The 144179-nt window shown below is 32.7% G+C and overlaps 4 protein-coding genes across 6 annotated transcripts in view; 2 read left to right on the forward strand and 2 right to left on the reverse strand.

The window, feature by feature from the left end:
* Positions 1-26146: 26146 nt before the first annotated feature.
* LOC139527020 (merlin-like) lies at positions 26147-58714 on the reverse strand. Of its 2 annotated transcripts, XM_071322261.1 has the most exons (16): positions 58428-58714; positions 56097-56225; positions 51543-51749; positions 50414-50565; positions 48077-48152; positions 46876-47010; positions 46505-46579; positions 45441-45554; positions 44595-44717; positions 42664-42795; positions 41835-41920; positions 38935-39040; positions 37956-38003; positions 35506-35630; positions 34843-35002; positions 26147-30357 (listed from the first exon to the last, which is right to left on the reverse strand). In XM_071322261.1, the coding sequence occupies exons 1-16, from the start codon at positions 58533-58535 to the stop codon at positions 30307-30309; spliced, it is 1827 nt and encodes a 608-aa protein (XP_071178362.1). In that variant the 5' UTR covers positions 58536-58714; the 3' UTR covers positions 26147-30306. The 2 variants fall into 2 exon arrangements, with proteins under 2 accessions (XP_071178362.1, XP_071178363.1); XM_071322262.1 differs by lacking the exon at positions 37956-38003.
* A 32-nt stretch (positions 58715-58746) lies between these two features.
* On the forward strand, positions 58747-113932 carry LOC139527019 (replication protein A 70 kDa DNA-binding subunit-like). 2 transcript variants are annotated; one of them, XM_071322258.1, is made up of 18 exons: positions 58747-58878; positions 61343-61390; positions 62072-62153; positions 63072-63180; positions 63772-63878; positions 64758-64838; positions 79162-79221; positions 85601-85712; positions 86945-87116; positions 90178-90370; positions 90933-91072; positions 91661-91730; positions 92884-93033; positions 95851-95981; positions 106660-106773; positions 108019-108126; positions 111296-111382; positions 112513-113932. In XM_071322258.1, exons 1-18 carry the CDS (start codon positions 58846-58848, stop codon positions 112615-112617), a joined length of 1902 nt encoding a protein of 633 aa, XP_071178359.1. In that variant the 5' UTR covers positions 58747-58845; the 3' UTR covers positions 112618-113932. The 2 variants fall into 2 exon arrangements, with proteins under 2 accessions (XP_071178359.1, XP_071178360.1); XM_071322259.1 differs by having other exon boundaries at positions 58750-58878; positions 64758-64828; positions 79161-79221.
* Positions 113933-135122: 21190 nt separating this feature from the next.
* LOC139529027 (uncharacterized) lies at positions 135123-136097 on the reverse strand. Its single transcript, XM_071325261.1, has one exon. The coding sequence runs from the start codon at positions 136095-136097 to the stop codon at positions 135123-135125; it is 975 nt and encodes a 324-aa protein (XP_071181362.1).
* A 1608-nt stretch (positions 136098-137705) lies between these two features.
* LOC139529028 (uncharacterized) overlaps positions 137706-144179 on the forward strand; it is a 6522-nt gene continuing 48 nt past the window's right edge. Inside the window, exon 1 of the mRNA XM_071325262.1 lies at positions 137706-144179. This exon is cut by the window's right edge and continues 48 nt beyond it. Within this exon, the coding sequence (XP_071181363.1) occupies positions 137706-144179 (6474 nt within the window).

Genomic DNA, 144179 nt, shown 5'->3' on the forward strand with positions numbered 1-144179 from the left:
AAAAGTATCATACAAATGTGTTAAATGCTGTTCCCAGCTATCACTACATACAATTAGATCATCAATATAAGCATAACAACAGTTTAAATCTTTTATAACATTATTGATCATTCTTTGAAATGTAGCTGGTGCACTTTTCATGCCAAATGGCATTACAGTATATTGAAATAAGCCATCTGGTGTAACAAACGCTGATATTTCACGAGCTCTCTGTGTCAATGGAACTTGCCAATAACCTTTCAACAAATCAAATTTGCTCACAAATTTTGCTTGACCAATGTTGTCAATACAATCGTCTATCCTTGGAATCGGATAGGAATCAGATTTTGAGACTGAATTTACTTTTCTGAAATCAGTCACGAAACGAAAGGTTTTATCTGGTTTTGGCACAAGGAGACAAGGAGAGCTCCATTCACTGTTACTCGGCTCAATAATATCATTGTCAAGCATATATTTAATTTCTTTTCTCATAACTTCAAGTTTGAGTGGATTGAGCTGGTAAGGATGTTGCTTAATGGGAGAAGCATCTCCTCCATCAACATCATGACAAACAGCAGTGGTTTTGTTTGGCACATCTGGAAAAAGATTTTTAAAAGAAAATACCAAAGTTTTTATTTCTTCTCTACGATCAAAAGACAGATGTGCAAGTTTTGAGTCTAAATTTGACAAAATTTCTGAATTTTTCAATCTAACTGTCTCTTCGATAGTTTTAGAACTAAAAGGTGGTTCAATTACATCTGGTTTGTCATGATGGTTCTCAAATTTAACCATGCCTAAAGTGGCAACTGGTTTACTATCACATTCATTAGTACGCTCAAAATATGGTTTTAACATATTAATATGACACACTCTGTTTTGTTTACGCCGACCTGGAGTTTTTACAATATAATTCAAATCATTGATTTTACTCTCTATTGTATAAGGACCACAATATTTAGCCTGTAAAGGATGTCCAGGGACTGGCAAAAATACAAGTACCTTATCACCAGGCTCAAAAACTCTATCCCTGGCATCTTTATCATACCAAATTTTCATCTTGTTCTGTACATTTTTTAAGTTTTTCTGAGCAATTTGACATGCAGTATACAATTTTTCTTTAAATCTAGATACATAGTCTAAAAGATTCAAGTCAGTATGTTCAGTAAGCCACTTTTCCTTAATCAATTTTAACGGTCCCCTTACAGTATGGCCAAATACCAACTCAAAGGGACTAAACCCAAGGGATTCTTGAACAGCCTCTCGGACTGCAAAAAGTAGAAAGTGAACTCCATCATCCCAGTCTCTATCAAATTGAAGATAAAAAGTTCTAATCATGTTCTTCAATGTTTGATGAAAACGTTCTAAGGCACCTTGAGATTCTGGATGGTACGCACTTGATCTATACTGAGCAATCCCTAACTGGTACACGACTTGCTGAAATAAACCTGACATGAAATTTGATCCCTGGTCGGACTGTATAGACTTAGGAAGTCCTACTAACGTGAAAAATTTGATAAGAGCTTGGACAATAGTAGGTGTCTTGATATTTCTTAGCGGAATAGCCTCAGGAAAGCGTGTGGATGTACACATGATTGTCAATAAATACGCATTTCCTGTTTTGGTCTTTGGTAAAGGTCCAACGCAGTCAATTAGAACTCTGCTGAAAGGTTCGTCAAATAGATATAGGAAGATGTGGTGTGAGTGCCAATGAGACAACTCTCCATAAAAATAACAATTTAAAAAGTAAACCATTATAGGTTAAAGTACGGCCTTCAACACGGAGCCTTCAAAGGCTGGAATAGGCAGAAGTGGTGCTGGTGGTATTTTCTGGTTAGGCTTACCAACAACCTGGCATATATGGCATGATTTGCAGTATTCTGCGACATCATTTCGAAGTCTGGGCCAGTAGAAATGCTGCAAGATCTTAAGGCAAGTCTTCCTTATACCTAAGTGTCCAGCCAAGGGGGTGTCATGGGCAAGACCAATAATTTCTTGCCTATAAACTTTAGGCACCACTACTTGGTATACCACTCTCCATTCCTCCTCTGGGGTAGCACCAGGAGGCCTCCACTTCCTCATTAAAATGCCGTCCTGATGGTAATAGCATTCGGCCACTTTGTCTGCTTCCTCCTGTGGTTGAGCCCGCTGGTTGAGCTGAAGAACCTCAGGGTCTTTATGTTGTTCTTCGAATAAATTCTTTCTGTCTAATGAATGGCCGTTTACGTTTGGCCATGGCATAATAACATTCTTGTTAACACTAGGTGGTCTTATTATGGCCTTTTCTGAGCTACCAGGACCTTCAATGTCGGCTAGGAAAGTGTCAGAAAGGTCCATGTAATCAAACTGGTTTTCTTGCAAATCCTCATCTTGTTGTTTTCTAGCCATCGCTCTAGTGACAACACAAGCTGGATAGAATTCAGCATCATCTTCAGGTGATTTAACATCCACCACTGGTTCACTGGTAACAATTGGTTCAGCAACCACTTTGTTCCTAGCTAGATCATTTCCTAGCAATAATGTAACACCCTCTACAGGGAGATTAGGTCGAACACCTACAATAACTGGTCCAGTTATCAAATCTGACTTCAGATAAATACGATGGAGAGGAACATCTATACAACCTAACTCTACACCTTGTAACAAAACGGAGGCACCAACAGAAGTCTTCTCGGACAAAGGCAACACACCTTCTAACAATAAAGACTGAGAAGCTCCAGTGTCCCGTAAAATCTTAATAGGCTGAAGAGTGGTATCATCAACAATAGAAATAAACCCATCAGACATAAAGGGTTTATATTCCTCCTTGTAATCACAAAAACTGGACTTAAAAGCCTGACTCGCAAAACATTCCAACGTACTGGTAATATAAGATGTCGTACACGCACTGGACTTCGGCTTATTATCTCGTTCATTCTTCTTCTGGAGTCTAAAACAATCAGCCATCAGGTGACCATTCTTCTTACAATAAGCACAAATCAGTGACTTCTTCTCAAAAGTATCAAATTTTGGACTAGACATATTAAAACTGGACTGACTCTTATTCTGTGCAACAGGCTTACTATCAGTACGCTCAGTGCTTTGATTTTTTGTAATTTCCACTTGAAGTATTAACATTTTGACCCTTGAAACTTCTTTTATGTGAAAGGGTATAATTATCTGAAATTACAGCTGCATCATGTATTGTCCCAACAGTTTTGTCGTCTAAATGTGTTTTTAAGTCTAAATGAACACATTGTTTGAACTCTTCTAATAACATCAATTGTCTTAGGTTATCGAAATTGTTATCTGTTTTCTTTGAAGAAAGCCATTTATCAAATAGATCTTCTTTTTCCAGAGCAAATTCCACATAGGTTTGCGAATCAAACTTTTTATAAGATCTAAATTTCTGTCTATATGCTTCTGGTACTAGCTCATAAGCTTTCAAAACTTCCTGTTTTACCGTGTCATAATCAGAACTTTTTTCCGATGGAAGTGCAGAGTATATTTCAGCGGCCTTACCCTCAAAAACACTTTGTAGCATCGTAGTCCAATACGGCATTGGCCATTTCAAATTATTAGCAATTTTCTCAAACTGTGGAAAATATTTATCGACTGTTTTTTCACAAAATTTGGGAACCAAACGTATATTTTTTGCTGCATCAAAATAATCTGATTTCGACTGGACTTTAGTGTTATTTTCTTCTTTGCCAATTTCAATTTTTATTTTTTCCATCTCTAGCCTTTCCCTCATTTCAAGTTCTGCCTGTTTTAATTTAAGTTCATCTTGTTTTATTTTAAGTTCATCTTGTTTTTTCTCCATCTCCAACCTTTCCTTCATTTCCAATTCTTTTAATTTAAATTCATCTTCTTTTTCTTTCTTTTCCATTTCTAACCTTTCCTTCATTTCCAGTTCTGCTTGTTTTAATTTAAATTCATGTTGTAATTCAAGCTGTTTTAATTTAAAGGCATCAACATTTTCGACCTTAAGTTCAAGAGCCTCTTCACCTAAAATTTCTGCGTCAACTAATTTGTCTATAACCAAATTTTTTATAATTTGTTTTCTCATAGATACTTTAAAAACTAATTTGAGATGTTTAGCAAGCAACACTAATTCCTCTTTCTTTAAATTATCAAACCCCTCCAGGTCTGGCGTTTTCAAAAATTTACCGGCATCAAATGCCATTTTGTAGAATTTTGTTGGCTAGTTATAATAAAAATTACTAAACAAATTTTGAATAAGATATTTTCAGTATCCCGGACGAGCCCCCAATTTCTGTTACGGCCAGAAATCGCCTTTAAATTGTAGCCAACAAAAGACACAAATCAATAGTAAAATTTAACAATATTTATTATACAAAAGTTTACAAGAAGTATTACACAAATATTACTGTTAACTTAACTGTCAAAATATGAGTCCAATCTGTTATCTTTATCTGTATCCGGATATCTTTCGGAATCCAATCTGAATATTACGTTCACTACTACGGTCACAATCCAGTATGATGTTGTTTGTAGAATAAAAGTGTAAATCCAAATGCTATGAATATAAATGTCTATCGATGTCTAAGTCCAAATCCAAGAGTAAGAGTTAGAGTTTAACTTTAGTGTCTGTATATATATAGTTGTCATGGAAGATTCTAGAACAGTCTATAATGGAACATCCTGGAAAGTTACAACGGAAGTTTCTAGTAAAATGTAGAAGTTTATATAACGCATCTTTTATTAGGATCATTCTGGAAAGTTCCAATCATTCTGTAATTGTTCCAGTGATTTCTAAACTGCACAGTTCTAAGATTATTCTGTAAACAACTATCAGGCCACACAACACAAATCAGGCCAACATAAATAAATACAATAATTACAATATCATAACAAATCAATGAACTATCAAACGCTAAACTTTACTGCATATCACTGTAAAGCATATAGGATAAATATGACATTGCACAAACCAAGTGTACATACATGAAATATACAACATGAAAAATAATGTAAATGTATCATTTCTGAATGATTAAATTGACTTTAATACATAAGTAAATGACAAAAGTGTCACCTTTCGTTCAATAATAGACCGTGACGCATATACAGCATAAATGAAAATTTTCGAAAAAACTTGACTTGTTTGTTCTTTTTTGGAAGGTGGGGTTGGGGTGGGGGGATATTAACACATAAAATAATAATTTTTACGGAATCTGACTGTTGTATATATATATACATATGAACTTTAATAACTATATTCTTCCTTTGGAAAACCAGGTTATAATAAGAGATTGGCTACTGTTTGCTTAACTTCGAATGGCAAATATTTCATGCAAATTCATGCCGAGGGACACCATTATGATGAGATTACATTCAATAACACCAAAGAAAGATAAATACATACATAAATAATATAATAATAGTACATTTCATGCATGTTAACCAAGGAATAATAACTAATAACTAAAACTAATTAGGACAGTACACAAAACAGCTTAATAGAATTATCCAATTAAAAAGATCCAATACAAAGATCTTCTCACTATTACGGATACAAGTTGCGTTTTTAAGTCTTCAGCTTGCTGCTTGAAGCATATTTCATATTTTCGACTCTTGATTTCGATAATGGACAGTATGGTTCTCGGTTAAGCAAGAGCAATTAAAAGAAGTAAACTCAAAGGGTACACCAAATCTGTCGATTAGTCACACAAAATAACAATACTAATTGCAAACCATTTATTGCCCTTAAACTACAACATTCTGAAGTGTGATGTGATAAGAGGATGTATAGAATCTGAAATTGATAAAAATATGTCAGTAGAGCATTTGTTAGGGATCTCCTATTCGAGAGATTTGATTAAAATCAAATGGCGGGAAATGGCTAACTAGGGCTTTACCTTTATATTTGTATTGTTTTTTTTGGAGTTCTTCAATCGAAAGAAATCAAATCTGGCATCTGATTAAATTTTAGTAATAATCTTTTAAGAGCTGTTTAGGTCTGATATGAAAAGAAAAATGGGTGTCTATATGGAGTAAAATATTTTACCATGTTTCGTATGGGAAAAAAACAAGGACTCCGAACATCTGACAAAACTTTCTAAACTTGACCTAAATAAAGGCAACAGTAGTATACCGCTGTTCAAAACTCATAAATCCATGGACAAAAAACAAAATCGGGATAACAAACTAAAACCGAGGGAAACGCATTAAATATAAGAGGAGAACAACGACATAACACTAAAATGTAACACATATAGACAAAATCCCACGAGAATGACAAATATAACATATATATATAACATCAAAACCAAATACATGAATTTGGGATAGACAAGTACCGTGACACGTCTTATCGCAATGTGAATTTACACTCAAAAATAAGAGAAAACAAACGACACAACGTTATAATGTAATACACACAGAAACGAACTATAATATAACAATGACCATATTCCTGACTTCGTACAGGGCATTTTTAAAGGAAAAAATGGTGGGTTGAACCTGGTTTTGTGGCATGCCAAACCTCGCACTTTTATGGCCATGTGAAATATAACATCAAAATGACAACACAGGACTACAATATAAATAAATTGGAGAACACAATAGACAAAGAATCACACGAACAACAGCCAACAAAAGGCAACAAGTTCAAAATTTTAATACGCCAGAAGTGTATTTTGTCCACACAAGACCCATGTGTGACGCACAGATACCAAAGTTTGAAAGCCGAAACGAGTACAAAGTTGAACAGCATCGAGGACCAAAAGATCAAAAAGGTTGTGCCAAAAACGGCAAGGGTTTTCCGTTAAGTTACCAGAAAATCCCTATAATTTAGAGTAATTTATACTTTTGCAAACAGTAAATTTAATAAAATGAATATTCAAAAGATGTACATGATAAAGCTGAAGTATTAACTAATTACAGGAAACAACTGAAATACATTTACATAACCAGACATTTGAAACACAAAAGTAGACACATCCGAATACGTTTAAACCTCTACGCCAAGTGACGTCCTATTTGAAACTGAAAAATGACGAAAAAATGACGTCATTAGAATTAGTAAAACAGAGCATCAAAAAATGAAAAATGACGAAAAAATGACGTCATTAGAATTAGGATTAATTTAAGATTATATATTTGAACTAAATACTGATATTGCATTTAATAACAAAGCACATTTTAATTCTTATTAATATAAAACTGAGGTAGCAATTAACTATATTATAAAACTATGTCAGGTTTGTTATGAATCTAACTTCAAACGTAAAATATCGTACTGATTACTTTGAACGAAATCAAATCTGATAAATGAAGGCGGTGATTAATTTTCTTTACCATAACACAGAAATATAATAGAAAAGACGTCAACACATTTGACAAAATCCGATGAGAATTACAAATATAACATTAAACATTTAAACTAAATACATGAATATGGGATGTATAAGTACCGTACCACGTCTTATAGTAATGCGAGTTCACACTCGGCAAAACAGTCACAATCGGGAATAAGTCACGTTTGGTAATTAAAAGATTAGACGACATTATGACAAAACACAAGTTCATCTCTAAACAGTGAGCTGAACGTATATGAGATCCAGGGATAACTATGAAAAAACCAACTTGATAACTATTGGTGTGTCAGTAGCGCTTTACTTAATACACTTTTTTCAGCATGTTCAGAGACGCTTATTATCATAATAAATAAAATCCCTTATGTCAAAAGCCCCGTAAAACAATATTTTTTCAAAGATGAAAAATAATCCAAACAGAAATTTGCCTATGGCATTGAACCCCTCCCCCTTTCCCGCAAAAAAAAATCTTTTTCAATTGTTTTTAAATTTCCCCTTGCTTCTCCCTCAACATTCCTTTTCTGTTCCGCATTCAAATAAAAAAAAATTTAAACAATGCACACATGCATTTTAACTATACTAAAAAGAATATGTCCTGGAAAGACATAAAACAGGTAGTCTAGTTAGAATCTTATGAGGTTTAATAATAATACTCAAATATAAAATAAATTTATTTGATATAATAATTATAGTCATTTTTTTAATCCCGCATCAAATCAAAACAAATATTTTACACATACACGCATAACGTGAAATATCAAATATTTTCAAGATTAAACATAGATATAAAAGTTAAACATTGCACTCATTTATCAGATTTTTTATCAACTATGTACCTAATTTCATAAACATTGTATCAGACACAATTGACACACATATCTGTCTATGGTCTACTTATTGAACTTTGTCGTTGTATATGTGTAAATGATATTTTGGGTAGCGGCAGTGACAAATCAACCCAAAATGGGCACATACAACCGAAGGTATCCAAGCTCAACATACAATAAAAGATAATTAACAAATGTTTTATGAAACGTGAAGCTATGTATCGCCTCGAATATAAAAAAAGTTCTGAATATTTTTTACAGACATTATTAAAGATATATCATCAATACTATATGTTTTTATTTTTGTTTGTTAAATATCTTTAGGACTTTCATCTGAAAAATCTTGGCTTTAAGGAAAAATCTCAGCATAATCATGTAATCAGTATCTTGCCTTTTCGCAGAAAGAAATGAACAGCCAACGATGATACACTGAAAACATGTGCAACTGAAATAAATTTTGAAAAGTATCTTGTCTGTAACTACTGTTCTCCCAACACTTTGAACCTTATGAGATCAGCGGCATGGATAAATAAAATAAAGACAACACGAGACTTTTCAAAATTTTCAAATATATTTTGAACTGTAGTGAAATGGTAATACCATAACACATGAGACCAGTTCAGAGATTATCACATATGATCATTTGAGAGAACTCCAAACATTTATTTAACAACAATTACAACTGATCTTAATTGTTTTACATTGTCATTTCGGGGCCTTGTACAGCTGACTATTCGGTACGAGCTTTGCTCATTGTTGAAGGCCGTATGGTGACCTATAGTTGTTAATTTTTGGGTCATTCTGGTATCTTGTGGAGAGTTGTCTGATTGGCAATGATATCACATCTTCTATTTTATATTTAAAACAGGACAACATTATTTTATCAAAGATTTTATTCGTTAAATCACAAAATTCGTTGGCAAACATACATTAAATTACAATATTTATAAATTAATAGAACACGTACAATATCTAACTCGGTTATGAGTATGTTATCAAATATGTATCAAAATGCACATACATTGCAACAGATATAACTGTAAATCAGGTCTGTTCATGATTTACTCATTGGAAAAGGGTCGTTTATATGGACACACGGAGATGATAGGTATACATGAGTTATACTGCAACCCAAAATTTAAAAAAAAAATGTGAATTAACCAATCAAACAAACAATATCAAGGTATCAAAACTTATTTCTTTTGTTATCTTCTTCTGAATAAAACAGGGGATAGAGATTTTAGCATATATTTTGTTTGAATTTAGTCATTCAAATACGTACAAAGAAAAGAATGTTTCCAAATGCAACATGTATAAGCCCCCCCCCCCTAAAAACACCCCTAAAAAAAGAACTCCAACTGGTTTTTTTTTCTGCAAATTGGTCCTCGTATTTTTTTTACTGTTAAGTTACATATAAAATTTCAATCCTGGTATCTATGATGAGTTTATTTGCATCAATATTTGACCAATTTACATGTATTTGCGTACGTTATCATATTAGTAAAAATGTATATACTAGTATCTGAAAATAAATGATAAAAAGGTTATGACCTGTTACATCAGTATTTAATTGAAAAATTGCGTACGGTTCATACATATATACATATCATACAAACCAACAACGGCGTTTTATTTATCAACACAATGGTAGTATTGATTTTTATTTTGCTGACATCAGTTAATAGCTTTCTCCTGGATAATCCTCAAGGGAATGGAGGGACAGCGACTACCAATCAGTATCTTACACTATCCAAGTTCTATGAAGAAATGAAGCTCCAACAGCAGGACACAACAAAACTTCGTCATGACACGGATAACTCTCTTACCTTACTTACGTCACAACTACAACAGAAATTCGATCTTCTTGATAAGAAGTTTGCAGAAATTGAAAGACAAAACGAAACCATTCCGGATTCTGCCAATATGGACCAAAAGTATAAACAACTAGAACAAATGTACTTGAATCTTGAACATAGTTTTAACACGTTAAAGGTTGAAAATAATTTGTTGCAGAACAAGAAAGAAGAAATGGGACATACACTCTTCTCCTTACAGAACGAAACTTATCATCAGGGAAAAGAATTAGCCGTATTGAAAACGAAATCGCTGATAGTGGACCAGAAAATCGAAAATCTGAAGAAATTGGGAAGTATCAAACCACTACAGGAACTTCAAACTTTACAACAAGAAGTAAAATTACTTTCTGCTAAAACCAGTTCGTTAAATATGAAGGAGCAGGCGAGAAGCCAGGACTTTATTGCGTTATACAGTAAGGTACAAGACCAAGGAGCGAACAGTACAAGGTCCATAACGAATTTAAACCTCCAGATGAAAACTTTACAGTCGAATCATAATACTTCAATTAGAGATTTAGGCGATCAAATGAATATTTTACAGACGAATCACAATATTTCAATTAGGGATTTAATTGCGCAAATGAATATTTTACAGACGAATCACAATATTTCAATTAGGGATTTAATTGCTCAAATGAATATTTTACAGACGAATCACAATAGCTCAATCACGGATTTAGGAACTGAATTGAAAATATTTCATAAGAATCACAGTACAGTTTTCGCTAATATCGAGTCGAAGCTCAGTGAAGCATTTTTACGAGATAACCAAACATTTATCCAATTGCAGCGACAGATAGACACTGTCTACACGGAACTATGTATGTACGTGATACATTTGTATAAGCCAAAACTTTTTCATGAACACAATTTTAAATGAAACACTCATGAAATTAATATCGAAATGATTAAAAGACAATGTTTTTACAAGAACGTTGTATTCAAGAGAGCCTGCAGTGGCTACTCAGACTTTACAAAACGGCAACAATGTCTGAGCAAAAAGTTGATGAACCAGTGTTATGTCAAAGAACGTCTAAATAAGTTTATCGAAATATACCAAAACCTTGTTGATAAATATTTCTCATCAACTTCACAGACAATACAACTATTATTTAAATTAAAATATTACCTTCACTGTATAGTCAATTCGTGATAAATAATTTTGACGTGACTCGGTATTTTTTAATCCCGCGATTATGTTATTGTATACTTGTCATTCATTTTGGCTAAGGTACTTTGTTTATAGAGTGTCTGTATGTCATTTTGGTTTTTTCCTGTTGACAGTTGTTTTATAGTGACTAAGATGATAAAACAATGTGGACTGCTGTACCCCAATATTTTACATTTTTAATTAGAATATCTGTTGTTGTTTATACATCTTTGTCAATATAAAGGATTTGTGTGCGACTGTTATACAAGTTAGAGGTTTAAGTAGCTATAAAAACTGGTTTAATCAACCATTTTCTATATAAAGAAATGCTTGTACCAAGTCACAAATATGATAGTGGTTCCATTCGTTTGATGTGTTAGAGCTTTTGATTTTGACATTTGTTATGGGGGGTTTTGTTTAGAATTTTCCTTTGAGTTCGGTTTTTTTTCCATTTTACTTTAGCACAAGCATGTTTCTTTATGTCCATCACATGTGTCTAAAAATTTTGGTGGAAGAAACTGTTTAAATAACTTAAAAATCACCGTGACTTTCCTGGCAGCAGATGATACGCGTATAGTTATCAACGGTACCAGGATTATAATTTAGTACGCCAGATGCGCGTTTCGTCTACATAAGACCCATCAGTGAGGCTCATATAAAAATATTTATAAATCTGAACAAGTTCAAAGTTGAAGAGCATTGAGGATCCGAAATTCCAAAAAGATGTGCCAAATAGTTCATGTAGTTTAAAAAAAGTTAACGTAAAAATAATTAAAAACAAACTGATACAGGTTTAATGTATAAATATGATTCTAAAAAATAATCTTTGTAAATATTCATATTTCAAGTATATTTTTTTCAGTGGTTATGACAGCACATCCTTCAGCTTCCAAGACGAAGTCAGGTATAATTAAGTTTGATGACGTTAAATTCAGCGTAGGCATCAATAACCTATCAATGTATAAAACTACTGGGAAATTTGTGGTGGAGAAGGAGGGACTGTACTTGATTTCTCCGTCAATTCGCTCTGATTCCAACGATGCTTTTTACTACATATACCTGAATGGTAATCCAATATCGATAACACTACTTAATTATAACAGTAATAGTCCTACCATGCAAAATTCCGGTACAATTGTTCTAGCACTACAGTTACGTCCCAATGACAGTGTGTGGATATACTATAAAAATAACTTTCACATAGAAGGCGGAATGTGGTCAACATTGACGATTGTAAAACTTAAATAAGATTACCAATAAAACAATTATAATATCGCTGTGTTTTAATCAGAAAATGTTTTGATGAATATCAACCCAAAATTCAAATACATGATGAATATTAACAATCAACTTTATAGCCGTTATGAATAAATGAAGAAATTCATGTGCAGCCTATTTTTTTCACACTAATTAACACTAAACTAGCCGTTATTTCTGAGATGAGATCACAGTCCAATATATAGAATGATAAACTGAGGTATTTACCTTGAATTGTATATATAATTAAGAATTACATGTTTAAAACCTGAACCGAAAAAATATTTATTTGCTTTTCATCCCTTGGTAATATTTCAACAACAAATGACACATAAGATACTATTTTCCTTTATCTCATTCGACCATAAATTAAACATGTCTTGTCATTTTTATAAGGGATTAAATACTTTATTTAAGGCAGCAACCATTTGATTTTCGGGCTATGGTTTTTTTGGGGAAAAAAGTTTGTTTCCAGTTTTTGGAGAGAAAAAAAGTTTTGATTCTGAGAAAAAAAAAATTGTTTGTTTCACCATCAGCTGCCACTATATGTAATGCTAAAATTGAAAGAAAAAAATTGTTTTTCGCCCTAGGCGAAAAAAAAAGTTTGTACAGAAAAAAAAAATAGCCCTCCCCCCCCCCCCCCCCCCCCAGAAAATCAAATGGTTGCTGCCTAAGAAAGAAATATTATCTGAAAATGAAACTTTGCAAACCTTTCTTTTTTTTTTGCATTTGACATGGTTCAATTTCTGGGAAAGCATGTGGTCAAATTTATGATAATTCAACACTGATTTTTTTAGAACACTAAAGAACAGGTTAAAACATAAAAAGAAACAAGATATGTTGTATGATTGTGAATGAGACAATTACCCACTTGAGACCACAGTCATTACAGTTTACGACGTTGCAAATGGGTAAAACACTTTTTGAGGTATATATACTTTAAATGGTTCGTTCGTTAAAAAAGCGAGGAAAAATTGGAAACGGATAACAAACGGTCAAATTTATGCAATGAAAGAAAAAGCAAAAAAACTTATATAGCAGACACAAACTAACGACAATCATTAAATAACAGGTTTGGTTAACATCAAGAGACTATAGTTTCAAGCAATTGCATTGCAGTTAATAGTGGAGTGACATATCAAGAAAAAGAAGCTGATTTTACGACTTTAATGGACCGGCATACCTGCAGGCTAAAAACATTTTTTTGGAAATCCAATACATTAAACTTTTTTGCCCGGTGGTAAACATTTCATGCGGTGCAGTTTTTTTATAAAATGGAAAGAAAAAAGACATTACGATTTTTTATTCAAATTTCGAGATGGGAAAAAAATTAAATTTTGTTACTTTTTTTCTTTCTTTTGACATATGATTTTGCATTTTATACAGAGTTTAATTATTTATTCATAATGTAAAACTAAAATTCCTTTTTTTTTTCTATTTTTTTCCATTTTCACTCAGTTTAGCGAAAACACAGTCTGCTTTATTTTAAAGAAGTGGTTACAACATTTGTAAATATAGATTACATTGATAATTTCACGATTTTCCGAATTACAATGTTTTAAACTTCCTATTGTAAAGTTTGGAAGCCATTCCAAGTCAGTATTTCTTATGAATTAACTTTAATGAGAATTTTTTACTTTGCATCATAGTTCAATGAATATGATATGGACCTCCTCGTTTTCCTGATGTTCATTGAAAGATTGTAGTAATGTTTCTAATCTTCCTGTCGACAAACTCCGAAAAGTCCTGGCAATAACAGAAAGCATACTTGCTTTAAACATAAACCTGTTAACCCCGTTTCATCTTGTTTTGGCATTACAATTTCACCATGAGTTTATCTCTAGAATTTTTTATTGAAAGTCCAAACTCTCATGGGTTTTGTGCATCCTATTCTGAAGTACGTAGATATCGGACTAGTTTAGCAAATTTGGAAATAGACAGAATCCAAAACATGTCCTATGTACCTAATGGTATTACTGTATTTAGAAAAGGTGTTCGTATTATACAGGAGGGAGCTGCAAATATTGACTTAAATGCTGAAACAATCGATGGTAAAAATCCATTTTACTCCATGGCTAAGGTTGTATTTCAGTATCCAAACGAATCATTAAACGCCCACATGAGTTCCATAAAGATTTAACGAGAACTAGAAAGATCTTTGACGTTGAATGATTCGAATACCAATCTTATGGCATGTTTACCTTTCGACAAGCTAACAGTTCGGTATTGACCTCCTCGTTATTCTTATGTTTATGGGAAGAGTATGTCTTGTTTCATCGAAAACCGAGATGTATCTGTCCTGTCTTTGGTATTTCTGCGACTTCTTTCCAGAGAAATTTAGATTCCCTTCCTTTTTCTGCAGAAAGCACTGAACAAATTGCTCCATTTTGGACCAGTTCTTACAAAAGGCTAAATCTGAAATTTCGGCTATAGCCTTGGCTCCGGGTATAGATTCCAAGCCTCGACATGGCAACAGTATTTACAACTAACAATGTTTAGATATGTCAAAACGTGCTGGTCAACAATATGCAAACATTTGACAATTAATTGTATGCTGTTGCCCAAATGTAAAATGGTCTATTCAAGACGTTTTCGAGGATGAACTTTGGTATATGAGACTAGGTCTCATAGCTCTTTTGTTTAATTTAAAAGCATTCTTCAATTGATGTTAAGACTAAAATCGTTAGTTAATATTGAACCAAATGTATATCACAGTTCAATTGCTGAAACACCCAAAAGCACTAAATGTATTGCACTGTTTTTTTTTCTAATTTTAAAGAACATATGTTGCTATTGTTTGAAGAATTCAGGATACACTCTTGTAAACTATCACCAACCTTCGCATTTTGGGATATATTTTTTCGTGCAGTTGAGATATTGTTACAGAACATAAGGGCTGAACGGAATGGGTAGTGGCTTTTACATTTGAAAATGGTAGCTGCAATGTTGCGATGCTTTATCATTACAAATCGGACGAACTATGCTAGGTGGACACTAGCCTACATATTGGATATGTTGAATCTGTCTGAAACGGTAAAATCTGTCTTTATGTCAGGTGAGATTTCAATCAGACATAAACATGGAGCCTTAAACAGTATCTGGAATGATATGGCTACAGAGAAAACTATTGTAAAAGATTATAAAGGTTGTAGAGGCATCTATTTATATAGGACTGATGAGGGAAAAAAAACGCTGTACTTCGATGGATGCTTACAAGACACATCCTTGCGCTTTTTAGTTCTGAAATGAGATCAAGATCAGGATAAGCCACAGATGCAGAAATTGAACACGAAGAAAACAATATAGGGTATATGCATTCAAATATGACCGATCCATCTAACGTTGCCGATCATCCTTAGCCATTCATAAATACTTGTATTTCTACAGAAATCAAAGCCTCAATAAATGTTCATGATTCTCTTTTTCAATCTCTTGAACGTGGCAACTAGATGCTAAAATCTTTTGTGAAAGGCTGTTCTAATGAGTCTTAAACCCATGTCTTCTACAGCCGTATGTCTCAATACTTTCGATGATACGACCAAGACCTCAAAACTCATTAAGTGTAAATCAGGTGACTTTGTTAAGGCACATATAAACCCAGTAAAAATAGTTCTTCGTGCTTTAGTTCTTGTTAATGTTCGTGAAAATGAGACTGTAGTTAGGATATTGGCATATCCTATTGGTCCCATACATTCAGCTCTGTTCCATGATGATGGTACTATGTGGAAATGTTGTAAATGTGATATAATTCATTTCCTTGAAGAGGTAATTTGCTCTTCTTTCAATCTTCCAAGTTATGATAATATTTATCAAAGGTAACAGGCTTATAACTTGATAAGCCAGACGTGAGCTTCGTTTGTATAAGACTCATCAGTGACGCTCAGATCAAAATAGTTAGAAAGACGAACAAGTATAAAGTTGAAGAATTTTAAGGACAAAATTTGCAAAACGTTCTGCCAAATCCGATAAGTTTTCACACGGGAGAGATTAGGAATCGCCGTTAATAGTTATCAAAGGTACCAGGATTATAACGTTAACATTGGAAGTGCATTTATCGCCTCATTGTATGATCCGAAGGGAAAGTTCAGGTATCTTCATGATGATCTAAACAAGCTAAGGGCTGCGTTTGCCGCCACAAAGGATGCCAGTCTTGTGAAAATTCCTCCATGTAAAAACACGTGTGTACAACACATCCCACGCGCAATGCTTCAAACGCAAGTTTGGATAAACTCTCATATTGCTAAACCAGTTATCATACTTTCCAAAGACTCTGGTTGGTACAAAATGTAAGAGTGTAAAAACGGTTTGCTCCCTGTTTCCTTTGAGGGACCTATGTCAGTAGATTTCCTTCAAGACCTTGTTTGTACGTATATGGACAAGGGAAAACAGCTTGCAATAACAACTGTGTATGTAACCAACAGTATTCCGCGTTTACCAATATTTGTTCATGTGGAAGGTAGTAGAATTTTTTTAACTCACCGAGCAATATCGGAAGAAGACGACACATAAGCAACACGACGGATGCCACATGTGGATCAGGATCTGTTTACCCTTCTGAAGCACTTGAGATCACCCCTAGTTTTTGTTAGGGTTCGTGTTGCTTATTCTTTAGTTTTCTATTTTGTGTCATGTGTACTATTGTTTGTCTGTTCGTCTTTTTCATTTTTAGCCATGGCGTTGTCAGTTTATTTTGGATTTATGAGTTTGACTGTCCCTCTGGTATCTTTCGCTCCTCTTTTATTGGTTTTTGTTTTAATTTGTTATGGTATTACTGTTGTAGTATTCACAGAGTGTCCCTATAATGACCCTGTCTGTAATAATGGCTGAGGATGTCTGTAATGACCGTAATCAAGGTCAAGGTATAAAAAAACACAACAAGGTTATTTTTACTGACTGCAGACAATCAGAAAACAATCAGTGACAATCAGAAAACATCTATTGCGTAATACTTTTAAAAAACAAATAAAACAAAGGAAATATGTTGCTTATCAACCGAAAAGCTGTTTTTGAAAACGAACCTGGTTATTATGAATTTTACCAAACAATTAATATAAAGGTTATAGGTTGCACTTCTGTAAATATAGACAATGCAATTTTCTGTCGGAACTCTCTTTCCGGCTAAAATTCGCCCTTTTCCATGTAGATATTGCGTGCGTTTTTCCGCACTAAAGGACAAACAATCGTATGCCCATTAATTTTAATTTGAAGCTGTAGTCATTTATATATAGAAGTAAAAATAGTTTTGTTATAATAAACATTGTAAGTGATATAATGAATTTAACCGATTGAGACAGCAACATTACAGATCAAAAACTCTTCAAACAATTAGAGGTTTTCATATGAGCATTAACAATAGCCAATTATATAAAAAAAATGTCAAAATCTGAATTGAATAGTTGTGTAAAGATCTTAACCCAAGTTATTTTCAGACAGAGAAAGCAGAGTAAGACACGGATCATTTATGTCAACACATAGGTTTTTCAAACCTAGATTTTAATACCAAAAGTTACTAATATCTCTAAAATGTTATCATGGAAAACTACATTAAGCAATTTAGAATAAAAGTGTTAATTTTATTCTGCTAGCTGGAAGAATAATATTTCTTTCGTATCATGTAAAAACGTGTTTAATATGAGTTATCTGAATGCAGAGGCTCGTATGAAGGAATGTTTTGTTTTTTTTATAACTGGAGAACATTAAACATGTTTTTGAAGATTAATTACAAAAAAAGCGTACGAGAATACTGATTAAAAGATATTTGTTATTAGGAGAAACTCGAGACCAATAGCAGCTGCTAGCAAATAATTGGTATTTAGAGTAAAATAAACCGGAATTGTTATTTTTCTTTTCCATTTCTTCTGCTGTCTGAATAAATGAAAACAAAACGCAGTTAATAACTTTTCACGACTCATTTTTCTGGCAGAAAATTAAAAAAAATATGATTTAACCATCAGTCAGTTTCCTGAATCTGGAATGATCTCGTTATTATGCTGGTATGTTTTCAATTTGGAAAGGTATAACTGTAGTATAACTTAAAGAGTGTCTTTATAATGGACCTCTTTTATAATTAAAGTCGTTTAAGTAATGGTTAGGAATATGTGTAATGTCCCCTCAACAAGGCAAAGGGACATTGAAACACACAAAGCCATGTTTACTGAGTGCAGACGAATAACAGGATTAATAAAAAAGTAATTCAAAACAAAGCATTTTTGTTTTGTTCACACATCGTTGTCAATATGATGGAATTTTATGCGACTGTCATACAAGTGAGAGGTTTATAAACAGACATAATTGATAAACATATCAAAACATTGTGTTATAAACTTAATTACTACAAAAATAAGCAAATATGTCAACGAAGACAAACAAAAAGGCATTATATACAAAACATTTATTATAAATAAGCGTAAATATGCGTTAAGTCAAAACAACCCATAAGAGGCACATATACTCACAGGTATAAAGAGGTCAGCTTACAACCATAAACCATATACAAGAGTCTTCACAACATTGTAATTTTCTTTATTGCTTACAGTGCTAGTAAGTCGTAAATAAATAAAGAAATACTTTCAAAGAACTGCAATTAGCATAATTTCTCTGAGGATATGAAACTTCAGCAATGATATACGGTCGACATGTGCAAGTAAATTAGACATTAAAATTACCATTCCTTTCTTATAATAATAGAAAGTGAAAAATCAAGACTTCCGAACTGAGAAGAAAAATCTCAACGGAAAGTTCCTAATATGCAAACGGCAAAATCAAAAGCTCAAATAGACTTTGAAAATCAGTGGTCAAGGGCGTGTATGAATCAATTACAGTAAGGCCATTTCAAAAACTGAAATAAAGAACAAAATATCTAACTATAAAGTGAACTTATAACACATTTACATATTCACTTCCTCATCATATATCATAAATTGAAAACGGCCTTCCAATTTTTTCGGGATGTAACTACTAATTACGGAACAATCGATAAAAATCAAAAAAAATAGTTTTGTAAAAATTGTTTCGTCAAATCACAACAATTATTTGCATGCACGCATTACTAGTATGCATAACTTAAAAAAAATGTTTACAAAAAGAATAAATAGAACAATGTAAATATAAAACTTATTTATCAGTATCGTCATTAGATATGGATCAATGTTCCCACACATTGTAACATATAAAGTAATCAGTTTGTCCGTGACAACCTTATTGGAGAATGATCGTTTGATATAATTAGTTATCCAAGGTATCAGGATTATAATTTAATACGCCAGACGCGCGTTTCTTATACATAAGACTCATCAGTGACGCTCAGATCAAAATAGTTATAACGCCAAACAAGTACAGAGTTGAAAAGCATTGAGTATCCAAAATTCCAAAAAGTTGTGCCAAATACAGCTAAGGTAATCTATTCCTGGGACAAGAAAATCCTTAGTTTTCGAAAAATTCAAAGTTTTGTAACAGGAAATTTATAAAAATGACCATATAATTGATATTCATGTCAACACCGAATCGCTGACTACTGGGCTGGTGATACCCTCGGGGAAAGATCGGAAATTTAAAACTTAGTTACTCGGTCATGATACTCGCGAGAACTCGAGTAATCAGTTTAATCTTTAACGTCCAGTGAAAAGTTTGGATTTTTGTTGGGATGTGTAATTTTGGTATTACAAAATATCACTTGATCCTAGGTTATGTATATCGCTAGTCCTTTTGTGTCAATAGAACAATGGATAAAGCACCACCATGTTTTCACGACCCAAATGAGAAACATGCATTACAACGGTTAGCCATGTATAAAAAGATATAAGAAAATGTGGCATGAGTGCCAATGAGACAACTCTCCATCCAAGTCACAATTTTTAAAAGTTAAATATATATTTATAGGTCAATAGTACTCAAAGGTACCAGGCGTATAATTTAATACGTCAGACGCGTGTTTCGTCTACATAAGACTCATCAGTGACGCTAAGATCAAAATAGTAATATAAGGCCAAAAAATACAAAGTTGAAGCGTATCGAGGACCCACATTCCAAAAAAATGTGCCAAATACGTCAGAGGTAATCTATGCCTGGGATAAGAAAATCCTTAGTTTTTCAAAAAATTCAAATCTTTGTCATCCGGAAATTTATATAAAAAAAACCATATATTTGATATTTATGTCAACACCGAAGTTCTGACTACTAGGCTGGTGATATATACACACGGGGACGAAACGACCACCATCATTGGCATCGACCCAGTGTGTAAATAGTTATCAAAGGTATCAGAATTATAAGTTGATACGCCAGATGCGAGTTTTGCCTACATAAGGCTCATCAGTGAGGCTCAAATCAAAATAGTTATAAAGTAAGGTGTTCAACACGGCGCCTTTGTTTACACCGTACAGCAAGCTATAAGATACTAAGATAACTAGTGTTAAACCATTCAAACGGGAAAACTATATAAAGTCCGACTTCATAGACAATTTTTTTCCGGCTATTCCGGGAGAGTAGGTATTTATAACATGACTTGTCTGTTAATTTGATAACAACAAATTGGACATCACATTACTTATTTGAAACGATATCTAATCATAATTTAAACAATGAGAAAGTTTCAAATAAATATGTATTACATTGCATGTAGATCTCATACCAATCACGTTTACAAAGAAGTCTTGATAAACAAACAAAGACAAGAAGTAATTATATAAGAAATACTAGTAAGTTTACGGCTTATGAGTTATTTATTCATGAAAGTGTTAATCCGTGATACAAAACATCGTTACAGATGTCTCTTATCACATAAATCACTTGCATAGGGTTCGACGCAGGGCACTTTTATTTTGGTTGTCATTTTTTTTCAAAAATATGAACAGCCCCACACCTTCAGATGAAAGATGTTTCTAAGTTATGTTAAAACAAGTCATACACATGAAAAAAAACTTTCGGAAGGAACGACCTATATATGCTGGAACTGCTAAAACACGTTTTGCGATAATAGAGAAACCCGAAACTAAGTTAAAACACATAGGAGTAAGGATAATTTATGTTGTGAATAGATATCGTTTGTATTAGTAGTTACGAAGGATATTTCAAAGGGAACTAAAGTCAGGATAAATATCTCAAGATTTCTAAAAGGCAAACGATTATCCGAGTACTAAAGTTGTACTCGAGTGCTCGACCTTTCGATCGAGTACTTGATTACTAGAGTTCTCGTTGCCATCCCTTAAGCTAGATTCACACTGCCGATCAGACCAACTTGATCAATCTCGAAAAAGCTATTGTATACAGTACATGAAAAACAGACAAAAACACAAAAACTTAACTATAACCACTGAACCATGAAAATGAGGTCAAGTTCAGATGACACCTGCAAATTTTACATGTACAACTTACAGCATTCTATACACCAAATATGCTAGACATATTGCTTATAGTATCTGCAATGTGGAACTTAACCTTGTTCACTGATAAATGAAATGAGGTTGAGGTCAAGTGAACACTATCTGACGGGCAGGATGATCTTGCAAGGTACGCACATACCAAATATAGTAATCCAATTACTTATAATAAGAGAGAATTTAACATTACAAAAAATCTTCAACATTTTTCCAAGTAGTCACTGAACTATGAAAATAAGGTCAAGGACATTAGACATGTGACTGACGGAAACTTCATAACATGAGGCATCTATATACAAAGTATGAAGCATCTTCTAAAACATTTAGCTTTAAAGAAGTTAACTAACGCTGCCACCGCCGCCGTAGCCACCGCCGGATCACTATCTCTATGTCGAGCTTTCTGCGACAAGTCGCAGGGTCGACAAAAATTAGGATGTGTTATTCCGTCTATGAATTGTTTTCTGTATCTTTAGATACGCTTTATGGCATAGACCCACCAACAATCATATGGCTAATACTCCGATTTAAAGATATTATCGGTTATGTATAAAAGGGAAATATTGTTGTAATGCGAAAATTAAAAGTGAAGATTTGTCAGTTCTTACATCCGGACGCTTCTGTGAAAACAAAAAAGGATTGGTGTGCTTCAATTTTCGATATAGGAAGCAGTATCATGTGTTCCAGATGAGATGTAAGCTTGTAAACCAACACCTGTATGCACAAGATTTGACCAGTGGAGAAAGTTTTTAATGTTCAACGCTTTTCATATTTTGAACATGTCTGGAAGAAAATAAAAGAGTACACGATTGTTTAAACTAGATATGGACAATGTCCCCTTTCAGCTCTGTCATATGCATGAGTATAGTTCCACATATTTGAGATTTGACAAAGAGTAATGTTGGCATACAACTTAAAATTGTTACGCCGACTGTAAGACACGAATGAAACCCACGCCTGACCATATAATTATAAATTTTACACTATGTATATTGATTTAACTGTAGGAGGAGATAGCTTGACAAACCATTATCTCTTTATGCAGCTAGTACCAAGAAATTTACTAAGTCCAACTACCTGGTTTTTTCTTAGAATATTTGAAAAAAAATCAAAATCCTGTTGTCATGCACACCTCCATTGTGTGTTTAAAAACATCCAACAACATATTAAAGCCATACGAGGAAAAAGCAGGACAAACCATGATCTTTTTATGCAGCGTGTACAAAAAGGAATGACTTAATTCAACTACCTGACATTTTTCGAATACTGTGAACCAACTTATTTTCGCGAAAACTTTATTTCGCAGCCCTTTCTATTCCATTTTTGCGGCGATTTAATATCGGGACTTTGATATTTTATACTTGAAGTATTTAAATAAGTAATGGTCATAGTTTAACATTTTTGCGACGATTTATATTCGCGTTATTTTTTTACTCGCGAAAGTCGCGAAACTAAATCGCTCGCGAAAAGAAGTTAGTTTATAGTATTCAAAAGAATTCAAAATAATGTGACTATGCACACCTCCATTGTGGGTATAAATGTTCCAGACCATATGAGTATTTGGACCATACGCGTATGGTCATGTTTTATTTCTATAATTAAAATATTAAGTAAAAAATAAATATTGAGCCATAGTTAGTTTTCATCGCTAATTACGATTCTTGCATGTAGGCTTGGGTGACATTTACTTTCACATGGTATCATAGCTTTTTTGCATTTGCAAGTCGGTTGAGCACGATCCTTTCATTTACACCTTTTGTTTGCGAGTGAAAAAGCTAACATTTTTGTAGCTGTGTACAGTGATACCAAGGTCATTCCGATATGTATAAGGTGTTTTTAAGCTCTAAATCTTAAATATCGCAACTTGATTGCAATACACCATATTTACAAGACAACTTAAATAAACTATGTTACTTTCCAGTGACTTCTTGTGTAACACTGGTAATAACAAATCGGTGATGACCATCGGTATAAAATGTGTTTATTATAGTTTTGACAATTAAGTAAAATTAACTATGTGAAACTTCTAATTTTTATTTAACTTATCTATATATTATAATATGATAATAAAATTACCTATATGATAGCGTCTTTTTAATGAACGGTCATACCATACATGCCATATGAAGAGTTTAGAAGTATTGAAAGTAAACTGTAACAGAGTGTTAATTACCCCGACCATACGCGTACGGTCGGACCATATGATTATAAATCCATATGGTCATAACCATACGCGTATGGTCCAAATACTAATATGGTCCGGAACATAAACATCCTAAAAAATAAGAATACCGGACCAACCATGATCTCTTTATGCAGTTAGTACAAAAAAAATAACCAAGTCCTTCTATCTTGTAATTTTAAGAATATTGAAAGAAATGAAATTAAAATCCTTTGGTCATGCATACCTTCATTAAATGTATAGTATGAACAACCTACAAAATGTTAAAGTTGTACATCAAAACGAGTATGTAGGAAGAGATAGCTGGACAAACAATGTCCCCTAATTCGCACGGACAAACGGATGAACGGACGGACAGACGAGCGGACATGGGTAAATAAATAAAAATCAATATCAAAAGGAAAGACTTCCTACCACCAGCGTTTGCAAGAAAAAGAGTAATGAAGCATGAAATAACAATGAATTTGTTTGTTTGACTGCGTTTTCTTTCAACTGTTGGCAAGACCAATAGGGGAAGACATATAAATGGTTTACCATGAATCCATTGTTAATTTTTTAGACAGTTATCAAAAATTTGTCCTTAACCAACACGTTAATTTATATCAAATATGACCAAGTGTACAAGTAATCATCTGATTTTAAGACCATCTGCATATTTTCACACCAAACGTCCCCCATGGCCACTATGGTATTCAAGACAAATTTTTGATAACTGTCTAAAAAATCATCAATGGATTAATTGTTGCTTGCTTAACGTCAATTGTATGAAAAGTATTACATGCATTTCAGGACGATGAAATTATGGACAACGGGTGACAAAATAGCCTTAGGGATACCAACAGGCACTTGAAAAGACATTGCATGGTCAATAGACAAACAACAATAGACAAATGTCTTCCTGAGGTAAGCTGCTCTTGATACTCATTTTCAACTTTCATAAAGTTACCTAAATCATGATGGCGTCTGTAAAACTGTAGACACAACCACAACACTACTTAAGATTAAGCACCATTGATTTAATGATAGGAAGCATAAGCACTGGAATATTTTATCAGCTGTCAGATATCTACTAAAAGAGTGTGTGCTGCTTAAATCTGAACCACTGAAAATATAAAGCTGACAATGCAATGATTATATCTCATCCTTTATGTTCTACATTGACTCCATTATCAGTATCTAGTATTTTTTCAAGTTAACTGATGTATCAACCATCATATTTAAATTCTAATTAATAGTTAAACTTTAATTATGCATGGGGAAAACAGACCAAAAGTTAAAGGATACAGCTAGCATCTTGTTTTTCTTGCGAAGACTGAAGTATGTATGCAGTTTCATCATACAAATTAGAAAACATGTTGGTATATAATTGATGTGTTTCACTCAGTTTTAGTTTGTACTTCGAATTTGTTTTCTCTCAATCGATTTATGAATTTTGGACTGCAATAGTTTACTTTTACCTTTATTTGACATGGCAACCTTTGCATCTGAACATCAAAGATTCCCATAAATTTGAATCTACCATAATCTACTGTCTTTAGACATACTTTAATTTAGGTATAAACATGCAAAAAATAAAAAAAATATGCATTTACATTAAACTTTGAAAGCTCAAAGAAACAGATGTGAACAATTCAAATATACCGAAGTAATTTTTAATGACTATAATCATAATAATTATTACTGTTAACGGATACTTTATTTCGCGTTTTACTCTTTTAAGTGCGCTTTGCGGCTATTTAATTTCGTGATTTTCCAATTTACTTGACTTAGTTTAATAAGAAAAGATCAAGGCTTCTAAATTCCCGGCGATTTATATTCACATTCACGTGAAAGTCACGAAAATAAATCGTTCGCGAAAATAAGTTGGTTTACAGTATATATAATTCATTTGGCCGAAAACATAATTCGTTTCTATTTTACATTCTCCAATACAGATTTCCTTTTCTTTTGTTTAATTTCAACTAGATATCAGCCTGGTCCCTTTTTAAACAAAAATTACTTTTTTCAAATCAACTTTAATTGCTATACAATGAGGAATACTTGAGTAAAAGGTTGAGATGTCAAATGTTGCATGAAGAGATGGACTTACAGTGTTTGTTCTTGAACACTTGTAACATTGTCTATAACCACACTTATGAAATGTGGGTATCCAGATCACCATGACTTCGAATGTGATGTACACAATTTAATATAAAAGCAAGAAAGTTTTTGTTACTTCAGTTTATTATAGATAAATGCCATAATAAGACAATTGACATATAATCAACTCTGCTTTAAACAACCTTATAAAACTAACTGGTGATAGTCTATGCTCTGGTATGAAGCACACACATTTTCTTTTCTTTATGATTTCATTTCAAGAAACATGCATTATCGTCTATATGACAATAACTACCCTGTCTTTTTATATTTTCCAAGTAAAAGGATAATCCATCGGTAAATTAGTTCTACAGCATATAAATTTTAAATAAACTCATTTAGATACCAGGACTAATTTCATCTTCCCACTTGTGATGATAACTTGCCTTCAATTCTATTTGATTAATACTCTACAAGGCAATTTTTTTTTTGATATGAGGAAACTTTTTGTGGTTTTAATTCTCATTCTTTGAACAGAATAGAAACACATTTATATTTCCCTTTTTGTATAATCAGAGGGAATTTGATCATTTGTTTAAGTTATGAACCTCATCTTGTTAGAAATATTCATATGAATACTGTAAAAATCTCCGGGATACTCTATTTCCCATTAACATTCACACTGTTCTTTTCACAATTTTTAAATTTTCTTGGTGTTTATTTAATTAAGTAAGATACAGTTTAAATATTGGCCACTTTTGTGTTCATTCTCAATATTTAAATGCAAGTTGTATTTGATGATAATACATAACATATAAATGTTGAGATTGAACATGGATGTGGCAATTTCCATTTTTGACAAAAAAACATCTGAAAAGTGACATATTATGGCATAATTGATAGATTTTTCATATTTCAGAAACATAAATAATAGCGTCTTAAATTACTATTACAATCACTTCAAATCTTTCTCATAAACTAATTGAATCGACTGGATTAGACACTTAAGTGTTTAAAAAGTGTCAAAAATCTTGCATTAGATGAATCTGAACTTACTGTGCTTACTGGACCTACTCCTTTTTGTGGATTTCGAGGGTAAGGTCAATCATGGGTTTAAATGTTGAACAAACTATAAATTTTCTCTAGGTTTGTAAGTAGACTTTGGCAAAACCATAAAATCAGATATCTACAAAAATACATTTTTTCTCAATCCATGAAAAATTGGTACTCTAAAAAATAAATGAATCTATAAGTGTATAATAAATTTGGAACTTAGAATAAAGTTTTAGGAAAATCAAAATTAACAATAATCTAGCAAATGCATGTTAAATTAGAGAGATGTTTCATATTCGATTGAAGCTTAAAAATTGGAGAAAACATTAAGCTGGTTTAACTGTTTTTGTGTCCGCTGAAAAAAGAAATTATCAAACAATGCCAACACTTGTACAAATTTCTTCTAACATTTACAATCTCTAGTAGGTCGTGATAAAAATAAAGTCAAATTGACCACATGTTATAAATAGTTGAAACAAAAGAGTGGTGTCAAGTACTATACACATTATACATGTTTTTGAAATCATTACACATATACAAAAATTCAGTCCAGCAGGCTTTACAATTTTTACAAATTTTATAAAAAAAAGTGTTTTATACAATCTTTTACAAAAAGCAATAAATAATTCCAATGATATTGATGTCAATATACAATGAACTATGAAATAATTTGATTTCTTTATCTTTTTTGAACACATGTCATATAATGCTACATTAATCAATGGGTCATATAATGACCTTATTCTTCTCCAATTTCCACCAGCCAAAACGTGGCTTAAATTGGGGTAAGAATTATAATAATGGAGTAGTAATTAAAAACACATGTCCTTTTATATCTGATACACAATCTTGTGCTGCGGAGAAAGGGTATAGAAACTTCAACTTGATATTATTGTAATTGCTGAAATTTTAACTTCCTAAATATTCAGTAATTTTGTGTTACATTAATTTGTTGTCATAATATTGATTATGAAAGTTTTCAGTAGTGCTTTTAGAAAATATCTCTACAAAATGTATGCACCATAGTTTGTGTCAGAAGTTTGACCCAAATTATAAAAACAACATTCCTACGAAAAATAATCCTTGTGAACATGTATAGACAGGCAGATCAGAAAACCAAGCCATGAACCAAACCAGGCTTCATTTGACAACTAAATGTGTAATATATACAGCTTTGCTGTAAAACACAAAATTAATAAATAAATAAAATGTAGTTTGGTAAATGAGAATAATCTGGTTAGATTGCTATCCGTTAAACTGAATGAGAAAAGGTAAAAATCTACCTCGAAATATTCCCCACAAAAAAAATAACTTTTACTCTTAGTAATGTTGTATACAACAAGTGGATATACAACCATAAATGACCCATGACTAAAATATAAAACAACCGTTCCTACACTCGCACATCAATATTTAGAAAGGCCCTTACCAGATAAATATGTATTTATATTGGTAGAAAGACATTATATACATTTGTAAACTTCAGCGTCATGGGTAAAAAATCAATTTGCAATTGCTTAGACTGGTATCTTGATGAAATATATACATGCATAAGAACCAGAACCAGTCTACATTATTCTACAATGAAACAACCAATAATAGCACAAATAATATAAATAGCTAGAAAAAGTATTGCACATTATAAAAGCATACTCAATAATAAAAATATCAGATCTTGTTATAAACAAACAGAGCATGAAACTTAACAAGTGTTCACTGCTAAAAATAGCACTTAAAAAATGTGTATCTTGTACACATACCAATCTCAGAAGTCAAAATCCCATATTTTGTCTTTATATTTGTTAAAAAGGTTCCAACATTCCAAAAGCAACTTTGAAGAATGGATAGAAACTTTTTTACAGTGTACTGCTTTATCCAAAGTAAAGGGGCACAGTTCCCCTCTTCCCATTGTGTAGAACTCTCCACCTTTAGGTCAACCATAAGAATTCTGGTTTTTTTTTGTTTTGATTTTTTGCCAGTTAGAGAAATCAGAAAACTTTATATAAAAAAAATGAACTGATTTTTGTCATATAATTTTTTGGGTAGCTGTTTTTTTGGTGGTTTGATAGGCAACATCAAACAACCTAACTGTCATTTTTGGCCTTATCTTCCTGTCATATATATGGGTTTTTGTTGCCTGTTTGAAAATAAATACCTTTCAATGTGATTTTTTTTTTTAAAAGATCTTTACAGCCCAAAATACTATAAACCCTGTAAAAATACAATATCAATTCAAAGAGAGGCTATCGTTTATACCAAAGTGACATCAAACTCACAAGTCCATAACAGACTGACAATGGCCATATGCACCCACTGAAACCATGGCAAACTTTTTTATTTCTTTTATATATAAAAGTGATAATAAAATTACAATTTCTACTATAATTGATGTGATTAAAAAGTCATAATTAAAATAATTTTATCTTTAATCAGTCACTTTAAAAAAAAACTTCATATTTTGGCAGTGTTAGCACAAATATTGACACTTTACATGTTTGGTTTCATATATAAACACACACAACATTATAAAATGTAAAATATAAATATTTCAGTATAAAAATGAAAAACTCATTTCATGTGTGTCCCATAGTTCAGGGTCTGTATGGGGTTTACAGAACAGAGAAAATGAACCTAAACTACAGAAAAAATGGCAAAAATACAATACAGAATAGAGAATATTTTTTGGGCTAAAATAAAAAGAATAGAAAAAAAAAATTACTTAAAAAATTAAATCCTACAGAATTCAAGGAAACCATCTAGACTTTCATATTTCATATTTTCCCCAAAAATTCTGTGTATTTTCAACCAAAATTGTGTGAAAATTTTAACAGTACTGTTACCATTCACCATGCATATTTTTACATTTTAATAGCACATTGTCATACAACAGTCTCAAAATATGGTTCATACACAATTTTTGTTTCCAATCAAGGTTGTGAATTGTGTTGTTTTCCTGGTCATAAATGTCAGCACAACAAGTTCATGCTGTAGTTAATAAATTATTGCCTTTTTAAACTTTATTAATACCATTTAAATGCCATTACATGATTAAAGTTTATTTAGGACACACATTTAATATTTTAAAATTATAAAATATATTCTGGTGGATTATTATCATAATGTTATTTTCAAAGTACTATATCCAACAATTCTACTCAATAATAGCAAAGAATCACATTCAATACAAAGAAATACTTTCTGGCACCAAATACTGATTAGTTATATAACAGTTATCATAACTGTTCAAAGAAAGCTACTCTAGACGAGGTTGTATTGGCTTTGGCCTGAAATAGACAAACATATAATTAAGATTTGAAGATAACTAAACTTTGTGATGTACTTTCAAGAATAAATGTTAAATGCAGAATAAAAACAATATTCATATATTGTAGGAAAATATCAAATGATTTTGAGCTCACTATCAAACAAGGGAAAGTTTCTATGAGCCTCACTTTTCTCTCTGTTTCTAAAGGTACGTTAAGGTAGTACAAATAAATTTTATATTATCCAACAACGTACAGATATTGTTTATATATGCTTTTTGTAAATAGGAAGCAGATTATTAAAGTGAGAGAGAAAATGCCACACGGTCAACAGATGAAGCTTGTTCTCATATATCAAGACGCCATGACTTGTAGTTGCTGAGTAAAAAAGGCAATAATTTCTTATTAGCGTAGTTGTCATTGTTTTCCTGTTGTCATACTTTTTTCCTTAATTGTTTTGTTATAAATAAGACTGTTGGTATTCTCATTTGAAGTGCTCACATTTTGACATATGGGCCTTTAATATTGCTGATTATGCAGTTTGGGTTTTGAGTTTCTGATTAAGACACTACTACGACCTTAAGTTGCTGATATCAACGTCACTTATACACACTTATTCAGGAGATTTCTTACTAATCAAAGAGCTGAAGAGCTCTGAAGGGAAAAGACGGCTATTGTTCCAATTTTTAGGGGGGTATCTTTTGATAGTCTACATACAAAGAATGAGCAAAAGAACAGCTAGAACATATAGAAAGGCTGACAATAATGAAACTAATTGTTGTTTATTGTTATTTCATTTCCTTAGTCAAGAATTCATCATAGAGACAATTTGGACCAATGAGATCTGCACCTTCTAAATCAAAACATTTGATTTAAGTTGGGAGTTAATTATCTAAAATTCAATTGAATTTAACAACTACTACATTATATTTTAAAATTTTAATTATGTACAACTGAACTGAAAATTCTCAATTTTTTGTGACAATATTCTCAAGAAAGTGAGGACTGAAAAATCTATTCAGTTTTAATTTTCCATTGATAAAGTTCCCAGTTACAACTCTCATCACAGGGATACATGTACTTATAAAATCAAATATGATTGATATAAAAGCTGTGTGAAGTTTGTTTCCAGATCCCACATTTTGATATATCTGTAAAATTCATGAATAAATAGCTTTAAACTACAAAAAGCAATATTTAAAAAAAACTAGAGGCTCTCAAGAGCCTGTATCGCTCACCTGATTCTACTTGGGTTTTTGAAATCATATAAAAAAATATAAAATTTGGCTAAAAGTGACAACACAACCTCATTTATAAGGAAAGGAACATGTTTAATTTCATTCAAAAGTCCCCCACTGGCGGCCATCTTGGATGATGGATCGGCTACAAAGTAACAACACTTGGTCAGCACCTCATAAGGAACATTCATGCCATGTTTGGTTTTATTCCATTCAGTGGTTCTCTAAAAGAAGTCATTTGTATGCATTTCCCATAGGGTCCTATGTTAAACTAAGTCCCCTGCTGGCGGCCATCTTGGATGATGGATCGGCTACAAAGTAACAACACTTGGTCAGCACCTCATAAGGAACATTCATGCAATGTTTGGTTTTATTCCATTCAGTGGTTCTCTAAAAGAAGTCATTTGTATGCATTTCCCATAGGGTCCTATGTTAAACTAAGTCCCCCGCTGGCGGCAATCTTGGATAATGGATCGGCTACAAAGTAACAACACGTGGTCAGCACCACATTAGGAACATTCATGCCATGTTTGATTTCATTCCATTCAGTGGTTCTCTAAAAGAAGTCATTTGTATGCATTTCCCATAGGGTCCTATGTTAAACTAAGTCCCACTTTGGCGGCCATCTTGGATGATGGATCAGCTACAAAGTAACAACACTTGGTCAGCACCACATAAGGAACATTCATGCCATGTTTGGTTTCATTCCATTCAGTGGTTCACTAGAAGAAGTGATTTGTATGCATTTCCAATAGGGTCCTATGTTAAACTAAGTCCCCCGCTGGCGGCCTTCTTGGATAATGGATCAGCTACAAAGTAACAACACTTGGTCAGCACTCCATAAGGAACATTCATGCTATGTTTGGTTTCATTCCATTTAGTGGTTCTCTAGAAGAAGTCATTTGTATGCATTTCCCATAGGGTCCTATGTTAAACTAAGTCCCCTGCTGGCGGCCATCTTGGATGATGGATCGGCTACAAAGTAGCAACACTTGGTCAGCATCCCATAAGGAACATTCATGCTATGTTTGGTTTTATTCCATTCAATGGTTCTCTAAAAGAAGTCATTTGTATGCATTTCCCATAGGGTCCTATGTTAAACTAAGTCCCCGGCTGGCGGCCATCTTGGATGATGGATCAGCAACAAAGTAACAACACTTGGTCAGCACCTCATAAGGAACATTCATGCCATGTTTGGTTTCATTCCATTCAGTGGTTCTCTTAAAGAAGTCATTTGTATGCATTTCCCATAGGGTCTTATGTTAAACTAAGTCCCCGGCTGGCGGCCATCTTGGATGATGGATCGGCTACAAAGTAACAACACTTGGTCAGCACCCCATAAGAATAATTCATGCTATGTTTGGTTTTATTCCATTCAGTGGTTCTCTAAAAGAAGTCATTTGTATGCATTTACCATAGGGTCCTATGTTAAACTAAGTCCCCGGCTGGCGGCCATCTTGGATGATGGATCGGCAACAAAGTAACAACACTTGGTCAGCACCTCATAAGGAACATTCATGCCATGTTTGGTTTCATTCCATTCAATGGTTCTCTAAAAGAAGTCATTTGTATGCATTTCCCATAGCGTTCTATGTTAAACTAAGTCCCCCGCTGGCGGCCATCTTGGATGATGGATCGGCTACAAAGTAACAACACTTGGTCAGCACCTCATAAGGAACATTCATGCCATGTTTGGTTCCATTCCATTCAGTGGTTCTCTAGGAGAAGTTCAAAATGTAAATTGTTAACGACGACGACGACGGACGACGACGGACGACGACGACGGACGACGGACGCCAAGTGGTGAGAAAAGCTCACTTGGCCCTTCGGGCCAGGTGAGCTAAAAATGAGAAAAAAAAAATGACCACTACAATTATTATGTTGGTATGCAAAATTATTTTTTAATTGATGACTACTTATCATATATATACTTAATGGGACATTTTTAGTGTTCATATACATTAACTTTCATTTTAGTGGGTAATTACTCATCAATTGAGGTGCTCCTTAATTGGAGAAAGATTCTAAAAATATAACTTTACAGAAAGAATGAAAACTGCAGTTGCTCTCCCCAATCTCAATAGGTATAAACTACAAAAAACAACATTTTTTTTTTATTTTTTTAACCATTTCAATAATTATGTTGGTACACATTTTTTTTCATATATAGAAGACTACTTATCATATACTAAATGTCACATTTTAAATGTTCAGAAACATTTACTTTGATTTTAGCGTAAAATTACTCATCAATTGAGGTGCTCCTGAATTGGAGGAAGATTCTAAAAACAGAACTTTACAGAAACAATGAAAACTGCCGTTTCTCTCCCCAATCTCATGTATCCCCATTGACATTGTTTACCGCGAAAGTTGACCTACATATTATCTGATTATAGCCTCAGATTCAAGCATTTCGTGTTGGTGTGTGAATCTACACTACAGCAAACATCATTAGGTTTATATTTAACAAATACGGATATTAAATTAGTATACAAGTACTGTGAATGATTTTTATAATGAATAAAGGATATCCCTGTGTAGTGTGGTATTCCAACAATGACGTCACTAGGTTAGATATATTTAGAATATTTCGTAATACTGATTTTTCCGGACTGTAAAAGAAACGTATATAGCGTAAGGGAAAGCTCAATATACGATAATTTCATGAGAAACAGAAGGGAAATGTGTAAAAAATGTATTTAAAGTCAATCTGTTCTCCTTGTCATCAATTTCAGTATGACTTTTTGAGGGGGTTTCCAAACTATCAAAACAAAATGATTGACGTGAGGGAATGATACTCTGGCCAACCCCATTAGGGAATTGACGGCTTGAAGCCGTCTTTCCCCAAAAACATGTACATCTAACATATGTCAGTTTTCCTCTCTGAGCATACAGTTTACTATCAATCATGTTCATCACCAGATATCTAATTTAGTTTTCCCTCTCTGAATATGAATTACACAAGTGCAGATGTTATCCATGGTTGCCATTTGCTGTATTTGTTTTTTCTTTTATTGTTTTTATCAATAATCTGGCTGTTGGTTTTTATTTTGATTTGTTTGACATTTTGCCATGCTGGTTTCTTTTTGTTTTTTTTTAAAACTTGAACACTATTTAGTATGAATGTTGCTCATGCATAGTTGAATGCATAACAGTGAGTTTGTAGTTATTTACATCGTAATCCTTTTGTCTTCGGTAAATAGTTTTCTCATTGGCAATCATACCACATCTCCTTATATTTACATCTCCAAATTGTAAATTTATTTACCTGTCTGAGTGTGGAATATTTACTATCTCCTCTCTGTATACCATCCTCGTGTAATCTGTCATAATCTGTTTCATTTTCCTCTACTTTAAGCACTTCTATTTCAGTTTTCAGTTCTCGTAGCTGGTCTTGGAGATGTTTAGACTTCTCCATGTATTCCACCCTGAATTTACAAAAATAGTTATAATCATCACATTTAAATTGATCGATCATGTTGATGGCATTTTTAGCACCACTGGCTATTTATCAGAGGTAAAAAAAATGGTTGAGGACGCCTGAGTGCCCAGAGAGAACCACTGACTTTCAGTAGAAAAACAGACAATCTGAGTCTATAAAAATTAGAGTCGAGTTCATCTACCATGTGCAGGGTTCTAACTAATTACCTCAGTGTTGACAGGCTAGTGATACAGTAATCTTACTTCTATGGCTATCAAAGTTGTCAAAGTTGTCTATTAATAACTTCTAGTGATAAATATTTGTTAATACTGAAGTAAGTAAAATTCATCACAAAACATTTTTCTTGTGGAACAAGCATATATACATGACATGATACAGTTAGCTTCAATTAAAACATACACAAATCAGTTTCTATGTAGTAACCATGGTTATTGCTGTTAAAAAAATATATACATTAATTTTTTTTTAAAAGTACAATTTTTTTCTTACCTTTCCTTCTCAATTTCAAGTGAGAGTTGATCCATATCACCAACTCCAAACAAATCTCCTCCGAGCTCAGCGTCAGTAAGATCTGTTGTTATATCTGATGTCAATTCTGGCAGTTGATATGACGGCTGAAATATATCAATTAAACAGTAATAAGCATGATAAGGTCAACTGCTAGTTTTTTATGAAATTTTATACTGTGTGTGATGTATCAGATAAAGATAGATATGAATCAACTTTATTACATACATGTAGTAGGGGTGAACACAGGGGTTCCTTGATTAATATTACTCCCCTATTCTCTTACTCCCCCCAAAGAAAAAATGGACATGTAATTCTGTCTAGCATATTCTTATTTTTATCTGCCCCTCTTCCCCAGTTCCCACCCTCTGCCTTCCACTTCCTTCCCCATACTGATTCCTATGTTCACTTATCCCTGTACAACCCCTCCATTAGAGCCTACATCTCTACATGTAATGAAAACCTAATATTAAATAAATCACTCTTATCTAAGAAAAACATTGTTTTAGATTGAATAGAAAATTTTGTTATAAAAAGGTTGAGTGTTAAATTTGTTAAATAAGTTGTTTTTTTTCTTCTGTCGTTATCTCTGAGTGTTATACTCAGGTCACTCTATGTATGTATTTTTTCTGTGAAACAAAAATACGGTATGATAATATCTGTTCCCCTTTTTAAAAGAAATCTACTAAAGTTTTTGTCATGCAGTTTTGCAAAGAGTAAACAAACTAGAAAAAGATCCAAAATAAAACCAACAATACAATTTTTTTTAAAAACAAATCAAAATCCAGAATTAATGCAGTGCAGACAAGCATTTAAGGAAACAAATATTTACAAATATATTGGACATATTTTGTTAATAACTTCCTACATAAATGATTCTAATTACTGATATGATATCTAAATTCAAAAACCTTTGTCAGCATTTATTATTGCAATTATCAAACATTCGCGATAAAATGCAAGATAAATTATTAAAATTTTACTAAATGCTGCATACCAACATACAAATAACACTTTCAAATTTAAAATTCTGAAGTTTTAATTTTACAAATTTAACAGTCACAATTTTTGCAATAATAAAGACATTGCAAAATTTTTGGAATTAAAAATCATCTAACAGTACATAAAAGTAAGTAAAAAATTGATATATTTCTTTAAGAATCAATAAAATTAACTCATATACTTAGAAATATAGAACCTGATATAGCATGTATAGACAAAATCACTATTTCATAACTTTATACATTCAACCACAAAATAGTACGAAAACCATTTGGCACATATAATAGCAAATAAAGCAAGAACAGAAAAATAGATTTATGGAGTATAAAACACTGCAGATTGAATCTTTTTGTACAACTGGCACATTATTCAAATTTTGTCATATTAAAATTCTGGTCAAAGAACTATTGATAAAATTGTGTGAAAATTATTACTGTGGATTTATTATTTTTAAGATATATACATTTTTATGGATTCTGCATTTACAGGTAAACCACAAATATAAATGCAGATGTTGGCAAAATCACAAAATTATTAAAATTTCCTAAAAAATGAAAGTTTTCCTCAATCTACATTATTACTAATAGTCGTTTAGGTGGGAAAGCAATCCCTTTTCAGGTTTTATTTTATTCTATAGCATAAAGTAGAAAATACATGGAATTATATCTTTTTCTATTAATTCCCAAGTTGTTTTGATGCATCATTATTGCACTTAGTTGAGTAAAATTATCAGATTCATTTTACATACAAAACTATCAGGTTTTTTTTCTGTAAACATGCGGGATTTCCTTGCTATCAATGTAAAAAATCACTGTAAAAAAAAAGGTTTCTTTAGAGTAGGTTATATAAAAGTTAACAAAAGCTTGGAGACTAAGAAATGTGTATATTTTGTAGGAATATGATGATTGATTGATTGGTGTTTAATGTCACTGTCACTTTTTATTTGCTGTTGGTCAGTTTTTTATTGGAGAAATAACTTAATTAAGATAGGAGTCTAGTCACTTGCTACATGCCTGTATCCTCAGTGTTGACAGGTTTGTGATACAGATTTGAACTTGTTAGGCCCCTTCATATATTAGAGTATATTTACTTTACTGTATAATATAGGATGAAATAAAGCGTTTTTGAGTTAGTATCAAACATGTTGACAGCTGAGGGATTGACGGACAGACGGACAATGGTATACCATAACACTTCCTGTAAACGTGCATATAAAAAAACATAACATTGAACAATCTGAGAGGCAGATTTAGGAGGGGGGCACAGGCCCCCTCTTTTGGGGAAAAAATTTGGTTGCTTATAGGGAATCACTGAAGCGTGACTGGAGCGGGCCCCCTCTTAGGCAGTCATTGGGGCCCCACTTATGAAAATTTCTAAATCCGCCAGTGAATCTGCAGTGCTTTATACAAAACAAATGTCCTAGTGCATACTTGAACCTGTGTATTATATAACGGAAGACAGAAATCAGTCCAGTATTGCTATAAATGTAAAGATATATATGTATAAAGTGTTGGAGAGAATTACACATATAAATATATACAGCAGGAAAGAATCACAGCAAACACATAGGCATACATAATTATTTCAGTATAAAACTGTTGCTAATTCTACATTAAATCAAACTTGTTTGATTCTGAATCTAAATCTAACTCAATAAATATTGAACATACTTTTACAATAACCTTGGTGTGTCAAAGTTCTAAGTGCAAGAAAAAATTTAAGGAAAAGAAAAAATTAAGACTGATTAGAAATATTTGAATAAGAATGAACATGTCATGTAAACCTTTTATTTGCCAAAATGCCAAAAAAATATGTTTGTAGATGACAGTTTACCTATGATAATTTTGGAACAAATTAAAAGACCTAAGTTTGGTTCTCATGACTTTGACTCAATGAGCCTGGACTGCGTATGAATATATTTATATAACTCAAAAAGTAGATCCAAATATTTCTTGTACATTTCTTTGTAATGTGTACAACCTTTTTTAATGGCAAACTTGAAAGCAAGATCAATTTTAGTTCAAAGAAACTGCAGTATAGAAAAAAAATGTGAAAAACAAACGAAGATTACATGCCATTGAAATCAAATTGTGATCTTATCTTTAAAAAAATAATGGTACATATCTTTCCAGACTTCATGTACCATTAAAGACTCAACTATGCTTTGTGTCTTGTGAATTTCAGAAAAAAGAAAATCAAATTCTACAAAAATGCTAAATGGCTAAAACAAATATCTAATTTGAAACCACCATAAGTTCTCATTCAATTTTTATCAAATTTATCTACAATAGTAGAAATTCTTGCTGAATGCAAGATAAAAAGCTAATTTTATTAAACCTTAACCATGTTCTTTACAAAAACATGATTAGGAGGTGCTCCTAATTTCATGGAGAATCATAATAAACAAACCTGATAAACATTACTCCTGGTTATTTCCATCAGCCTCTCTTTGGCCATCTTTTCTGCCATCCTAGACTGTAATAAATCTACCTTTAATTGTTCAGCTTCTTTTGCTCTGAAAATAAATATACATTATAAATATGATTATTTTTTTTAAATGCATAAAATTAATTAGCTCTTTTCCCTTTTCGCAAACATAAATGTTTCCTTAAGCCAACTCAAATTTATATTAAAACTTATCTTCGCATGACAATACAGCTTTCCCTGGTTTTAATGCCTTTTGCTCTCGTTAATACCTTTTATTATCTTATCAACTCCTGAAGTTCCCTTGCTCAAGTGTGTGTAGATTACCAAAAAAAACTAGAGGCTCTAAAGAGCCTGTGTCGCTCACCTTGGTCAATGTGAATATTAAACAATGGACACAGATGGATTCATGACAAAATTGTGTTTTGGTGATGGTGATGTGTTTGTAGATCTTACTTTACTAAACATTCTTGCTGCTTACAATTATCTCTATCTATAACAGTACTTTCTGTGGAAAATGTTATTGAAAATCTTCAAATTTTAAGAAAATTGTTAAAAATTGACTATGAAGGGCAATAACTCCTTAGGGGTCAATTGACTATTTTGGTCATAGTGACTTATTTTTATTTCTTACTTTGCTGTACATTATTGCTGTTTACAGTTTATCTCTATCTATAATAATATTCAAGATAACAAAAAAAACAGCAAAATTTCCTCAAAATTACCAATTCAGGGGCAGCAACCTAACAACCGATTATTCAATTCATCTGAAAATTCCAGGGCAGATAGATCGTGACCTGATCAACAATTTTACTTCCTGTCAGATTTGCTCTTAATGCTTTGGTTTTTGAGTTATAAGCCAAAAACTGCATTTTACCCCCATGTTCTATTTTTAGCCATGGCGGCCATCTTGGTTTGTTGGCCGAGTTACCGGACACATTTTTTTAACTAGATACCACAATTATGGCTAAGTTTGTGTAAATTTGGCCAAGTAGTTTCAGAGGAGAAGATTCTTCTTAAAGATAACTAAGATTTACGAAAAATGGTTTAAAATTGACTATAAAGGGCAATAACTCCTAAAGTGGTCAACTGACCATTTTGGTCATGTTGACTTATTTGTAGATCTTACTTTGCTGAACATTATTGCTGTTTACAGTTTATCTCAATCTATAATAATATTCAAGATAATAACCAAAAACAGCAAAATTTCCTTAAAATTACCATTTCAGGGGCAGTAACCCAACAACGGAATGTCCGATTCATCTGAAAATTTCAGGGCAGATAGATCTTGACCTGATGAACAATTTTACCATGCCAGATTTGCTCTAAATGCTTTGGTTTTTGAGTTATAAGCCAAAAACTGCATTTTACCCCTATGTTCTATTTTTAGCGGTGGCGGCCATCTTGGTTGGTTGACCAGGTCACGCCACACATTTTTTAAACTAAATACCCCAAAGATGATTGTGGCCAAGTTTGGATTAATTTGGATCAGTAGTTTCAGAGGAGAAGATTTTTGTAAAAGATTACTTTAATTTACGAAAAATGGTTAAAAATTGACTATAAAGGGCAATAACTCCTAAATGGGTCAACTGACCATTTTGGTCATGTTGACTTATTTGTAGATCTTACTTTGCTGAACATTATTGCTGTTTACAGTTTATCTCTATCTATAATAATATTCAAGATAATAACCAAAAACAGCAAAATTTCCTCAAAATTACCAATTCAGGGGCAGCAACCCAACAACCGATTGACCGATTCATCTGAAAATTTCAGGGCAGATAGGTCTCGACCTGATAAACATTTTTATCCCCATGTCAGATTTCCTCAAATGCTTTGGTTTTTTGAGTTATAAGCCAAAAACTGCATTTTACCCCTTTGTTCTATTTTTAGCCGTGGCGGCCATCTTGGTTGGTTGACCAGATCACGCCACACATTTTTTAAACTAGATACCCCAATGATGATTGTGGCCAAGTTTGGTTTGATTTGGCCCAGTAGTTTCAGAGGAGAAGATTTTTGTAAAAGTTAACGACGACGGACGACGACGACGGACGACGGACGCCAAGTGATGAGAAAAGCTCACTTGGCCCTTCGGGCCAGGTGAGCTCAAAAGTGTTGCACAAAAAATGTCTTCATAACAAGGGTGAACAAAACACCAATCTCTGAGCGGGACAAAATCCAAAATATAATATAAACATAAAGAAGAGGATATACTTCTTTCCTACACCATGCAATCTGCCATAAAATTAAATTGGTAGCAAATTTTGTATGAAGTATGCAAATAACTTCTTTTAGCAATATTGAATTTGATTATCTCCCCTTATGAATAAAGGATCACTTATGAATTAAGGATCAAGATTATATTCCTTTATCCACATAATTAGGTAATGTTATGTGAATGTGAAGTTTTAATAATCTCTTAAGATGTTTCAGATGAGTTACTAAAATGTAGTTTATTTGAGTGCAGTTTTTCGCTGTGTTGAAAATCTATCAATGGGGTGTTTTCAGATCTTTGGTCATGTTGTTATCCCTTTGAAACATTCCCCATTTCCATTCTCAAGTTTTCTAACAAAGCACATGGATAGACAGGGGCATTCCTATAAACTCTCAAAAAATGTTGTTTGCAGGGTGTTAATAAATACAATCAGTTTTATAAAAAAGAAGATGTGGTATAATTGCCAATGAGACAACTATCCACAAAAGACCAAAATGACAACTATAGGTCACTGTACGGCCTTCAACAATGAGCAAAGCCCATACCGCATAGTCCGCTATAATAGGCTCCGATAAGAAAAGGTAAAACAATTCAAACGAGAAAACTAACGGCCTTATTTATGTAAAAAAATGAAAGAAAAAATTTACTCATTTGAGTCAACGTCCAATACCTTCTTTCTGAGTCCTCTAACAGCTTTGTAGCAATCATCTCAGCCTCTCTGGCTCTATATTCCATTAACATTCTCTCTTCCTCTGTCTGAATAAAGAGGACATAGATAATTTATAATTACATGATCATTGGTTACTTTAACATATCAGACCAATAGTATGTGTGATGCAACATGGAATATACTGCAGTATGAAAATCATAGAAGGGTGATTCTTTTTCAACATAAATTCTTCTAAAAAAAATCCAGCTTTTCTATGTGCACTTTATACAATTAATGAATTTTCAGGACATAGAGAAAATCTGCTCCTGTAAATTCTTTTTTATCATTGTAAAAATTTCAACCAAAATACATGTAGGTATGGCATAAACTTTTAAAAAACATGCATTTTAAATCTTGATATCACTATTTCTATGCAGCATGTACTGAAATCAAAATAATTCATCTTCTATTTTTGATAATTCAATGAAAAAATAAATGTGCACAAAAAATTCTAAATCTACAGTATCAAAATACACAGCTTACATGTAATTGTTTTATCGTCCTGAATATGCATGAAATATTTGCCACTGGACATTAAGCAACCAACAATCAATCAATCAATGTAATTGTTTTAAAACTTTATTTCAATTCTCTCCAAAAGAAATATAGAATATGGGTAAAAGTTTTCAGAAAATAAATAGGTCATTAGATTTACGGATGAGAATTTTTCATCGAATCGAGGAGCCGCATGTAAGACCCGTGCAGACTACCACGGGTCTCTCGACCATCGAGGCTGGCAAACTATACCCTCGGAACTACCTTGGATACCCTTTACATAATGTTTTGTTACCTTAACAGCAGACATTTTAAATCTTTGTATTTCAGCCTCAGTTTCACAAGTTTTCTGATTTAACAGGTTTGCCTCTGCTTCTGCCAAATCAGCTTTTTCTGCCAATAATTCTGTTGTTTCCTGGGATCTTTTCTGAAATTAAAGACATTGTGTCAAAATATGCATATTCATTATAGGAATAATTCCTAAGTACGAGAAATTAATTGGATGAATACTGTGGATTCATTTTTATTCTACATTAGAAACTTATTTTTGTTGTTTAACCCTTTCAACGCTACACAAAAAAATAGAAAAATGGCTGCTGCTGCTGCATTTTTTTTAGTTCATTCATTAGAACAGTATTTTCCTTTTCAGACTGCTGTATCTTTTTTATTATATGAGATACAGAGAAAGTTATTGCATGAAAAATGCTCAGGAGAGCATGAACTGTAATGTTAGGCAATTGTTTTACTGAAATTTTTTTCAGGTTACCTGCGTTTTCAGGTAATTAACAGGTAAAAGGTGTAATTTATTACATTTGTGTTGAATTTTGAATAAAAACTACTTTTAGTCTTCATTTATTTTGTTGTTTTATCTGCCATATTGTAAAGAAGACACCAGTTGCCCGATTCCGTAGCGTATTGTACCATACATAACGTTTTATGTAATCGTGGCACAAATAAATAGCTCCGTCCTAAAAAATTTCAGTCAACCTCCGTTTTCCCCCCTTTTTCTACGTCTCGTAATGATCGATCAAATCATATTTCCCACACGAATTTTATGTAATAAACACATTGAGATAACAAGAAACCTTTTAACTAATCCTCGTTGTAAGTTTCGCCAAGGAAATGCTGAAATTTTTCCATATTTACAGCTTCGTTTCCGATTTCCGCCATTTGCATTTGTCAAAATATTTGTTTTTATTTTCCTTCTATTTTCCTTCTACTGCATGATTTTACTATAAAAATTGCCGGGACTTCAAGCGCAAATGAGACCTTGCATATCCTAGATTCAAACGAGGAAAAATTAGAGAGAACCCGAATGAAAACCGAATGGTTTAAGAGTCCTTATGAAAAATCCTTTTTCATCGCGGCATATGCCGCGAATAGCAGTGGCGAACGGCGTACGTCATCGCGGCATATGCCGTGTATAGCATTGAAAGGGTTAATAGTTTTGCAAAAACATAAATCAAATATACACTAAAATACAATGTTTCCCCAATCCACAAAAATTGATATCCATGAAAATAAACAAATCCACAGTAAACAAAGTGTATTTCATACTGAAAACCAAATATCAAACATGTTGGTGATTCAGATTGACGCTTGTATATTTTATAAAGTAAACATTCATATTTTTTTCAAGCTGAGTTAAGGATCTAAAATAAAGCAATCAATCTTTGATTTTTAAATTTAGTTCTCTAGCATGTCTGCATCAAAGAGGATTAAAGGTCTGCTAATCGCAAGGACCATTCAGCAATACATTTGTGCGATTTATGTTTCATGATGATCCACTCTGGTTGATGTTTGATGGGTTTAAGAAACAGGAGTGATCCCTTATCTTTTGTTTATTTTTTTTCACAAATACAGTATTACCTGCATATGGAGGTTACCTTAAGACCAGAGAAAACTAACCTTATAAGATGGATGACCTTTGAATTGAGGTTCTAAATGCATGATTACTACAGTGGGACAAGATTACAGTGACATAAACAGACAGGTATTTGTCTTATAGAGGTAACCTTTATAGTAGGTTTAACTATACTAAGCATAGATCCTCTTTGTGAAATTTTAGTGAAAATCTATAAAAATCTATATTCCATGTTTCTCATATATGTAACTACACTAATTGTGTACAACTTTGAACAAGATTTCACTGTAAAAGCAAGTGACCAATGTAACTATGCCTAAGATTTCACTATGAAAATAAGTGACCAATCAAATGATGCGTACCAATTCTTCTTGTGCCTTCCTCACATCATCTTGTAACAGTAAGTACTTTCTTTCCATATCTTCTTTCTCTCTTATAGCTTCTTCTTTCAACTGCTTTTCTTTCGCTAATCTTGCACGGTCTTGCTGCAAAATATAAATTTTAAATTGAATTCATATCACGTTTTGTAAAACAGGTATTTAAAATCTTTTATTTGTAGATGTTTTGACTGTGGATATGAATATTTTGAAAAAAATATTCTCTGCATTATACAACAAAACAAGGATAATTAGTAATACATTCAAACCCTAATGTGTTGAAAAGTCAGACACTCTAAAAAGCTTTATTTTTATAGAGTTTAAATTTTACAATTAAATGGAAAAAGTCTTAATTTTTCCTGTTTCTGATATAAGTTAGAGATCTAATTAATGCAAGTTAATTTTTTCGCAATTTTTTTAAAATTATATAATAATCAAAAAAATATTCCTCACAAAAATATCCCACTTTATATTCTATTCCTATGATTAATTTTGAGGATAATAACTGACCCAACATATAAGTGATTTACTTGTTGTGACTGTCAATTTAAAAAAAAAACTTTTAAAGTGATGAAATTAATCAGAATGGTTTTCGTCATTTCAAAAGGCTTTATACATGTTCTATAATAATCAGAATGGCATAAAAATGTTTGTTGGTCATAACACCAATGGCTCATCAGAAGAAAAATGTCCATATTAGATCAGCTCATCCACGTTAACTGTACATGATAAAATCTGTTTGAGCATTATATGAAGGTTCAACTGTACAATACAAATTTTATTTCAGTTTATCAATGTTCAACTGTACATGAACAATAGGGTAACCATTACCTGTCTTCTGACTTTTTCTTCTCTTGCATGAGTCTTCATCTGTTGTATCTCCATTGAATCAGGTCTCCTCCTTCTCATGAATAATTCATGATTGCCTACACACAATTCTAATACCTAAAATAAATTTAAAAAAAATGTAATTTCATACATATAATTCATGTTTGCCTACATACACTTCTATTAACGAAAATAAACTTATGTATTTACATAAAAAATCCAGGTTCGCCTACACACGATTCTAATACATTGTACCTAAAGTAAATATAAAACCAGCAGTCCGTGAGTATTGCACAGTGATAAATAGTTCCCTATCGGTTAAAAGTTCATTGTAATGGAACAAAATTCTAACTGGAAACACCATTTTCAATCTTTCATAAACCACAACTCCTGAACGGTGAAGGTGAAAATCTTCACTATCAAAATTGACCTCCATTTTGTCATCAGTAACAATATTTACAAATTTTAAAAGCTTTTGCTGAACAGTTCATGAGTAAATGCATGGACATTGTTTGGCACACCATACATCCCGAAATTAATATTTTTTTTCTTCAGAAATCCAATTAATGATGTACTTCTTTATTTTGACGTTTGACTGCAATCTTGCGTTATTCCTTACTTAGCTTCATTACACAATAAAAATTATTATTCATGATGACATGAGGTCCCACAATAAAGTGCACAGGTAAATTAAATAAAAACTTGATAAAAATCGTGTTTTCATAATCCTAGCTAGAAAATGTAATTATAAGTATTGAATGCTTCTTTTTGTAACTTCATAGGGTTGTAAAAGCGTTGACTGTTCACACCTTTTTAGAATGAATACAAAATGTACTTTGGTCAACGCTTTTACACCCCAATGAAGTTACAAAAAGAAGCATACAATTCTTAAATAAAGACCCTTTCTTCATCATACATTTTTCCTGACTACCCATAAACACATTTGTGATGTTGAAACCTATTTAAGAAACATCGCATTTGAACTATCCAATATCAGTCATAAATACATGTATCAAGTTTACTACCTCTATTCCATATTATAACTGTATATTATTAAAAATACTTACAAGTTTATTGATCCGTAACTTAGGAGCAGTAAATACAAAATCACTTGTTTTCTTATCTAATGGTTTGATTGTAAACTGAAAAGAATGTAAAAATACATTAGACATCTAGGGTGTAAGATAAACTCTCCATAAAGTTGTGGATATAAAGTGCAGGCAGACAAACAAAAGTGGATAAACAAACTGGGTCATTTACTCTATGGCCAAACAGTTTAGTAAGGATGTTCAGTAGTTGTCGTTTGTTGATGTGGTACATAAGTGTTTCTTGTTATTTATATACTACATGGATTCATTTTTTTCATGGGTATCAATTTCGTGGATTGTGAAAAATTTCGAGGATATTTGATTTCCTGGTTTTGCTACCCTTTACTAACCTTTTTGTCTTTAAATGATATATTCTTTACTTCACTCCATGGGAACGTTATTTTAGGTGTTAATTTATTATCACGCTCATAAACGTTCAATCCACTAGCATCAACACCCAACCACAAGTCTGTATTACGTTTATTCTGAAATATAAAGAGTTCAGTTCTGACACATGTCCTAAATCTTGAATTTCATTGGTGGTTGTCTTTTTTTGGATCTTAATGTATATTTTTATTTTGAGAAGTTCAATGAGTCTCTGTAAAATTGATTCACAACTTTATCAAACTTTATATGTTTACGGCATGACATATTGATGGGTACATATCTATTGTTGAAGACTGTATGTTAACCTCTTAGATGTCTTTTGGTTTTATTGTGTCATTGGGTTGCTGTCTCATTGATTTACTCCCCAAATCTCCATCATTCAATGGAAATACATTAATTTCTGAATACCATGTTGCATTTAATGAAATTTTAATATTGAGTTTCTGAATTCTAAGAAAGTACTACTATTTGTAGGGAATAAGTTTTTATGAAATTTCTAATGATAGAAAAAAACCATACCCTGAATAAAATATTTCCACTGATTTGTGATTAATTATCTCTGAAACACTATTCAAAGACAAAAATCCACAAAACACAAAATCTGGAATCCATACTAGAATTTTGCCTGAAAATGACTTTTTTATTGTACTTTTTTTCTTCATGACGGAAGGAGATTGGTTGAGAGTTGAGACCTCACAAAATAAAATTTTAACAATTATATTTATTATGATTGTTCCAAGTCAGATATCTCAAATAATAGATATGGTATGATTATCAGTGACATCACTATTTAAAAAAGTCAAAATACAGTCAAATTAAGCAACTATAAGTCATAGCCTTCAACAATGAAAAAACCCCATAACTTTAAGCTAAAAATAACCCTGATATGATTGTATTTGCTATGGTTACACAGCTATATTGCAACTAGACCTCGACAAAGTTGTTGTTATGGTTACACAGCTATATTGCAACTAGACCTCGACAAAGTTGTTGTTATGGTTACACAGCTATATTGCAACTAGACCTCGACAAAGTTGTTGTTATGGTTACACAGCTATATTGCAACATGTTGACACCTAGGCAGTATATTTTCTAATAGCTTTTAATTGTTCTTGAACTGCTCAATTCAAACTATACCATGTAATGTGTATTTGTTTAGCTTACTTTTATTTGGAAATAATTAACACCATACATTTCTAAGTCTTGAGCAATCTTTAAATATTCCATCTCAGCTTCATCTCTGAAAACAGATTCAAAATATATTTTACACGTGACATTTCTTTTTATCCATTATCATTGATCCAGCAGTAAACATTTTAATAAAATTTGATCAGGTTTATTAAAGCCTTTTATCAATATCTATTGCGCAAGTAGCAGAACCTGATAAAATTTGGGGAAAATCATTTACCAAACGATTTTTTGTTTGTTTTAATAAGCATTGTGTATAAGTTTCATTTATCGTTTGGTTGAGGTAAACTACAGTTAGATGTAAAGTTGCAAAACTCTAGAATTGTAAAAGTGGCACTACCCAAAATCAAACTTGATCTTTGCTTTATGGTAATAAGCATAGTGGATAAGTTTCATAACATTTAGTTGAGACAAACTAAATTTAGAGAATGGAAACAAAAAAATCCAGCTATATCGTTTGTAAAGGGGTATAATTCTACAGTGTTCTCCCCAGGCCGTTTTAGCGTCGGGGTACCGCGACGCTATATGTTTTTACCGTGATGCTATAATAATTCCTGCGACGCTATAATTATTCCCGCGACGCTATAATTATTTTGAAGATGCTATTTTACTTGTCCTCAATTTTGAAATTTCATCTATTATCGATTATGATCATAAACATTATATCACCTTTAATTGTAATCCCTTTAAGTCGGACACTACAGGCAATTAAGAGATTAAATAGCTAGGTGTTAATTGCCCTCAGGGTGATAACTGTTTGGATGTTAATATCCCAAGCTGACACTTATGACATGACTAATACCACGGCACGTGTCTGCAATCACCAATTTCGACATGGAAAAATGCAATCACAAAACAATTCGAAATCTACGTTTTGTATTACGAAATTTGCAAAGATTGGAACGATTTTTATTTTTTAATAAAAGGTCGTTTATTTGTGCAACTCTCCAAGAATTACTTTCTTTCTCTTCCGAGTTGGCTTAAGTTTATGTTTAATCTATTTAATGCATTAAAAGCGTCTTATTCATTCACAGTCTCTTGTCAAACAATGTTTATTCTCGGACTCATTTCCGTTAATTTTTCCACGGCCGCCATTGCACATTTTTGGGAAAACTACGGATCGGAACCGGACGAGATATGACAAAAATCCGCATTTTCACGATAATGACAACAGATCGAAAAAATATACCAAGAGAGAAAACTACGCATTAACAGACTTAGTATTTGTTAGATAACTTTGTTAAAAATACATATCATTTTGATGTAAAGATAAGAATCAACTGGGACTAATTGATTGAGTGCCATGAAACAATAAATTTCATAAACAAAACAAAATAAGTTTTTAAATTGATTATTTTTTGCCTACTTTTGCTACTTTATCTTTACTTAATATAATATAAAAAATAGTTAAATTTGTGTACTAGATATTTAGTTTTGTATATATACAGCTTGCACTATAATGAACCATTCATTCATTTGACTTATTGTTGGGTAACTGAAACCACATATTTATTTTTATTTGGCACAAGAGGAAAAAAATAATTCTGTAACTATAAATGAATAAAGAAAACATAAACTGAAACAACTGTTTTTGTGGTTATAGTTTAATTGTATTCTTAGTTATGAATATATAACAATATAAACAAAAAACATATAAAGGAAAAAGAGCTTCGACGCGACGCGACAAATGACATTAAAAAAAATACAGTTATTTTTTTTTTACGCAAAATGTGATGCTATCCAAAATTTCTGGGGAGAACACTGATTCTAGAATGGTAAAAGTGACACAACTAAATTTCAAACTTGATCTATGTTTTGTGGTTACAGTTAGAGAACAGAAAACTAATTTAGGGATGTATATACGTACAAGGGTTAAACTTAATGCCCCTTTTGCTGCAACAGGGCATAAATATGTCTGCTGTTAAAATTTGAACATAAAGTTTTTCATAAGCTAGAGACTTATTCAACAGAAAATGGTTTACAGCTTTATGTGTGCAATTAAAATTGTTTACTACATCACAATCAATATATCATTCCTTTCAAGCCCATAATTTATGTTATAAATTGCTTTTATGTGTATTTTTCCTTTGATCTTTTTTTTCAGAGAATTTTTGATATCACACTACTTACTCGTCTTCAGATAGAAAATTAATGATTGAAAAAACTAATGGTGCATGGTTGTCTATGTAAATATCAAAGACTTCAATAATCCTTGATAGTCTGTTGATTAGCATCCATGTCCTGTACAGTTTTCTTGAGGGCACTGTCAAATAAAAGAGCATATCGTCAGCAGTGATATGACCTAAAACTCACCTTGACATCCCCCTATGATCAGCATACCATTCTTTTATTCTTTCTTCCCACATCTCAGCTGTCATATGATACTGGTCAATCACTCGCTGGGGTAACAGATCTTCACTCGCCAAGATACCAGGTTTATATGAACTTGGATCATAATCCCCATACTGAAAATATAATATGATTCATACAGAAATATTCAAATGATATATTTAACATGGAATGCACGATAAAATTCTTTAAACAAATACCTGTTTGAACTGATTTTACAGGTTGCAGACGTTGGAACGTGCCCTGATTTTACATGACTATATTGTTATATTTACAGCGTCATAATATGTAGACTAAAATATTTAATGTCAAATAGCAAATAGGCCTATTTAAGACTACACTGTATGAAAGTTTTTTTCTTTATCCGCAGTCTCTTAAGGTATACCAAATACCTTAACTAAAAATAATTTGGCGCGTTTAAATTTCATAAAACTTTGTCAAAATACTAACTTTGAAACATTGAACTTATTAGACAAAATTATAAAAAAAAATGAAAAACATGAAGCAAACACTTCCTCGGAAAAATTTCATTGGATATACATTGTATAGCAGTTTGAAAAACACTACTTTTGATCATTTTTTTTTAGAAGCTAAATATATCATTAACAATAGAAAGTGATTTAAACTTTTAGCTGATTTTTCCAGAGTTATCTCCCTGTAGTGTTATGTACCACCTAGAACTGTACCAAATGAAATGGTCTGAATATAAATCAACTTTGACAAATTTGAATATTATTTCACAGAGTCAAAGACAAAACTCTATGGAAAGACATTACGAACATCAATTATAAGACTTCTCTAGGGTCAGTGACCATAAAAGCCCAAGTTTATAAAGCCACTGTATTTTGACTGGTCAAATAGCACAATAACATTACTAAATGCTTGTAAGCAGACTACTGCATTGTACTGGGAATTCATTTATTATCGAGGGTACCAATTTTCCACAATTGCGGAAACTTTGTATTTTCTTTGATATGTTATTTCGTGGTTCTGCCAAAGTCGAACATTTAAATTAGTGGTTCACCTGAAAATTGGTATCCAACTTATTATGAATCCACAGTATATTTTTCAAACAATGAGCCATTAATCAAACCTTAGCTTGTACAGCATAAGATGCCAGCAGTACGGAAGCCTCTGGAGGACAATATATGTCCATGTTCAGTATTGATTGTTTAACTTGGAGGAAGAATAAATGTTGAGTAATCTCTTGTATCAATTCCTCAGAGGCATCTTCAGCATAAAATTTCGCCAGGAATAAAAACTGTACTGGATATTCTTTTGGTATGTCTTGGTCTAGCACCTGAAGTGAAAGAACACATAATATTATTATTTTACATTCCTTAACTTGAAAATGACTGACTGTTATTTTGTCAAATGGTAAGACCAAAATAAACTAATATGTATGTTTCCTATTACATCTTTGAAACAAAAATGTGTCCATAATACATGGATGCCCCACTCACACTATCATTTCCATGTTCAGCAGACTGTGAAATTGGGGTCAAAAGTCTAATTTGGCACTAAAATTAGAAAGATTATATCATAAGCAACAAGTGTACTAAGTTTCAAGTTGATTGGACTTTAGCTTCATCAAAAACTACCTTGACCAAAAACTTTCACCTGAAGCGGGACGAACGGATGATGGATGAACAGACGGACGGACTCACAGACCAGAAAACATAATGCCCCTCTACTATCGTAGGTGGGGCATAAAAAAACATAATGCCCCTCTACTATTGTAGGTGGGGCATAAAAATTACCCAAAAAGCTTTAAGGTAGGCTATTTCTAAGCTTAGGTATGGAAAACAGAACACACATATTTTTTATTTGGCCTACTGAAACCACTTATTTCTTAGGTTTATTACTTTCAACAATTTATGTTTAAATTTTTTTATTGATAAAATCTTTGCTTTCACTGTACAGTGTTCTCCCCAGGCCGTTTTAGCGCCGCGATTTTCAGCGCTATTTCAATTTCCCGCTGTCCTATTGCACTTACCGCAGCGCTATCCCACTCAACTGCGTCGCTATATTTTTTTTCGCATTTTTTCAAATTTCCCGCTTATTTTACTCTTCGGATCACGTGATTGACTGGTATACGATTTTTGAATGAATTATTTCCGTTGTATTAAAGTAACTCCGCGGGACCAGTCTAATACAAAAATGCGTCTTTGAAAGATCAAAATAAACAAAGATTTCGACATTGACATCTATTTTTTCAATTAAAAGATTATATAGAGGCATATATGAATGAAATGAGATGAAATGAATTGACCGCATTTCCCGACGACACTCACAAACTTGTTTTACCAACTTTAAACAAACGATGATTTTAATCAAAGAGCTGATAGCTCTGAAGTGGAAGAAGGTGAATAAAAGGTAACTTGAATTACCATAAAAGCAGCCCCACTTACCCAGGCTGCTTTGTTCCATTATCGTTAAAATGTATTTTTTTTCTTCAAACAAGAAAAGGTCATAAGTACATGGATTTCCCATCCGTACAACCATTTACTATGTTCAGTTGACTATGAAAATTAGGTAAAATCTTTAATTTGGCAGTAATTAAGAAGATCATATCAAGAGGAACACATGTGTACTAAGTTTCAAGTTGATTGGATTTCAACTTCATCAAAAACTACCTCGACCATAAACTTTATAACCAGAAGCAGGACGGATGGACAGACTAGAAAACATATTGCCCATAAATGGAGCATAAAAATAGTAAGACTTGTTACATACCTGCCAACTTTTGAAAGTTCCCATATGGGTTTTTACTGCACAACAACAAAATTAAAGGTTACAATTTTTAGCGATGTATTTTGCAAGATCTGGATTGTCTAGAAAAAGTGTCATATTTGTATGAACTTACATGACTTACATGCCCTTTCCTTAAGTCTGTTTGCATAATTCTAGTTATATAGTAAATCGGTAGAAAAATTATACATGAAGCTAGCAGAAGCTAGACTATTAGCCTAGTTGCACATATTGTATGTTGCCTTCTAACCAGTTATAAACAAATTTAATATATCAACTTCAATTTAATCCTTGAAAGGAGGTCTAAATTAATAAAATAATTTATAAATTTTAATTTTTTTATTTGTCCAAAATCATTTAAATTCATTTAATCAACATCCTTTTATGATTATTTGATTAAAATATTAATCATTTATAGTCTTTTTACCATTTACATTTTTAAAAGCAAAATAACTGAAAACAGGATAAAACAAAGGGAAGTAACAAAAAAGTATTTCAATATTCCCAATACACATCGTTTTGATAACACAACGGCAGTTAGCCGGAGGTAAACATCGTTGATTACCAGTATGTTTGACACCCAAGCTGTCAAGTGAAGCCATATAATTATACATCTTCTTTGATGTTCAGGTAAAATTTAACACAGGTGTCAATTACACCCGTACAGTAGTAAGAAATGATCAAATATGGCGTCTGAAAAATTTCATACACGGGAGTTTTTTCTCCTAAATGGGAGGTTCACATGTATGTTACGAAGGGCATCTAATTCACATGACAAAGGAAACCCATGAATAAAGATAACACTTTATATATCCTTTTTATTTATATAAAAATAAAATCTTCTTGTCTGCAGGATTGCAAATTCGTAACTTCAAGGGCGAACTTGTAAACAGGGCGAGTTGTACCGATACCAAATTCACGCATGCGTAATACAAATATCTACAGTAAAAACATCCTGTTACAAGTAAACAAATTACGTTCATGTGGATGAGATGAAATCTAATAATTTACATAAATAAAAGGGTCATATTTACGATAGTGATTGTTTTACAATCATAATTTACAAATTAAATGATTCAGATGCCCAATCATGTGTAAAAATCGGTGTCAGGAATCTAAGTTGTTTTGATATTGTAATACACGAAATGAATGCGGCATACGGAGACTCAAAGCCAATGGTCGGCCCCTTAAGTCTTCAGAAGACTTGACGTCTTCTTCCACTAAAAACGATCAAACACCGGGGTTTGTTACAAATTATTTGCCGAGTTTACTATCCATACGAACCCCGAAAATGAGCAAGTCTTTGAAGTATTAATTATCACCTATTCAAACTTATAATTGTTTAGTCAGAAATTCTACCATTTGAAAACAATTGAGAGGATATGATTAGAAAAACAAACCCCAAGCTGATACGACTTGAGAAATTTCACTTTCTCGATGTTCAGCTTGGATGAGGCCATTTAAATATTATAAAACTTTAAGGTCAGACAAATGAGAAATCTTTATGCTAAAAAAATGTCAATTCCTGTCAAACGTCGTAAGGTAAAGACGGTAAACTGTACACTGCTACAGTGGGTTACAAAACCAAACAGAAGCTGACAAGGACTTTATTGTTGGTCCTACATGTTCTGCAACATTACCTGTTAGTGCTAAGAAATCTTCACATAGGTAGTCTGGTGTAAACCCATCATGGAAAAAGACTTCTCCTTCAGTTTTATACACTGATAGTATGAGGATTTAATATATGAATTTACAATGGAGGAAAAAAAAGACTCTTCTTCTATATCATGTGTATCCAGACAAAAACATTAACAAACAAAGGGGTACATTGTAACTATCATGAGCATGATGAGGACATCATTACAAGAGAAAACATCAATAGCATAATATAATAAAAACACATCAAATCAATTACAAACAAAACGCGCGCCGCAATAAAGTTACTGAGAATTGTCGAAAATTACGCGCTTACCACAGCGCTATCCAAAAATCCTGGGGAGAACACTGTCACATGTACATTTATCTAGAAATATACTGTAAATTCAGAATTTTTTGCCAAAGTTTTTTATCAATGCAAATAATGTCATTACTAGTTGATTTAATACTGCAATAATTAGAAGTTACTTGTATTCTGATATCAGATATATATATCTGTAAGCAGCGTTTCCTAAAATTGCAATAATTAAACTTACATTTTTGTTCACTTTTCAAAAGTTGCAATAATAAATGGGTGCAAGAATTTCTGAATTTAAAGTAATCTAGCTTCATTGCAGCACAAACTAGATGTTGCAGCTAGAACACAGTAAATGATAATATGGCTGTTCTAATTAATCGTAGTTACATGTACATGAAAATAATATTTAACTTCTGCACTTCTTGTCTATAATCTTCATGATGTTCATCTTTTCATCATGTTAATGTTTTTGTGTCAATACACAATATACTGCTATTCTAATAGTGATAGAGTGAATACCAGGTGGCTGATTGTTTCAGTTAAAAATATATCTTGTTGGTCAAATTTTTGTATTGAGTAAATTAGCTTGATGATACAGAGCATAAAATTTGAAAAAAACAAACTAGATATCATTGAGATGGAAGCCATCTCTGTGGGCCCGCTGTGAATAATGTGTGGTAAAAAATGTGTATCTTTATCATTAAACATGGGGTTGTCAACTGAAACCGATGATTTTGACCTTGATGATGATCTTTGACCTACGAAGTTGTACATAAATTATGACACACCCTCTGGTGTTGTATAATATACATGTCAAGTATAAACTTTGAAATCATAACAGTTGTCTAGACATAGAGTGGACACAATTTGTTATGGACAGACCGACGTACAGAATGATCACTATAGGGCATTCGCCATTCCGCAGGGCCCTAATTAAAATACCTTTTTATCAAATTTGAGCCATGCTATATATCCTTTCGTGTCAACATACTGCAGACCAAAGTACCATGTTTCTCTCAGACCAATTGTTCTACACACCAGTTCAAATAAATCTTTGCCTGTAGCCTTGTGCTAAAAATAGAATAAAACTTAATGTATGTCTAGTATGTACTTACACATTGATTAAAAGTTTATTTTATATTACTTTAAGGTATCTTTTTTTCATATTTTGTCAATGCTTGTTTGTTTTTTTTAATTCTGAAATAAAGAAGAATCTTTGTTTCCTATTTATTATTGATTTTACTTTTTTGAACGTTGATGATCCTGAGGCCACTACTAAACTTCTTAAAGTATGCATATATATTTCCCAACTCATTTGCTAAGCATATCAGCCAACTTTTCAAAATGTCGAAGTGGGTTTTATGTTCAAAATGGCTCATTTACTCCTACAAAACCTTCAAGGGGGCCTTCAAATATATAGAGAAGTAACAAATCAAGATATTTTATCTTGAAATTGTAGATATTTTAAGTTTAATATGTATTAATAGAAAAACAGGTGACATATTTTTTAAAACATCTTTTTAATTATAAATCCACCAAAAAGGCAATGACAAGTATTACAAGAACGGGTCAGAATTATTAGCATGTCATTGAACAATCAATGCTTCAATATGTCCATGTGTTTACATGTTTAAGTGAATTTCAAGAATTTATACCACACCAATATCTGAATAAGTTTCTTAAACTTGAATGCCATTAGTATAAATATATTAAAAAAATTTGTAAGGGTTCCGCGGAACCCAGTGTCTTGCCTACTCTTTCTGTTAATCTCAGGCTCAACAAAAATGAGGAAATAAATCAATGAAATATTCCTGTTGATACTATCTTTTGATTGTAAGAAGCTTCTGTCCAAGTTTTGTAAAAATCCAGGATAGTTTATGAATCTTATAAATGTTTAAAATCTTTAACTGCAGACTGAATGTAATGTTAACTGGAAGAAAACAAAATTTCCTTCTAGATACTAGCTTTTGATCATAAACAAGTTTCTGTCTGTCCAAGTTAAGAACAAATCCAAAATAGTACATGTATAAGAAAGTTATTAAAATTTTAAAAAGTTTAACCACAGAGTGAATGTGTTGTTTCCTGGCAGCAAATCTAAGTCCATTTAAAAGTAAAATATGAAAATATAGATTTAGTCATTTACAAAATTTCATTCCTGATACTAGCTTTTGATCATAAACAAGCTTCTGTCCAAGTTTGGTACAAATCCAAAAGAGTATAAGAAAGTTATTAAAATTTTAAAAACCACAGAGTGAATGTGTTGTTTCCTGGCAGAAAATCTAAGTCCATTTAAAATTTAAATTCGGAAAAATGGATTTATTTTTTTTACAAAATTTACTTCTGGATACTATCTTATGATCATAAACAAGCTTCTGTCCAAGTTTGGTACCAACCGAGGATAGTTCAAGAAAGTTATTAAAAAAAATTTAAAAACCTTAACCACAGAGTGAATGTAATATTTTCCTGTAGAAAAACTAAGTCCATTTATAAGTAAAATACGGAAAAAATGGAATTTTATTTTTACAAAATCTACTTCTGGATACTATCTTATGATCATAAACAAGCTTCTGTCCAAGTTTGGTACCAACCGAGGATATTTTAAGAAAGTTATTAAAATTTCAAAAACTTTAACCACAGAGTGAATATTTGTGGACGACGCCGACGACGACGGAATGTATGATCGCTTAGTCTCGCTTTTTCGACTTAAGTCGAAGGCTCGACAATAAAAGTAGAGAGAACGAACTCATGGCAACACACTATTCAATAATTGAAGGATTGCTAGAAACTGAAAGATTTAACTCTTGATGTTTTAACACCACTCCACTTTTAAACACAGCTTTTGAGCTATTTTGTGGTGGCAAGTTTTTATTGGATGAAGAAGCTGAGGTGCCTGGAAAAACCCGCTGACTTTCAATTGGAAAACTGACAATCCTAGTCCATTAAGATTGGAATAAGTACACCCGTACCAGCCGGGTTCAACTCACAACCTCATTGTTGACTAGTAGTAATTTTCAGTAATAACTACGGAGACAACTCTGCCTCAGAGATCGCAGAAACTGAAAGAAGGTGAAAGACTCTACAGGTGAACGAACACACCAGATAACATCTATCTGGGTACGAAATGACTAATTTTTAAATAAAATTATGTGTGATTTGACTTCAGTGTGATATATATGTGTTTCCTATTACTTAACTAATTTAGTAGTTTTACAAAATATCATGTCAGAGACGATTTATCAATCAATAACACACAGTAATGCTCGAAATATTCACCTCCACAGTCGTGAAATCAAGTTCTGCATCCATTGTTGTCACTTTCACAGCAAAACTTTTTGAGCTACCTGAGGCCTGAGCAGCCTTTTTCATATTAACAAAAGGCATTGCGGCGTTTAATAAGTCTATCGACTAATCTAACACTTTTACATGGTGCTCATAAAACGAATAACCGATCCCTTTCATCTTCATCTTTCACATTTATTCAATGTTTTCATTTTTCATTTAAGTTTGAAATGCTTTACAAGCCACTGCTAATACCGTTCTTGTAAAGCGCTTAGATGATTGCATTTAAAAAACCGGAAAAAGAGGTACAATTGACGCATGCGTAGTAAGCTATATATTTAGCGGGAATAAGCAATCATCAGCAAATAAAGCAGAAAGCAGTCACAGCACTTTCACAGAAAAACAACACAGAATGGCACCAGATCTAACATCGGGTGCTATTGAGGTTAATCAAATTTTGAAGAGGCGAATAACCATTCAACAATCCCTGTTTAAACTTTATGTTATCATGTCCTTCTTTCAGTTACAATGTATAATTTAATATAGATCTTATAAGCGATGTCCGCCGATGAGGGAGTCCCTTCTCTTTATGGTTAGAGTTAACCGTTAGGTGAGATGTGTACTTTAGGTTTAAGTCAGATTTAACATTCTTGATGTCGGATACACATGTGCCTACACCAGCTGTGCTGTGGAGTCGTATGTGACATATATGTCCTTGATTTAATTGATGCAAGCTTCTTTATCATAATTGCTGTATTTCATTCATCCCAATGGGTCCTACTAAAATGTGTCCGGGTAAATAAAAGCGCCCGGGGAAGAAAAAATAGCGCAACTTTGTGTTGATAAAATAAGTTGTGCACATTATTTTTTTTTTAATTTTAGACAAGTAATTTTTTTGTAATAAAACAAGTATGAATGTTTCAATTTTAACAATAATATAATTTATGAATACAATTTCGAAAGACTGATTATAATGGATCACAGTTTATGCGGAAGATTTATAAAATGTAAGACATCAAAAGGCATTGTTTTTCAAAAACAATATCAAAATGAAAAATGTAAAAAAAACGACTTAGATTTCACAGATTAATATATTAATTTAATCAAAATTAAAAGAGTTACACATAATACATCAGCAAATAAAGCAGTACTATACATGTACCGTAGTTAAAACAAGGGGGTAAAAAGCAGGAGTTTGGTTTAAATTTAAAACTAAGCATTAAAACCCTGATAACCATAGCCATTGAAACAGTTTTAGTTTCATAAAAAAGATATAATAAATGTATATCAGCATCTGCATAAAAAGTGTTCTCCATGCAGTTGCGAAAATATAAGACTTCAGGCATCATATCCACATTTATATTAAGGACAAAATTTATTTTTTTTAAATTATCATTGCATAACAATATATTAATGTATCTAGGCACTCATACCACATCTTCCTTTAATCTGTCTACATATTATACTTGCTCTTAATTGAAAAGTATTTAGACAGTCTATGTGTTGTCTTACACTGTTTTTTTTTAAAGTTTTGAGTGACCTCTAGTATTATCAGATGGTGCTGGGGGCTAAAGTAAATAGGCTCATCCTGTTGATATTGTGACAAATCTGGACTTATTATTGTTATTATTTAACGTATTATTTATTGTATATGACATATATTTATTTGAATATTGCCGGGTGGTCAACTTCTCTCGAGTGCACAAACACTGATAAATGCATTGACTTTCATACTCATGATTTAAACTATTTGTACTTTGCAAGCGATAAGGGTCAGTTTTATATGTATATCTTGGTAATGTTTACCTATGAAATACTTTGATTATACCGTCATACAGTGATTTATTTTGACAAATATCGTCGTGAGATTCAACTTGTTTACATCTGCCACGACACCGTTTTGTACTTTCACTTTGCGATCTCACATTATCATTTGTTTAAGTTAACACTTTGTCAATGCAGATAATTTGCGTATTTATTATGTTTGTGCCTCCCTTTTCATTAACATTGTCTTTATTTATGATAGAACAGGGTTTTCATTGATCTTATTTAAGCATTATATCTAATGCGTAAGGTTATGTAAATTACACCCAAGTTCATACGCCGTACCGAGAAAGGAATTTACTGTCCGTTTAAAAATAGCATTATGTAGAAATGTCCTTTTAGTTTCATTTGCTTTTAAACATAATTCGGACAAGAAGGACAAAGTGAGGACAACTTAATAATGTTTCTTTATCTAAGAATAACGAAATCTGTTTGTCTTTCTAAACGTTACTAGCCAAAAGACGTAAGAAACGTTGCTTTTGATTGGATGATTAGATGTTTACTCTAACGTCATAGTAAGTGCCAAAAGACATAAATAGGAGCCTGTAGACACACATGTCATTCTGAATCAATCTCTTGAACCGTCAACTACCTTTTATATTGACCACCCGATTTATTGCTTTATCTGTTGAATGATGAATGTGTATTTGATGTTTATTATATTGAAAGAAGAAGTCAAAAAACTGTTGAAATAAATATCATTGTTATGTTTATTACAAATCTGTTTCTTCACACTGCCGTCGATTCCACTCCTCCTGAATGATGGTTAAACAGTTTATAGTAACCCTAGGTTTGTTACAATATCATCTATACCATGGATGATGCATAGACTCCAGTCACTCCAATATCTGTAAAACTTATATACTTAGATAAATAAATGTCTCAAAAAAATTTATCGCCTTTTGGTCATTCAATATATTTTTTACTGTTTTCTATAAAGCAATCCAAGTTGGATAAAATTCCTCAGTGTGAAAACTTTTGGATGAATATCTTAATGACTTAAAAAATAAACTTAAGCTCCTTCGTGCAATTGTAAATCCTATTGTGCTATAACTTATAAAGTCTTGTGTGTTTTCTTTTTGTAGGCTATAGTTGGTGGAAACAATTTTGATAGACCTGTCTTGCAGATTATTGTAAGTATGAAGACACACTAGTGGTCTCAGGCTTTTTTATGCTCTTTCGTCGGGTTGTCACTTTGACACATTCCCCTTTCATCTCAGTCTTATTATTTACAAAAGGGGAGTGGGAAAAAACCCAACTGATAACTTCTCTTCTTATGTATTAAAATGTTCTATATTCAGGTATTAGATAAATCTACAAAAAAATTGAGATGTGGTAAGATTACCAATGATACAATGCAACTATCCACCAGAGAAAACAAAAAGGAAGTCAAATAGGTTAATCTATTACACATTTTCCATGAATATACATTTCTTCTATAAGAAGATTAGAATAAATATTAACATTAAATTTTCTGACTTGTCTCCCCTTAATTGGCTGAGAAAATGTAACAAAATTTATTTTGTATTTGTGAATAGGACATTATGTAATGTGATTTCTTCATTTTGATGCATCAAAATATTGGTTTACTTTCCTTAACTTTAGTGTTTTTGTCTTGGGATGAACAAAAGTCTGAAATATAAATGAAATTAGTATGATGACAAATTTTGGTCTTTTATCTCTAAAACTAATTTTGACAAATGAGTAAATCAGATTTTCAGGAGCTGCTTAGTCTTATCATAAATTAAATACTTTAATATATTTTTGAAATTTTGATTTCATTTCTTCTCATCAATTACATTTCTATTCTGCAGAGCTCAAAGAAAATAACAGCAGCAGGATCCAGTGCAGATAGATACAGACTCCTCCTATCAGATGGACTTCACAGTTATTCACGTAAATATGTGTATATTGCATATGAGTAAAATCACAAAATTATTTTCTTATCTTGTACAATTTCAAAAGGCTTTGTTAAAATTAGTTTGGAAGAAGTTGTATGTACAAAGTATAAGGTAGTGTTTGAAAGGTTCAAGCCTAAAATAAAATATTGTTTGTTTCCCCCATCCCGACCGACTCTGCAAAAACAGTGCTACTCATAAAATTTTATTGTCAAAACTAAGTCAAATATTATTTTCATTTCCAATATCCTGGCTTGCCGGATTGTACGATATTGTTCAACCTTTTTGGAAAAATAAAATTATTTTCCTACCTACCTACCAACACCTGGCTCGGCAGGGTCGGGAATGGGGAAACAAACAATATATTAATTTAGGCCTCATGATTTCATCATTTAAATTAAGTTCGTTTAAAAGGAAGATGAAGAAGGCCTTTCTAAAGTATTTATAGAAAACTGAAATTTAATTCAGATTTTTAAAAAAATTATCTAAAAGTTTTGACCACCAAAATCTTACAAAGGATAAACTTTATTTTGGTATTTCACTATAGAAATAATAGTGGGGACCAACAGATCTTTTTGAAGGACCACCAGAGAAAAAAAGATTTTGAATAATCTGTTAATTGAGATTGTTTATGGTTTAAAACATGTATGTTTAGTTTTCCATTTAGTTGTACATAGAGTATAATTGGTCAGAAAGGTATCAATGCCTTATGAAGTACCAGAAACCAGTAAAACCAATAAAAAAGAAAATCTAAAAAATCAGCAGTCTGTAAATTCTTGAATTAGGACAAAAATGACACAAGTTAAAAATTTTTACACCTTTGCCAACACACATTATACATTCATGTATACATATATACATTACACACATGTGAATACAGGCAATATTTTAATACCAAGACATGTAATCATTTTAGATGCCATGTTGGCCACACAACTGAACAACTTAATGGAGTCGGGGGAGATGGATAATTTAGCAGTGGTACAAGTTGACAAATATTTATGTAATACAATCCAGGGAGACAGGTATTATTTTGAATACTGTAAATTCAGAAATAAATTCGAGGTTTTTTATTGTGAAAAATGCAACAAAGTTGTAAACGCAATAATTTAAACTCTCATTTTGAAATATTTTATATGTTACTGCAAAAGTATATGGTGAAGATTAAATTTTAATGCCAAATGTTCAGTCTTTACCTTAGATAGTAGAATATTGGCCTATATAGCTGTTAGGTAATTTCATTGGAACATTGACACATATATTGTAACAAAAGTTGCAACAAAAGTTGCTAAATTTTAGGTGTTTAATAGCACAATTCTACTATTTAACATTTTTGCAGGTTTTACTGTTTTATAAAAACAGAAAAAGTCATTGTATTACATTCTTTTGGTGTTAGGTTATTGGTCAAATCATGGAACATTGGTTTAACTTCAAATGTGTTAAGTCAAAATAGTTGTTTTTGGATTTCCCGACTCAACAGACCAGAAAAATCATTTTTTGAGTTCTGCTAAATACACTTATTTTTTGTTTGGCTGGAGTGAGCAATGACCAGATGAAAAAGTAGATACTGGTCTTATGTAATCGCTTGTGATAAGATATTGTTCTTTATTTTGTAGACGTGTTTTGATACTCCTAGATCTTAATGTTTTAGCCAAAGGTAGTGATGTAGGAGTGAGGCTAGGAAACCCTCAGCAGTTTAAACCTGGTGAGGCAAGAAATGAAAGTAAGATTTGAGTTCAGAAAAAAACATTACAATATTTTAAGAACCAGGAGATGACAAAACAAGCTAATACCTGTATTGATGATGTCTTTGATTTTTCTAGGGTATGGTCCAGCAGTTAATTGCTACTGATCTTATATTGATACATACTAAAAAGGTCATCCATTGGTTGCCTTGGGATGTTTTCTGCTCTCTGGTTGGGTTGTTGTCTCTGATAAATTCCCTGCTCCCATTCTTTATTGTATATATTGCTTTCATCAAAGTTAACAGTAGTGTTTTTGGTTTGATGTAACATTGACTCATAACCAATATCTTATTATTTATATTTATTTAAGAAATGACTGTAAAAAAAAAATTTGTCTGAAGAAATAAAATCAAAAATGTGGTGCACACTGAATTTTTAAAGTGTGCACCACATTTTTTATGATATTTCGAATAGACAAAAAAAATATTACAGTCATTATAATTTAATTCTTAATTCCATTTTAAACCTGAGTAAATCATGAAAAAATGTTGATGCCATCAATGTCACATGACAAAATTATGTCTATGAGCTGATAAACTAAACAATACCAAGTCAGGAGCCTCTGGCCTTTGTTAGTCTTGTATTACTTAAATTTTAGTTTCTTGTGTACAATTTGGAAATTAGTATGGCGTTCATTATCACTGAACTAGTATATATTTGTTTAGGGGCCAGCTGAAGGACGCCTCTGGGTGCGGGAATTTCTACATTGAAGACCTGTTGGTGACCTTCTGCTGTTGTTTTTTCTATGGTCGGGTTGTTGTCTCTTTGACACATTCCCCATTTACATTTTCAATTTTAATGTCAGGCAATCGGAAGACGCTTTACATCCAAAATTAAATTATATTAATGTATTGTAGATGCAGCACAACCCAATGGACAGCCTGTAGCACAAGCACAGTCCCCTGTTAAAAAAGAACAACCATCAAATACATCAAATGGTAAGCTATTAAACATGTTAACATTGTACTGGACCATCTGACATCTATTATGAAATGTAAAAAAAATGTTTATATTACTGAACAATTATGGTGGAAGAACACTAGAAAAACCAAAGAGCTATCAAGCCCGCTTACTGCCTATGATGCCTGTCAACAGCTATTATTATTGACTAGATCGATTTTATAGACATTCTACATTCAAAATAGCTGTCGTATTTCAAAGTTGCTGTCAATCAGTTATTTTTGCCGTCTGCAGTTAAAATCGTCTTTCCGCTCGGCAGATTTGACCTTTACCTTTTAATCCCTCTGATACCATCAGATAACGACGGCCCTTTAACAGACGTCCGTTTAATTAATTATAAGAAGTTAAATCTCGTGATCGATATCGTGAACGTTAACGTTGTTAAAGTTATTACAATAACTATATAAGTAATGTTTATATGTGGTATTTCTTTCAAATTAATACAATTATCATGAATGCAAATTTTAATATTTAAGATTTAAAATTAACCGCTCAAAAGAATTGAAAAAGTCACATTTGTTCTTTATATTCTTAATTACCACAAGTAAACATCGTCCAAAGCTTATGAGTTGTTTTCAAAAGCAGACCTACCTGAGTTTAATTCACATCAAAGGAAACCACCTTAATTAGTAGGAGCGGCTATTTGTCAATTTCAATGACAGTGTAATAAAAAAAAGTTGTATAATGAAGGAATGTTGAAATAGTTAATTGATTTATATAAATTAACATTATTGAAAGGATTCATATTGCTGAAGTCGTACATTTAATCATACGTTTAATATAAAGATATTCAATTGAAAGACTTAGTATCATTATTAACAATTTTTTTTCTGTTGCTTTAGGTACACATATAGGTATGTGCGCATTTAACAGGCACGCGATTTTTTTTATGAAAGTGTTTTTTAACATTTCATAATTCGGATTCAAACATCAGATTTGAGTGAATTATATAGACCGAATAACCTAAATATTGCAATAAATCACATGCCTGTTATTTTCTTGTTTTACAATTGTTTGATTTTTTAATTTGAAATTGTTTACGTTGACTAACAGTATCGTTTTATGATAGAACAGAGCAGACTTGTCTTTATTTGACTAACATTATTTTATTCTGTTTAGATTAGAATGCATGTATATGTAGCGTACAATATTCAAAAGTATTACCGAATATAATACGGAGATGTTCATGTGAATGAATAATTAGTTAGTGTATTTTCCTAGGAAAACATCTTCAATCAGATGCAATCAAATAAAGTTAATATATTACATGCTTTCTTTTCCCTAATTGGTTATTAGAAGCCGAGATGTCAATTTATCAAATTTTATGTCAGAGGCTCACAGTTTACAGACATAAAAAATTGAGAATGGAAATCGTGAGAAATATAAATATTTTAAACTCTATGATTTCCACAAAGAAGTCTACACGAGAAACCTATTTTATACTGAAATATTACAGAAATCTTTTCAAACTCCTTCATACACGTATATGCTTTCTATAGTTCTACTATCATAGTATGCACGTTGTATTACTTGCTTTAATAATTATTTACTTGAATCTTGCCGGAAAACTCTATTGTTAAAATCTATTCATCTGTTCTTTGGTCAAGACGAGTATAATATCCATGAAGAGAAGTACACGAAATAAACAGAAACTGTTTATATTACTTAATTGTTTGTGAAAAAGGTTTTAAACGTAATGCGACATTCCCGGTATTTGTTTTAATATATAAAACCCCCCCCCCCCCCAAAAAAAAAACATGCCCCACCTACACCCACATTTGATTGGTCCGTGTAACAATATATACTATTATTGCTTATTTCTAATTGGATCAATTTGATGTGGAGGTGTGAACGATAGACTATACAATACACACTTTCAATTAACAAAACCGACAGCGTAAAAGGTGTCTAGCCGTTAAAAACTTCAGTCTTCGTCACTTCCGAAAAGAAAGATAGAACTTAGTCATTCCTCAGAATGCGATTATAACATAATGCTTATCAAACACTAACTGCAAAGAATAATAGTCCAACAACTTTATGTATAAAGGAAAAGTACCAATTAATAGAGAAAATGGACTAAAAATTAAAAGTTTCCAGAAAGACGGGCCTACAATAAATGTTAAATAAGTATGCAATTGTGTGTCATGTAGTCAAGCATAAATCGATGGCCTGTATTTTTTTACTATGCACATATTGTTTTATTTTTCAACCAAAACCGACGTGTGTATTGCTGTTAAATAAACTTTCGTCACCTCAGAATGTATTTTGCATTCTCACACCATTCACGTATATTCTTCAATCATGTTACAATAATCAGTGAAGTTTATGTTCAGTTACCAAGCGTAAATAAATCAAATGTGATTATGATCCACAGTATTTGGACCGTATGCGTATAATCGTACGGTCGGACCGTATGAGTATACGCGTACGGTCCAGTACGAGCTGATCATATGGGTTAAATTTAAACAAACCTTATCACAATCTTTATTTTTAGTTTTACAAATTGATATTATTTGTATTATTGTTCCGAATCCTAGTTTGGTACTCTCGCCTACAGTGACACTTGCTACCACAAGTAACGTAATTTCGGAATTTCTCGCTACATTGGTGACCTTCTGCTGTTGTTTTTTCTATGGTTGTGTTGTTGTCTCTTTGACACATTCCCCATTTCCATTCTCAATTTTATTAATATTTTTTTTAACATTTACATGTTTGCAGATCATGCATGTTCCTTTGAATTTGCATTTTTTTTGTAAAGTTGCTAAATATTAAAAAAAAATGTCCTCCTACATTGTGTTTACTTCCGAAATCTTCATAATTCAATTAATGTATTACTGATCGACATGCTAAATACAAGAGATTGACATATTTAATTAGCGTGACTTTTTTGAATAGTTAAAATGTACAGTTTTTATTTCAATTACAATTGAACTTTTTTATATTAATTTGAGAGTTAAGTTATGCTGATCTGTTATACGCATTTGTAACTAATAAACTTGACTAATTTCTTAATTTTAGTCAGACACATTCCCCATTTCCATAATACAATACAATCCTACATAAACGTACAATGAAGGAAAGAAGGAGAAAACAAACAAGATAGAGACGGCAGAAAAGAAAAAACTTGACACGGTCCGAGCGTATGAGTATTTTCAAAAAGTATGCATACGGTCCACATTGTACGCGTACAGTCCAAAAACTCATACTGTCTGGAACAATTATACTGTGATGCCTTTTTAACGTTTAATGGATAGAGGAAATAGACAAAAGGAGAAAGAAAAAAAGTCAAAAAAAAAGTTAACATAAACTTTTGTCAGGCGGTTTATGTCGGACAATGTTTGGTTTCTACTTCTATCTAGTTGCTGTGGAAATCAGTTCATGTCACACAAAAAAATATAATATGATTTTATTGCTTCTGTATCTTCTCATCTAGAGCAGAAATTAACCACTCTTTAACTGGCAGTTAATTAATACCAGCGTCCACATGATCTATGTAAACTCACCAGAGGGTGTCACGGTAAATATGGACACCTGTGTGTAATGTCTCTTTGCAAAAGCTTTGGTGTAAAATACATGTACATGTTGATTTGAACAGTAAGAATTTGTATTTGTTTATAATACAATACAGATAAAGATCGACTACCAAGTGAAACTTCTGATCTGTGTTTTAATGAATAGGTACAAATATATGTGTAATGTCGAACGTCGTATTTCTCTTATTTTCGAGAACAATTTTCAATTTATTTTACAACTGTCTCCCCTCTTTCCTCCCGGTCCAGTAAAAATAAATTGACATTTCCTCATAAATAATCATTAATAAAATGTATTTTATTTTCAGAAGATCTAATTTGTAACACAATCTTGGACTTATACATTTCTCTTAAAAGCCCAAGCATACAGTTATATTTTAGGTTTCTAAATTACCATGCACAACATACATGCATGAGGATATGAATAGGTCATCATTTATAAGGATTTGAAGGTATTTACAGATATAAGAAAAATGTGCCAACAAGTAAGTCTGGGAGCGATATCAAAACAATATAGATAATAGAATAGAGGTGATGAACTATAAAGAGCATAATGATTGATCATGGATAGTGCTTGGTTGTTCAACGTCCAGTGGCAGATATTTGATATATGTTATGGACGATTATAATACAGATCAATTGGCAGGAAAATATTAAGATAAATAGTATAACGAAATAAAAAAAGATATAGAAATATAGAAACGATTTATGGTGTCCCCAGACAACGAGATTCTGGATCCGCTCCTGTGTCAGAACAATTACTGACCATACATTATCCTTTTTGGTGATAATCAGCCGATTGAGCGATTTATTTTTTTAAAATACAACTGCGGGCATCAATTCGTAAATAAACAAGATCTTATATATTATTTATTCGAAAATAAATGAAATTATTGAATATTTTTCTGTCATTCTAAAAAAAACCAACACTCAATGTACAAAATTGGTGACCGAAAAAAGACGACTTCAAGAACATTTACAGATCATCGTATGGATACGAGTGACAGGCGTGGTGACAGGTCAGTCCCGTCTAATGTACAGTACAAGTCCAGTTTTTAATTAAAAATACAAATATACATATTGGAATTTCATGACTGCCTTTTCATGCAGCATAGGTTTTGCCTTGTCTGTTTTCAATTAATTAGCTCTCTAGCTAATTAGGTCTAGCGGAAAATACTTCACGTCAGGTCGTAAAGGGGTTAGTCACTGCAGTACAGAAGAAAACATGGTAAAACAATAGGAGATGATGATAATTAACTGACATTAATGCATTAAGGAAGGCCTAGATATTGAAATACAATATTAATAAAAGTGGATTTTTTTTTATGCCAGAACTGTAAAGTGAAAACGCTAGGGATCACCTTGCTTTTTGGTTATTGGATAGACTGAGTACGGGGTTACATTTATTTTGTTTTATGTTGTGTTTGATTGTTTAGTTCTCACTGATATGTAACACATTTTATCCTGCTTCACATTCTCGTGTATTTTATCAATCATACACAAAGTAGCGTTTAAATCTGATAGATTGAAAAGAAATTTCCATTTAACCAAATAAGACAAAATTATCGTAGAAAATCAAACACATGATTTTTTTCATATTTTATTTACAATGTTATTTTGATATCAATATATTCAGTTCAGTTTCAATATATTTCCCAATTATATACAAGTCCTTTGAATGAAGAGATAATTTAAACTGGTCTATGTAAAACATAGATCTCTCTGCCCAAAATGAAAGTTTTTAGCAACCTGCAGCATTGTCTTTATCACCGTCTTTGTAAAATGCATTAAAATATGAATTCGGTGCTAAATTAAAAAAAAGAAGTTTTGTATGTGTCGAAAGCCAAATACAGAGATGTTATAACGGGGATTTTATACTTTAAATATAATTACATTGTTGCTGCTTAAAACGTCCAGTGGCAAATATTTCTTTCATAGTCGGGACTAGTTTGATATTTGCCCAAGTGCATCTACTATTGTCATTGGCTATCATATGGAAAAAGTAAAGAAAAACCATACTCGTTGTTATCTGATATTACCGAGCTATAAGTTCGATTTTTCTTTTTCTAGCCCAAATTTCATACACTCTTGTTTGCCATGGTATTGTTTTCTTTGTAACCGAGAGCTTTTCTCTATAAAGATTATAACTTGTACCTCGCCACTCATATAATTAATCGCTAATATATTAAAAAATTCTTTTTTGAGTATGTTACTAATATTTGTTTTATATGCGTTCAGTGGTAACTATACCATGCATACATGTCAAGTATGTCGGCTATCGTACATATTATTGAACCTGTACAAAATTAAAGAACCTTTGTGAGCACGCTCATATACCCCACTTCTTCATATTTTCACTGGAGAAACAAAATCTCGTCGATATGCACAACTACATAGTATGTCCTTATTATCTGAAAAGGTTTCGTGAAATTCTGTTGTGTGGTTTGAGAGGAGTTGCGATGACAAACTGTTGCAGTAGTACATTAAAGTAAATAAGTTCAAAGGGGCGTAACTCCTAGAAAAAAATTGAATCGCAATTTCCCGTCGATATGCACAACTACATAGTTTGTCCTTATCATCTGAAAAGGTTTCGTGAAATTCTGTTGTGTGGTTTGAGAGGAGTTGCGATGACAAACTATTGCAGAAGTACATTAAAGAAAATAGGTTCAAAGAGGCTTAACTCCTAGAAAAAAATTGAATCGCAATTTCCCGTCGACATGCACAACTGCATAGTATGTCCTTATTATCTGAAAAGGTTTCGTGAAATTCTGTTGAGTGGTTTGAGAGGAGTTGCGATGACAAACTGTTACAGTAGTACATTAAAGTAAATAAGTTCAAAGGGGCGTAACTCCTAGAAAAAAATTGAATCGCAATTTCCCGTCGATATCCACAACTACATAGTATGTCCTTATCATCTGAAAAGGATTTCGTGAAATTCTGTTGTGTGGTTTGAGAGGAGTTGAGATGACAAGAAACAGGACTGACGGACGGACGGACGGGTCAAAAACATTATACCCTCCGCAACCCGTTGCGTGGGGTATAATAACTAAACTTTATTGAATGCAGTTATACCGATTAGAATGTTACAACAAAAGTAATATCTGTCAATACCCCGGTATGATGAAAGCTTTAAATGTAACGCATGACCGATTGTCCCCATCGACGGGCAATGCACAGCTATTTTGTGTACAATTCTACGGTTGTGTACACCAGTTCTTTCACGCAGCAAGGCTGGAAATAAGAAAAATGCAGGACAGGAGTTATGAGGAAGAAACATTTGCTGGACAGACAGCTTTGCAAAAAAACCCATTATTTTTCATCTAAGCCACCCCCTTAAAATTCAAATGGAAGCTCCGCCTTGTGAACAGGCTGGTTTCTCCTAAAGATGATACAATAACGTATACGTAAGCGTAAGGGTCGACATCAAAAATTCTATGTAGGATCAAAAAAAAAAAATATTTGATTTCAATTGTGTATCCTTGGTTAATTTTTTTATGTCGTCCATAACAATAGACGGAAAAAAATCAAAACGTTGGGTTGGTTGATTGATTGTTGGTTGCGTCCCTAGTGGAAACTATTTCATGCATGTCGAAGACGATAGAAAACAATAGAGTCGTGTCCAGTAAAAGAGGCCGTCCGAAAATAAAGATGGGTATCAATTTCGAGAGTATTTTGGATAAAAATATAAAAATATAAAACCAAAATTTAATAATGCAAGACGTAACAACAACTACTTTTTACATAGTCCAGCTTGCTGTACAAATCTTTGTTTTTACATAAACAACAAGAAAATGTGATAGTACACGGATGCCCCATCCGCACTATCATTTTCTATGTTCAGTACCAGTAGACCGTGAAGATGGGAGTAAAAAACTTAAAATTGGCATTGAAATTAAAAGATCATATCACAGGGAACATGTGTACTCAGTTTCAAGTTGATTTTGGGTTGACATCAAAACAACAAAAACAACCACGACCAAAGTTTTTAAGTTGAAGCGGGGAAGACTGAGGGAAAAAGAAACGAATGAACGGACAGACAGACCGTAACGGACCTCCAGACCAGAATACACAATGCCCATAAAAATGGGCTTAAAATGAGGCATGGAAAGTGAAGATGATTGCAGCGCTTGTAATAAATATCCATAGTTGAAATAAATATTCTATCAGCAAAGGCCCAGCCCCATTTTTGGCGAGCCTACGATGAAAACGCGAAACATAGCGATCCTCTATTCCGTCTGCTTCGTCCGCAAATATTCACTCTGTGGTTAAAGTTTTTAAAATTCTGATAAAAACTATCTTTGATTTCCACCAAACTTTAAAAAAAAAAAGATGTGGTATGATTACCAATGAGACAACTATCCACAAAAGACCAAAATGACACAAACATTAACAATTATAGGTCACCGTACGGCCTTCAACAATGAGCAAAGCCTTTAGCCACATTATTTATGTATGTGTCTGTACCAAGTCCGGCGCCTGTAATTCAGGGGTTGTCGTTTGTGTATGTGATACAATTTTTTTTTCGTTAACTTTTCTATAAATTAGGCTGTTAGTTTTCTCGTTTGAATTGTTTTACATTGTCATATTGGGGCCTTTTATAGCAGACTATGCGGTATGGGCTTTGCTCATTGTTGAAGGCCGTACGTTGACCTATAGTTGTTAATGTCTGTGTTATTTTGGTTTTTTGTGGACAGAGGTCTCATTGGCAATCATACCACATTTTTTTTTTATATTTTACAGAAGCTTCTGACAATCAAAAGATAGTATCAAGAGGAATTTTTTTATTGATTTTTTTTCGTCATTTTTGTTAACAGCAAAAGTAGGCGAGACACTGGGTTCCGCATCTTTGTTAGCTAAGGGTTACGATCCATTCCCGTTCTCTCCACGGTGCCGACGTGGAGAAAACGGGAGTGGATCGTAATCCTTGGCAAGCGAAGATGTGGGTTCCGCAGAACCCTTACAAATTTTCAACCCTGAAATTCGACTTCAATTTAATTATGTTGTTTTTGTCATATACATCTGAAAACAGTTATTCCTATGTCAATATTTGTTCTTAGTTAAATAAGTTCATGCATAACTATAGCATACCTAAAAAAAACATATGTAAATTATATGGTTTTAAAATGTTTAAATTATACTTTAGATAATATTTATTAGCACAAAAAAAATTCACAAGTCTCTTGCTATACACATCATTATTTTGTGAATCCGAATAATTCGGTCCCTCCCCGAAATGGTCCTCTCCTACTTGCGAGGTTATCGTAGATCAGCGTAATATAAACGACTGAATTATTCGGATTAGTTAAAGTCATTGTAATTAGTAACACCCCAAAATCAGTCTTCCTTGACATTTACGGCTATTTGAATTTAGTGCGAGTTTTCCTCGACATTTTCGAATTACCGACAGCTACATGTATATTACCTGTAATATGTTAGGTGTCGCAACAAGTCTTCTATGTGCGCTAATTTGTGTTGTGTATAATGCCACATTGATAGTATCTCAAGATTTCTGCGACTTTAATTTTTCAATTAAATTGATTCCAGATCAACGTTTAAATAATAAAGTTAAACTTATTGTTTGTATAGCATACTACTTTAATGTATAATATTAGAACGTGAAAAGTTTGTCCGCAAGTGAGACTGACTGACTGACAGTATGTAGACGAATAAGACCATCGAAGTAATATATTAAGTCAATATTGGTATCAAATAAAATATATACGAAAAACATTTAAATGAACTTATTTTGCGTGCCGATTGTTGCGGGGAATCGAGTTGAGAAAAACAAAAGTTATGATGCGAGTTACGAAAGTCGGGTTGAGAGTTACGCCAAAAGCTAGGTGTGCGTGAAAATAAGGAAAACCATTAAAACAAATGGTGTATCTCTAACAATTTATGATGCTTGCTTATAGAATGATTTACTATATTGTTGATTCTTTTTTGTTTGGACTTCATCCTAGTTTCGTTGATTGCAATGGTACAGTTGTATTAGTTTATACAGCTTAAGATTAATTGGCAGGTGAAATCTACTGAGCTGTTTTTTTTAAATAGGTACAAATATATGTTGATAATGTTGGTATACATCTTTAATTGGGATATCTGAACGTGGAGTGGCAAATATTGCATCCGTATTTTACGCATTTTTCGGCATGCTGTGGGTAAAGTATTAATAATTTTTACTAACTTGAAAATAAAGATTTGTATTCTTGGATAGAAGTTTATCGTCAAAAGGAAGTAAAGATAAGTCTCAAACAACTCTTAAAACCTGCCATCAAAATACCAGTACCCAGCCTCATGCAAAAAAAGATGTGGTATGATTGCCAATGAGACATATGTCCACAAGAGACCAAAATGACACAGATATTAACAACTTTAGGTCACCGCACGCATGCTTTGTTTTTAAATGCGAAGTAAACCTGAAAACTCTGACGACTGATTAAATATAGGAAATTAAAAAATTGGAGAAGGTATAAATGTTTTTGTAACTCACAACTCGACTTTCAGAAGGGGGCTACCACATAATTGTTTCTTTTTAAAAAAGGGGGTTGGGGTGAAATAAAAGTAAATGTCCGGCATTTTTTTTAGTCGTATCTCTGTTCTGCATTTTTTCCAATTAGCTCCTCCTGCCTTTTTTAAAAAATACATCCTAGTCCGCAGATAGCTCACTAACTTGGAACTCTACCTTAGCAACTCACACACTCGACTTTTGTAACTTTTAGAGATTTATAAGTTAAAATAATAATTGAATATAATTGGTACGATCTCCACGACATGCACCGTAATGAATATTGTTGTTCATGGACTTGTATATCTTACATACGCCATTGAGTTGACTAATAAAATATAAATAGTTAAAGAAGACATATTTTATGTATTTGAAAAAGGATTATAATTTAGACTTTCATAAATTAATTGCAAATGGACCCTCAAGAGCCTCGATTATTACACATGGAATGTAACACTGAATTGATTTTCCCACGGTCATTTAGTAAGGTCACCTAAGTTTACTGTTACATGAATTTTGCCGCCGTATGAAATTCTCGTGCAAGAAGATAATTGGTGTCAGCTAATTTTAGGCGAACAAACTGAGCAATGTCAAGTTAAAGGTCAAGCTACATCTGTTGACCACTAAGATGTATAAAATTTCGTGCATGAAATTATTAAATTTTCATCAAAAAAAGGGATTATAGATTTTATAGATTAAGATTATGTAATTAAATTTCATAAATTTTATAAACCAAATTAATTGTATACAAATAAGGCTAATTTTCAAATTACATAATGTACATTTTACGCGTGACAATTTTTATATAAAAAATTGGGGGGACCCACATTTTTTAAGAAATTGATTGTATGTGCGGACCAGAACCTCGTATGCCTAGGGGCACCATGTAAACCATTTAAATATTTTATTCGTTTCCATATTACTATATCCAGAGACATATTGTATTATATGTCTCTGCTATATCGTATTTGTTTTTTACCATTCCACTTTATTTTTTCATTCTTCTGCCAGTTGATATCCTCGTCCAGTGAAACATGCATGAAATATTTGCCACTGGACGTTAAACTATCGACAATCATTCATTTTGTTTCTTTCCAATTTGTCTCCTCAACACGTGCCAATTATGCCCCCGGCCTATGCCCGGGTCAATCCACCACTGGCGGCTATCAACTAGTGTATTGATGTTCTTCTTTATATACATATATACACGATAAAGTCAAAAGAAAACTACTGACAGCTTGAGAACAATTTTAACAAACACAATCTTCTTTAACTGAGATATAAAACGGTACAACAAAATGTAAAATAGAATAAAATTTAAGGAATAAAAGAAAAAATAGCTTGACCCCATTCAATTTAATTATAAGCAATGTTTAATAGTTAGATTAAAAGTTAGCAATTTACGTGAAGAACTAGCAGTCTAAGATACTGATATATAAAGTTATGTTATATATATTTCAAATAATGATTAAATGTAAAAACAAGGAAGTTATATGACCTCCTTGGTAAAAATAAATCTTTTTCATTAAGAAAGGTGAATAATACAGGATTCAAAGTAGTACATTTTGAAATTTATTAAAATTTTAGAACACGAACTAATACTTTAAAATAAACTAATATATAATACCAAGGAGGTTATATGAGACCTTCTCATATAATCTCCTTGGTCATACTGACAACCCCGAAAAACGCTACAGAACATAGCATGCGTATATGAATAGTAAAACAACAACTTTGTCCAATTACCGTACTTTTTCAAATACAATAGGTTGTTTCTTTTAAGAAAACCGCAATCAAAATTGGGGATTACTGAAGGAATACACAGATTCTGTGAATTAACTTTACTCACAATGCGTATGCTTATAAACATGAGATGGAGACCTTACTAAATACTGGTAAATCAACTTTGTTAAAGGAAATTTCATTCACCCCGAAATTATAAAAAACATGTGTTAGATCTGGGAATATATATGTTCCTGGTTAGATAAGGAAATTTTATCGAACATGAACAAAACTATTAACATGCAAATAGACAGGTATGTGAATAAAAATTTTGAACAAAATCAAATGCCACTTAAAGGCATTTTATTCTTCTGTCAAAATTTGGACAGAGACATTTTATTGCAGAATTATATGTCTGATAGTAATTAGATATCTGACAAAATTTCACGTGCCTGTTTATTGTTCACATACCATTCAATAGACACCTAAAATCAAGAAAAGACGATGATCAGTAAATACGGCAACGGAATTTGTATTTATATTCTAATTGATTATTACGCTATTTAAAACGAATCTATGGTAAAGTTTTACAGTCGGACAAATCTCAATTATGAAATTTAAAAGTGGAAATAATCTGTTTGATAAAGAAAACAAATTATACGCTATCATGGTTCCTGACTGGTAAAAAATGCGTATTCCATAATTAACAATTTATAATTTAAAATTCATTTGAAACATTTCAATACTAATATCATTACGAAACTAGAACATTTAATTATTATCAAAAAAGGATCGCCGCTATCAAAAAACTTTTTTCACCTGGATTAAGCAATTAACTCTCCTACTTGTCGAATGACAATCTCCTTTGATGTGAACTCCATTCACAAGGTTGATTGTATATGCCTGGGGGGAAACAATTTAACATAATCGTCAAGGTACTAAAATTATGAATTTAAAAATGGTGTTAAAACTTTAGGATGATTTTACCGATTTCGAATAATTTTCAAAGTCTTCCGAACCATATATATAATAATTTGTATTAATTTGAAAGATACCACATAAACATCATGAACATTATATATATATAATTGCAAAAACTTTAAATTAAAAACAACGTTCACGATACCGATCGCGAGATTTAACTTCTCAATTAAACGGACGTCTGTTAAAGGACCGTCGTTATCTGATGGTATCAGAGGGATTAAAAGGTAAAGGTCAAATCTGCCGAGCGGAAAGACGATTTTAACTGCAGACGGCAAAAATAACTGATTGACAGCAACTTTGAAATACGACAGCTATTTTGAATGTAGAATGTCTATAAAATCGATCTAGTCAATAATAATAGCTGTTGACAGGCATCATAGGCAGTAAGCGGGCTTGATAGCTCTTTGGTTTTTCTAGTGGAAGTCGCATGTAAATGAGAAAGTTGATAAATTCATGTGATTTAAGGCAAGTAATATTTTACTTGTAAAGAGTTGTCCATAAAACATGCAGGTTATACGTGAAGTAAACAGGAGCCTTAGTAGCTGAATGTTTGATAAAGGTTCTACCACTGCATTGAGTTCATAATGTCACAATAGGAATTTTGCAAGAAAATTTGGTGTCATAATTGAATTTTGACAAATGAAGAACTGAGATCACAAGAACCACACATTGATTAAATAAAAATAATCTACAGGTCAGAAAAGGTTAAATTGAGTAAGAATTAGAGAAAAATAGTTTATGCACTGTATCACTTGTGTCAACACTTCAAACCCTGCATGTGTGTTATACCCATTCTTCTTTGTCTAAGATTGACAGTTTTCCTGCTGAAGGTACATGGTTGTGATTCTCTCCTGGCACACCAAAAATGACCACATGATATACCGGTAGTCAAAAGTGCTGAAACTGACATTACACCCCAATCAATTACTTAGTAAGCACATGGCTTCTCTGACAGGTAACTTATAGAGTGAAACAAATTGATATTTTTGCAAAGTTTACTTGTTTTTAAAAGATTGTGTTTAGATTGGGAAAAGGGGAACCACTGATGATAAGTCAATAGTTTATGGTATGCAGTTGAAATAGCATTTGCATAGAGATTATTTGGCCCTTCCCCTTCAGTAATTGTTTATTGACATCAAATGTCAGAGTATTTTCATTATGATTTTAACATTTGCTTTATTCTTAAAAATACACTTGGAACACCTATATCTGTGTCATAGTTTTATAACTTGAATCCCCTGCTGTGTACCATATTATTACTATTTATTGAATTGTAATGGTATTATTACTTGTATTACTGTGGGCAGATTCATTATTATTCGTTGGATACCAATTTCAAATAATTTCATGGGAAAAAGTGAACCACATAATTAACCTTCAACAAATAACACATTTTCTATAGGCTTGTGTACAGATTTCAGCAAAACCACGAAATCAGATATCCACGAAAACGCAAGATTGCTTTAATCCATAAAAATTGGTACCCCAAAAATAAATGAATCCACAATACTTGTTTGTCGGTTGCAAATTGTGAATCTATCTATTGTTTGTTCTTTGTAGGGCCCACTTCAGCCTATAATAGTAGACCTCCACAGAACACAGGCTCTAACTTCAGACAAGGTCAGTTATTTATCGTGATAAGATTTACTAATACTATACATGTCATATATAAAATTGAGAATGGAAATGGGGAATGTGTCAAAGATACAACAACCCGCCCAAATAAAAAACAACAGCAGAGGGTCACCAACAGGTCTTCAATGTAGCGAGAAATTCCCGCACCCGGAGGCGTCCTTCAGCTGGCCCCTAAACAAATATATACTAGTCCAGTGATAGTGAACGCCATACTAATTTCCAAATTGTACACAAGAAACTAAAATTAAAATAATACAAGACTAACAAAGGCCAGAGGCTCCTGACTTGGGACAGGCGCAAAAATGCGGCGGGGTTAAACATGTTTGTGAGATCTCAACCCTCCCCCTATACCTCTAACCAATGTAGTAAAGTAAACGCATAACAATACGCACATTAAAATTCAGTTCAAGAGAAATCCGAGTCTGATGTCAGAAGATGTAACCAAAGAAAATAAACAAAATGATAATAATACATAAATAACAACAGACTACTAGCAGTTAACTGACATGCCAGCTCCAGACTTCAACTAAACTGACTGAAAGATTATGATTTCATCATATGAACATCAGGCACAATCCTTCCCGTTAGGGGTTTAGTATCATACCATCATAACATATATGAGAAGAACATAACCTGTGTCATGCCAACAACTGTTTTTAGAATAAATGTGTTTAGTTCCGATGCAAAGACCTTATCAATGACTCAATATTAACGCCAAAATATGCAATCTTTAATGACTTGACAACAGTATCGTAATTATATCCCTTCTTAATAAGTCTATTCAAAGGTTTTGTAAGTTTCTGAGGTGAATACTGACACCTTTGTGCTTTATAAAGAATATTACCATAAAAAATTGGATGTGAAATACCTGAACGTACTAAAAGTCTGCATGTATGAATAATGTTTCCCCGCAGAAAAACTAAGTCCATTTATAAGTAAAATACAGAAAAAAGGAATTTTATTTTTGCAAACTTTACTTCTGGATACTATCTTATGATCATAAACAAGCTTCTGTCCCAGTTTGGTAGAAATCCAGTATAGTTTAAGAAATGAATTTGTAACTTTTACCTGTTTTGAAAATTGTATATTTCATAATTTTTTATTTCATTATTCATGTATGTGTGTCTGTTTGATATTTTGTAATTGTTTGTTATATTTCATTGTATTTCATGAGGGCCTCAGGGAAGATTAGCTTTACAGCTAACTGTGTAACCCTCTTTAGATAAAGAATTATTATTATTATTACTACTTTAGTCAAAGTTTTCACTGATACTACTTGATTATTTGATACATCAAATCTCCAAATTTCTGGCTTTTTAAAGAAATTGAAGGTTTTTGTCGAGCCTTCGACTTTAGTCGAAAAAGCAAGACTAAGCGATCCTACATTCCGTCGTCGGCGGCGGCGTCCACAAATATTCACTCTGTGGTTAAAGTTTTTGAAATTTTAATAACTTTCTTAAACTATACTGGATTTCTACCAAACTTGGACAGAAGCTTGTTTAGGATCATAAGATAGTATCCAGAAGTAAATTTTGTAAAAATAAATTTCCATTTTTTCTGTATTTTTAACCGGATTTTTATGACAAAAATGTCGGTTATTGATTTGGGGATGTACGGCGGGCGGGCGGCAATCAAATGTTGTCCGTGCATTAACTCATGAACCGTTCAACCAAAGCTTTTAAAATTTTAATATGTTATTACTGACAACTATTCGAAGGTCAAGTTCAATAATGGCGATTTTGACTTTTACCGTTCAGGAGTTATGGTTCTTGAAAGATTGAAAAATGGAGTTGTCCGTGCATTTACGCATGAACTGTGCTACCAAAGCTTCCCAAATTTTAATATGTTGTTACTTATGAAAGAATGGAGGTCAAGCTCAATAATGACGAATTTGACTTTTACCGTTCAGGAGTTATGGTTCTTGAAAGATTGAAAAATGGAGTTTCCAGTCGTGTCCGTGCATTTATGCATGAACTGTTCTACCAAAGCTTCCGAAATTTTAATATGCTGTTACTGATGACAAAATGGAGGTCAAGTTCAATAATGACGATTTTGACTTTTACCGTTCAGGAGTTATGGTTCTTGAAAGATTGAAAAATGGTGTTTCCCGTCGTGTCCGTGCATTTTCTCATGAACCATTCAACCAAAGCTTTTGAAATTTTAATATGTTGTTACGGATGACAAAATAGAGGTCAAGTTCAATAATGACGATTTTGACTTTTACCGTTCAGGAGTTATGGTTCTTGAAAGATCGTAAAATGGCGTTTCCATTCAGGTTGTTGCATTTACTCATGAACCATTCAATCTAAGCTTTTCAAATTTTAATATGTTGATACTGATGACAAAATGGAGGTCAAATTTGATATTGACGATTTTCACTTTCACCATTCATCAGTAATGGTTCTTGTGATATTGCCAGGACACAAATAAATGTTAATAAATCCGGTTTGCTGTCGTTGTGACAGCCTCTTGTATATAAATGGACTTAGTTTTTCTGCGGGGAAACATTACATTCACTCTGTGGTTAAAGTTTTTAAAATTTGAATAACTTTCTTAAACTATACTGGATTTCTACCAAACTGGGACAGAAGCTTGTTTATGATCATAAGATAGTATCCAGAAGTAAAGTTTGCAAAAATAAAATTCCTTTTTTCTGTATTTTACTTATAAATGGACTTAGTTTTCTTAGTTTTTCTGCGGGGAAACATTACATTCACTCTGTGGTTAAAGTTTTTAAAAATTTAATAACTTTCTCAAACTCAGTGTTCTCCCCAGAAATTTTGGATAGCATCACATTTTGCGTAAAAAAAATAACTGTATTTTTTTTAATGTCGTTTGTCGCGTCGCGTTGATGCTCTATTTCCTTTATATGTTTTAGTTTATATTGTTCAATTCATAACTGAGAATACAATTAAACTATAACCACAAAAACAGTTGTTTCAGTTTATGTTAAATTCTTTATTCATTTATAGTTACAGAATTATTTGTTTCCTCTTGTGCCAAATAAAAATAAATATGTGGTTTCAGTTACCCAACAATAAGTCAAATGAATGAATGGTTCATTATAGATCAACCTGTATATATACAAAACTAAATATATAGTACACAAAATTAACTATTTTTTATATTATATCAAGTAAAGATAAAGTAGCAAACAAAAAATCAATTTAAAAACTTTTTTTTATCATGTTTATGAAATTCATTGTTTCATGGCACTCAATGAATTAGTCCCAGTTGTTTCTTATCTTTACATCAAAATGATATGTATTTTTAACAAAGTTATCTAACAAATAGTCTGTTAATGCGTAGTTTTCTCTCTTGGTATATTTTTTCTGTCTACTGTCCATCTGTTGTCATTATCGTGAAAATGCGGATTTTTGTCATACTGTTCCGGTTCCGATCCGTAGTTTACACAAAAATGTGCAATGGCGGCCGTAGAAAAATTTACGAAAATGAGTCCGAGAATAAACATTGTTTGACAAGAGATTGTGAATGAATAAGACGCTTTTAATGCATTAAATGGATTAAACATAAACTAAAGCCAATTATGATAACTTTTTAAAGAAGTATTAAACTTAATTATTTTAGCTCTAAACCAAAATTCTCACTCTCGTATTTACCGGAAGAGCAAGAAAGTAATTTTTGGAGAGTTGCACAAATAAACGACCTTTTAAAAAAAAAAAAAAATCGTTTCAATCTTTGAAATTTCGTAATACAAAACGTAGATTTCGAATTGTTTTGTGATTGCATTTTTCCATGTCGAAATTGGCAATTGCAGACACGTGGTATTAGTCATGTCACAAATGTCAGCTTGGGATATTCGCATCCAAACAGTTATCACCCTGAGGGCAATTAACACCTAGCTATTTAATCTCTTAATTGCCTTTAGTGTCCACTTAAAGGGATTACAATTAAAGGTGATATAATTTTTTTGATCATAATCGATAATAGATGAAAGTTCAAAATTGAGGACAAGTAAAATAGCATCTTCAAAATAATTATAGCGTCGCGGTACCGCGACTCTAAAACGGCCTGGGGAGAACACTGCTCAAACTATCCTGGGTTTGCACCAAACTTGGACAGAAGCTTGTTTATGATCATAAGATAGTATCCAGAAGTAAATTTTGTAAAAAAATAAATCCATTTTTTCCGTATTTTACTTTTAAATGGACTTAGATTTTCTGCCAGGAAACAACACATTCATGCACTCTGTGGTTAATTTCTTATACTATTTTAAATTTGTACCAAACTTGGACAGAAGCTTGTTTATGATCAAAAGCTAGTATCTGGAAGGAAATTTTGTTAATATTTTGTACCTGTGTATCTGTATTTTACTTAAATGGACTTAGTTTTTCTTCCAGTTAACATTACATACAGTCTGCAGTTAAAGTTTTTAAAACATTTATTAGATTCATAAACTATCCTGGATTTTTACCAAACTTGGACAGAAGCTTCTTACAATCAAAAGATAGTATCAAGAGGAATATTTTTATTGATTTTTTTCCTCATTTTTGTTAAGCTTGCGATTTACAGCAAAAGTAGGCGAGACACTGGGTTCCGCGGAACCCTTACAAATTTTTTAATTCTATAAGAAAATATATAATTGGAAAATAAATGTAGTATCAAATGTTAAAATAAATATCTGTATACTTTGTAAGGGTTGTTCCAGATTTAAGACCTCAACCATCTGTAAGGCCACCCCAATTTAATTTCTTGTTCTACGGATTTTTGGACTCCAAAAATTGGGCGAGCGAGCGATTTGAAAATTTTTATAAAAAAATATTTAATTTGCAAATTTTTGAGGCGAAGCTTGAAAAGTAAAGGCGAGCGATTATAAATTTTTTTTGTAAACATAAAATAGTAGGTTTTGACAATATTAAAACTTGATTTATCACTTGCACTCTGACTTTTCTTTAATTTATGAAGTGTTTTTTCCCTGTTCACCAAAAAATAAATGGATAACTAGATGTGGTATATGTATGTGTGCCAATGAGACAATTCTCCATCCAAGTCATCATCAGGTTGGGAACAACCCCTCAATGTTATAAAATATCCCTTTTATGAGGGGTCAATATAAGTTATAATATATTTTTTTGTAAAAAACACTATTTAGTACAAAAGGGTTCATATTTTCCCAAAGAACTATATATCTATCTGGTATTAAATGGTCAAAACATGTCCAAAAATTTTGTAATATTCCTGGACTTTAGCCATGTTAACACATATCATATAATTTTATATTATTCAAAATAAGTGGACCCCTCTTTTAGAAAAGTTGTTTCAAATATGATGTATTTCTCCTCTTTTTAAGTAAAAAATTATATGCTTTTCCAAGGATTTGTATAGTAGCACTATACAAATCCTTGTTTTTTTCTATTTTCTTTTCTACAAAAGTAAAATGACCCCTTGCCTGAGGGAGGTTAGTTCCCAACCTGATAATAACAAATTCAGGTCATAGTTCGGCCTTTTACACAGGGCTTTGACCCAGACCAAACAGCAAGCTATATAGACCCCAAAGTTACTAGTGTACACAATTCAAACAGGAAAACCAATGATCTGAATTATATATACAAAACGGAAAATACCTATGAACCACATCAACAAACGATAACTACTGAACAACAGGCCCCCGAATCAATCCGGACAGGTGCATAAAAATGCAACAGGTATGGATAGTTTTTTTCCGCCGGCATACAATATAATTGCAGTTGAAGGCAACTCTTCTCCTTCAGAAGTTCTGCATACTTTATTCTGACAACGAACATTTTTGATGGGGAATGTAAGTAAGGGGGAAGAAAACCAATTTACAGGTATTTTCCTCTGTTATACGATATGTTTATATCGGAGCACTCCCACTTGGGATATATGGGTTTAATGTTTAATCAAATTTTTACACAGATATTTAAACAGTGTGGTGGGGTGCTTTATGGGTTTAAAATCATTAAATACAGGTAAGGCTGATTTTAAAACAAGTTTTAACATCTTTTTATAATATTTACAAAAAAAACGGTGAGGGAAATGGACACGATTACATTTCCGGATGTGGGAAGTGGGAATATTAAAAAAAAAAAATAGGTGCCGGCTGGTCCGTCGAACAAGTAATTAAATTGGTGTGGCCTAAAATTAAATTTTCATTTAACTAAGAACTTTTAACAAATTTCTGAAGAAAATCCAACAACCCACAATTTATTGATTTTAGTGCCACCCGCTACCCCAATGCAGTTAAATCAGGAACAGTCCAAAGTGATATTTTCTATTTGTCAAAATATATGCAACAGGAAATATGTGTTTCTTCAATTGGAAATGTTATAAAATAATTTTTTTTAAATGTGTAAAAAAATAACCCATTATTAATGAATTTTAGGTAATAATCCACCAGCCAGTAATTATTCAATAAAGGCAGCCCCTGGAACCCCAGGGACACCAGGCAGTACAAGAGTCCATTCTATTGCCAGTCTGACGCCATACCAAAACAGGTATCTATAGCTACATGAGGCAGTTTCAATTATAAAAATGTTTATAAATCTAATAGATAAACAGGGAGTGTAAAGGGTGCATTACAGTCTTATAATTCTTACATGATTTGCATATTAGGAAAAACGTTAATATGATTGGTAGATCATTCAGGATATGTTACATATTTCAGACTTCATTTATGTATTTCACACTTTGAATTTTTTTATACCAATTAGAGCTAATTTCTTAATTCTTGTAGAGAAAGACTTTGGTTGGCTTGCTTGCTTTGTTTGTATAAACTTTAGCTCAAGCATTGTAATTAAGATTTAAATCTGCAAGCATTAGGAAATAAGCTCTTAACATAGATTCCATTTTGTCATTAAGGGCATACGATACAGTTTTGAACCTGTATTTACAAGTTGATGAAAATTTGCATATAGGCTATTTTTTACCTGATTAAATCAAATATGTCATAAAAAATATACCTTCATGTTCTACTTTTTGAGTAAAATGAGGTCGAAATTTTGTCTATTTGCTCAAAATTCAGATTTGTGTCCGTATTTTCTTTTTCGAAAGAACGACGTAACTTTTTTGCTTTAAAAGATAAACACAAATTGTTTTTTATTAAATAATCGGTAATTTCTGTATTTTATAAGTATCATTGAAAATTATGTAATTTTTATTCCGAAATAACTCTATATTTATCAAATGTTCATGAATAGAGGAAAAAACGTCATTTTTTGCTGCATGTTTATCAAAATTAAAAAAATTGCGCTATTTACAGTTTTATAAAATTTGGGTCACATAATCTCCTTGCAAAATGAAACAAGTTGCTGTTTTAAAAAATAGGGGTCCATGCACTCGTTTTCAAATTAAATCAGTTTGAATGATAAAAACCAGTCGAAAAATGCATCTTTTCCCGATATGTCATAGTTTGAAGTCGCGAAAATAACAGTTTACGTTAGCAACGTCATTACCTTCCCTGTAACTGTATCGTATGCCCTTAAAACATACATTGATTAGTAGAAGGAGATATGAGGTACATGTAAATTTTGATATGATAGCAGTGAGTAAACAAAAAAAAATAAAAAACGCAAGAAGACAAAACACATTTCTACATTATCATTATTATCTTCTGATGGTCACCTGGATGCTCAAAAACAGGAACATTTATTATTTAAAAAAAAACAATATTCTTAAATTTCCATGATTGAACATATTGAAATCATGCATGCATGAAATTTTATTACAGATGGCGTATCAGGGCTCGAGTAACACAGAAATCTGGAATCCGAACATGGAGTAATTCACGAGGAGAAGGAAGACTGTTTAGTGTTAATTTGTTGGACGAGTCTGGAGAAATCAAAGCTACAGGGTTTAATGAGGCTATTGATAAATACTATGACATGTTAGAGGTCAACAAGGTAAACACACATTATTTAATGCCCCAGCCATAGGGGAGGGGACATCAAGTTTTAACCTTGTACATCTGTACATCCCAAAATTGGTTTCCATTCTCTACTCATTTGTTTGCACCTGTCCTATGTCAGAAATCTGGTGTTCAGTGGTTGTCGTCTGTTTATGTGGTTCATACGTGTTTCTCATTTTTTATATGACCGCAAAAATTTAAAAAAATTTGGTTGTATATTGGTATCACGTCGTCAGCGTCATCCGAAGAAGGATTGTTTCCAGATAATAACTTTTGAATAAGTAAAAATAAATAAATAGAATTTTAACGCAATGTTTATAACCACAAAAGGAAGCTTGGGATTGATTTTGGGGGTTATGGTCCCAAAGGTTTTGGAATTAGAGGCCCAAAGGGGACAAAAACAGCATTTATGTAGTTTCAGAACAAAAAGTTGTGTATTAGTATTTCAATTGTTCTGATATTGTACAAAATTGTTAATTACCATAAGTAGAAGGTTGGGATTTATTTTAACCCTTTCAACGCTACACAAAAAAATAGAAAAATGGCTGCTGCTGCTGCATTTTTTTTGTGTTCATTCATTAGAACAGTATATTCCTTTTCAGACTGCTGTATCTTTTTTATTATAAGAGATACAGAAAAGGTTATTGCATGAAAAATGCTCAGGAGAGTATGAACTGTAATGTTAGGTAGTTATTTCAGTAAAATTTTTATCAGGTTACCTGCATTTTCAGGTAATTAACAGGTAAAAGGTGTAATTTATTACATTTGTGTTGAATTTTGAATAAAAACTACTTTTAGTCTTCATCTATTTTGTTTTTTTATCTGCCATATAATAAAGAAGACACCAATTGCTCGACTCCGTAGCGTATTGCACCATACACAACGTATTATGTAATCATGGCACAAATCAGTGGCTCCGTCCTCAAAATTTTCAGTCAACCTCCGTTTTCCCCCTTTTTCTACATCTCGTAATGATCGATCAAATCATATTTCCCACACGAATTTAATGTAATAAACACATTGAGATAACAAGAAACCTTTTAAGTAATCCTCGTCGTCAGTTTCACCATAGAAATGCTGAAATATTTCCATATTTACAGCTTCGTTTCCGATTTCTGCCATTTGCATTTGTCAAAATATTTGTTTTTATTTTCCTTCATTTTTCCCTCTACTGCATGATTTTACAATAAAAATTGCCGGATTTCAAGCGCAAATGAGACCTTGCATATCCTCGATTCATACAAGGAAAAATTAGAGAGGACCCGAATGAAAACCGAATGGTTTAAGAGTCCTTATGAAAAATCTGTTGTCATCGCGGCATATGCCGTGTATAGCGTTGAAAGGGTTAAGGGTTTATTGGGCAAACAGTCTAGGAATTAAGGGCCAAAAACACGCATTTTTTTAGTTTGAAGACAATAACTTGTGTGTAACTGTATGGATCTCTCTGACATTGTACCACACTTTTCCATATAACACAGGGAAGGCTGGGAATCAGTTGGGGTTAATTTTTCCAAATATGTACGAAAAAAGGGCCAAAAAGAAGCATTTTTCTAGTTTACAGACAATAACTTGTATTTAAGTGTAATGATCTCTATAAATTTTTACAACAAGGTTCAATACCACTAAAGGAAGGTTGGGATTGACTTTGGGGGTTATGGTCCAAATAGTTTAGGAATTGGGGATCAAAAAGGGGGCCCAAAATAATTAAATTTTTGAAAGGTTAAAAGAAGAAATCTTTAATTGCACAATATTGCGCAATAGATTTGTAAGATCTTGACATTTGTTTTGTGTCAGAAACTAATATTATGTCAAAAATTTGAACACAATCCAAATTCAGAGCTATATCAAGCTTGAATGTTGTGTCCATACTTGCCCCAACTGTTCAGGGTTTGACTTCTGCAGTCGTATAAAGCTGTGCCCTGTGGAGCACCTGGTTCTAGTTTACAGACAATAACTTGTGTTTAAGTGTATGGATCTGTATAAATTTTTACAAGAAGGTTCAATACCACTAAAGGAAGGTTGGGATTGATTTTGGGGTTATGGTCCCAATAGTTTATGAATTAGGGACGAAAAAGGGGGCCCAAAATAATAATTTTTGTTGTTTTCAAACAATAACTTATGTTAAAGTGTATGAATTTCTCTGAAATTAAACCACAAGTTTCCATACCATGAAAAGCCCTTTATAGCTTGCTGCCCGGTGTGAGCCAAAGCTCTGTGTTGAAGGCCGTACCTTGACCTATAATGGTTTACCTTTATAAATTGTTACTTGGATGGAGAGTTGTCTCATTGGCCCTCATACCACATCTTCCTATATCTATCTAACTTAATTTGCCTCAACCAAATGATATGAAACTTGTACACCATGTGTATTACCACAAAACACAGCTTGTACAATGTTGTATGCATGTTTATCTAATGTCATCAAAATTCATAATATCAAATAGAATTTGTAGATTTGGGTAACTAAGGCCTTATAATTGAATAAAGTAGCATTCATTTTTGGTGAAATCTTGTTTTAACGTTAATTAAGCTAAAATTAAGAATTGTTTGCTAGCTCTTCTTTGTAATTATTGTAAAATAACTCTGGTTAATTTTCCCAACATTTTATAATTATGGGGAGATAGTATAATTAGGTTTTCATATAGTCTTTTTCATAAAAGTTTCAAATGATTTATATAGGTTCTAATCATAATTTTTAGACAATACTTGCATAGATTCAATAAAATGATTTGAAATATAGTACAAAGGAATGCCACTCTAGCATACAAAATTCACATCAAAAGAATTAATTAATACAGCTTTCATGCTCAACCTTCAATGAAGATTCGAAATTATCAATATAACCAACAGTTGTAAATCTATAGGATAGTAGATTGCACCTAACTTGTTTTTGTATGGGTGGGGTCAGATCATAAAGCTCAACTGTATATGACACTTACAAGTATTACTAATTATAAATACATAAGAAAAAGTAAGTGACCAAGATTAGCAAAGGTGTAAAAAATGTCTTGTTCAGTGAAATTGTCTTCTTAAATTACTTTTTTTATATTTTGCAGGTTTATTTTGTTGGCAAAGGAACTTTGAAGACAGCAAACAAACAGTACAGTAATATAAATAATGATTATGAAATGACATTTAATAATGATACGACGGTTGAGCTGTGTACAGAAGATGTTGATTTACCGACAGTCAAATTTGAATTTGTAAAAATTAACGAATTAGAAAGTAAAGCACCTGGCAATAATATAGGTAAGTTTAATGAAGTCTATTCAATGAAAGCAGTATGTAGAAAGAACAACATATTATTCAATCAGTTTAATACATTAAAAAGAATGTAAATATAGAGAAGTTAACTCCAATCTAATTGACTAGGGTTGTCATTTTCCTTATTGTAGGTCGATGTTTTTTTGGAGCAATCCGGCTTCCTCCACCAATAAAAACTGTCCACCACAAATAGCCCAAAATTGGCGTTAAAACACCAACAATCAATCTATCATTTAGTCATGCAGAGTAATGCAGGATGATCGTATTCCAAATTTTAAAAGTCACCAGGCATAAATTATTAGCTCATGATATACACACATAAGTGACATGACATAAGCATTGTTTTCATATACTAGATCATATTCATATAATGGAAATAGGAAATGTGTTTTAAAGACAACAGACAGACGAAAGAGCAGAAAACATCCGAAGGCTACTAATGGGTCTTCAACACAGCAAGGAAATCTTACACCCGTATGTTATAATCTTAATTATACAGAAAATTGGTCAGAAAATATGGACATAATTTTAAATTTTCATTTTTTAGATCTGATTGGAGTGATAAGATCTTGTGGGGATGTTGGTACAGTCATTGGTAAGGCCAGTCAGAAGGAGATTACCAAAAGAGAGGTCCAGTTGTGTGATCAATCAGGCATGGTCGTTAACCTGACATTGTGGGGAAATGATGTAAGTCTGAAAGGTAGAAAGTTATCGTATAAAATTCTAGTCTTGCATGTCACTTTCATAAAAAGGGTCTCAGTGGCTAAGTGTTTTAGTTTAGAGGTATGGTCTACTCCAATCTTGATTCATAAGCATGGTCAGTTTTCCTTCTGAAAACTAGTGGTTCTAAGAGCACTTGGGCTTCTTCCACCAATAAAAACTGGCTGCCAAAAAAAAAGCTAATATTTCTGAAAGTGGTGTTAAACACCACTCAATAATTATTAAACCTTCATAAAATAAATGACTTATATAAAAAATAAACATATAAAGAGTTTGAGCCATCATTATGATCATACTGGCATCAATTAAAAAAAATGTTGTTTTATTTTATTTCAAAGTGATCTGATGGTCACAAATATCTGATTTACTGTCTTGTATACTCATAGCCATTTAAAACTGCATTAGCAACGGCAACCATCAAATTGCAAATTGATGATGACAACTCTTAAACTACAGTACTGTTATTCCTTAATTATAGATGTGTTCTTTATATTTAAATATTGAATTCAAAGCATGCATGTATTCCTAGAAATATAATAATTTGATATATTGCAGGCCCAGACATTTGATGGCTCTGGTTGTCCAGTATTGGCAGTTAAAGGAGCAAAGCTGTCAGATTATGGAGGTAAGTTTAGCAATAGAATACATAAATCGATTGGATCAAATCAAAGGAGAAAAAATAGTACAAATTAAAAACATTTGGCCTAGGAATTTTTATTCCCCATTTATGTGCCTTATGTTTTCTGGTATGTGCCATCATTCGTCCGTCCGTTTATCTGTCCTGCTTCAGGTTAAAGTTTTTGGTCAAGGTAGTTTTTGATCAAGTCCAATCAACATGAAACTTAGTGCATATGTTCCCTATGATATGATCTTCCTAATTTTAATGCCAAATTAGAGATTTAATCCCATTTTCACGGTCCACTGAACATAGAAAATGATAGTGCGGATGGGGCATTCGTGTACTTGGGACACATTCTTGTTTGTTTTTTTTTTGTAAAATTCAAACAAGTTATGTGATGACTGAAGTCACATTTTATAGCATTATTTTTTTGGTGGAAAATTTGATAAACATGGCAATAATTAATCTCCCATTTTTGTCCCTTGTTCAATAATCACAATAAGGGCTATTCCATTTAAATGTTTGTGGGAGGGTAGGAAGGGATTTTCACAATCCACTGAACATGGAAAATGATAGTGTGAGTTGGGCATCCATGTACTTTGAACACATTCTTGTTTAGATAATTTTGCATTATGGTAATAGACACATACTGAAAAAAAGACCCATGACACACATTCAATAATTAAACATTAATTCCTATCCTGACCTCCCACATACATTTCTATGGAATAGCCTGTTACAAATGCAGACAAAAATTTCTGAATTTACAGTAATTGTGTTATACCAACCTATCAAACATTATGTAATATTAGACAACCAAGTATTCTGTAACTAATGTCAAATTGATCTTCTTTTGTATATCTGTATATCTACACACAGCTGGATAAGTAATTAGACTATCCATTCCAGAATGAAATAAGTATTTTTGAAATGTCTAGATTTTCTGAGAGAATTTTTTTTTACTCGACCTAGTTTAATTAGTTCTTTGATGAAAGTCCAGAATGGTCACCATTGTGAAACACCATTGACACTTTTCTTAATTAAAACTTGATGTTAATCTTAATTGTAGTTGGGCTTGTAAGGATAGTAGCACTGTCATTTAATGATAAATGTTTTAAAGTCAGTAACAGGGGTTAAAAATTAGTTCATATCATTACAGGTCGTTCAGCATCAGTTTTGGCATCAAGTCAAATGTTGATAAACCCAGACATCAAAGAAGCTCACATATTACGAGGATGGTATGACCGTGATGGACAGTCGTCAGAGTTCCAGACTTACCGCAATGAAGGTGGTGGCTCAGGCGGAGGAGGTAATGTAAATTGTAGGGGGTTGGGTATTAAGGTCAATGGGGGAGGTTATGCTACTTGTACAGGGTAAAGCAGGCAGGGGAGGTTATTTAATTTAAAAATTTAATTTAAGAAAGTGGACATGGCATTTGAGGTAGGGGAAATAGGGGTTAAAATATAACATAAATTATGCTGAACTCTATGAATAGGGTTGTCAAGCTGGAAAAGGAGAAGCTTATATGGCTAAGGAATAGGAAAACAGGGTTATATCAGAGATTAGTTAAGATGTTAAACAAATATTATAGGAGTAATCCACAGGTGTTAGGGTAAACAACTATTCTTACATATAAAAAAAAAAACACAACTTTATTATTGAACTTTTACTTCATATATGGCTAAGTATTCAGTATAGTGTTGTTAGTGTGTGACAACATGTATGATTTTAAAAGTAGCTGTTTCAATCTTAATAACATGATTTTCTGAAAGGAGAATGATTCTAGTTTAGGGTTTTACATGTAAAAAGATAGTTATTTAGTCAGAAAACATAAAATTAGACCTAAATAGCATGTTGGACAGAGGTTATGTTGGACGTAACAGGACATTGAAAAATTGAATATTTTCCTTTTATATGAAGGCCTAGTTAATAAATATATCAATTTTTTTCTGACAGTTCATAAGATCTTCAATTAAAGTATATCATTTTGTTAAATTTTTTTAGAAACTAACTTATAAGTTGGAAAAATCTTAAAATATGTCGGACAAACGGGGACATTTTTGGATGAGAATTTGTTCCATTTGCATCATTGAAAGTCAAAAACAAAATCAAAACTATGCTGTTTATACTAATATCTACAGCTGGTGTTCCTCAGCAAGAGGTAAAATGGTTCATTATTAAATAAATGGATAAAACAAAACCATAAAAAACTGTAGGACAAACATAGGACAGATTATATTCCCTGTCGGACAAACATAGGACAGAATTCATTAATTTACTGATCCTAATGGGAATTTAAAAATGACACCTCTTAAGAAGAGACTAGGAAGGGTCTGAGAACTATTTTTTAGTTTATGTGGACTTGTTAGTTGTTAACAAGGTTCTTTTTACTTTTAAAAAGCTGTTACGTCCGACATTAGAAGATTTTGTCCTACGGTTCGTCCAACAGAAAATTAATGGACTCTTGTTACGTCCTAATTTTCAAAATTATGTCAAATTTAGACTGTCAACAGTTTAAAACCTCTTTATTTTTCATTTATATGGTAGTATTTAAGGTTAAGTAATTGTCAAAGTAGAAGCGAAATTGATTCTGTGACTTGTGGTAGCCATTTTAGAGAATATCTTGGATGTTGGACGTAACATTTTTTTGGACAAATGTTGGATGTAACTTCCATCTCTTGGTTGGACAGAAAGAGTGTTCACCCCTTCAATGTCGTTGACCTCAAGTAAAAAGGAACAGTTGACAGCAATACCGTATGCACATCACGATTGTCGTAAAATTTGTTGTCATAAACATTAAAAAAAACTTAAACTGAGTTGGCAACTTGCAAATGAAAATTGAAATTTTCGTCCGTAACGGTTGGACAGATTTTTCAAGAGTAAACTTTAATGACAATTCCTGAAAAAAATAAAACTTTCTGCTGTAACTTCATGATGAATTATCACATTTTAGTTAATAAGCTCAAGCCTCAAGATATTTTGTGCATTTAATTGCCCTCTATTGTTACATAACTTATACTTCATTTTCACATAGGAAGAAGACAGAAAATGTTCGTCCAACAACATGACCATTTAAAATTGTTTTTAATCCTGATTTTTCATGTTTTAGTGTCCTTAACCTTGCCAACCCTATTGTTTTACCTGAAAATCCTTTTTACCTAGTTGCCATTCATACAAAAAGGTTAATAAAACAATTTTGATTTTGGGTCATTCGACCATGTCACAAAATAAGCATGCAAAAAATAGGGAATTCAACACTTCATTTATAAAATACTTTATTCAACAATAAACTTTTCATATGAGACTGTTTATATTATCTCTTCATCATGCAGTGAATTGATTAGCTACCTGCATTAAAACTCAAAATAATTTAAAATATGAAAAAAATGCATTTTTCTGGGACACCCATTGAAACAGCACTTTACTGAATACTTAGCCATATATATATTTTTATGCCCCACCTACGATAGTAGAGGGGCATTATGTTTTCTGGTCTGTGCGTCCATTCGTTCGTCCGTCCGTCCGTCTGTTCGTTCGTTCGTCTGTTCGTTCGTTCGTCCGTCTGTCCCGCTTCAGGTTAAAGTTTTTGATGAAGTTGAAGTCCAATCAACTTGAAACTTAGTACACATGTTCCTTATGATATGATCTTTCTAATTTTAAAGCCAAATTAAACTTTTGACCCCAATTTCACGGTCCACTGAACATAGAAAATGAAAGTGCATGTTTCAGGTTAAAGTTTTTGGTCAAGGTAGTTTTTGATGAAGTTGAAGTCCAATCAACTTGAAACTTAGTACAAATGTTCCCTATGATATTATCTTTCTAATTTTAATGCCTAATTATATTTTTTATCCAATTTCACGGTCCATTGAACATGGAAAATGATAGTGGGAGTGGGGCATCCGTGTACTTTGGACACATTCTTGTTGAAAATATATTATGTGAGTAAAATTAGCATTTTAGTTACTGGTAGTTTCTTTGAAAATAAGGCCTCTAGTTAGTTTTATGTTTTAAGATTACTGAAAATAAAACCTATCAAATTCAGTCCTTTTTAAAATGAAAAATTCCTCTGAAACTAACAATATTTATATGGTAATAAAATGAATTACTTGGAACATTTCCATTTTAGGTTCCTCTACAAACTGGAAATGTTTCAGTGAAATTAAGGCTGACAACAGTATTGGGCAAGGAGATAAGGCCGATTATTTCACCAGTAAAGGAACGGTTATATTCTTACGTAAAGAGAACTGTATGTATAGGGTAGGTATTCTTGTTAAATGGGGGCAAAGGATAACAAAGTGACATTCAAACTCTAGTCATAAATAAATTAACAATGCCATGGCAAAAAAAGGAAAACATAAAAAGACACTACTATTTTAAGAATAAAATAACGAGTGGCAGTGTTTTACTCAGGGCTATTCCAGAAAAAAATGTATGGGGGGGTTGGAAGGCAGTTTTTGTCCGCACCCACCACCCAGACAATTGTAATTGAGAATTATAGTGCATAATAGTGTGAAAAGTTGCTCTGATACCCATCACCCATGTATTATTAATACAATATGCCTTCCAACCCCCCCATACATTTTTTTCTGGAATAGCCCTCAAACAATTTCTTATGAAGGATAATATGGTGTACGATTTAAAAAATTTCCTCTGTATTCAAAGTACGAAATTTGTGCTCAATACACCAAATCCAGTTTTTTGTTTTGTTGAGTAGGTCTGGAGTTTGAAAGTAGTACCCCAATTTTTGGAAATCTTTACTAAGGCACCGGCCTTCCTAACAACACGACAGGTTAGCTACTGTTACTATATGTATTCACACTGAAATATAGTTCTCTATGGTTCTCATGTATGTGCATATAATACACACATAAACTGAAAAAAATGGGTATATTATTGGAGCAGTTCATTTAAAACATTTTGATTAGGTAATTGGGTATTGATATAAAACTAGTATGATTGACAACTGTCATTATCACTAGACAATCGGAGACAAGGTAGACCTTTAATTACAATGCCCCACCTCCTAAACTGTCAATCAAATTGACCACATTACTTATCAACCTCAGTCTTACATAATTATACAAACCCTGCAATATACATCTGAATATACAAATATTTGACCTCATAATTGAATACATATATATAAGGATGATAGATTTATTTATTGCCAATTACTCTTGATCTACATTACATAAAGTGATTCTGTGAATTATATCTGAAAGATAAATCAGTGTTCCAGCTAGGCCGTTTTCAGAGGGCGCGGCGCCCGCCCTTTTCCGAGTGGCGCCCTGTGCCCTTTTTACAGTTTCCAGGGCGCCCTGCCTTTTTTGCAGATCGATTGCATATTAATTTGCGTATTGAATGATACGCTAATTACTAAATTTTACCTGGGGAAAAGATTATGACTTTGTTTACCACCCCAAGCTAATCAATGGTTACAACTGGTGTCATAATCTGTTGTTATAGGTAATCCGTTTATCGGATGGGTCATTAATGATCATCAACATTAATTCGTTCAAATAGAATCGGTCAGTCGGCAATTATCTTTGAAGAAATGTGCATACAACAACTTAGGCACAATTTGCGATGTTTACCGTAGTTTCATGGAAGAAACGTAATGACAGAAAGTTGGAAAACCATTATAAACTCGTTGAAGACATTGTTTTACTTGTTTTCTGTAAAATAAACAGAAAATTCAGACGTATTTGTCATTGACTGCCTTCATTTTTGATACGAAAATAACAAAATCGGTCGCCATATTGTGATCATATTTACATCATATTTACGTACTGTTTATAATCCTCCAAAGAAGGAGCACACCCGAATAAAGAAAGATAACTCAATCTGATTTTTTTCCTAGCATTGAGTAACCCATTTACATATTATAAAATGTGTCTCCATACTTCTTGCTTAAGAATATATATGTTTAGGTATTTATTTTGAGTTATGGGAAAAGTTAAAGAGGGTCTTAGTAGCAGTGTTGGTAGGGTGCCTTGGTCATCTTTTTCTGTATTCTTTATTTTTGATACTATTTTTCACTGTTGCTTTATATCCTAAAATTGTGAATTTACTGAGCACAGCTGTTTTGTGCTGTATTGCCATCAAGCACAGCAGGGGTAGAAAGGTGAAACTGGTAAAATGTGGTAGACCATAGAAACAGTATGAAACAGATCTCCTTTCAAAACATACTGCATATAAAGTTCAACTGTGCCAAGCAATGATAAAAAAACTTGTGTGACAAGCTGCTTGACAAGTTTTTCAGCCTTAAAAGTAGAAAGATAGAGTTCTATATGGGATAAAGATGTTGTTCTTGTATAACTTGTGATTCAACGAATAAACACAAATGTTTGATTAACATCTTTTATTAAAATATGCCCTTTTCATATTATCATATCGCGCGTTAAATGCCCTTTTCAGGATTGGCACCCTGCCCTTTTGAAAACCTAGCTGGAACACTGTAAATGATTAATGGATTAACAAGATCTTTTAAAAAAAAATGAAATATGAATATAAATATGAATATAATATAAAAGGTATTCAAGTAAGGCCTATAATTTACTTGAAAAATTTCCAATAATCATCTGTAATTAATCAACAATTTAGATTAGTTCACTTTTTTTTTTACCAGGAATTGGCTTGAAACAGTTTTAAAATTTTAAAACTTTTAATTATAACAAACCATTGTTTATTTGTTTATTCCCCATCAATCATTATGTCTATTTTAGTCATTTGAATTTTTATTGGAAGTGAATACATATTTTTGCAATCAAGAAAGAATCCACATTTCAATAAAATAAGTTTTTTAATTTGTTTATGTTGAAAAAGTACATTTTCAATGCCCTGTGTTGAAAAATACTTTAAACATTGATCAAAAGGCACTCTACAACTTTTAATCTTCAATGTCATATAACCTCTGTTTCAACTAACAAAATGCCCCAAAACAACATTTTTAGATTATTTTTGTTGACACTTTAATGTTTTTAGCTGTTGGTCTAGATTTTATGTCTTACAAGGAGAGTTGGTAACATTTACTAGAAGAATTTTTGATTTGCAATTTTTTGTTTTTTTTGAAACATGTTCAGAACAGGCAACATTATTTCGATAAGATATAAACTGCAGTTTAAATAAAATTGTGCAAATTAAGAGACCCATATTATTTAATTTGAGCTCATTTTATTCTCATACTGGACTGCTGTTGATGCAATTTTCAGCAATAGTGCTTTATTAATGTTCATTTTCACCCTTAATATGAAATAATTCAAACTACAGTACTCTTCTAATCTTTCCATGAGTGATTTCCATCACTTTGATTTATGACCTCTTAGCAAGGATAAAAGTAAACATATGTTTCAGGAAATTGCATTTACCTATAAAATCCATTTTGTACTTGATAAATCAATACGAGTTTAATCAGTAGCTGTTAAAAATATTACTATAGTCTACCATTATTCACTCTGGTTAAAGTTTTTATAACTTTCTTAAACTATCCTGAATTTCTACCAAACTTGGACAGAAGCTTGTTTGTCATAATAAGATAGTATCCAGAAGTAAATTTTGTAAAAAAAAAATCCTGTTTATCCATATTTTACTTATAAATGGACTTAGTTTTTCTACCAGTGAACATTACATTCACTCTGGTTAAATTTCTTAAAATTTTCTGGATTTGTACCAAACATGCCAAACTTGGACAGAAGCTTGTTTATGATCAAAAGCTAGTATTTAGAAGGAAATTTTGTAAAAATGTATTTCCTGTTTATCCGTTTATTGTAGCCTGGTGCAGCCAAATATTTCATTAGTCATATTTCAGTTATCTTTAATGCATTTGAAAGATCTTTTAAAAAGAAAGAAACTACATTTTATTTCATGGAGATTGGATGTATAGTTTTTGAGGTACGACATTTTGAATGTGTTGAATATGTTATATTTTTAGACCGTTTCTATGATAACTTTAATACAGTAATATGGCACCGAAAACAGTTAAAAAAGCAAAAAGCAAATAATGAAAATAACAACTTTTTAATGCCTCAACCTTTTGATGTAAAATTTTAAATACATATAAAGAAATATAAGAACCTTAAATGAGTATAAGAATTGAATTTTTTTTGTGTTGGAAATTGAAAAAAAATCCATAGTTACCATGGTAACGAAACAGAAAAAAATGAAAATAACTGCTTTGAGGGCTTTTTACTTGCAATAGTATCTACATAAGTCAGCTTTTTTATAGGAATTGTTAGTTTATTGATAAAACAAGTTGAGGGGTTCAATTTCTGTTGTTGTTTTCTGATATTTGATTATAAAATTTTCAGTTACCATGGCAACAGAAAGCATTATTTCGTATTTTTCGTGAAAATTTCTTCTCAAATGATAAAAATTCAAAATGTTGAAACTTTTCTGTAACTACAAAAGATAAGGTTTATTTTTATGACAATTTTAGAGTTAAAAATGCTTACAAAATATGATAATATATGTATTTTTGTTTCCATAGCAACAGTATAAATTCTGAAATTGTAAAAAAAAATAAAAAAATATCAAGTTGTTACGACCAAATCTTCATACATCTTTAATGAATCTGAACAGCTTGAATATAAGAAACACTGACTGAGTGACATTTATTGATACAATTATTGTAGTATTGAGTTTACTTATTGTTGAAGGCTGTATCAGTATGCGGATAAATATCGGTCACTGACTCTGGTAGATGGTGGATGGTTGTCTCATTTGCTAATATATATCATCCTTAATTTTTTTTGGTTTATAATGACTTTTTGAGTTTTTCTTTTCATTTTTAAACATTGTTAAAGTATATTCTCAAAACACATGTACATGTAGTTGGTTAGTATATATTTGTTTTTGTGATTATGCATGTACTGTCAATTGTCACCTTTTTTCAAATATTCTTTTCAATGCAAAACCTCCAAAAAAAAAAATGCATATAAAATCAGAAAATTGAATTACCACATATTTATTAATAATTAATAATAAATAAGACCTGTAAGTAGGAAGAACTTCACAACACTATCAACAAAAAAACCTTTCACATTTAGTTAGAACTAGAGCAGTAATTTCTATATTTGGTAGTGATTGATTGCAAACATTTTTTTTCCAGCTTCCATGATCGAAGAGAAGAATCATTTGGTCCAATTGCATTATCAAAATCAAAATGAATAACAGTTTTAATAAAAGTAGTTTCCACTGCTGGTGGTGAACACCACTTAAATGTACATGTATTTGTATTAGATCGTTCCATAAAATTAACAGTAGCAGTTTCTTCTGATAAAATGTCTTCAACCTGACCTATATACCAATCTGAAAGACCTGCGACAGCAATCCACTGATTTACTTTAAAATCTTTATAATTACTAATAAAAGTCATATTTGTATTGATTTTTACATCATGGCTTCTCTTATGTTTTTTAACATGTTTAACCGCTGAAGTTACTTCCTTTTCATTTTCAAGCTTACGTTTCCTTGTTTTGTTGGAATTATGTAGACCGTTTTTGCTTAAAACTGCGCTTTGTTTTTTTACAACCCTGACATTTTTTAAATTGTCCTTTTCCGACTTTAATAATTCATTTCTTTCTGTTAATGGTCTTAAATGTTCTTCTTTCCTAGGGACATCTAAGTCAATTTCTACACCAATATGTATATTAGAAGAATATTTTTGAATAATTTTGATAAGATTGTTTTTTAACATTTCTACACTAAATGCCTTTCCTTCAGATGAAAATTTGTAAAACACATTATTTCCTTCAAAACTTAAAACACATTTATAATACTTTAACTGAAATTTTAAAGCAAATTATTTCATATGAAAAGTTTTAAATTTTGATAGAAGTTTCTTTACATCCGCTTCAGTTTTGCATTGTCCATATCTGAATATGTTATCTATTATCTTTTGTTTCTCTGCAATTTTTTTCATTTTCTTTCTTTTGATTTCATCGGCTCTTATTTGTAACATTTCAATCCTTTTTTTTTTAATATCTTTGGATCTTTGTCGCCACTTTTCTATAAATTTTGGCAACAATTTAGATACCTTTTGCATATTATCAGCCTCATTACATTGCGTGTCAAGCCAATCAGAAGTTTTATTATTAACATATAAAACCATTCCTTCAATATGAGCCGTGGTTGCATTAGGTTTGAATCTTTTAATTCTGTCTAACTGACCAAAATTTGATTCATTTGATTGGTTTGTTTTAGGAACAGATTTACTAATCAGCATCAAATCCTCATTGGGATCAGAATGCTTCCCTCCAGTTAAGTGATCAACTAACTGCCTTTTAATAACGCTTAAAATACTGGCCAATATAAGTTCTAAAGCCTGTGTTGTTAAAACATCCAATTCTTCATTATTTTCTTCCACAGCATGTAAAGCAAAGAAATCAAACAAATCTTTTTCGGGAGGGTAATTTTCAAACATTTGATAATTTTCATCAAACATCGGAGAAGAATCTTGTACTAAATTTGAAATACTATCATGTAACTTTTGGTAATATTGTGACATGTCAGTTATAGATACATCATTACAATCAAGAAGTTTCCATAGTGGACGATTGATATGGACATCAACTAAACTAAGAGCTCTAACACCAGCAAGGGCAATTTTGGATTCAAGGTCAGCATTCACAGATAGTAACAGATTGTTACCTGTACCATACATTTCAATAAAATCTTGGATATGTGTCAAATGACCATATACTGCTCTTGCATTTTGAAATGAAATGTTAAACCTATTCCCACGGAAAGGTACAAGATAATTTTTTAAACCATTTTCAAATAAATAGGCATTAAATTGCTGTGGCCTACCGGCAGTTTCACAACCATGTATTTGCAATAAGTTACAACACGAGCGTATTAATCTTTGCGCAGCAGACTCACTCCTTGTACCCCAATTACTAAATTGTGACAAAGTTTTCATACCAATTTTTTCTGCTGTACTAATTTCTTCAAATTTTTTCAACGATTTGTTAGAATAATCAGCAAAATTTGTAAGTAAATGTAAACCACAATAAAAATCATGAATATCTATAATTGATTGCTGACATTCTTCATTTAAAGTTTCCCAGTTTTCTAAAGCTTTGGGTAATAATGATTTACGCCATTCTTCAAATAGCTTAACATACGGTTTGTTTGTTGGACCTCTATCGCTCATAGTATTATGAATAGTTTTTACCATTTTGCTAATGACTTTTGTTAATATTTCAGGATTTTTTTCATTAGTCAATGATACATAAATTTCACCTAATTCGTTAAACAATGCTTTTGTTGCATTTAATTGTGTTGCACTGTTTTCTGTTGCTAAGTCCATCAAACTTGCTGAATATGTTTTTTCTGAAGTTGTTATGTCAAAAGTAAAAAAATGTTCCCCCCACTTGCTTGTGCCATCAAACTGCAACGTGTTTGCAGAGTCCTTGCTTAAAATAGTATCTGCCAATTGAAATTTTGCCATCAAATTAGCTTGCAGAGCCATTCTTTTAGCAAATGTAACTTCTGGCATATCATTCAGTTCTTGACCAGTCATATTTTTTATGACTGATTTAATTACATTGCTGCACATGTTACAGCTTACACCTAATGATATTAATTCCATATATGTTTTTTTCATTTCATCACAAAACTCTCGCGACCCATCTTTTCTCGTTTTAAAAATAGGTATTTTTGTGCATTCTTCAATTATTTCCTGTAGGATGGCATTGGATTCTTGAAGTTCCTTGTTTTCATCACGCAATTTAGAAATATTTTCATTCTGTTTATTTTCAAAAAGTTCTGGTTTTGACTTAAGATATGATATTCTTTTTTGTAAATTTCTTTTATCCTCTTTTAAGACTAAGATTTCTTTTTATACCCCCGCTTTAAAAAAGGGGGGGTATACTGTTTTACCTCTGTCTGTCAGTCCGTCCGTCCGTCCATCAGTCCGTCCGTCAGTCCGTCCGTCAGTCAGTCAGTCCGTCCCATGAAACTTTCGTCACATTTTTCTCAGGAACTACACATCCACCCTTTCTGTAATTTGGTATCAACATTTATATATGTCAGCCACACCGTGTGATGCGTTTTCAGATTCATCACTTGACAACTTCCTGTTTACCGAACACTTGTCTGATTTTACACATGATAGCCAAGTTGAAAATTTTCGTCACATTTTTCTCAGGAACTACAATACAAGGATTTCTGAAATTTGGTTTCAGGATTAATATAAGTCAGCTATACCGTGTGATGCGTTTTCAGATTCATCACTCGACAACTTCCTGTTTACCGAACACTTGTATGATTTTACACATGATAGCCAAGTTGAAAATTTTCGTCACATTTTTCTCAGGAACTACAATACAAGGATTTCTGAAATTTGGTTTCAGGATTTATATAAGTCAGCTATACCGTGTGATGCGTTTTCAGATTCATCACTTGACAACTTCCTGTTTACCGAACACTTGTCTGATTTTACACATGATAGCCAAGTTGAAAATTTTCGTCACATTTTTCTCAGGAACTACCATACAAGGATTTCTGAAATTTGGTTTCAGGATTTATATAAGTCAGCTATACCGTGTGATGCGTTTTCAGATTCATCACTCGACAACTTCCTGTTTACCGAACACTTGTATGATTTTACACATGATAGCCAAGTTGAAAATTTTCGTCACATTTTTCTCAGGAACTACAATACAAGGATTTCTGAAATTTGGTTTCAGGATTTATATAAGTCAGCTATACCGTGTGATGCGTTTTCAGATTCATCACTCGACTACTTCCTGTTTACCGAACACTTGTCTGATTTTACACATGATAGCCAAGTTGAAAATTTTCGTCACATTTTTCTCAGGTACTACAATACAAGGATTTCTGAAATTTGGTTTCAGGATTTTTATAAGTCAGCTATACCGTGTGATGCGTTTTCAGATTCATCACTCGACAACTTCCTGTTTACCGAACACTTGCATATTTTTACACTATTAATATTATCCACTTGCGGCGGGGGTATCATCAGTGAGCAGTAGCTCGCAGTTTCACTTGTTCACTTTGCGTTATGCTTTCTTCCATAAAGGAAGATTTTTCTTTTTCATTTGTTAAAGTTTTGTTTATTGTCTCTAATTTAGTGTCTCTTCTCTGAATTGTTTTGTTAATGTTCCTAGTATTATACTTTTGAAGTTTGTTAATAACAGTTTCATATTTTTGTTTCAAGTCTGAAAGTTCTTTGTCTGATATTGTTTTATCTTTTATGATTTTATTTAGTTGATCAGATAATTGCTGATTTTCCTTATATTCTTGTGTAAGTTCTTCTTCAACTTCTTCTTTTTCATGTTGAAGTTGGTAATTTAAATTTTGAATTTGTTGACAGCACTTTATTGTTTTTAATTTCTGTTTCGAACACTTAGGATTTTCACAACCCTCTGCCAAGTTGTCTGTTGAGCTTGCTTTATTAGTTACCATTTTTGGGTATGTATATGTTTCATTCAAAAACTGTTCCGAAAAGCTATAGCCCTTTCTACTCATATCTAAACGATTCTTTAATAAAGATTTAACGGAGTAACGCATGGCATGTTCTGAAAAAGTTTCGCTTTTAAGCCCCACTATATGATGAACCCACTTTGTTAATTCTGTGAAAGTGTAATTATTTGAGCTACGAAACTTTTCAAGTTCGTGACTTGACCACAAACAAAATTATACAAATTATTTGAAAAAATTCTGAATTTTGAGCAATGAATTCCTATGACGGTTGAATCTTCTGACAACAAAAGAACTTCTCTTAAAACTTTTTCTTTTAATTCTTCTGTACTTGCTTTATCAAACTTGTTTTCTATCTTCCTTATCAAATCACTTATTTTACTTGGTATCTTTACTCTTGAGTTTACTTTCTTAAGAAGACTCGGTAAGTTTTCTTGTATATTTTGTTGTTCGTACCGAAGAATATCTCGTAACTGAATCACGAACGCATAATTTATGTCTGACACGCGTCTTCTACTGATTTAAACACGCCATTTATTTGCGCTGCGGCTACAGAAATCGAATTCATTTTTATCTGGAACGTTATCGACTTTCAGAAAATTTTGAAGGTCGTGACCTTTTTTCAACGAAGTAAAGTCAGTATCGCTTTAGTTTCGCATCTTTTGACTAGTTACTGTTTGGAAAGAGCTAGTTTTAAATTTTTTACACATATAACTTTTATCAATTACTTTTATAAAATTAATATTGAAAATTTTAAACGAAATTGTTTTTTAAATTTAAATTTTGATACAGTTATATCTTCAAGAAAGTTATACGAAAATAAAGCTTAAAATACGCGCTTTCATTTTATGTTAATTTTAAATGTGTAAACAAACGGGCGAAGGTGGCAAATTTAGTCAGAACTCGAGATCGCTCTAAATTTACGCTGTCCAACTATCATACCGCGTATAAATATCGGAAACGTCGCCGAGTTTTTAACATTCGGAGGGTAAGTGTTAATGTACAAATGTTGAATAAAAAAACAGATGAAATTAATCTACAAATGATTCTCTTTCGATTGGTATAATTTTCGTAAACATATTTAAAGAGGAAAATAACTAAAATAGCGTTTTAAAATCTTAGACATTATGCAAAAATCGTGACGTCTAACTGAACGTTACACTACACATGCACCAGGCTATTTATTGCTTATAAATGTACTTAAGTTTTTCTTTCAGTTAACATTACATACAGTCTGCAGTTTAAGTTTTTGAAACATTTATTAGATTCATTCACCATCCTGAATTTTTACCAAACTTGGACAGAAGCTTCTTACGATCAAAAGATATTTTCTAGAGGAAAATATTAAATATTAAATAATTTTTCCCCATAGACAACAGCAAAAGAAGGCAAGGCAAGACACTATGTTCCGCGGAACAAATTTTTAAATGTAATTGTAGGTTTGTTGCAATATTTTTCAATGTTATTTAATATTTTATCAATATGATTGTAGGCTTGCCCCAAAGAAGCTTGTAATAAGAAACTCATTGACCAAGGAAATGGTATGTTTAGATGTGAAAAATGTAATCATGAAGTGCCAAACTTTAAATGGAGAATGATTCTATCTGTAAGTATTTATTTCTGATCTCAATTACTGTGGATTGTATGACCATGTTTTATTATTATACCCCCGCTTTAAATAAGGGGGTATAAAGTTTTACCTCTGTCTGTCCATCCATCCATCCTTCCGTCAGTCCATCCCATGAACATTTTACGTCGCATTTTTCTCAGGAACTACAATACAAGGATTTCTGAAATTTGGTTTCAGGGTTTATATAAGTCAGCTATACCGTGTGATGCGTTTTCAGATTCATTAATCAACAACTTCCTGTTTACCGAACACTTGTATGATTTTACACATGATAGCCAAGTTGAAAATTTTCGTCACATTTTTTTCAGGAACTACAATACAAGGATTTCTGAAATTTGGTTTCAGGGTTTATATAAGTCAGCTATACCGTGTGATGCGTTTTCAGATTCATCACTCGACAACTTCCTGTTTACCGACACTTGTATGATTTTACACATGATAGCCAAGTTGAAAATTTTCGTCACATTTTTCTCAGGAACTACAATTCAAGGAATTCTGAAATTTAGTTTCATGTCCATATAAGTCAGCTATACCGTGTGATGCGTTACAGATTGATCACTCAACAACTTCCTATTTACCAAACTCTTGCATATTTTTGCACTCTCGATCACTATGCCGTTACAAAAAAATGCAAACGATGTGAATAAAATGGGGAGAAAATATTTCCCAGGTTTTTACCTTCAGATCAGATAGAACAAAAATTGATTTCATGCCAACCATGGGACCAGCAACATGACAGCATAATTTCAAGTGTTTTCTACCTTCTAATTATTTACTGTAAATCTAGAAATTATTGTGATGTTTTTAATATTGCGAAAATTGCAACAGGGTTATAAATGAAATAATTTAAACTTGTATTTTAAATTTTTTTATTTGAATTAAACAGGATTTTTCTCAATATCGCAAAAATCAAAATTGCACTTTAGTTTATCATGACAAAATCGCAATAATAAATGCACGCAATAATTTTTGAATTTACAGTAGATCAGAAATAGATATAATCCCAATCATGCCACCAACAACATGACATAATTTCCAAAAGAAGGAATATGGATGTTTTATTGCATTGGAAAATTAACCTTTGTTTTTAAAGATCAAATACATATTGTATATACATTTGTTTCAGTTTTGATTTTCACCATTGTATAGAACATTTACTCTAAAGTGAAATTTGCTCATACTTTTTGTCTTATCTGGTGCATATTTTGTTTAATATTGTAGGCAAATCTGGCTGACTTCTCTGACAACCAGTGGGTGACTTGTTTCCAAGAATCAGCAGAACTTGTACTAGGAAAATCAGCTGATGAGTTAGGGGATCTTAAAGATTCAGTAAGTTTGCAATTTATCGATTGATTGTTGGATATCTAATGGCCAGTGGAAAATATTTCATGCATGTTCAGGATCAATAAATTTACAATAGATACATTATGTTGGGATAAAGGTTTGTGGAATTCCACTGCCACAAAAAAATGGGTTATAATACTGTAAAGACAGAAATTATTGTGAAAAATGTCGCAGATTTGTAAAGGCAATAATTTAAACTCATTTTGAAATATGAATTTAACAGGATTTTTTTTCTATATTGTAAAATTAAAGTTTGCATTTTAAATCCAAAATAGCAAAATGGCAATAATTTTTGAATTTACAGTTTATTGCATAGGTGCAGAAATTATGGCTTGCAACAGGTCACAATGACCCCTCAAAGTGTTGTTGTAATGGTTCTAAACGTGCAGAGAGAATGGCAAGCTCTCTACACATGGAATCAGATGTAACATCCCCATTCTGACCAGACTTCTGCAATTCATATAAACAAAGGAAGAACGTAAATAAACTCAGAACAATACGAGTAAAACTTCAAGAAATTAACACAACAATGGCATTTAATGTTCTTTCTGAAAATAAACTTGTGAATAGTTTATTATATACATGATATATGTACAACTACATGGCTTAGGAAAATTCAAAATGTATTTTACAGTCTACATGTTGCCTAATTTTCCCCATTTCATGTGATGGATGGATAGATTTGATAATTTGGTTGTTATCTGTTTCATAATTACTAGATAATAAAATAGATTTCCAGGATTACAAAGTTATGTAAAAGTCAAAAAAGTGGTAAAATGAGAAAAGGTAGTGAATTAAAGTTGTGGTTGTAAATTATTTTTACTGCATTCAATATGACGTAGGATGTATATGATGGAATTCAACATTATTCATGAAAAAAGACCATATTGGTAAATAACTTATGAACTAAATTAAGGAAGACAAGTGAAAAATGTACACGAGAGTGTTAAACTGTACATATGCTTACTAATTCATTAGGGCCCCGTCGACGGCGGGTCGCCCTATAGTGATCAGTCTGTCCGTCCGTAACACTTTCGTGTCCGCTCCATATCTAGAGAACCGTTATGATTTCATACTTAAAGTCATAAGAAACGAGTGACCGGTGAAAAATATTGTTCTTCCAATTCTTAAACCAATGCATACACACATCATAAACTTAGTCTTCTGTGCTCGAATTTATCATTTTTTTCGTGTAAATATCGTATAATCGTCAATTTTTTTTTCAATCGGTCAGTGTTGTTGTGAAAATATGGCAGGTAATTAAAGTTCGTGTTTTAAAGCCGAAGTTTAACGATTGTCACCTGTTTGTCAACAATTGACGAAAAATAAACAAAAAAGCATGGAAATTGAGCACGTGTTTAACATGTAAATTCAGATAATAGTTTATTTTAAGGACATCCATGCGTATTGTGGTCACCGGATTTTTACGAGATGGGTCACACTGAGGTCATCTTGCATACGGAAAATATATCGGGGGAATAGCTTGCTGGAAGGAAGCAATTCAAATAAAGTAAACTTCTTCTAAATATGAATAAATTAAAGAATTTTCTTCAGAAAAAAGTATATGTACATAAGTTTTACAATGAAAACTATCCATTGAGTTATAAAAAACATATGCAATATTTTTTTTGGATTTGAGGTTTCTTATGACTTTAATACTTAACATGATTATTAACCAACACCAGAGGGTGTGTCATGTTGTATGTACAACTTCCTAGGTCAAAGGTCAAGGTCAAAAAACTTTGGTTTCAGTTGACAACCCCGTGTCCTGTGGTGAAGATCGTGTCCGCTCCATATCTAGATAACCATTATGATTTCAAAGTTTATACTTGACATCCATTTTAACAACCACCAGAGGGTGTGTCATGATGTATGTACAACTTCCTAGGTCAAAGGTCAAGGTCAAAAACTTTGGTTTCGAGTTGACAATCCTGTGTCCTGTGGTGAAGATCGTGTCCGCTCCATATCTAGATAATCATTATGATTTCAAAGTATATACTTGTCATACATTTTAACCACCACCAGAGGGCGTGTCATGATGTATGTACAACTTCCTAGGTCAAAGGTCAACGTCAAAAAAACTTTGGTTTCAGTTGACAACCCTGTGTCCTGTGGTGAAGATTGTGTCCGCTCTATATCTTGAAAACCGTTATGATTTCAAATATTATACTTGACATCTATTTTAACCAACACCAGAGGGTGTGTCATGATATATGTACCACATCCTAGGTCAAAGGTCTGTCTGTCTGTTGGTCTGTCCATCGCTAACAAATTTGATCCACATTATATTTTGAGAGGACAGCTGTTATTATTTCATACTTTATACCTGACAAACATTTTCAACTTAACATATATATTAACCAACACAAGAGAATGTGTCATAATGTATGCATCCTAGGTCTAAGATCAGTCTGTCGGTCTGTCCATCTGTTCGTTGTTCTTAACAAATTGTGTCCGCTCTACCTCTCGAGAACCATTAATATTTCATACTTTATACTTGGTGGGTCATAATATATTGAAGGCATGATTCTAAAAATATGTGACAAATATCAATTGGGCAGCACCTTTAAACATATTGTTCAAACATCAATCCATATATCCAGAAATCACCTTAGAGTAGTTATCAATGAGTTCACATCATGCAGTCATATCACTATTATACTATGAAAGTAAGATGAGAATATTTATCAGTTTTAACTTAAAATCTTAGATCAAAATCACACATGAGACTATGTAATAACTTCAAATAATGCTTCATATCAGATTATCCATACAACTTATTTACCCCACGTTATTGACAGCGGGGCCCACAGAGATGGCTCCCATCTCCATGATATCTAGTTACCCTTGGAAGATGGAAACTTTAGAAATAGTTCTTAGAAAGCATATTGACACGTGTTTTGCTGGCTACTCTTAATCAGTTTCTTTTTTAGTAAACTTTGGAATAGACAATAAAATTACCAATCTTGAGGGTATATGTATTGTAGTTATTAAATTACAAACTGACAAGTATAAAAGTTGACTCTGTTTGCCTGCCGTGATGTGTAATGTTAAAGAGAATCAATTCTTGTTTATTGAGTCAGTCCAGTATTCTCATTATAGGAATTTATGATTATTACTTCATTGTTGGGACTAATTGAGTTTTTATTTTCAGAATGAGGCTGCATATGACCAGGTATTTCAAGATGCAATGTTCAAATCTTATATTTTCCGATTGCGAGCAAAGATTGAAACATATAATGTAAGTATTTACACAGATATTTTATCTTTTAAAATGACACTCAAGTCCAAATAAACAAGAATTGTCAGTTTTTCTATAGAAGGTTGGTGGTTTTCTCCAGCGTCCTCCAGCAATAAAAACTTGCTGCCAAGAAATAGCCCCAAAATGGCGCTTAGAAGTGGTGTTAAAATACTAACAATATATTATATTACAATGTTGGATGTTTGGAAGCCTTTAAAATTTACACGGTTCTTTTAAATCAGTAAAAGTTGCATCTTTTAGAACAAAATATGTAGAAATGATCCAAATATATGTTTACACATGTCTTACATAGAAGAAATGGGTATCGGTGCAAATCTTCTTTTCAATATTGCCTAGTTTTAACTTTAATGTCTTTTAATAAAAAACTTTAGAAATTATTTATACTGCAAATTGTGTAGGTGTTAAATTACCCAATCAAATTGAATTAAGAAAGAAAAATTCATTATCCATATTTGTACTTGTTAGTAGCAGTATAAGAATGCTTTCCAATACACTGATCAAGAGATGAAAGAAATAACCTAATCTAGTACTATGGATTCATTATTATATTGAGCTGCAGTGGTGTAGTGGTTAGTGCATCGGACAATAACAAAGGTTCCTGGTTCGATCCCCGTCTGGGATGAAAATTTCAGGGACTGAATTTTCGGCGCTCCCTTGCCACCATTTGCGAGTATGGTTTTGAGGAAACGATGATAGTCCGTCGGAAGGGGACGATAAATGGCAGACCCATGTTAAGCCACATCTCTTACACGTTAAAGACACCCTTGTAGATTTCGAAAAAGAGCAGGCTAATGCTGCTACAAGGCAGCACTCACACCCGCAAAGTGGAAAGGGATTAATATAAGTTGCAAAACTTGTTTCCCAATCCACTATAATTAAATATGTTTAAACTAAATTATTATTTGTTGGATACCAATTTTCTGGGATTTTATGGGTACAGGTAAACAAGAATTTTTAAAGTGTTCAAGGAATTACAAATTTTCTATTAGATTGTATGCAGACTTGGGCAAAACCATTAATTCAATATCCACAAAATGAATGAATGAATCCACAGTATTAGATTGTTTGTCAGTTATTCCAATACTTCAATAGATATTTCTTATTTGCAGGATGAAAGCCGACTAAAGACAATATGTATGAACGCTACACCTGTAGACTGGGCGGAACAAAGCAGACGATTGATAGAAGAAATTGAGAAATTACAGGCATCATGAAATATATGTCCTGCTTTAGACTAAAAGAACTATTAAGTTATTTCTGGACAGATGGATGTCAGTTTTAAATGTACATTGTAGATATTGATATATGATAAAACTTATTGATCAAGTACTCAGCATGATTGGCTAGCATCATAATAACTAAAAACATTCTTGTAGATTACTTTTGAATTAAGAAAATGTACTAATGCAAATCTTACAAGAGCAACTTACTAGTTTGAAGCTTTATGTGTGATACAACTAAAGCATTTAGAAATCTGATGTGAATTTCCAAAAATTAATCTTGTCTGATAATTTATTTATTTCACATTTTGGGGTCAATTTCTACTATTGCACACAATATGTGCTTTTTTAAATAATGTTAGAAAATCTTAAAAAGTACTGTAATTTCAGAAATTTTTTGCTTTTTTTTTGTTCAAATTTGAAATAAACATGTTTCACAAAAACAAGTATTTGCATTTAAAATTTTGATAGTGTTTTTGTATACAACATTATCTGAAATTTCTATAATCATGATAATAAATCTTCCATTTCTGTCAACTCGTCAAAATTGGCTACAATAAATTTACGGTAATTTTTCTTAAGCTTAATCATTATTGGACAAACACTGAAGTAAGAATATATATTTTAAGTGCTGTTAATTTATATTTGTGCTATACAAAATGCTGTAAACTTATGTTGTTTAAAGGTGCAGATGGCAAATGGGTTGGTTTTTTTTTTTAATATTTTTTTGGACCGTGTATAACAGCATACTTTTGTGACTTAAGTACCATAGATGAAAATGAAGAAAACCAATTTCTGTTGGATTTTGTTTTAAGATATAGCTGTGTATTACCATTAACTTCAAGAATATGTTGGCTGTATATGTCTTCAAAGTAGTCATGTCTATGTTACACAATTTACCGATCTGAGCAATAACATGAATAAGTCCCGAAACTACTCAGAGATCTCATCCATATTTTTTTCATTTCAGGAAGGATTTGAATTAAGTTGTTGTTCAATTCACTTAAATGCTTCAGAATTTAAAAGAATTACTAAAACAATCTTGATATGATCAAATTATTAAAAGTAGATGAAGATTGAAAAATTATAAATTTGATGATTGGATAAATCTCTACGATCTTTATGTAAAACTATACGGGAAAATGGCTCAATTTTAAAAATTAAGAGAGCATAGAAATTGATGAGAACGTCTGTGAATTATGTTATACACCAGATAAATCATGTCATACTTTTTATTTGAGATGGTATGTAGTTACTATTATAGACATTATTTTTGTGACTTCATTGAATAAAAATCATAAAAATTCAACATATTTTTATTTGCATCTGTCTTATGCCAGGAACATATCGTTAAGTGGTCGTCGTTTGTTGATCTGGTTCACAAGTGTTTCTCGTTTAATGTATAGATTAGACTGTTGATCTTCCTGTTTGAATGGTTTAACAGTTACCAGTTATAAGACGTTATATAGCTTGCTGGTTGGTGTTAACTTAAGCTCTGCATGAAGTTTGTACTAACTTCTATGATGGTTTACTTTTTACGAAATTATAAATGGGATGGAAAGAACACAGGCACTCAAACTACAAGATTAATGCAAAATGAATAATAAACTATTTCTTGATAGAACACATCTCTAATGAGATATGAATTAAATTAACATCACATGCAGGCAGTCGGGATTCTACTTCGTCAAAATTATCCCCCCATTACGTCAGTTCATTTTCACAATCGTAGAAATAGAAGCCATTGTAGGTATGATGCGCTGCCAATTTTGCTCTTGAAAACCGATAAATTTATCCACATAGCACCATTAAGATCCTTATATGTCAGTTGTAATTAAAAAGACAAATGTATATACTAACTAATGAGCATCAATTAATGATCTTGTCTGCATTGATTGATCATTCAACTTAAAACTATTGTCTGATCCGTTGTCAGGTGGAATTTTCAAAAATTCTTAAATACATGTATTTAAAAAAATTCTAATTAAATATTTCATGGAAGGGCAGACTAAAAATGTTCAGTGGTTGAAGATTATCTAGTTATCACACACAAAAAATGATATTTTTTCGAAGATATGCATTTTCATCATCAAACTTAAAAGACTGTCATCATGTACTTTTAGTAAAAAAAAAATAGCTATTCGAACACACCTACTCTGTTTTTGTGATTCATTAGATAGGTATTTCACTTGACCCATATATTTCATCTTTTTGTACTGTGATTTTTTTTATGTTATAAAGTCAACCTGTAGCTTTGACATATAAAAATGATAGAATCTGAAGCGAGATGATATATCAAATATTCTTGCTTTGTACGTTTTAAAGACAAATATACACCTCAAACCCGCCTAACATAAAAAGGTGCACTCGATTTTCTCTTTTCGATACAATTGTTACCCATCTTTTGGAATTTTTTTTCGAGTCACATAATGGAAGGGCAGACACAAAAATTACTGAACTAATAGATTGATATGTTCTTCGTCCATGGTAATTTTTTGTCGAGCCTGCAACTTTTGTTGCAGAAAGCTCGACATAGGGATAGTGATCCGGCGGGGGCGGTGTTAGCTCACTTCTTTAAAGCTTTATATTTTAGAAGGTGGAAGACCTGGATGCTTCATACTTTGTATATAGATGCCTCATGTTACGAAGTTTCCATCAGTCACATGTCCAATGTCCTTGACCTCATTTTCATGGTTCAGTGACCACTTGAAAAAAAAAGTTCAGATTTTTTGTAATGTTGAATTCTCTCTTATTATAAGTAATAGGATAACTATATTTGGTATGTGCGTACCTTGCAAGGTCCTCATGCCCGTCAAACAGTTTTCATTTGACCTCGACCTCATTTCATGGCTCAGTGAACAAGGTTAAGTTTTGGTGGTCAAGTCCATATCTCGGATACTATAAGCAATAGGGCTAGTATATTCGGTGTACGGAAGGACTGTAAGGTGTACATGTCCAACTGGCAGGTGTCATCTGACCTTGACCTCATTTTCATGGTTCAGTGGTTATAGTTAAGTTTTTGTGTTTTGGTCTGTTCTTCTCATACTTTATGCAATAGGTCTACTATATTTGTTGTATGGAATGATTGTAAGGTGAACATATCTAGCGGACAGATGTCATCTGACCTTGACCTCATTTTCATGGTTCAATAGTCAAAGTTAAGTTTTTCAGTTTTGGTCTTTTTATCTGATACTATACACCATAGGTCAACTATATTTAGTGTATGGAAATATTTTATGATTTATATATTAGTCGCGCAGGTTTTATTTGACCTTGACCTCATTTTCACGGTTCATTGCTCAGTGTTAAGTTTTTGTGTTTTGGTCTATTTTTCTTAAACTATAAGTATTAGGTCAACTATATTTGTTTTATGGAAGCATTGTTAGCTGTATATGTCAGCCTGGCATGTTCATCTGACCTTGACCTCATTTTCATGGTTCATTGGTCTTTGTTTAGTTATCTTGGTTAATGTAACGTTTAAGTGACAGTTGTAATAAAGCTTTATATTGAGGACTATCAACATAATATCAATGATTAGTAAAGAAGGCGAGACATTTCAGTGTGTGCACTCTTGTTTTTTAAATCAGAGATTATGCATTTTCTACATCCAACTTGATAGATACCCATGTCGTCGACTTGATATCTAATTGTTCTGCATTACTATGTAATAGATAAATTGAAAACTTATGCAAATGGTGTTTTTAAAATAAAACACTTCGTAATTGAGAAGAAAATTGTCGTTTTATTTGTTTCTATTAACTTTTAAAATTTTTGTTACTATGGTAAACATTACAGTAAGCGTCTATCGCCTTCTCTAACAAAGAGCTTCAATTCTTTTGTTCTATTTCAACTGGGTTTCCGCCTGCGGGCCAACATTTATTATATAACTTTTCACAGAATAGAAAACATCTGTTCTCAAACAACTTAACAATTGAACATACTTTCAGACAATGCCATATTTGACGATAATAACTTGAGATAGTTACGTTGCCATAGCATCAACACGCATTGCTGTATGCACTTGACCTAGAGCTGGGTCGCCAAAATGCGAACCTCTCCTTTATAAGTTCAGGACTTTTTTATTAAAACTTTAATTATTAATATAATTGATATAAAATAAATATCAAGCTATTTTAAAAATTATTAGCTGTTTTAATATTTAGAATTAATTGAAAATATATGTCTAGTTTTGTTATTTTTTTCAATTTGTTTTATCGTCCAGATTGTATTTCATCTTGTATTGTTTATTCCCCTTTTCCAAAAAATGCGAACCTCTTCTTAATAGGTGTCAGTCGATTGTGGCCTGTCTCGACATCGACAGCGATGCTTTATACCATCATCGGTATTGCTCCCCAAAATGGAAAGGTTTGGTTTCTCCTTCATAGAAGTTGTTCTGTTGAGAGTATGAAATAGCAACACAACGATAGACCATGCTACATTGCGCAGAAAAGAAGCAGCCATTTCCATTTATTACAATAGCAGCACATGCTCACGCAAAGAGATTAATATAAGTTGCAATAACAATCCACTATAAATAAATATGTTTAAACTACCATGCAATGCTCACAAGAATGCTTGTTTGAATAATATTTTGGTACAAAATAAAAATTTTGCCAGAAAAGCTAGATACAGGAATTAGTTTTTGTCTGATGTTAGAATAAGTTGTAATTGCTTATACTTCTTATCATTACTTTGACCTTAGTTCCCAAATCCTATCAATAGAGTAGCTTTTGTTGGTAAATGGATATCTTGTCATTTAGTCCTTGAAAGTAGGCTTTTTGTCAATATAATAGAATTCTATGCAAATGGTATACCAGTGAGATATTAAGCCAGCTATGAAACCAGGTTTAACTCACCATTGTCTACATAAGGAAATGACTGTGTTAAGTTGGGAATGTGACAGTTGTTTACCTTTCAGTAAATGTGGTTTAGCTTTTGATTTTGGCAAACAGAATTTTGGTTTTGAATTTCCCTTCGAGTAAGGTATTTTTTGTTATTTGATTTTTTTAGTCCCCATCTGACAATGTGGAATGGGGATTTAGGTTTGCACACAATTTGTCCATCTGTCAGTTTGGCAAAGTTACTTTCTATATTAATTTTATATTAAGTGTATTGTTTTATCATAACAAGTTACACTTCAAGTTCAATGTTTGGTCTAATGAATTTGTACAGAGTTATGGTCCTTGGACTTGGAAAATTCACTCAAATAAACAGTTTCTATAACCTTTTTCGTCATTCTTGAAGAGATTATTTTGATAATAGGTGTAGAGTTTTACATGAAACGTTATAGACCAAGTTCAAATTTTGTTCCGGTCTGATATTTTGTGCAGAGTTATATGATCCTTGTACTTGATATCATTTTTGTCGAGCCTTCGACTTTAGTCGAAAAAGTGAGACTAAGCGATCCTACATTCCGTCGTCGTCTGCGTCGTCGTCGTCGTCGTCAGCGGCGGCGTCCACAAATATTCACTCTGTGGTTAGAGTTTTTGAAATTTTAATAACTTTCTTAAACTATACTGAATTTCTACCAAACTTGGACAGAAGCTTGTTTATGATCATAAGAAAGTATCCAGAAGTAAATTTTGTAAAAATAAAATTCCATTTTTTCCGTATTTTACTTATAAATGGACTTAGTTTTTCTGCGAGGAAACATTACATTCACTCTGTGGTTAAAGTTTTTAAAATTTTAATAACTTTCATAAACTATCCTTGATTTGTACAAACTATCCTTGATTTGTACCAAACTTGGACAGAAGCTTGTTTATGATCATAAGATAGTATCAAGAAGAAAATTTTGTAAAAATAAATTTCCACTTTTCCGTATTTTACTTATAAATGGACTTAGTTTTTTTGCCAGAAACAAAACATTCACTCTGTGGTTTAAGTTTTTAAAATTTTTATAATGTTTTTAAACTCTCCTGGATTTCTACCAAACTTAGACAAAAGCTTGTTTCTGATCATAAGATATTATTCAGAAGTAAATTTTGTAAAAAAAAAATCACTTATTCCGTATTTTACTTATAAATGGACTTAGTTTTTCTTCCAGTTAACATTACATACAGTCTGCAATTAAAGTTTATAAAACATTTATTAGATTCATAAACTATCCTGGATTTTTTACCAAACTTGGAAGCTTCTTTCAATCAAAAGACAGTATCGAGAGGGAAATTTTTATTGATGTTTTTCCTCATTTTTGTTGAGTCTGCGATTAACAGCAAAAGTAGGCGAGACACTGGGTTCCGTGGAACCCTTACGAATTTTATTATAAGTAAATGTATTTGGGTCCATCATTCTTTATTCACTGTATTTTGTCATCCCATAATTCTCCTTTCTTTATTTTCAATGCCAGTTTTCTAATGTACCCCATCCGTACCCTTATAAAAAATTAAGTTAAAAACACCCAAAATCTATACAAACAATAAGACATCATGCATTTTGGAGTGACTAAACTTTAACAACCATGAGTAAAGGCTATTGAATTTTATTGATACCCTATGCAATATCTGCACATGACATGAAGAGTGTTGGAACAATTACATCAATCCTATGAAAGAAATTATAGTTCATCTGATCATTAGGTAAAGAAGGTATAACGAAATAACAGATACCCAGAGCAACTGTGATGCAGTGGCATGCATATATTCCAAATACGAAAACAATGATTATTCGCGTAAAGAGCGAATATTTTGATTTCCATTAAACAGTTCATTACGTTCTATAAAATAAAACTTTGAATATAAACACATTTAACTTTGCATAACAACACTAGAAACCAGATTATCTTCTTTGGTTAATTTATCAAATTTTCAACGGTTCAAGTAGGTTTTGGTTTTCAAATGAACACCAATGAACAGATATATATTAATCATAAAAGTGCGCATCTGGTATAGTATAAATCGTACAGTTTATCGTGATTGTATTCACTTAATTTGTTTTTTATTTTCTTATTCTATCTATATACGAGGGAAAAGTAGAATTGGTAACATATAGAACAATAAATTAAAAACTATAAATAACACAAAAAGGAAATAAAACTTATGAATTTAAATTACCGAATAAAGGTGACATGTTAGTAACTTTTCAAAGTTTTATTATTTAATGACGCATTTCATATATACAATGTGTATATATATTTAGATAGTTGTCCTTGAACGATTGTTTACAAGTTAAATCCATAACGTATTAAAATCTGGATCATACGAGTACATTTTGTAGTGATTATACTTCCTTTTTGGATTTGGATTTTGTACCATGATAACAGTTACATGATCCACGGCACATACACGGCTGGTAATCTACACACGCAGAACATTTGGTTCTGCAATGAAAACCGTGAGAGGATTTTCCGGTTATGCTTGAGTGGAGCAATTGTCACCGCTTCGAAAGGTATATACATTTCTTAATCGCAATTTTCTTATTCGACTGATCAAATATTGAAAATCGGAGAATGCTATGCTGTGGTGAATACTTGAACAAAAAGATACATGTATCATTTACTGTTGCACGTGGAGTTGAACTTCAACAAAATCAGTTGCCGCACGAGAATTTGCCTAAAAAAGTGACATTTAAATTTGAAAATGGTTTTAATTACAGACCCTCAAGTTCAATTTTACTTTTTATTCTGTCAATGGGTATGAATGTCGTTTTGGGCGGCGTGTACGCTGTCCGGTGTAGATCGACATCTTAATAAATCTAAAAAACTCATATTTTCATTATGACATGCGTGAGGGGATCGGTTCTGATTGAGGACATCGTGAATGCGTGAGGGGACGTAAAATCATAATATTATATCCAAACTATGAGTGTTTGAAAGTTGCCTAAATGTGGTCAGATTGTTCATGAAAAAAAACACATTTGTGTGCATAAACTGAGGGAAACACATCAAATATAAGAGGAAAACTACGACACAACAGCAACACAAAATTAAACTTTAACACACACACAAACGAATTACAATTTAACAATGGCCATTTTCCGGAATTGGCACAGGACATTTTAAGAAAAAATGGTGGGATGAACCCGGTTTTGTGGCATGCCAAACCTCCCGCTTCTACGGCAATGGTAAATATATCAGTTAAATACAACATTACATGACAGGACTACAATACAAATAAATGATAGAACATATAGGACAGAGAAACACTCCAATTATAGCTAACAAAAGGTACCAGGTTTAAAAAACACTTATACGTCAGATGCGTCTTTCGTCAACACAAGGCTTACCAGTGACGCTCAGATGAAAAAAGTTCGAAAGCCAAGACAAGTACATTGAGGACCAAAAGTTCCAAAAAGTTGTGTCTAATACGGCTATGGTTTCTGTCTGGAATAAGAACATCCTTGTTATTTCGAATAATTCATAATTTTGCAACCAGTGATGTTTTATAAAATGACTATAAAATAGATATACATGATAAAATATAAGTGATGACTAACTACACAATAAAAACGGATACATAAAATTACCTAAACCAGCACATAAAAATTCACAGCCAAGTTAGCCAAAACCATAAACGCACAAAGTGACGTAATATATGAATTTCTTAACCAATATCCCCAAAATAGGATAGACAGAATTCAGGATTAGATTTGCAATACTGATATAACTTTTATCAATAACAATGAAAATTACAATATTAATTAATATCAAATTGTGGTAGTAAACTATACCGATTATTTGCCCAAATCCACGAATTTGGACACATATTTGAAATTTATTGGTTAGACTTTTATTCATAAAAAGAAAACATGGTCATTTCTTGTTATTTCAAAATCCTATCTCATAATTTTTATTTATGCACACAAATTTGTTTTTTTCATAGACAATCTAACCATATTAAGACAACTTTCAACGACTGATAGCTTGTATACAAAGATATGATTTCAAGTCCCCTCACGCATTTACGATGTCCTCAATCAGAACCAATCCCCTCACGCATGACAAAATGAAAATATGAGGTTTTTAGATTTATTAAGATGTCTATCAACACCGGAGAGAGTCAACGCCGCCCAAAACGACATTCATACCCATTGACAGAATAAAAAGTAAATTTGAACTTGAGGGTCTATAATTGGAACCATTTCAAAATCGAAATGTCACTTTTTTAGGCAAATTCTCGTGGGGCAACTGATTTTGTAGGAGTTCAACTCCACGTACAACAGTAAATGATACATGTATCTCTTCGTTAAAGTATTCACCAAAGCATAGCATTCTACGATTTTCAATATTTTGATCAGTCGAATGAGAAAATTGCGATTTAGAAATGTTCATACCTTTTGAAGCGGTGACAATTACTCCACTCAAGCACAACCGGAAAATACTCTCACGGCTTTCATTGCAGAACCAAATGTTCTGCGTGTGTAGATTACCAGCCGTGACATAATCATGATAATTATACGCAATAAAACATATGTTTGGTGACAGAAAACATCTTCCATACATTTACAATAACAATTTATATGACACAATCAGCTTAAGAACAAGCATGTACAACATGAACGTTTTAAGTGTTTTTTCGAGTGATTTGTTTCTTTTTTGTTCGAGTGTAGTTCGGGCTTTTTTGAGTGATAAAACATGCGATAAGTTCAATTAACAGATATTTCGTAATTATAACAGTTTTTAACATTACTACCCATCTTATATTGAATACTATATATGTTTTGATCAACAAGGAAGCTCAATTTCCTTGTATTTAATAAAAAAAAATATTTGTTATTGTCAGGTTTTTTTCGAGAGCAACTGTGAAATCGTCCGGGTTTTAAGAAAAATGGTCCGGTTTTTTTACAGAAAATTTGACTTTAAAAAATTGACTTTTTTCTTGTTTATAACTGTAATTAAGTGAAGGACAATATCATATATTCCCAATAAGTCATCAAAAATATATCAAAATGAATCTTAAATTTTTTCAATTTAATGCAAATATTCTGTTTGGAGAGCGTTATACAACTACTTTCCAGTGTTAAATAAAACTTAATCGTTCGTATTCAATTCCGTAAGCAGTGATTTCAGTCAAAACGGTTATCAAGATGAAAAAAGGATGATATTAAGAATATATGCGGATGGATTTCCAATTCTTTCACATATCCAAATTCTAAAATCAGCCGCATAAGTTATTAACCAAAGACTTATCTTTTGAAATTGAACAAAAACGAGTACTTCTATGCTAAAAAATGAAATTATTTACAACAATATTCATTTTACCAAAATAAACAGTTCATTGTCATAAGCAAACCTGGCCATCAACTCTATTTTTTCGTCCGTATCGTCTGGACGAAATTCATAGTCTCTCACATCACCAAAGTCTTCTTCTACATTTTTCTTAAATGTACGGTAATCACTATCTTTCGAACACACTTCTACTATATTGTCAAGTTCCCTATCATACCGTATGATTTTACCGGTCCCTTTTAATTTTGCTATGAGTTTATCTGATAATGATTTATTTTTCTTGAACACAACTTTCGATATAATGTCTTCAATTCCAACTAATATATCCTCATCATGAGATTCATCCGAACATTTATCGTCTTCTTGTGTTGGCAATTGATTTGTTTTTCGTTTCTATTTGGTTTTAAATTTTCCATTAAATGTTGATCGACATTGTCTATTGATTCTGTCTTTTGTGTATTTTTCTTACATTCCTTATGCAAATGTTTATCTGAAAACATTGTACTGTTTTCCGGTAATTCGTGTGAATTATTGTCTATCACGGTTGCAGTTTCGGCGCTCCGTACATTTTCATTTTCGATTTCCATCAATTGATCACATTGAACAATTTCAGTAACTTGACTTGAGTTTGTTTCTGTTTTTTCATCATCTTTTCTAACTTTCTGTATGAAATTTGTCATTCTAATGTTATTCCTGCCGTTCCATATGTAGTAGTGTCATTTTTACGCCTATTAAATAATAGTAAAAATATCTTTAAAGTACTTCAAATAAATTGCATTTATTATAAACGTTTAACTCTTGAATTTTGATAAAGGAATATTATTATTTTAAATTCAAATCTACACTTTACTTTTTATATTTAGTTCATGAATATTCAAAAGGTTCTTAGTTAAAATTACGCATCTGATTGGTCATTGTGATGGTGTCTTCCCGATTGTCCCACTTTTTGAAATTACAGGTAAAAAGGTAATGAAATTTTGTGGGACAATCGGGAATATGTTTGTGGGACAATTGGGAAGTTTAAATGTGGGACAATTGGGAACTGTTTTTATAGTGATTAATTTGTTTTTATAGCGTGTTGCAGTTAATCAAAGGTTACTAATCAATGTAACTTATAAAATATGAACAAAATAAGAACAAATAAGAATATTTACATATTTTATTTAGCTCATAGTAGGTACATTTGAAGTATCATATAATATAAAATGAAGTCTTTTAAAAAAAATATTTTTTTAGTCTAAGATGCATATTTTTTTTAAATTATTTTTTATTGGCTTTGAACTAGCAGTCAGTACTGCGAGTACTCTCAGATCTGTACTTAGTGTCTTTGTTGTGGTGATGTCCCAAGCCAGGAGCCTGTAAGTCAGTGGTTGTCGTTTGGAGCCGTGTAACATATTTGTTTTTCGTTCATTATTTTGTACATGAATTATGCCATTAGTTTTCTCGTTTTACATTAGTCATTTTGGGGCCTTTTGTGTAGATATGTGGTATGGGATTTGCTCATTGTTGAAGGCCGTATGGTGACCTATAGTTGTTAATTTCTGTGTCATTTGGTCTCGTTGGGAGAGTTGTCTCATTGACAATCATACCACATCTTCTTATTTCTTATGGAAGTCTGGCTCTTCTTTATAATTGGTGAAGAGTCCTGTTGACTGCAAAAACAATGGGAAAATTGGAAAAACAACCTTTAATAGTGATTCTTGGAAAAGCTGATCTTGAAAAATTCTAGACAGCAGCAAATTTAGAGAAAATAGATGGGGGTACAAGATTTTACCAGAAGCATGTGCATCACATATAAAAAAAATCAAATTTCTCAAATATGTATTTTTTCAATCATTTATAACAAAGAAGTTGAAATAATAAGATTTGTGTTCTAAAAAAAGAGAAAATTCTAAAATTGAAAAATTGACAGAATGGTCAGTTTGACACAAAAAAGCAAAAAAAATTTATAAAACTTTCTTATACATTGTATTAACACCTACTTCTAGTTGTTTCTTTTTTAGTTAGATCTATTCAGATTGGTCCACTCTATCTTTATTGAAAGTATGAAAAAAAAATTAAGTTTAATTGTGAAACTGTGATTTTTTTCATGATAATAGCCCAAAAATAGAGAACATTTGATGAAAACTGAGAAAATCATCAGAATTGGGTACTTTCAAATGGCTGTAGCAAAAATAAGTGCACCACCATATGATTTTCGTCACCAATTATTTTTCTAGAGTCATATATAAACCCAAAAATCAGGTTCAGAAAAAAAGTTTAATTCAAGACCTTAAAAGATCTATTTCATAAATCAGAAATATTACATTTTTTTAATCAAAAGTGTATCAATCTAATGATTTAAAAATTTTTTTTTTTTATACTTTTATAAAATTAATATTAAATGTGCAATAATTAATTCTTGTTTATTTAGCAAAACAAACAACAGTTACCTTGTTTATCTAAGAACATTTTACTACATAAAATAATGTGGGACAATCAGAACTTTTCATGTGGGACAATCAGAACTCTAAAATTTTAAAAAGGGGGACAATCGGGAATAAACCATTGTGATTTCGCGGTCAATTTATATTTTGTATTGACAAGGTAGATTTGCACGGGAACTTAAAAATTACACTCGCATGATATTGTATCCCGAATTTATATACCTGTATTGTTTTCATTCATTGTGGACACAACATATTACCTATTTAATGTAAGTTAACTGCTTTGTAACATAATTAATATTTTCACATGAAAATGATAAATTAAGCAAAGTTTCTATGTTATGATTTCGTTCTCCTCGTAAAATTTGGTTATTACATTAGTATGATAGATGTACCCGGGAATATTTTATTTAGCTTCGTGCTACATATAATTTATTATCTACCGTTAATTTGTCACGATAGAGTCTAGAACTAGATAATTTGCATAGCTATTTGATTATTGACACAGATGATTGATATTTCATAAATGGTGGCATATTAGACAAAATAAGGAAAAGTGTTAAAGTTGATATTTATTAGTACACTTATATTATACATTGTAATGATAGGAGTATAACTATGTATGAACTTGAGTTATTTTGTCATATTGTATATTTTAATATTTTACGAGTCCAAATGTTTATGATTGCATTTTGGTTTTAGGACTCCATTGAGGTAATTATATAGAGAATGTATTAGTGAACCGTGCCTTGTCCTTGCCAGTAAAAACTCACTTCACAAGTGGTAAATTATGAGTCAATCTATTTTTAATTATGAATTATGTTGTAATCAAGACGTTATGGATTATTTCCCTTTATATATGCGGTTTTAAGCATATTTAATATAGGGAAAACGTTACTATTTATTCTGCCATAGGCGACAATACTAACATTTTCTAAATTTACCAGTTTTTATAATAAAAACCTGGATAAAACAGTTGTGTGTGGTGTTAGTACTTTATTACTGTATTCTAAAAATTGAAGCCAAATAGTATCACTGACCAATTTCCAACGGAGCTTGTTTATGTTATCCATGCCCACCGTCATTTTACACCAAATTTATGAAATTTTGGAAGCCTTTTCGAATAATTCTCTAGAAAATATTTCAATAGGTTTTAAAATTTATATTGTAAATTTACACACTGCAATTATTCATAGATAATAAAAAAAATATATATTGTACCCATACATCCAATCACAGTCCTCCTAAGTTGACTTCCTTCACCTGTCTTGGGTACACAAAAGGCCAACCTAATGCTGGGGAAATGAAATAGTACTGTTTTCCCTATATTGACTTGATTGGTCTTTATAAAAATAGTATTTACCGAATCCGATACCGATACCAATAGTATAAATCAAATCAAATCAAATCAAATAATTTTATTGGTGTAAATTCCTATACAGAAATGATACCAGCCGACATTTACAAAATACAAATACAAAAAAAAAAAAAATAAACAAACAAACAAACAAACAAACAAAAAAAAACCAACCAAACATATTTTCTCAATGATCATGATAAGAGAAACATATTTTATATTTACATTGCGTGGAGGTGTTATTCATACAATATTATTAATTCAAGCTATTACAATCAGCTTTAATACTATAAAAGCTCTTAACAACATTATGTTTGCTTTAAATGAATGTTCAAATCATACATATCACTTATTCCAGCTACACTTACCGTACTAATGTCCGTATCATTACTTTTCAAAATGAAACTAAACTTATCTTGTTCACACATATTAACAAAAGATGGAACTATATCACTTAAATTACCAAAGAGTACATTTCTATTAAGTTCTAATGCTTTACATTGAATGAGGAAATGAGAGAATAGTATATGCATCCGAGTATGCATCTGTTACCTATTACCTTATCTGTACGTTCCGCATCTGACAGGCGCATTGAATGAGGAAATGAGAGAATAGTATATGCATCTGTTACCTATTACCTTATTTGTACGTTCCTCATCTGACAGGCGCACCACCAAATGGTGTAATTAGGATTTTGCTATATACACGGGTCATAATCACAAGGTTGACAGTACTAAATTCAATCATTGTCAAATTGTTCCCTATTGTAGTATTTCAATCAGTAAGACTTTCTAAGATAACAATACGAATTCTAAAAATCTGGACTTAAAATAAGGCGTATAGGTACAGTTTTCAATTTGTTAGCGGGCATAACGTAACACAGCGAATAAAAGAATTCAACTTTATTTATAACTAATATAGGGCAATGCTGTTGATTAAAAAATACTCCATTCCAGGACCTTTGGTTTTCTAAATAATTAATATTACCAATAATTGATAAGTTCCAGGTCGACGGGTTCAAACAGAAAGATTTTGAAAGCAGAGAAAACTGTGTATCTTATAAAATCACCCCTAGTTTTTGTTGGGGTTCGTGTTGTTTATTCTTTAGTTTTCTATGTTGTGTCATGTGTACTATTGTTTTTCTGTTTTTCTGTTTGTCTTTTTTCATTTTTAGCCATGGCGTTGTCAGTTTGTTTTAGATTTATGAGTTTGACTGTCCCTTTGGTATCTTTCGTCCCTCTTTTATAATCGGCACGACTTTATCAGATGACAATACCAATACTTAAATAAGGCTTACGCATAGTTATATTCTTAAATTCAGTCACGGACCCGCGATATCACGGGTGTGTTCTAGTATGATTTAAAGGTTCAATTCTTGTATAGTGTATCACAATAAGAAATATAAAAGTACAGATAAAAAAAAAAAGAAGTATAAAAGTACACCTGCCATCAAATTACTGAATGTATTTATTATTAATTAAATTCGAAGTATAGTACACAATATTAAAGAACACTGTATTTTACTATTACCATATGTGATAAAGTATAATTTAAGATAATTGTTTATAATAGAACTGTTATTTATAATTGTGATATTGTTATTTCAGAGTTTATTTCTATCACTGGTATAATAAAATCATCCGAACCTTAAACAGAGTTGGTTATTTACTTTGACCCAAGAATCGACCCTGTTACACATAGATTTGGATTTACGTTTAGTGAGGCCCCTCATGGGGGGGGGGTCCTAGTAATCACATAATCACCATTTTTTTGCCAATATAATCACATAATCATTAAATATTTGCTTATCTTTAGTAATCAAATAATCATAAACTAAAAATACAGTCCTAGGTAATCAAATAATCATGAAATATTTGGCTTAATAATCAAATAATCATAATGACATTAAAAAAACGGCCAAGTAATCACATAATCAAAAACCCCATGAGGGCCCTCTTTAGTGTTTTTATCATCACTTGGGGTCATCACTTTGTCCAAACATTATTGAAATTCTCGCTTTATTTTCATCGGTATGTATTGTAAATGTTATGTTACTAAACAAACTACATGCATGGGGGGGGGCTATGGTTTTTTTTTCTGGACAAATTTTTTTTTCGCCTGCGGCGAAAAACAATCTATTATTTTCGCAACAAGTCGAAAACAATTTTTTTCTTTCAATTTTAACATTACATATAGTGGCAGCTGAGGGTGAAACAAACAATTTTTTTTTCTCAGAATCAAAAACAAATTATTTTTTTCTCCAAAAACTGGAAACAAACTTGTTTTTCCAAAAAAAAAAAAAAGCCCCCCCCCCCCCCAGAAAATCAAATGGTTGCTGCCTTACTGTATTGGTTCGTTTCACCAAACGTGTCGCGTTCGTTGTGCGTTTTTAAATAATCACTGTACAGTTCGTTGACAAAAACCTTCACAAATCATTGTCTTGTCAAGGTATTCGAGATGGTGTCGGCGACTCTTTTTCTGTATTTTACTGTAATTGTTTATCTGTTAACTTAGTCAAATTCGTTGGGTTTTTTTTTTGTTTTTTTTTTTACATATCATTGAAAGCTTTGTAGATGTGGTGTGATGGCCAGTGAGACAAATTTCCACCTTAATTTTAAATGAAGTGGGTGTATTAATAAAACAATTATTATAGTCCAATGTACAACATTTCACAATGAGGAAAACCTATACCATATATAGTCTGCTAAAAAAGGCCCCGATATAAAAAAAAAAAAAGTGAAATAATTAAAACGAGGAAACTAACGGTTATATATTGATAACTCTAGAATTATGTATTAAAGAAGAACAAAATATGACAGATCTATATAACAAATGACACCAATGTGCTACAGGCTCCTGCCGTTGGACCGACAAAAAAATTGCGGCGGGATTAAACAAGTGAGCCCCAAACCCTCTCCTTAACATGGGACACTTGCGTAACAGCACAACATGATAAAAAAAAACCTGTACAATTGCAATTAGCTAAACTCAAAATGTCGGTACAAGCACAAAAACCATATACATAAAATATCGACAAAGGAGTAATTGAAGTAACTGATAGTTATTCCAAAGCGAATTACAACTAGGAGGTAAATCATGTATCTAAAGTATTAGTCAGTATATATCCAACGGTTTTAGGTAAAGGCGTAATAAAACGCATGAACTTGTGCAATGCCAAATAATTATAAGTAAACAGTATGAAGAGAATGTACGATCTTATGTGTTCTCATAAGTATGCATATATTTTAATAATGTTAAGTGATGTTTTAATTTAACAGGTACAGCAAAACTTTCTACATTGAAGCCAAATTTTTTTTTTACTATTTTATGAAAGAATTTGGTAAAGGATGACTGGGAAATATACTATTAGGTATGGTCACTTTGGCCTTTTTTCCGACCGCCAGTTAAACCTGACCGAAGTTGGCCACCCGTTTAGTTGTGTGGGATGTAAAAATACGCAGTCGCGTCCAGTCTGAATGGGAATATAAGATCCAATGTCTCGTGTAGAAAGAATTCCACGCTAATACACTGTGCGAACCCTTGCAAAAACTTTATGGGATGTTCATAAATAGCCTGTTGAAAGGCAACATTTGTGTCCTTATTCAATATACCTCATTTCAACCGGTGGCAGTCCAAACTTCTCTGACGTAATTCTGGAGGGCCAGGACCTACATGTAGTATGTGTTGCTAATTTTTGATTATACTGAACACGTATGACATATTTACCAACAATCAGCCATTACGTACGCGTGTCATTAACAAATAATGGGGTGCAGAAATTGGTCAGTACCAACTGTGAAACGTTTCATGTTTTATTGGTAACATTTAAGACATGAAAATAGAAACAAAGCAAATGACTAAGGCTACGTTGATGATTGATGCTTTGCTCAACGGCATAATTTACCGATGACGCCAAGGGTAACTGGGAATATACATATGGTCCCTTCGGTCTTCTCTGAAATAAGTCAAAATGAATGAAATGCACATGGGTGCATGGGTAGACATTAAGGTGCTAATAGTAACTAGAATTACGAATCATTTAGATTTTGTCTTCACATTAGAAAGACTGAATTGTTCTTTATACCTTACAAATTAAACAAACAAAAAAAATACATATTTGAAGAAAGCAAACCAGTTGAATATTAATAATTATCTCTTAATTTTTACATCTTCACATTAAAAAAACTGTATTACTATGGGTGGCTATAAGTTACTTGTATATTGTATACACATATTCTGTAGCCTAAATGTAACTCTATTGTAATCTGTGACCCCCTAGGACTCGCCTCTGAGATTCAGACCAAAAGCCTATAATCCATTGATTGTGGTATTGATACAACTCTTCGCAAAAGACCAAATGTAAAATAATTCATACGATAAAACTAACGGCATAATTTATGCACAAAATAGTGAATACAAAATATATATAACTACTGAATAACACGCTCCTAGTTTTAGACAGGCACATACAGAATATGGCGGGATTAAACATGTAAGCGGGGCACCCAACCCACCCCCTAACAGTACATTGACTGTCACGTAAACACTTTCAAAAATTGTATCGAATTAGAAATCGGACGTGTGTATCTGTCTGCTTAGCCATATATGCATCTTTCGAGTTGTTGTATTTTCAATTTTGAATGTGTTTTTAATTTGATAGATGCTTTTGTGTTGTGTTAAATTGTTTTTTTTCAAATTGTCCCATATTTGGACTATTTTATTTATTATGTCTGTTTAGTTCACGCAGTATGACAGTTGTTGTCCATTTGTTTTTGATGTGTTTTGTCATTTGATTTTGCCATGTGATTAGGGACTTTCCGATTTGATTTTCCTCTAAGTTCATTAATTTTGTGATTTTACTTTTTCCTACCAATTTACACTTTCGTATACACAAGGATTTTTTTACATGTACAAAATACCTCTAAGAGTGTTCCAACAATACAACGGATATTATGGGTTGCTGTCTGCATGTAATTTTGGTAAAGGATTTTTTTCTTTTAAACATGCATATTGGTTATAATCATATCAAAGCATGATTTAATACATGCAAAATTCATTGACAAACGCAATATTGTGTCAACGAAGCGTACAGTATAAAAAGGTGTAATGACAACGAAGCGTACACAACATAAAAATAAAGACACTTTTATGGTGACTTGAATAACACCGGTATCACTCAGATTACAATTCTACCTTGACAGATAAGTTTGTATTTAGCCTATAAAATACTTATTTAGCCTTGAGAATTGAAAGGTCAGTTTCCCATTCATACAATAGAGGTTGATAAATTTGGCTTCATGCCATTTACCTTGTCCAAAATTAAGGTCACTTTATTGTTATTGTGATATTGAAATGATATTGTTAAAGTACAAAAGAACCCTATATTCTGACCAATACTTAAAACTTTGTGCATCTTGATTTAATTGTTAAAAATCTGTTAATGTTGAATTTTAGGGGTTATTTTAGGCCTTTTAGTTGCATATTTCTTTACATGGTAGTTTTTTTTTCAGATATAAAAAAAACTATCTGCTTGACTGTTATAGAAATAGACTATGCTTGTAGGGTCTTGTTTTTTGTTTACACCAAATCTGACAGATTATTATTAAGTTGCAAAATATTTTAAATGAGAGCTGAAATTTTTCTATCTTTAAATGTGCATTGAACAATGTTGAAGGTTAAAATAATCATAATGTGAACAAGAATGAAGAAAACATCTTGGTCCCAAAACAAAACATCATCAACCAGGATATAATATTCCAAATTTTAATTTATTATACTAATATCAGTTGAAATCTCAAGCCACTATTTTGCATGTTTACAATGTAGGTCATGTCCCAACAGAAAATCAATGTATTTGACAGTACAATGTACTCTTAGCACAAACACATAAGGTCACTGTGAAATAGACATCTAGGGCAAGAAAAAGTCAGTTATGCCAAACCAGTTTGACTAGATGTCTAGTTTAAAACCAGTTTGACTAGATGTGTCCTATATTTTGACAATGTAAATGACATGAGGACCTGCATGGGTTTTTTAATATCTGTATTCTTTAAATTTTTAGGGCATTTTTCTTTTAATGGCCTTAAAAATAACTCATTCTGTAAAGCAAATTTTCATGAAAATGATTTTACTATATAGTCTTTCTGTTACAAGATTATTTATCAATTATGCACATTGATCATTATATTATCGGTATTGCATTACAGTTACCTAAGTTTCCTTTTTATTTTGCACATTTATTCTTTTGCACCGCATTATTCTCTATTCTTTATTTTGTTGTTCATTTTCTCTATTCTCTATTTTTTGTTGCTATTACATTTATTTTCTATTCTGTAAACCCCATTCTGACCCTTATAGGTAAACTTCTATTGTATGAATGGGATAAACTGACCTTTCAATTCTCAAGGCTAAATAAGTATTTTATAGGCTAAATACAAACTTACCTGTCAAGGTAGAATTGTAATCTGAGTGATACCGGTGTTATTCAAGTCACCATAAACGTGTATTTTTCTGTTACTAGACACAACATAAAGATACGATCTTAATAAGTTTGTTAATTTAAACTATGAAATTTTCAAAAATGTATGTTTTAAAAGCTATGAGGTACGAGACACATTAATTTTTGAGTCTCTAAAAATAACAAGCAATTTTATCATTGATATCGTCGTGCGTTTTCTAAAGTTTGTATATAAAAATGTCACATATTTGAAAAACCTTTTAGTAACTAATGAGTATTATGGCAAAGAATATATTGGAGCAAAATATCCGAAGAATAGATATTGGATTTTCTTTAAAAGTATTAATCTTTTACTGTCTGAACTCAGTGTTACATGGTGTGTTCGATTCGAACGCGTCAACGTCCGGTTTCATCTGTATCGGGGTTATACATGGTGAACATATATTTGGAAAAGTTTTCGTTGAAAAAATAAACGTCCTTGCCACTCAAAGGTGCGTTCGACTTTTTCACAGTCCGATGCACTACACCACGACTCTCCTACTTCTTAGCGTCACCAATGGATATAGGTATCCTTGGCCTGGTTATATGTACATTATTTCAGTAACTATTTGATGTTATACATGTTATATGTACAGTTATGCTGTTTTCTGCGACAGATTACAAGGCTGGTGGTGATGATACACCGTGTTACTGGTGTGTACATGGTGTACTGAAAGAAACTAATGCTTTGGAATACACGACTTATCTGACTTTCACAAAGCTTTCAGTAAATGCGATTACACTTAGATTCAAACTTTGTGTTACTTTGGATTCATTACTTTTCGTTAGAAACAATTTTTGTTGGTACAGGTGAACCACGAATGAATTCAAATCTTTAACGCTTTACAAATTGTCTATAAGGTTTATATGCTGAGATTGTCAAAACCAAACATTGACTATAAAGGGCAATAACACATTAAGGGATCGATAAACAATTTTGGTCATGTAGGAACTTTGACGAACATTTTTGCTGTTCACAGTTTATTTCTATCTATAATAATATTCAAAATGATAACCAAAAAATGCAAAAAAAAAAAGTTTCCTTAAATGTACCCCAACCCACTAACGATATCAACCGGATAAACATTTGAACCTATTAGATTTGCTCTAAATGCTTTAGTTTCAGATATATATGCCAAAAACTGAATTTAACACTCATGTTTTATTCTTGTCCATGTTGGCCTTCTTGAATGTCGGGCGGGATCATTGGACACATGTTTCAAACTAGATACCCAAATGATGGTTTTGGCCAAGTTTGATTGAATTTGGCCCTGTAGTTTCAGAGAAAAGAGTTTTTTAAAGTTAACGATACGACGGACCAGTAATGAGAGGTGAGCTAAAAATAAATATCACAACATAGACAATAGTGCATAATTTAGCGTTAACAATTATCAATCAATAATTACCTGCATTCTGCAGAATTTTAAGCAACCATAGAAATAACGAGGTTAAACAGACTAATTTCTTCCAGACGAATATTCAAGAGCCTAACATAGGTTAAGGACTTCTTATGTCTTATTTCATATTTGTGTTGTTTAGAGAATTTGGTGTAATTGGGTGTACTTTCGGTTTATTTCTTTACTAGGACTTTAACTTTGCCATAATTCTATTTAAAATCGATCAACAATCTCACAAAATATTCAAAGAATCTCAAAATTCATCAACAGAAAAATATATAATTATGCAAAAAAAAAAAAAAAAGGCAAAAAGAAACATTTGAATTTTCTGTTGGAAAATTATCAGTTTTTAACTTGAGTTGGACTAATGTCTTCGATTGGTAAATTTTTCGGATTTTTTATTGATTAGATACTCGTTGTGATGAAATAATGTATTGTATCCTTGTTCCCCCTGTTCCCACGGATTTAAGCATTGCTTACCAAATAGTCGAGTATGGAATGGTTCGGCGAGAAGACTATTAACGGTGTTTTGGTGTGAAAAGGGAGATAGCAAGCTTCAAAAATTATTTTTAGATAATATAATAGTAAATGCAAAAATAACAAAAGCATGAACAAACATATACGCGATTACACAAGTACTTAATAAATATCTTTTATATCAATTGTTCACGTTATACAAATATGCGTAATCATAGGAATTAGCAACTAACAGTTTATTGGTAGATCTGTCATAATGCAAAGCTCCCGGATGTGTCAATCCATCTTCTTTAGATAGAAGTTCTTTATGAAATAATCCATTATTTGAGATTACAACCACATTACAAGACGCATTTCCCGATACGTATGCACTGCCATTGCTGTCTACGGCGATACCATTTGGGGATTTCAAAACATTCTCATCTTTGAATATCCACTTAGTCCAATATGAATGCTCACCAGCAGCCGTGCATGATGTTCCAATGCAGGTAACACTGTGGGTTTTCATGTCTGTGTAGGCATGAGGCGACATTTTAGTAGAGATAACATTATTAATGAATTCCTCTTTCAGATAGATCTCCTGTATTCCCAGCTTTCCAGCACAGTAACATACGCAATTGTCATTGAACAAAGCCGCTCCAAAGCTGTGTGATTTTACATTAATTTTTTTCTTCACTTTCTTATTCTCGATATCAATTATATATATCTGTCTTGAATAGCTTTCATCACCTGACGTGATTACAAGGATATTATTCCCTATAGAAACTACATCATACAGAGGACCAATATTCTTCATTTCAAACTCTTCAGATCCATCTATTCTAAAGACTTTAATTTTACCCCAATGCGAACACGTGAACACCATTCTACCATCGGGAAGCATGGAACAACCATTGACATTTGCCAACATTGTGTACATCTTGCGTTCTAAGGTGAGTGTTTTATCATAAAAACTTCTAGACAGTTCCCATTCTTCAGTATTTAATGAAGTGACATGATTTTCTGTTTCTTCCGAGACATCAGGTCGCTCTTTACATTCTTCATTAAAACCTGTATTGCAAACTTGGCATTCAGTTATGGATTGTTTATCATCGTGTGTGGATTTATCACTTTGAAGTTGGTCGCAATAGCCAGTAATAATACTTTTATTAGCCATAACCTGCAATTATAAACATAAAGAGAAAGTTACATTTTATTTGAACAGCACCAACATTAATTGTCATTGGACAACATTGTGCATCAATAATGACAGACCGTCAACATAGAGTAGCAATTCTGAAACTGGTCGATTCATAACTTCTGTTATCGGTCATGGGTCAAAGTTTGTTTGCTCTAACGCCTAAATATGTGCGAGCGGATTAACCGGAACGTCAAAATCAAATTTCATAAATATAATTACCACTGAAACTGCAGATAAAGAATATCTTTAATGATATTATATGTATCGAAAAAAACTAAGTTGAGTGTCTAGGAAGCGTGTTTTTTTTTTTAGAATCACAATCAGGTACGATTGATGTTAAAAGATGGTGAAGCAAACTACATAAAAATGGATCTGTATGATAGATAGATAGATAGTTTTATTAACCAATCATGGTGCCCAAAATTTGAGCTATACAATCAAATGAATTACAAAATAAAGCACAGAAAATGATTAGAATGATTAAAGTACATTTAAACAAAAAACAAAAAAACCAAAAAAAAAACCACATGAATACACATTTACACTAATTAACCTGATATAAACCAAGTTATTGTCAAAACATAGTTGTTATGTGATGTCTTCGTTTCTAATTTTTTTTCCCGAACTCCATTATTCTCTATTCTTTATGTTTTGTCCAACATGTTCTTTGACGTACATCCTATTCAAACCCTTCTTATAAGTAAAAGAAAATCAAAACCAAAGCACTGTTTGATACCCGTATTTATACTTTTTACAATTTATCGATAAACGTGATAAACTATAGTCTCGATCATCAGTGATATAAAAATGGTAATTTATGACATTCGGAATAGTATCGGCTTTTTTAACTTGTTGTTAGAGATAATGTCCAAGACTAATAACTATATTCTGTTCCACATTCTATGTTTATTTCTTGTTTTCATTTTATCCGGAACAAATTGAACTGGACCGATTTCTTAAATCACCGTATTTATCGACCACTTTTAATTTCTGTGACACCGTCCGCATCAATATTTCAACACATGGAAAATGGACGACATTTCTACTTTCTGAGACAATCGTGACATACCACTGTCAAGTACGTTTGATTCATTCATAAACTGTGATAATTTATCCGTTTAACTCCGATATTTTTGGATAAGTGATTTATAAATACATACGAACTGTAAGTTATTTATTTCCGAGAAATGAACTGTAAATTCTACTTTCGTTTTTGACTCGATTAATACTCTTGTATTTAACTTTCATATTTAATTCATACACATTGTAAAATATTGTATTTTTATTTCTTTCAGTTTACCAATCTACTGACTATTATGTAACCCTTTCTGGTGGAAGTTATAATTACAATTTCAAACAAGTTGTGTTCGTTATATCTTCATGGAGATTGCGATTGCAGTCACCTGGTTAAGCTAGTTGAGTCCGGCTCAGCATAGTAAATTGACAACAACTTGTCTACACATCTCCTGATCAGGAAATACAACGGAGCATCGTTCGTAGCTGTTACATCGACACTACGCAACACAGCTTGTGCGTCCTAGGCAGCAAATCAACAACGTTGAACAAACATTGCCGATTTACATCATGGATCCCAGTCAAGCGGAACAGCAAGAAGAGGTTCAGCCCCCAGAGGGAGATGTCACTGAAGAACCTATAGAGAATCCGTCTATAACCACACATGTAGATGAAAATCCCGAGACGAGGCGAGTACGCGACCTCACAGAAAAAGGTAAAGGCGTTTACACAGAAAAACGTAACAAGTTCTGTGAGGAACTAGAGGCCCTTTGGTCAGATATAACAACCCAGTTATTGGAAATCACCACACCTCCCAATGAACTTCAGCAAGTCTTAACAACTCAGGACAATCTTGTAAAAGCCTGTACAAATTATCGTAGGCTCACAGACGAGTATCTGGACTTCCTTAAAAGGACCAGAACGTTGGACAGTCAAAAAGACATTGACGCATGTAACCTCACATTGGATCTTCGTCTGTCCAAAGTGGAACTGGCCATGGAATCTCTACACGAGCATCGCCTTGCCCTCACTAAGGCTAAATCAACTAAAACAAGGACCTCAGGCTCAAAAGGTAAGAAAACCTCACACAGCGGTAGCTCTAACGTATCGGATATGTCAAGCCTAGCACGGAGGAAGCGTGCCAAAGCAGAGGCCGCTAAATCAAAAATAGCCTTTGTTGAACAACATTCACTTATCCTACAACAAGAGGCAATGTTAGAGGAACAAGCCCTGTTCAGACAATCTGAAATGGAACAGGAAGCAGCGCGCAAAAAGGCTGAAATGGAACAGGAAGCCACACTTAAAAAGGCTGAAATGGAACAGGAAGCCACACTTAAAAAGGCTGAAATGGAACGGGAAGCCACACTTAAAAAGGCTAATATGGAACATGAGGCAGAACAAGAGGCCATACGCAGAAAAGCGCAAATCAAACAAGAGGCTGCACGTGTTAGCCGAGAAAAAGCCGAGCTGAAGGCCAAGTTAAACCTTCTAGAAGCACGCAGAGAGGCTGCAGCCGCAGAAGCCGAGGCTCGTATCCTGGAATACGACGACAGCCAAGCGTTTAGCGATCTCCCTAACGAAAAGGAAGACCCGCTCCAGCGTGTGCAAGATTTCGTAAATAAACTTCCTGTATCAACTGCTGTAAAGGAAGTAACAGGACCTCAAAAGAAAAAACAAATTCCTGTTCATATCGAGCTGAGTCACGAAGCACCAGCGTTCGTGCCATCCGTGGCACCGAACTTACTGTCACAGACATCTGCTGTCTTGCCTTCCGATTCTAAGTCACCGGAAGTTACCTCTATCCCAGATCTGGGATTAGTAACCGGCATTCAAAAACTAGGCCTTTCAGATGAGATCCCTGCTGAACACCAAAAACGGGGTGTTAAAGAAGCGATCCCTGTCTTACGCACAAAACAAGACGTTATAGAAGAGATCCCTGTTTCACACCAAAAACAAGGCGTAATAGAAGAGATCCCTGTTGCACACCAGCAACAAATCAACCCAACATCGGAGATTACTAGATTTCTCTTGCGTAAGGACCTGCTTTTCTCCCGATTAACAAGCTTTAACGATCGGGCAGAATCCTTCCATACATGGAAAGCAAGCTTCAAAAACGTGACAGACGAGTTACAAGTATCTGATTCGGAACAGATTGATTTATTGATCAAGTGGCTCGGTCCTGAGTCTGCTAAACATGCCATAAGCATAAGAGCGTCGAACGCCAATAATCCTACAATAGGTATACAAAGATTATGGAAGAGGCTTGACGAGCGGTATGGTGCTCCAGAAATGTTGGAAGCCTCTCTCAGGAGTAAACTTGACAAATTTCCAACCTTGACGAATAAAGACAACGCACGTCTTTATGAACTGTCTGACATTCTATCAGAAATAGAATACCACAAGGAAAATCCCAAGCTGGGATGTCTGCTAGCTTATTTTGATTCGCCGACCGGAATAAACCCTGTCATTGAAAAACTACCATATGGACTTCAGGAAAAGTGGATTACAAGGGCGTCTAGATACAAATCTAACCACGGCGCTGCCTTTCCTCCCTTTACAGAGTTATCTGCATTCATCAGTGAAATCAGTAGAATTAAAAACGATCCTGGATTCATCTTTGGTTCAAAGGTCACACCAAATACAAAAGGTGCTGCGCCAAGGTTCACGTCTTACCCCAAGACTAAAGTTGGTACTCATAAAACAGCGGTTGAGCAGCAATCCGGAGACGCCAGCAAACAAGGTCTTTGTATTCTGCACAATACAAAGCATTCCTTAAATGAATGTCGAGCGTTCCGAGCCAAATCAATAGAGGAACGCAAAGGTCTTTTGAAAGAAAACAATGTCTGTTACAAGTGTTGTGATTCTACCAAACACAGAAGCCGGGAGTGCAATGCACGCATAAGTTGTAAAGAATGTGGAAGTAAACAACACACTACCGCACTACACATCACTAGACCACAGCAACCTGTAAGTTCTCAGTCTAGCTCACCTAAGCAAGCCTACGGCGGGGAGCCTACAGAATCGGCTGAAACTAAGTCAACCTCAGTTAACTCTATCTGTACTGAGATCTGCAAAGATACATATAGCGGGAAATCGTGTGCTAAAATACTTCCTGTGAATGTTTATCACAAAGATAACCAGTACAAAGTTATTCGAATGTACGCCATCATTGATGACCAAAGCAACCGGTCACTAGCATCGCCCGAATTCTTTAATCTTTTCGACGTCAAAGATAAACCGGAGAACTATACTCTATCAACATGCTCCGGCAAAGTAGTCACTTCCGGGAAAAGAGGAAGAGGTTTCGTCATGGAATCAATCAATGGTAATGACAAGTTTGATCTTCCTGTACTGATTGAATGTGATCATGTTCCCAATAATAGGGACGAAATACCTACTCCTGAAGTTACAATGCATCACCCTCATTTAAGAGAACTTAGGGCTAGCATTCCACCAATAGAGGAAAATTGCCAAATTCTTCTCTTAATTGGCAGAGACCTTATAGAGGCACACCATGTCCTTGACCAGCGCATAGGACCACCCAGAACTCCATATGCACAACAATTGAAACTGGGTTGGGTAGTGATAGGAGAAACTTGCATTAACAAACAGCATGTGCCTCTTGAGTTAAATGTCAAAATTACTAACATTTTACCTACAGGACAACCTTCAACGTTTCAACCATGTACAAGCAAATTTGACATTCGGGAAAACTACACAGACCCCGTTAAGAAAGATTTACAATCGCCACTCTTTGAAAAAACAAAGGACGATGATAAGCCTGGAATGTCATATGAAGACAAAATGTTCATGAAACAGATGGACAACGAATTTGTCAGAGACTCGGAAGGAAGTTGGGTAGCACCGTTACCGTTCCGAGTGCCAAGACAGCCATTGCCAAGCAACAAACCACAGGCTCTTCATCGTGCTAACATGTTAGACGCCAGTCTGAATAGAAACCCAGTAAAGCGGGAACATTTTCTTACATTTATGAGTAAAATCTTAGATAATAATCATGCAGAGCTCGCACCACCGTTGGGCGAACATGAAGAGTGCTGGTATTTACCATTGTTTGGTGTTTATCACCCGAAGAAACCCGATCAGATTAGGGGTGTGTTTGATTCTTCCGCCAAATGTAATGGAGTTTCACTCAACAGCGTCCTGCTAACAGGTCCAGACTTGACCAATGATCTCTTGGGAGTACTGCTGCGTTTCCGGAAAGAAATGGTCGCAGTAACTGCAGACGTTCAACACATGTTTCACTGCTTTGTAGTGAGAAAAGACCACCGAAATTATCTGAGATTTTTATGGCATAAAAACAACGATCTACAAGAGAACCTTGTCGAATTCCGCATGAGAGTTCATGTTTTTGGAAATAGTCCGTCACCTGCCGTTGCTACACTTGGACTCAGAAAAGCAGCTCAGGCATCAGAACAAGAGTTCGGCAGTCACGTGACTAGCTTTGTTACAAGAGACTTCTACGTTGACGACGGTCTTACGTCATGTCCTACCAAAGAGGAAGCTGTTAAGCTCTTGAAGGACACACAGCAAGCATTAGCAAAATATGGAAACTTACGCCTTCACAAGTTTGCCTCTAATTGTGCGGAAGTTATGTCTGCATTTCATGCCAGTGATTTGGCTTCAAATCTGAAAGATCTAGACTTAGAATGCGACAGCAAACCCTTACAACGTAGCCTTGGACTCAGTTGGGATGTAAACACTGACAATTTCTTATTTCAATTATCATCTGAAAACAAACCAATAACTCGGAGAGGAATTTTATCGACGATAAACAGTCTCTACGATCCTCTTGGATTTTTGGCTCCTGTGATTATAAAAGGGAAACTACTATTAAGGAAAATAGTATCAGAAACCGTCGACTGGGACCAACCTCTCTCTGATGACACAGCAGCTGAGTGGAAATCTTGGAGAGATACTTTAAATGCTATCGAAACATTGCGCATTCCACGTACTTACGTGCCGTATCTCAGCAAAACAGCCACAAAGGAGTTGCATGTCTTTTCTGATGCATCAGAAAAAGCCATAGCAGCTGTTGCATATCTACGCACGACCGACAGTAGTGGTGAACCTAACATAGGGTTCATTCTTGGGAAAGCTAAAGTTGCACCAACGAGTGGTCACACTATTCCACGACTTGAATTATCTGCTGCTGTATTAGCAGTTGAGATTACACAAACCATTGTGGATAATTTAGATTTACATATAGACACCGTGAAATTCTACACAGACAGTAAAGTTGTCTTAGGTTACATCAGTAATGAGACAAGAAGGTTCTTTTTCTACGTCGCCAATAGAGTAGAGAAAATAAGGAAATTTAGCTCTCCAAGTCAATGGAATTACGTACGAACTAACCGTAATCCCGCAGATTCGGGAACAAGGTCCGTACCAGCCCACGAAATTCATAGCAGTGAATGGTTATTGGGACCAAGACAACTTCTTTCCTCAGAACAGAAGAATTCTGAGAACATATATCAGCTAATAGATCCAGAGGAAGATGGAGAAATTCGTGCAACTGTTAATGTTGCAAAAACATTTGCCACACTTGAACATAAAGGTATCGGAACTGAAAGATTCAACAGATTCTCAAACTGGACATCACTTGTGCGAGCGATTGCCTTTTTAGAACGTTTCTCCCGTTTACACGGGTCAAAACAGGCATCACCAGTGACCTCTCTGGAAGGCTTTTCGAATGCCGAAAATTTCATCTTAATATCTGCTCAATATGAAGTTTACGGCGATGAAATAGATTGCATTAAACGCCGGGAACAAATTCATAAGCGGAGCCCGATAGCTAATCTCAATCCGTTTGTGGACGAACGAGGACTATTACGAGTAGGAGGCCGTATTGCCAAATCTGACTTAAACCTCCGTGAAAAGAAACCATTGATCGTCCCTGGACGCCATCATATAGCGACATTATTAGTTCGACACTACCACGACACGATAAAACATCAAGGTCGCCATTTTACAGATGGAGCGATTCGTTCCGCAGGATTCTGGATCGTCGGAGCTAAACGCTTGATCTCTTCTATCATTCACAAATGTGTGACATGCCGCAAACTAAGAGGAAAAACTGAGTGTCAAATCATGTCTGATTTGCCAGAGGACCGTCTTGAGCCGTCACCCCCGTTTACCAACGTTGGAATAGACACATTTGGACCCTGGACAATTGTTTCACGTAAAACACGCGGTGGATACGCAAACTCAAAACGTTGGGCAATTCTTTTCACATGCTTAGTGACTAGAACTGTTCACATCGAACTAATCGAGGAAATGAGCTCTTCAGCCTTCATAAACGCCGTCAGAAGAGTCGCCGCTATAAGAGGTCAAGTTAAAATTTTCCGATCCGACCGTGGAACAAACTTTATTGGCGCAATCGACGATTTAAAGATTGACTCGATCAACGTTGAAGATGGACCCTTCAAGAACTTTCTGTACAATTCTGGTACAACTTGGATCTTCAATTCGCCGCATTCGTCCCACATGGGTGGAGCCTGGGAGAGAATGATTGGTATCACCAGGAGAATTCTTGATTCTATGCTTCTAAATGCAGCCGGAAGAAGCCTTACGCATGACGTGCTCAACACACTAATGGCAGAAGTTTCAGCAATAGTGAACTCTAGACCTCTTGTACCGGTTTCAACAGATCCAGAGAATCCGTTAATATTAACTCCAGCTATGTTATTGACACAGAAAACCGACTACATATTCACCTCAGATCATCTTGGAGAATTCGATAAACGAGATCTATGTCTTGCCGAATGGAGACGAGTACAGGCTCTTGCCAGTGTTTTCTGGTCCCGTTGGAGGAAAGAGTACCTGCCGTTACTACAACAAAGACGAAAATGGACCGAAGATCGCCGTGATCTCATCGAAGGAGACGTCATTCTTCTAAAGGACAAAAACCTTTGCCGTACCCAATGGCCCGTTGGAATTATAGTGAACTCATTTAAAAGTTCAGACGAACATGTCCGAAAAGCAGAAGTGCGAGTAATCGTTAATGGAAAAGCCACAACCTACACA

The sequence above is a fragment of the Mytilus edulis genome, chromosome 6, assembly GCF_963676685.1.
Source record: "Mytilus edulis chromosome 6, xbMytEdul2.2, whole genome shotgun sequence".
NCBI classification, from domain to species: Eukaryota; Metazoa; Mollusca; class Bivalvia; order Mytilida; family Mytilidae; genus Mytilus; species Mytilus edulis.

Bases quoted from the DNA above. Each gene is read 5' to 3' on its own strand.
- LOC139527019 (XM_071322258.1), top strand. From the start codon at position 58,846: ATGGCACCAGATCTAACATCGGGTGCTATTGAG. The intron at 95,982-106,659 runs GTAGGTATTCTT...ATATGATTGTAG, and splicing joins AAGAGAACTGTATGTATAGG to GCTTGCCCCAAAGAAGCTTG. The intron at 111,383-112,512 runs GTAAGTATTTAC...TCTTATTTGCAG, and splicing joins CAAAGATTGAAACATATAAT to GATGAAAGCCGACTAAAGAC.
- LOC139527020 (XM_071322261.1), bottom strand. From the start codon at position 58,535: ATGCCTTTTGTTAATATGAAAAAGGCTGCTCAGGCCTCAGGTAGCTCA. The intron at 50,566-51,542 runs GTTTGATTAATG...TTATATTTTCAG, and splicing joins CTTATGCTGTACAAGCTAAG to TATGGGGATTATGATCCAAG. The intron at 42,796-44,594 runs GTACGCATCATT...CTTTAATTTCAG, and splicing joins GGAAGGCACAAGAAGAATTG to AAAAGATCCCAGGAAACAAC.
- LOC139529027 (XM_071325261.1), bottom strand. From the start codon at position 136,097: ATGGCTAATAAAAGTATTATTACTGGCTATTGCGACCAACTTCAAAGT.